Source organism: Chrysemys picta, chromosome 3 (assembly GCF_011386835.1).
Source record: "Chrysemys picta bellii isolate R12L10 chromosome 3, ASM1138683v2, whole genome shotgun sequence".
Taxonomy (NCBI): Eukaryota; Metazoa; Chordata; order Testudines; family Emydidae; genus Chrysemys; species Chrysemys picta.
This window is the reverse complement of record NC_088793.1, coordinates 145,109,668-145,253,846: the sequence shown is the minus strand read 5'-3', so window position 1 is coordinate 145,253,846 and position 144,179 is coordinate 145,109,668. Positions and strand designations below refer to the sequence as shown.

Sequence of the window (144,179 nt, the reverse complement as noted above, 5' to 3'; positions counted from 1 at the left end):
ACCACACCTAGTTCCAGCACCTCTGAACTAGGCTATACATTGCTTAGATAACCGAAATAGCTAGAGAGAGGTGTAACTTTGGCCACCAGTGGGTTTTTGTAATTATGTAATAAAAAAAATCATATTGGAAAGTGTGACTAAAGAAGCAATAGTAAAACTCTAATGGTACAATTAAAATTTGTATGAACAGTTGGAAACAGGGACTAAAGGTCACACCATACACTATTGGAAGGATAAGTATTAATAATAATACTTAGCATATGCATATTCAGAGCACTGGACAGTCTAACTAATTAGTCCTCACAACGCCTCTGTTGAGATAAATACTTTTATTTCTATTTTGCAGGCGGGGAAACTGGAAGAGAAAGATGAATGGATTTTCCAATGACCAGCCTATGAAGTAGCAGCAGAGTCAAGATTAGAACTCAAAATCTCCAGGCCACACTGCCTTCCCACTAACATGCAATCAATTACCTTTTATTTATATAATATAGTAAATGTGCATGAAGTTTACCATGAGTAAATTGTAATAAACAGTAAACTTGGATTTAGTCTATAATTCTTTGTATTTGACCTATCTGACCTTGAAATGTTTGAAGCCTGATTCTCCACTGACTTGCACCTTGTATGATCATTTACACCTGGGCAAGATGAGGTTAAATTGCCACCAAATCAGAATGGAATCATTGCCAAGGAGCCAGGGGCAATGGAGGGGGAGACGTGGGGGAGGGATAGCTCAGTGGTTTGAGCATTAGCCTGCTAAATCCAGGGTTATGAGTTCAATCCTTGGGGATGTGGGGCAAAATCAGTACTTGATCCTGCTAGTGAAGGCAGGGGGCTGGACTCAATGACCTTTCAAGGTCCCTTCCAGTTCTAGGAGATGGGATATCTCCATTAATTTAATTTATTTTAGACTTACACAGCCTTTACTTTGCACAGGTGAAAAATGATGCAGCATTGTGCAAGGCAGTGGAGAATCAGGTCCTTGGATGTGAACTCCTTATACCCTAATCACAACCCACAGTATTATTAAATGCCCCAAAACTTTGTTAACTTAGAGCTTGTCTACACTGGGGTGGGGAGTGGGGGATCAATCTAAGTTACACAACTTCAGCTATGTGAATAACATAGCTGAATTTGATGTACTTAGATCGACTTACCGCGGTGTCTTCACCGCGGTAAGTCAACTGCTGGCGCAAAACTCAGATTCAGGGCAGAGGCTATCTACAGCTGTCCTATACCAAAACACTAAGCCTATTCCACACAACTCACCCCGTCCCAGACTTGCTAAATGTCATCTCCCCTCCACCCTTGTCCTGTGGATTCCTTCTGAGACATTGCCTTCACTTACCAGTCACTAAGTCCTGGAGACTGCTGTCACATAGGCTATCAGACTGCTGAAAAGTCACATGGAAAGAAGAGACCCTTGTGCACCTCTGACTCTACCTAAAAAACTCAGTGCTGAAATAAGGCCTACTTGATCCCTTCAGAGATGTATCTACCTCTCTCATATCACACCACAGCTCTGCCAAGTTGCTCCAACATTCAGTACAGCTACACATAGAACAGTGAATGCAGCTGGGATGCATGCAGATAAATGCTGGAATTCAAATCTGTGGAACACGCCGCAAAAATGGCACATTCTCTTAGTCCTTCTTTGTGTCTATTTATTACAGATTCATAGATATTAAGGCCATAAGGGACCATTAGATCATTTAGTTTGATTTCCTGAATAACACAGGCCAGAGAATTTCATCCAATTACTCCTGCATTGAGCCTAATAACTTGTGTTTGACTAAAGCATATCTTCCAGAAAGGCATCCAGTCTTGATCCGTAGACATAAAAAGTTGGAGACCTCTCTTCTTCCCTTGGTACTTAGTTATCCTCTCCATCCCCCTTACTGAACCATTCCCAGTGGCTTTTGCCAGCCCCCGGGGGACAGAGTTAAGGTTGCATTGCAGGGGTGATACCCTAGCTTTTATTTCCAGCTTGTTAGAGGTTTAATTTGAGCTGTTGGCCACATTCTGGAAAGGCATGAGGCTACACTGGGCAACCATAACTCTGTTTACAGCACTTAATTTCCTTATTTTTTAAAAAATAATTTCTTGGCTCCCCATGTATCACCGCCCACGTCTCCCCCTCCATTGCCCCTGGCTCCTTGGCAATGATTACCCTGGCCACAGAATGCACTGGCTGCACGATAGTCCCTTCATTTCCCTAGTATTATCTTCTCATCTGCCCTCTCCCTGCCTGTCCAGAACAACCTTGTCCTTTCTCCTCAGCCTGCCTCCCTACAGAGGGGCAGGGGTCAGCATGGGACCAGCAGTTTGAGGAGCTGTAGAGGGGATGTAGGCTGAGTGCAGGGATTAGCGTGGAGATATTTTCTAAAGGGGGTGACAGACATGAGAGGGGCATGGATGTAGGGGATTTGGGGGGGACAGAAATGAAGCCCCTTAACACTCCCCACTGCACATCTGACACCCTGCTTTCCTTCTCACTTTTCCCTATACTATTCCAATTCCCCCTCATATTCCTTGCCACTGCTCTGAACCCCCCCCATCCCCTAAAACTCCCTAAAACCTCCACCACTGCTCTGACACTGTCCCAATTTCTTCCTCCATCATGCCTATAGCTCTGACTATCCCCACACTCAGACTAGCTCCATCCTCCTCCTTGTCACTCCATGCCCCTGGGCAAGCTTGGAGGGATGGTGGGGCTGTGAGGAGTGCATGTACCAACTGGAGTCAGGGAGAGGCAGGAGACTGGAGATGCAGAGTCCCCACCCCAATTCTGGATCTAGTGTACAAGGAAGAGGTGTGGCTATTTTCAGCATAGGAGGCTCAAAGAGGTGTGAAGTGGCCCATTCCTTTCAATGTGATGATCTCAGCTGAATGAGACCCACCCCCTGAAGATGGATGCAGCCTGAAATAATAGCTCTGAAATGTGTGAGCTATGTCATTCATCTCAGTGGCTGCTCTCATCCTCCCACTCCCTCTGGCCTTTAGTATCTCAGCTCACATATAGTGGGGAAGGGAGCTTGCTCACATGGGGTGGTCAAGGAGAGGGGCAGAGCGCCCCCGAAATCCTGGTCCACATATGGGAGGTCCTTGCCTTCCCTGGGTCTGGAAGTCACTGGTCCTCTCCCCCTTTGTGTGAAGTGTGTCCCCTTCTGGCTCCCAGCCATTGCCCTGAGAAATGGGGCTATGAATGGAAAGCACCTCCCCTCACCACCCAGGTTGGTGACTACAAGGGGAGCAAGGAAGGGGAGGAGATAGGAGGCTTCAAACAGGGAGAATATGGGGCAAACACCCCCCAACTTCTCCAGTCCCCCATGTTTCCTAGCTCTGCACCAAAAAGTTATGTTATAAACATATGAGGGGGCTGTATATCAGGAACCCCTTAAGTGACCCAGTAACCTGCTTTCCTTTGATCACAGTCAGTTCCATTGTTCAGGAAAAATAATCTCATTCTCATGCCTGTCTTCTTCCTTCTGTTTCATTTATGCTCATTTATTTGACAATATTTCTAAAGTAAAATCAGAGTCTGCATTTGGATTTTCGAACACTTTGAACAATATCACTCTTAAACCACAAATTTTGGTCTCAAGGCAAAACTTCCAAAATGAGCCCCTGCAGAATGCAAGGAGTGTGCACAAGATACATTCTGTGAAACTCTCAAGGGTAATAGGGTTCAAACTCACAGTGCATAGGTGCCACTTAAGTTCAATGACCACAGCCTCTCACCATGAGCCCTCCAGTTACAACAGCCTCTTATTTCAACAGAGCCCAAGTACACATTTCACTCTTTTAGGGGCATCAGTTTGGCAGGCACTGATCTGGAGTTACAAACTTTACCTTTAATATTCTTTTCAATATTGCTTCCCCAAAGGGGCAATAGGTACCATATGCTAGCAGAGATGTACACTGGGTGACTGAGATCAGTTTGGAAAGGATCAGAGCCATCGTTTGCACCCCACACATGGACAAAAAATTAGGAAAATGATTTTGTAAAATGCTGTTTTTAGGGGATGTATCTCAGGAACCCCTAGATAAAATGACCCTAAATTTGGAGTACGTACACTACCCAGCACCTCTATGAGGCACAACAAATTTGAGTCAGCATCTGGATTTTAGAACACTTAGAACCATCCACCTTTAAACAGAAAGTGATGCTCAACCTTAACTAAAGTAAATCTACCACTCTGCTATAATATTGTAAATAAAAACAAGAATTTCCCTCCATTTTAGCCATAAATACCCCCCAATAAATAAGGCACATGTTAAGAAGAATTTGAATGTAATGTTAGAGTGCTGAGACCTGTGTGAAAGCCTAAGGGGCTATATTTTAAAAACTCAGATCCTAAACTGCTCACCGCTCCAAAGGAAAAAAAAAAAGCTGCAAGATAAATTCTGTGTAACACTAGGGTACTCATAAGTATATATACCCATTTGCACATGCATTTACCTGATTTGAGTACACAAATGCATTTGTGTGTGCATATAAGAATACTTTCTACAGGCATAATCTAGAACTTACGTTTTGAAAATTTGGCCCCAAAAGTATAAAATTCCAGAGCACAAATCATTGTCACTTTGCATCTTGTGTAAACCTTTCCAACAGTGTCAAGTCGATATAAAATGCTACTATTCTGACTTGGCAGTATTTTACAATCATTTTGCACTGTGGTATCTGACTACCAAAGGAGCAGTGTAGCAGGGTGGACACCCGCTCCTGCCCTGAGGGGCTTAAAACATCCCTAGGAAAGGGCTGTGGCAGGAGAAAGCAGCCACTGGGCTGACTGGGGGAAGCAGGCAGAGCTGCGGCCCAAACAGAGCCCAGCTGGCCCCTATAAGAGGCTGCGAGCCAGGAGCCCAAACTGACTCTCTCTCTAGCCTTTGAGAGGGAGGGGCCTGGCTTCTGGGAAGCTCAGGGTGCCTAGAGTGAGGCAGGGCTGGGGAAAGGCCAGAGGGGCTGGGGAGCTCCAGGCTGGCAACTCCCCAGGCTGCAAGGCCTTGTCCAAGGCCCCATAGAGGCACTGGGTTGCAGAGAGAGGCAGCAGGTCCAGACCCAACCTTGCCTATGATGAGTAGCTGACACTGCAGTCTGCCCCAGGGCGTGGGGGCGAGTTGGTGACTGGCAGTAGCCTATGCTGAGGCAAGGTGGGGATAGGGGGTGAGGGTTCCCTGGGGAGGGGAGACCCTGAGTGAGAGGGGTGTACAGCCAGGGGGCAGCACCCCAGATAAGGGGGAACTGGAGTCCAGGGAGGGACATGGGGGCCTAGCGGCAGTGGGACACCAGCCTGCAGAGGGCGCTCCAAGGCTGGCAGAGCTAATTCCCAGAAGAGACCAGCAGGAGGTGCCGCAGGGGTGAGTCCGCACGCTTACAAGCAGTGACTTGGATCCTCTATGCTTGGTATTATAAGGGCAATCTCTAGGATGGATCACACCTGATCCTGCACAGCTAGCAACTGGATTTCTTGCTTTTTATAATGTGACTCAGATCACTTTTGTGACTTTCAGTGTCTGAGCTCAGTTTCTGTATATCCCTGTCCTTCACTCTCAAAGACTAGATGAGTTCTCAACAATTAAATAACGTTCTTCAAAGCTAAAATGCCCCATCTTTCAGTACCTGTGCAAGGAATTAAAACAAAGTAAATGAATCTCTCTTCCTTAAAACACCAAATAAACTTTCCAGTGTTTTGCTTGAATTCTGACTTAAATTAAGGAATGAGAACACAATCAGAGTTACTATTTAAAAAAAAAAAAGAAGTAACTTGAGAGAATTGATACACTGAGCTACCTCTCAACACAAATAGTTCCTGACCTACCATAAATTATGATTGTTCATTTTTCTAATGATGACTTTGCCTAAGTGACTGCAGCAACTCAAACCTAATTTGTTTTCATTGTTGTTTATGACAACTACAGTTTAGATAACTTAGTTCATTTAGTTTAAAGTCCCCTCTCATTTAATGAAATACAGTATCTGGCACTTCTACTGCAAAATCCATTAAAAATGTTTCCAGATTAGATTCCAGCTTGTCTGGTGTATTTGCCCAGCGGAGTACAGTGTATCTTTGTGCTGTGTTAATGGGCTGAGCTGCTGGACGAGACCAGGCTTTCTGACGATCGAGAATTTTCATATGAATTACATACTATGAGATGGAGATACACAGAACTTGCAGGAAATCAGGAATATACTACATATTTTTACTGACTAACCCATGTCACTTCCATTACACTATGGAGTGAGATGAAAAAACCCCTCCTCAAAAAAAAAAAAAAAAAAAAAAAAAAAAACCTTAGGAATTGTAGTTGGTTTTTTGGAGGAATTCTTAGAGAACAGACATCGGTGGCCTCTGAAAATAAGAACTAAAATGAGGTCTTTTTGTATGCTCCGCATTAATTATTTGTTAAGCACCCACTGATGAACCTAGGGCTTGTAATGGGGGTCAATGGGCCCTCGAGGGATTCAATAGGGAATCCACTGGGACCAGAAACACCACTCTATTTAATGACATACTCCCAAAGGTAGGGTGGGGGGGGAAAGGAAGAAGCCAGAAGGGATTAACAAGGCACAGATGCTTCCATACCTCTAGTCTGACCATGGAAGAAGAGACGGCAGCTGTGCTTGGCCCAGGACCCAGGCAGGGAGAGCAGGTGGATTGTGCAGTGTGAACTCATGGGAATGCAAGTCCCCAGCAAGAAAGTAATGGAAACCTGGTGCAAAAGGAGCAAAGACATTTTCATGGGAGAAAAGGAGATGTACTGCAAAACATTCCTTTAAACCCCACCTATAGTTTTATGGTCAGAAATGTGGTAAAAGGGAGAATGCAAGATTGAAGTCTGCCCATCCACTGGAGACATGCACAGGAAGTGTAAGGACAAAAGTTACTCTAGAAGCATGTCTGTTGTAGCAAAGGAATGAGGGCAATGTCTGCTTCCTAGGATCTGTGTCTAAAGATGGCATTCTTGAACAGGCTTGAACTGATAATCTCAAGTTTGCAGTATTACTGTTGTTTAATTCCAAAACTGATTAAGGGGTACAGATGACTGTGATTCTGGATAGGGCTCAACAGTCCAGTGTGACTAGGGTTGCCAGGCGTCCGGCATTCCAGTCGAAAAGAGATCCTGGCAGTGGTGCTGACCGGGCCATTAAAAGTCCGGTTGGTGGCGCAGTAGGGTTAAGGCAGGCACCCTGCCTGCCCTGGCTTCACGAGGCTCCCGGAAGCGGCTGGCTTTTCCCTCCGGCTCCTAGACGGAGGTGCAGCCATAGGGGCTCTGTGCACTGCCCCCGCCCTGAGCACCGGCTCCGCAGCTTCCTTTGGCCAGGAAATGTGACCAATGGGAGCTGCGGGCGTGGTGCCTACGGACTGGGCAGTGTGCACCGCAAAGAGCTGCCTGGCCGCACCTCCGCTTAGGAGCCAGAGGGACATGCCGCCCGCTACCAGGAGCCGCCTGAAGTAAGTGCCGCCCGAAGCCCGCACCCCAAACCCCTTCCTGCACCCCAACCCCCTGCCCCAGCCCTGCCCCACTTCCCACACCCAAACTCCCTCCCAGAGCCCATACCCAAACTCCCTCCCACGGCCCGTACCCAGAGCCCGAAAGAAGTGGCTGTGCCATAGCATTCAGCACAGCGACAAGAGTGTCAATCCTGCTGTTTCCCACAATGAAAGAAGAATTGGGTGAGGTGGAGAAGAATGGCATAACAGAACACATTTCTGAATGGATAGTGATGTGCCCTTATGGTCCCTGTATTTGCTTTTTAAAAAGTACATCCAGATCTGCACAGACTTATAGAAATGCAGTGAATGACGGAAAGGTATATTTTCCTCCTTGTGTAAGAGAGAATCTCCAAGTGAACTGGTCCAGTAATGATAACCTTACTAAGGACTATCTACACAACAATTTAATCTTTTTCTAACATGTTAGTTGTGACATGAATGTAAATCGGAGTCTGGATAAGGAGCAAACATCTGTGCTGGTTGCATATAACCCTAGGGTCCAGCCAAGGATTAGAGATTTCTGGTACACTTGTGATATTGAAAGCTGTGCTTTCTTAAAAGATTTTATAAAAGTTGTCAGCTTGGCCCTGGCACCGTGGAGTGGAACTGAGTAGAATCTCTGCTAGGCCTTGCCTACACTGTGGTTTGTAAACTAGGTTAATAATCTTGTGAGCTCACTTACACACTATAGTGTAGATACAGCTGGGGCATTCTGGCAAGCTTTAATCTGCCATAACTCTTCTAGGCTGGCACTTTTTATAATGCTCTTTGGAAGAGATTGCTCTCATTATCACAAGCCCCCTAGAAATCTTCTAAAGTAAATGACTGAGGCTGGGTCTACACTACCTGCCTGAATCGGCGGGTAGAAATCGACCTCTCGGGGATTGATTTGTCGCGTCTCGATCCCCGAATCGACGCTCTTACTCCACCAGCGGAGGTGGGAGTAAGCGCCGTCGACGGGAAGCCGCAGAGGTCCATTTTGCCGCCGTCCTCGCAGCGGGGTAAGTCGGCTGCGATACGTCGAATTCAGCTATGCTATTCACGTAGCTGAATTTGCGTATCTTAAATCGACCCCCCCCCCCCCCGCCCTCCGTAGTGTAGATGTAGCCTGAGATTCTGGAAGGAGTGGCAATTAATACGGATGACATTTTTGTCTCTGGGAAATCAGAAGAACATAATGAGGTTAAAACAAATTCTGATGACAACTAAGGTTGCTGGACCAAAATTAAAGAGAAAAATATAATTGAGGACAAATCCAACTTCTGCTCTTAGGGCATACAACTGATAAAGAAGGGGTGAAGGCAGCTTCAGAAAAAGTCAAAGTCATAGCTGAAATGCCACCACCTAGAAACATATAGAAATCCACACAGTTCCTCAGTAGGATATAAATTTTATTCAAACCTGACTTCAAAAGGCCAAGCTATTTATAAACCTACTAAAAACAGATGGGGATAAATCACAGGGATATGCTTTTGACGATATAAAGCATCTATTGACCTCCTCGTTATGTTTCCAAGTCTACAGCCATTTCAGCAGCTGTGGCCTTATTGAGTTGCTACTTTACTTAAATGAAGATGATCAGAAGCTGGCAACACATTCGAACAAATCTAGAATGCCCAAATAGAAAGACAGAATATTTGGTGAGCATGTGGGTGTGTGAGATGCTTGCAGATTTTGCAAGATCTTGATAACATCCTGCTTGTGACAGACCACAAGCCACTTTTACCATTAATAAACATTAAAACCCCAGACAAGCATGCCCTTAGATGACAGATAATAGAATACTCCCTAAGGAAATTCCTTGTGGCAGTTGTGCATGAGGCGGAATGTAACAGCTGCATAATATGCAGTAATTTAGGGGTGAAAGTGAAGAATATTGAACCTTCATGTATGCAGAATGGCATTAGAGTACTGGAGTTAGAATCTAGCCAGGACAGTTGAGCATTGCCCCAGCTCCATGTTTAAGTACAGAGTCAGAGTGCTAACTGAAATAACACCACTTCCTGCAATGTCTAGGAACCAAATTCTACCCTGGTGTAAAAAGGTGCACTCTTTGGTCTGAACTTAATCACAGGACTCCCATCTTTAACTTGAGATCGGATGGGGCAAGGGTGCAAAATGACCATACCCCTTCTGTTTGACTTTTACTCCTTAAGAAAATTCAAGGTTTTAAATGGGACTTAACTACATACATGTTTCTGAGAATAGCATAATATGTTATGTAATGAAAGTGAAGAGCAGCGGGAAGAGTAACATGTGCCTCCCACATGGACATGTGAGCTACATTAATTTTTTCCATGAATAGCAACAAACATGTCCAAGAAACATAATGAAGGAATGTGTCATCCTGTTAACGACTCCAATAACTTTTGACAAGATTTTTTTATAAAGATGATTTTTTTATAAGTTACTCCAGACAAAGTTATTAAAACTGCTGAAATGACTACAGATGTGGTCAACCAGGAACCCCTCAAAGGGGTATCTCTGCTTTGCTGTCCCGTAGGTTCCTTCAGTGCAATAAAACTAAACTGCACAGTCACATTCATTAGCAGTGGATCAAACATGCTAATAGGCATATCATGCCTTTCAGCCATATTATAAACGGGAAACGGTGTATTGCACTACAGAGTAAACAAGAATAAGCAAACCAGTCACCTATCTGTAAAAGGACGGCAGACGCTAAGGCCCAGAACCTCAAAGCTATTTAAGATGCCTATTTTCCATTGGCCTAAGATCCTGCATAATGATACACAGCTCATCTAAATCCTCTTGCTGTCAGGTGTCTGAACCCTGCAAAAGATGCAGGTTAATTACAGCTGAGTCACAGTATATATATAACAAGAATGTAAGCAGGGTTGGAATGTCTTTCCTTCTCTGAGATAGAGAGAATGAGGGAGTGGCACAGAGGAGGTCCTCCATGGAAAGTCTAAGGAACAGCCAAGCTTGGGAAGAAAGCCTAGATTGAGGTTTGTGTTTTGTTTTATCATTTTGAGTTACCAATAAAGGGGATAAGTCTGGACTCTATACAAAGTATATAGAATTTGTTCCCAACATGGTGTGAACTTCACCAGCTAGCCATTCCTTGTAGCAAAATTGTACTGATCATCTGAGCAGGGCTGGCTCCAGGCACCAGCCCACCAAGCTTGTGCTTGGGGCGGCACCTGGAGGGGGGCGGCGCGGTGCTCCGGCTGCGGCCGCTGGGGAGAGCGGAGCCACGGCGGGTTCTCCGCTCTCCTCCCGGTGCTCTGGCCGCCGGGGAGAGCGGAGCCGCGGCGGGCTCTCCGCCCTCCTCCCGGTGCTCTGGCCGCCGGGGAGAGCGGAGCCGCGGCGGGCTCTCCGCCCTCCTCCCGGCGCTCTGGCCGCCAGGGAGAGCGGAGCCGCGGCGGGCTCTCCGCTCTCCCTCCGGCACTCTGGCCGCCGGGGAAAGCGGAGCCCCGGCCGGGCTCTCCGCCCTCCCCCCGGCACTCTGGCCGGTTGGGGAGAGCAGCCTGCGGCCGGGCTCAGTGCCTTCCCCGGCCGCGCTGGAGGGGGGGGGGCGGGGGCGGGGGGAGGCTTTTTTGCCTGGGGCGGCAAAAAAGCCAGAACCGGCCCTGCATCTGAGAGATGATCAATCAGTTTATAACCGATAACTCAATAAGCCTTTCAATAGAATAATGCAATGTCCTTTAGACTACAATACATTATTGTACAGTACGTTTCTAGGTCCACGCACCCTCTGTGCTGTAAGTTGAAAGAAGACTTCTTTAATGCTATCTAGTGTCCTGAAAGGGAAATGCAAGTGATTTTAAAGTTCTGGCAATATCAACTTTAATCAGCACAGCTGTCTAGTGTCATTTTCTGAAACTCAAGAAAATTCAGTGGCATTTCCTATTTATGTCTCAATGCACGGCTCATTGCACCAACGGAGCAGAGTTCACAATCCCCAAAGAAAAGTGAGTTCCTTTTAGTTGTCACAACTGTACTATCATAAACTTATACGCACCCTACAACTCATGGAACTACCAAATGGGTTATCTAACACAAATTTTGACTAATCCTATGATAGCATCACTTGTTTCACTCTTTGTTTTTTTTTTCTGGGGGAAAAATTCATTGTTATACACCTCTACCTTGATATAACGCCGTCCTGGGGAGCCAAAAACTCTTACCGCCTTATAGGTGAAACCGCGTTATATTGAACTTGCTTTGATCCGCTGGAGTGCGCAGCCCCGCTCCCCCCGGAGCACTGCTTTACCGCGTTATATCCGAATTCGTGCTCTGGGAGGGAGTTTGGGTGTGGGAGGTGGGGCAGGGCTGGGGCAGGGGGTTGGGATGCGGGCTTCGGCTGGCATTTACTTCAGGCGGCTCCTGGTAGCGTGTATATGAAAAGCAGAGTTCATTATAAATATTATATACAGATATATAAAAAAGACCCTTCAATAATGTCAATTATCTTATAGCAAGGGGATTGATGGTATAGGGCACTGGTATGAGTATATAGCAGCTTTTCACTCCAACATTGCCTGTTTTAGTCTATTCCAGATTCATGGTTGCTGAAAATTATTGCTATTTAGTGGCCTATGTCAAATGAGTTTGTGGTCTTAGCTCAGGCTTACTGAACCTATGTTTAAAAGCCACCATATCAGCTGAAACGCTTGCTGGAAGTCTTAGCGAAGAGGACAAGGATTATATCAATACAGAGAATGAATTTTTTTTTTATTTTTAACTCTCCAGGTGCTCCCACCAACTCAGAGTTAAGGCATATTAGTGAGGTAGTTCAGTATAATAGCTGGTTGGGGAAATTTCACAGGATTCAAAATCCATTGAAGTTTTGCAGTTCTAGTTTTTTTTTTTAAAACCACCTGTACAGAGTAGGGAATCTCGCAGTGACGCTGCCTTTGCTGCGCTAGAACTGTGGGTAGAAGTCATCTGCGTCAGGGGATGTCAAACTCATGCACATTGAACCCTAAATCCACGTATAAATATTTTTACTTAAGAAAAGTAGGATATTTACACAGTTTCTCTAAGCCAGCGTATACTGAAGAAATGTTCAGAAGAGTTCTTATGCAGGAAAACGTGCCTGATGTGTGGAGGAGGGGTTTGGTTTTGCATTATCTTATAGCATTACTGAAAATTCCAAATGCTTCCAAAAAGCACACAACCTAACAATAATGCAATAAACTTGTTCTTAATTATATGAGTCTCCTGGGTATTTTCAAGCATCCACTTTTTTTGTTTTTACAGTGCTGGAAGGAATGAGGACAACAGCCAAAGTTCTCCGGCCAGAGTCTAATAGTAATTGTACTTCACTACATTTACCTGTCATTGAAATACTAACTGATTTAGGAAGCAACTGTTACCAGACTAAGTTGCACCTATTACAATTAATGCTGTTTAGTAACTATTGTTGGTATAAATGATGACAAAGGGAGAACTTTTACAAGTATTTGATAGGTTTAAAAACCAAGGAAGGAGAGAAGTTTTTTAGGGCACTTGATTGATTGAATACCATCAGAGACAGATCATATTTGAGTTAATTAATTAAAATAGAAAGGGTGTTTAGAAAATGAGCCTGTGGCATACTCTAATTAAACTAACAATTAGTTAGGAGAAAATGGAGATGCCAACGGGGTTGATAAACTAGTCTGAAAACCTAGTACAAGAACCTTGTATAGAACAAAAAAGGGAAAGTAACTTATTTGCCCAAAATTCAGCAGAGGAGAAGCCATTTTGTTTGGGGAAAGCAGTAGCTGATCCCTACCTACTGCTTAAACGTGTATCCACCCATTGCTATGAGCAAATAACTTTTGGTCTGGTCCATGTCTCTCAAATGCAGACTGGTGGGCTAGAACACAGTTCAAATATACTGCCAAGGTGACAGCCAATTGTAAGGAAAGGAGGCCGAGAAATAAGCTCACTGAGTGGTGGTGTGACTGAGAGTATCATTGTTCATGTACTGTTCGAGAGATTGCTTTCAGGTCTAAAATGGGAATAGGGGGATGGTCACACCTAAACAGTACAAACAAGGAGCACACTATCTGAAAGGGGTGAAGCCAACTTCATGGGCTGAGACAGGTGGTGCTGACAGACGGAAGTAAAGAACCTGCTGCAGCGGTACTATGCCACATGCCCTTTGGCTTACTCTGATTTCCTCCGTTTTTGAAACCTTTATTTTTCAAAAGATACTTTGGACATAGGTTGTTACTGGGGCAACAGCAGCTTTTCCATAGAGATAAAGGCAGTAAACTTCTGATGCCTTTTGAGAAGCAGAAGCAAGTCAATGTCTGGAGCACTTACTTGGTCTGTCAAGGGAGCAGCAGGGTGATCCTTCTGAATAAGTGACACTAGCTGCAGGCAAGCTGGATGCACCGGGAGGGCTGGTGCTCAAGGGGGGTGGCAGAAAGGAAAGCTCTGGATTACAGGGTATTACAAGGACAGCGCGCCTGCCGACAAAGTGCTGTTCACGCCAGCGCTTGTTGCCGACAAAACTTTTGTCTTTCGGGGGGTGTGTTTTGTCATTCAGAGATGTTAAAAAAAAGTTTTGTCTTTCATTTGCCAGTGTAGACAAAGCCTTAGGCAGTTTTGTGCTGCCTTAGTGCCACAAAATAACTTCAAAACTGTCCTATGGGTGAGGATGCAGCTCCCGACAACAAGGAATCATTGGGTGGCATATAGCCAGTGTAGCAAATTCTACACTGCCCACTCCCCTCCACTGGCATTACAGGGCAGAGAGGAATCAAGTGCATGGTATGGGCTGAACTTGGGCTGCAGTAGCTGGGGTAGTTTACAGAGGAGCAGCTGAAAATCTGTCCCAAAACATGGTGCCAGTTCTTGATAGAAAGAATCATGTCCAGTCTTCTTCCACCAGAGGAAAGATTGGTGTCACATGGGCCCAGATCCTCAAAGATATTTGGGAACCTAACTTGCACTGAAATCAATAGGAGTTAGTTATTTAGAAGCCTGAGGATCTGGGCATAGGAACTTGGAGGAATAAAAAGGGAGTAATAAAAACAAAATATAGTAATGACATTTATTACTAACAAACACTCTAAATCAGACTGTACAAATCCAGTTTAACCCAACCAAGGACTGGCAGAACAAGCAGCAGCTTTGTCTTGCAACAGACGTGGTTTAAAGAAAGTGCTCTTTGGTAGTCTTCTCTGCGGGAGACATCACAATTACAGAGAAGACAAGCTGGTGAAGCTCAGCTTTCAAACAACGTAACTACTCCACAGCAGCCACTTGCAGCTACAATTTGCCTCATATTTCTACTGTATCTTTCTGTTTCAAATATCTCCCTTTTTCCCCAAATCAAAAATCAAACTCCCTCCCCCCCAAAAAAACCAAAACACCCATAGCAAACACTTGTATTCAATGAAAAATCCAATGATTAAAAAATACACGAGAGATAAGGGGATAATACAAAACATTTTCTAATTGACAGACTGTTATCAACAGAGTAGTCCTAAGTAGACTTGCATGCAGGTATTGCATTATCTAACTGTAAATTAATATTGGTAAGTAACCAAGACTATGAATAATGTAAATCAGTTTGACATTTTCCTGGTATGGCTGTAGCGTAAGCAGCTATTTGTCTTTCAAACCTGTCTGTTATCAGGCCTAGAGGATGACTTGTGTGTGTGTGTGTGTGTGTGTGTGTACACTCACCCACACCCCTTTCTGATGCATGTATTACATACTATTACAAATTGAGGCTGTTAGTGAGAAATGTCTCATCTACAAAGACAAAGGATGGGTATTTGTTTTTATTGTGGAATTAGAGTTTACAGCCACACTGCCAGTGATGAACAAACTGATGAACAAACCAGAGTGGAAAAAAAAATACACCGTAGCTCCTAGATCTGGCCATGCATAGAAAACAATTGTATTGTATACGTGCAGCAGCCAAAATAATTTTCACAAGAGTCTGAAATCAACTTCATTTTTTTTGAGTTAGACATCGCTGCATTCACACAGTGTTTTTTAATCAGAAACAAAAAGCATCATATAAAGTACTGCTCTAATCCCCTTCTTGAATGTTGTTAGCAAGCTGAATGTTGAGAAATGCTAATTACCCAAAGCGCAGGGAGGGAAGCAGTTTAATGGAGTTAGCTCATTCTGTAAACAGAGTTGTGTATCTTGGATTCCACAGCAACTGCATTGGAAGCATCCTTTGAACTATGGGAGATAATAAGTGATAAACCATCTCAGTGACCAAGAAACAATGCTGCAGTTCAAAAATTGTTTATCAGACTAATATAACTCAACATAAATTGCCACAAGCCAGGATGGTGGGGTTTTTTTAGCTTTGTCAGTATTTATTATTTGGGGTCTCACTGTAGCACTCCGGATCCTGTCCAATTCCCAATTGGATTATTCAGACTCCTGTTCCAGGGCTCAGTGGAGAAAGAGCAATTTCAAGGAGGCCTGTTTGCTCACAGCTAGCATTATTTGCCCAATTACAATCAGTTAGACTGTTTAATCACCAGTTTTAAAAAAGGACAGGCTATAGATAACTCAAAAGAGAGGGAGCCCACAATAAACACGTCAAGGTTTTCTCCTGTCTCACAGAAACCTTCTTCTGTTTCCTGATTTAGATTGGAGCAGGGTCTAGCTGGGTTTTACTATTTTAATTTCCACGTATAGTTTTTCTTTCTCCTCAGTTCCTCAACTGGGAACTCTCTGCCCCTTCTCCAGGACTCTCAAGAAATTTACCAGGAAGCATCAGCTTTATGGACGTGCTATAAGCCAAATTAAGAACATTGTGCTGCATCAGTCGCTTGCTGCTCTAGTTTAAATTCGTTGTTCCCTTCTGACTGCAGGTTAACAGACATTATTCCAGACTTTAACTAATACCAGTTTTTAAAAGCTGGCCTCAAGTTGCCCAACAGGCAGGTTCTGTACATTGTATGCAGTCCTGAATCAGGGGTGATGCAGAGCTGCCATACCTTATGGGAACAGCAATTCCTCCTCTTGTTGCAGGCATGCAAAGGGAATATGTACAAATACACACCCCAGGCTGGTTTCTATTTCACTTGGGATGACACAGTGTGATCTCTCTCTGTTGTCCGTCAGCTCTTCTGCCCTTCCACTTTGGGGTGGATTGTACTATTTTAAGTACTTATATGGCCCTCACTGCTGTAGTATCTTGACACCCAGGGCCGGCTCCAGGCACCAGGCACCCAGGGCGCGGCATTCCGTGGGGGGGGGGGGGCGCTCCGGCGGTGCGGCCCGGCGCTCAGCGGGGGGGGCAGGCTCTGGGGGCCCGGCACTCGGCGGGGGGGCAGCACGGGGCTCGGCGCTCGGAGGGGGTTCCGGCGGCGTGGAGCTCGGCGGGGGGGGGGCAGCACGGGGCTCGGTGCTCGGAGAGGGTTCCGGCGGCGTGGAGCTCGGCGGGTGGGGGGGGGCAGCACGGGGCTCGGTGCTCGGGGGGAGGTTCCGGCGGCGCGGAGCTCAGCGGGGGGGGGGGGGGCGGCGCGGGGCTCGGCGCTGGGGGGGGTGCCGGCGGCGCGGAGCTCGGTGGGGGGGACAGCACGGGGCTCGGCACTCGGGGGGGGGGGTCCAGCGCTCAGTGGGGGGGGCGGTGCGGGAGGGCGGTGCTCTGGGGGGGGGGTTCCGGCGGTGCGGCGCTCGGCCTCAGGGGGCGGCGTTTTTTTTTTGCTGCTTGGGGCAGCAAAAAAGCTAGAGCCGGCCCTGTTGACACCTCACAATCTTTAATGTGTTTATCCCTATTTTCCAGATAGGGAATTAAGGCAAAAAGAGGCTAAGTGACTTGCTCAAGCTAATACAGAAAGTCTGTGGTAGAGGAGGGATTTGAATACACATCTCCCAACACCTAGACTAGTGCCTTAACCACTGGACCATCCTTCCTCTTGTGTGCCCAGCCCCAGGGCTACTAAGAGAGGAGCAGTCCTTGTGTTCCCTTGAGTGCTGAGATTGCTATTCTGCCTGATGCTTGTGGGGTGGATTCAAAGGCAAGAGGTTTCTTGTGTTCTCTCCCTACACCCCCATCCTGCCCCCCACGTACCCATGCAAGGCACAATCTTACTCTCAGTTAACATGGCATTTCAGTGTGATCCAAGCGGTTCTATGCAGTGACGTGAAAGTCTGACTACTTCACCTCAAACAAGGCAAAACCTATAAGGAATCTAAATATTTTGATAACTGGCTCTACCCAGAATGTTGGCAAACTTCCACCTCCCCATAAAGCTCTGGAAACAAAACATTTTTAGAATTCCCCAAAGAACCTTCTTATGCAAGGGCTAAATTTATTAACAATTTGAGTAGGAGAAATGTTGCCAATCACATGGTTCAGTGGTCAGAAAAAAAATATGATGGCAGTGTTGTTTTGGCTCAATCTTTGGCACATTTTGTTGTTGGGATATATATATTCTCACAGTGAAACTTTCCGGCCATAGGGCTGGCAGGCTTCTCCCCAGCACACAAATATATACTCTGTGGAGGCCTTCTCCACTGTCAAGAGTTTCTTTATCCTGCTCTGTAGATGAAAGGATGAGGAAGCTATGGCTCTGCTTTGTATCTTTCTATGCAGGCAAATGTCTCCTTTATCACCAAGAAATACACAAAGATTCAGCTGCGATTTAAGGCTGGGAGTGGTTGTGCTGAAGCTCAAGTCACAGCCCAGCACTGCAGGCAGTCAGCAGCTGGCTGCAAACCTCGTGACCACTGGAGGCAGACAGGCAGTCATTGAGTGCTGAACAATCCTGAGCGGCTGTGATCCTGGCCTGTGAGCCTATATTCAGGTGTTGTCAATTACTTAACAAAAAGAAAAATCTAGCAAGTAGAGTAGCCTTCAGGCCTGATCTGGATTTCAAACCCCACAGTTAAAGGGGCCCGAATTTTCAAAAGCCACTACTGAGTTTGGATGCCCAACTTGAGACACCTGGAAGGAGTGTGACTTTCAGAAGGTGGGTGCTCAGCCCTTCCTGAAAATCAAGCCATTTGAGGTGTCTTAAATTTGGGCACCTAAAGTCACTGGCTACTTTGGAAAACATGGGTCAGCATATTTGGTTTAGTCCATTATAAAGTCAGTGGCATCTGGAACATTTGAATCCAGATACAGGTTTGAATTGCAAACACCCTTACATTTCAGGGAGTTTTAATTCATGTCCATCTTGCATAGATGTCCTAGCTACTGGGGCAAATTCAGCTCTAATTCTTCAGCCTTTAGTTTGGTGAGTAGCCATTTGACTTCAGTGGGATACTTGCATCTGCAAGTTCTATTTAACAAGAGTAAGGCTAATAGAATCAAGCCCATTAATGGCAAAATAGTAATCTATAATGTTTTAATCCTAAGAGTATGAATGTTCAGAAGCTAGTCAGGTATTTGCAGTGCCAACAGTGTGCTTTGTCTTGTGCATTCTAGAGGGAGACAGCCCAAGCCTGCCCCAAAGAGTTTAAATCTAAGATGACTTACAATGAGAAAAATGCTTTGGAAAAAAGCTTTGTAGGTTTCTCCTTCCTCTGCTGTAGGTTTAGCTTTAGTTAGAACTGTTCATTCACATCAGCTTAGCTGAAAAACAGCTTCCCATTTCCACAGCATTAGTTTAAAAAATAATATACAAGAGGGAAAGGACATACCTGGTTTCAGAACAACTAAAATTCTGAAATAGAAATGAACATACAGCTACTGTAGCTGCAGCATTAATAACAACTGTCTTTACCTCAACAAGGGGTTAGTTAAGATTTGAAAGCATTTAAAAGAATGTATTGAAGTGTTGCATTCCCACTTAAGTAAACAAGTATCCTAAAGACTTAAGTGAGATCATTTGATTTTTGGAAAATTTCATGTCAGTCCATCTTCCCAGCAACTGTATATCTCTGCTAGAGTGGCTAAAATTCCCTTACGTAAGGATGTGTGTCCACCCAAACCGGTGCAAAAGGGTGTGTGGACATTTTGGTTTGGGTGTCTTATTTGGTTTAGTTTAAAGCTGTTCCTAAGTGATGTAGGCTAAACTGAAATCAGCCTGGTTTAAACCAAAATCAGTGTCCACACAGCCTTTTGCATGAGTTCAACTCAACAGGTTTAAAATAACACCTGTTGTTAAACTGGTGCAACGCTGGGTGTAGGCATCCTGACCTCTTTTGGCTGAGAGGTTTGTTCTTAAATATGAAATCTGTATTAAAAACAGTGGGTCTAATCCTGCGATTATTGAAGCCAATGGACTTCAATAGCAGCAATACTGGGCCCATTCCATACTGGGACCAAGAAGAAAAGTGTCAGTAGAACTAACTCTTACACGTCTTAAAAATAAACCTTCTGTAAGCTGCAAGGAAGAGAGCCTATTCTCAGAATAAGGTTTCATTAATGACAAAGCATCATTTAGTTCCACATACTCTTCAACACTTTCTCTATTTAATTCTGGTTCTGCGAATAAGCTTCAATGGGCACAGGATAAAACCTTTAATGGTAAAGCTCCCACTGACTTCATTGACGAAGGATCAAGCGCTACCAGAGCTTTATTACTTGAGTAGGAAAGAGAATATCCTGAAAGGTGCCCCAGGAAAAGGGAATGGGAAAGTAAGTGTAAATAAAGGACGAGTCTGGGCAGACCCACAAGAAATATTTAACATTCCTTGCTCTCCACAAAGGGCAGGTCAAGGAAAGGGAATGAGTGGTTGGGATGGAGCACATGCCACAAATATTTTTCAAATACTGTTCAGCACAGTATATCTGGTCACATAAACATCCACAACAAATAGAATGAGTTTGTTCTAGAATGTGGCAAACCTTCTGGGTAATTGTATATATGCAGGATTGGGTGAAACTATGTAGAGAAGCCACAGAAGTTGAATTCACGGCTGTATGTTGAACAGACAGGCACAAACACTGAAAGCTGTATCCTGAGCACCAGATGTTTTCAAAATTGAGCAGTTGCAGTACATCTTGCAAGAGTCCCAGTCAAAACAGTATCTATAGCCATGTAATAGGTGCACCTATAAACCCCAAAGGGGTTTTCAAGAGTCAGAATTGAAAAATGTCAGAAAACCTTTAATGGCAAATGAAAATGACAGATATATTGAGCCAGATGCTGATCTCTGTTACAACTCTGAAATCCAGAGCATCGCCACAGATGTCAAAATTCTGACCCATTGTACAATTTATACTAAATAAAATCAACAGGCCTGATCCTGACATCACTTATGCTGGTGTAAATCAGAACTAATTCCCCTGAAATCAATGTGAGTGCAGCAGTATAAAACTGATGTGAGATCAGAATAAAAATTATAATTCTGTTTATGCTGAAATTCAAGACACACAAACATTTTTTATAGTCGTTTGGCCAAAATGTATTTCCAACAAGCTGAGAAAACCAATTCAGTAGGAGCGAACATACTTTTGCCATTTAAATGCTTCTGTCACTGTTGCTATTCACCAGCAGGCCTCCCCCATGCATTGGGGAGCCTCTCACTGCCTGCACTGCAATACATGCATATTGGAAACAGCTGCACTTTACTAAGGAAACCACTTAAAAAAAAATGTAAACTGCACTGTGCAAACAGTGGCATAGGAAAGAGTAGAACAGCAGCATATAGCTCAGTGGTTGTCAAACTTTTTTACTGGTGACCCCTTTCACACAGCAAGACTCTGAGTGCGACCCCCCTTATAAATTTAAAAACACATTTTTTATATTTAACACTATTATAAATGCTGGAGGCAAAGCGGGGCTTGGGGCTGACAGTTCATGACCCCTCACATAATAAACTTGCGACCCCCTGAGAGTCACAACCCCCAGTTTGAGAACCCCTGATATATCTGAAAAAGCAGAGTACTTAACAAGGACAAAGTTAAATCAGAAAAGCTATGATCAGGATGCCTTGTATAGATGCTATCAGATAGCATATTCAGGTACCAATCACATGATTCAGGGTATTCCAACATAGCAGACTCAAAACTTCATGAATTTACATTAATAAATAACCATGTAGTTTTCTCATCTATTTAAGAGGCAGCCTTTGCTCTCCTGTTCCCATAGAACAAACAGGAAGGTCATGTCAAATAACCACTCAGTCTCTGGAGCTCTGGATAGGATGCCATGGTCACCCATATAGAGGCCTTGGGCCTGTATGCTGCTCTCCAGTCTACTCTGGCACCCTTGGCACCACGGCTTCTGCAGACCTGTGCTTCCAGAGGCATCACCAACTAGCCACTTCCCTGGAATCCCCCTGTAGAGTATAAGGAATAGGCTGGTTTCTCTTTAAATAGTTTGTGAGCCCTCTACTGGTGCTCACTGGGTTCTATATTTTAGAAGCCATCAGAAACCAGAGACAGCGGCAGTATGTAGCTAGGTAGGCAGGCCTTGCACATTCACATAGAGTTAGTAAAACAGTTATTTTGGACCCAACTGCGCCCTGGTGGCTTCTTCATATTATTTTTATTGTGTAAAGATCAAAAAGACACCACACTGCCTATAGAGGAACTCCACATCACAGGAAGTGGGGTGGGGGGAGGGCGGACCTCTAATAGAATTAATTTAGTAACTTCCTCCAAGTGTGCTGGGGAGATGCTGTTGCAAAACCATCAGCAATTAGCACCTTCTTGTGAATGTTCATTTCTTCTGTTAAGGTGCAGTGCTGTGCTAGATCATCTCAGCAGGAGCACCAGCCAGCAATCTCTCTGGAAGGGGCAGAATGCCTCCTGAAAGGCCCCAGCATGCAAAGGGAGCCCAAACTCTGTTACAAGGGTGTAGAATACTCTTCCTTCTGGGCTGGCTCCTGCACTGGAGGGCAGAGCCACGGTTCTATTTCCTTTGGAGCCCCTTGAGCTCCTAGGAAAGTAGGGAAGGGTGCGCTGAGCATTTGGACTAGAATTCTTCCCACCTCTTAAGAGGATCATGCAAGAATGAAGGAGGCATCTTAGCCTCCTTCCTTTCCATAGCCATGTAGCTGAATCTGACCCTAGCATGGCATTAATGGCCTAATCCTGTTTACCACATTCATCAATGTGCTATCTAAGCGCCCTACAGAAAGGTGATAGCTCTAGGATAGTATGGGTTAGCTATAGTACCTGTTTTTCCTTTAGTATTGGTGCATGGTTAGCTCCAGAAGATATTTCCTTTTGTGTGCAGTTTAAAGCAGCTTACTAGTTGGAGTGGTTGGTGATTTAGGGATAGGTGAACTTCCTGGAGTTTCATGTTTTGTGAACCTTGTGAACTATTTTTGTGGAGACTGAAGGGTTCAGAAATCTAGCTGGAGTTCATGAACTTGATCTTCCTGTAACTGAAACTCATGTTTTAGTCAAGGGTGATTCAATATTTAAAATAAATGTTTTCCTTGCTAACGGGAAAGCCTGTTCTATGTATAAGGGATAGAATAACACCCTCCCAAAACCCATGTGTTAAAAGTGGGTGGCCTGTACACTAAATGTGCGCGCACACACACACACACAATCAATTTTCTAATTAGAATATTTTTCTTCACCCCTCTCTTTTTTGTCTCACAGTCTGTCTTCTTTCTCCCTGCCTGATCTCTTATCCTGTTGTACATGACTTTTCAATTTATTTTTTTAGTTTCTGTCACTTTTCTGTTCCCCTCCTCCCTGCAGTTTCTTTTAAGCAGAAGGTGAACCCTGTAATGTTAGAGTTCAGATCAAATTTCAAACCTACAATCTTTGTGGGATCATATGTCCAATCTTGAACTGTTGACATAAACATGATAATAAATTTAGGCTTAAATCCATCCAGCTCGTAACTTGAATTAGCATCAGTACCTGGTGTACTGAGTACCGGGTATCTCCACAGAGAGGTCAGGGTAAGAGATCCTCTCCACCTCAGGCTGCAGAGTGACTGTGGAGGTGCTCGGCCACTGCAGTCTTAAGTAGCCCCAGCAATCCTAATGTCCTAAGGGTTGATAGGGGATCCTTCAGCAGAGTGCAGGGTGTGCTTAAACCCTGAATAGCCCCTGTGCGTCCTGCAGCCCTCTTGCACAATGGCACTTCATTGGTTTCCTTTGCCAAGGGCTCTTTCATCTCCCAAGGATGTTCCACTCTCAAACTATATCTGGAATTCCCATCAACACCAGTGGAAATTCCACTCACAGATCAAGGGCAGTACAATCCTAACATGCACAGTCATCGTCCAAAGACAGTTTTGTACCAATTTTGTTTTATAAAGTCACAGAATTATCCATCATCTAAAGGAGATAAATCATTAAAAACATGCTAGGACGTTAGGCAGGAAAATGTAAATTACCAGGTATGACAGAGTCTGCTCCAGATCAAGTTCTTTCCTTTGATCTTTGGAAAGATTGTTATTAACTAGCAGGGTCAATGCTAAGACTTTTGCTGGAAAATATGCACTTCTCAGCCACCCACATAACAAATAGTCACTAATCCATTTTAGTGCCCAAGGCAACCACATGGACAGAGGTCTTCAGGTGATCTGGGTAACGTAATCAGCATAGGAACAAACTGGCTATAAACAATGACATATATGGTAGGTACAATGGTCATTTTGCAGAACACCATTAGGACCAAATTTTTTCAAACTTGAATAAAATGGGTTAAATTCTGCTAAGTTACCTGGGTGCAAACCCACTGACTTCAACAGGAATTACACCTGGGTAAGGATCCATCCACACTATAGCAACTAGCAGGCTGGAGGAGGAGGTTACAACATGGCAGACTCCCAAGTTAAACCACGTTTTGATCTTGCAGTGTTGGTAGAACTGAACCATGCTCATTGGGCTCACACTACAGCCCTGATAAAGTGCAAGGACTCTCATTGGAGTCAGCGTGAGTTCCACCCATATAATGGAGGGCAGATTAGGGCTCTAAGGCTGTTCTGAAGTTCAGAACAAGTTGGCCCATCTATATGGCATATGACTTATGTCTGAAACAGTGGAGGACTACCATATTACAACTGGGTCCCACAATACACTTGCTGCTTTAATGCAGACCAGACCAAAATGAGGGGAGAATTTGGCTCTGTCTCTTCTACACCCAGCGGCAAGTTAAATCTGTGAATCTTTCCCTCCATTGTGAGTGACATGCATGCCACATAATTCATTGGCAGCATTTTACTTTCAACATGGGACAATAAGTTTGTTTGCACCATTTTGCCCATGAAAGCAAAAACAGCTTATTTAAAGGGAGACCTTCAAAGTATCAGACTATGAGAAGAAGTCACAGTTCTGCCTACTTTCTACTCCCCTCCAGAGGCACTATGGGTATGTCCACACTGCAATTAAAAACTCATGGCTGGCCTATGCCAGCTGACTCAGGCTTGCAGAGCTTGGGCTGCTTCATTGCAGTGTAGACATCCAGCCTCAGGTTGGAGCCGAGGGTCTAGGATCCTGTGAGGGTCCCAGAGCTCAGGCTGCAGCCCAAACTGGAACATCTACACTGAAGTTAAACAGCCTCTTAGCCCAAGCCCAAGTCAGCTGGCACGAGCCAGCCAGGGTGTCTAATTGCAGTGTAGACATACCCTGAGAAGGAACAATCTACCATGCTGGTGGTGAAAGACAGTGATTGTGCCTGGGCTATACATGAGAAGTATGCAAGGGAAGTTTCATTCCTTGCATTTCTCATCTACACACTCCTTCAAGGAGTGGGAAAAATCTGGCCCAAAGTAATCAGGCCTGACATTTAATTTATTCTGTATTATGGACTGGCTGTTCAGAAAATCACAGGCAAGTCATCTTGCCTAACTAAAGTGATTCAGCTGCAAAGCTATCCAGACCAAGAAGAAAAACCCAGTACATTCAAAAAATACATAACTGATAAAATGGGAGTGAGAACTGCCTATCTGTTCATGCAAACATATGTCACAAGTTAGGCTAGTGTTTCCTGGGTGCCTCCTTTTATAGGCATTATCTAGAACTGGAAGCAAATAGCCAGCTGATCTAGATAAAAAATTTGCAATCAATTACACAATGGCTGTCAGTATTATGATAAGAATCAAAGCAACATGCACAGCAGCTGAAAGGCTAGACATCTGTGGCCTGGGATTACTTTGCTGGAACTATAAAGTATGAGGTTACTTACAATCTGCTTTAGGGGGCTCTGCTTTACTACCATAGTATCTCATGCTATTGTTGGAATGTTTGAAAGCAAACATCTTCATGTGTTCTAGTCTTCTGGAGAAGGCTATAATGAAGACAGTAGGTAAAGCTGGCTCAGAAAGACAGACAACCATAAAACTCCAGTCACTGTTTTATTTTTCACATGTAGGTGAGTCTATGTTTAGAATCTATTCTAATAGAGGGGAATTGTGTGATTTTTGGGGCCTGATTCAGCAAACTACTTTAGCATCTGCCTTAACTGTAAGTAGATGAATAGACTTATTGACTTCAGCTGGGCCTACTCACATGCTTAAAGTTAGGCACACACTGAAGTACCTTGCTGAATCAGGGCCTTAATGCTAATGTATCTACAGCTGCTTATAGTCCTAGCTGAAGTTTGCTATCATTGTAAAGTATAGATTCAGAGTCTTCATTCACTCTTATCTACTATTTCTTCCCTTTTAAAACCACACACTCACTCATTTTCCTTCTGGGTATGACTCAACTCTTTACCTCCCTCAATAAGAAGTACCCATAAAGCTCAGGCATACTACATTGCACAATATTTTAATGGAATCTCCATGCTCACAGGGCTGCTTAATGTGCATAGTTTGGTAGGGGGGCTTTTCTCTATATATTTAGGTGTTTAAAATACATAGCTGGAAACAGAAGAATAATAGTTTTTATGCTGATTTTTTTGCAGTACATGTCTACCATAAACTGGGCTTGAATTTTAGATAGCAGTTAAGCACACTGTTCCATATGTATTTTACTTTTGATTCCTGTGGTGAGAGTTCAAAACTTGATGCCGGTTAAGCTGTTGGGGGTAAGAGACCATTGCCTACCAGGCTGGCCAGTATTGTCTCATTGTTGCTTCTTATACTGCTACTTCACTCTGCCTGTATCCATCTGGTGTCTTGTCTTACAATTTAAGCGTAAGCTCCTTGGGGCAGGGGCTGTCTTTTTGGTCTGGGTTTGTACAGTGCCTAACACAATGGAGTCCTGGTCCATGACTAAGGCTCCTAAGTGCTACAGTATTACAAATAAATTAATAAACAAATTAGATCCCTTCTAAAAGTGCTGAGATTTCCCCCTTCGCCACACAGCTGTCACTGTTCATCCTTCCCTTCCCTTCCCTCTCTACATGTCTCCTGTGATAGACACCCCTGATAAATTCTTTAGTAAAGTGTATGCTCATCCTATGCTGGTTCAGTTGTGCTAGCTAGTGCAGAGGGGGTTGTGCCAAGTTTCCTTTACTCATACGTGCACGATTAGAACCCAAGGACTGCATTTATGACTAGTGACTAAGGGATGCAAGGTGGGGAGTGGAAGAGAGAGAGAGTGTCTTTTAGCACCTTCTATTCCCCCTTTTGTTATAAACACATTAGGGTGTCCAGACAGCAAGTGTGAAAAATCGGGACGGGAGGGGGGTAATAGAAGCCTACATAAGAAAAAGACCCAAAAATCGGGACTGTCCCTATAAAATCGGGACATCTGGTCACCCTAACACACATGCAGGGTTAAACACTAGCAGGTCATTCAGTGAGACTCTTAACTGCCCCAGATGGCTCTATTACAGTTTAGAAGAAAGAAGGAAAACAGTATACAAATGTGGGGAGGGACTTGGTGTGGTGATTGCAGTAGCTCTGCTGGTTGTATTTGCACATGCTACTGCCACTAGACCTTAGACCAAGTTGTACCAGGGGATTTATTGTATCTTTTTCTGTCTGAACTCTGACACCTAAAACCAGACACTAATTGTATGTTTTCCAATACAAAGAACAAGTCTATGGAGGTGATTCAGGACATATTCCCTCTTATGCAGAGAAAATTTATATTTAGATATACAGATATATCTGCGATGGACTGCGGCTTGTTGGGTTTGTGTGTGTGCGCGCATGCAAAAAAAAAATGTACAAGCACCACCCTGAACTATTTTAAGTCTTGGCAACCAAACTGATTATTATCTTCTGTCTAAGTTGTAAGCAAATGACTACCCATTCCAGGAGTGGGACAAGCTGAACACAGTGGCAAGTAAAGGAATGGGATAACGAGCAGAATGTTGTACATTTATTTTAAAAGCACAAAACTCACTAACTATTACATATAGTTAAATAAAGCTTAAAAACAGAGCTTGGCAAAGTCTTTTGACAAAAATGTGAAGACTCAGATGTGTGCATTTTTACCCAAGGAAATCAGTGCACAAAAAAATGAAAACACAGCAAGAATTTACTGCCCTACTATTATGTCTTTGATTCTGTTTTCTAACAGTAAAGTCAAGAGATTGGGATCTATGACTCTGGATTCTATTAACGGTTCTGCAACTGAGTCACTGTAAGTACTGACAAGTCATATAGTCCAAAAACATCAGGTCTAAAGTTAGGCACCTATATTTCTGTTTAGACATCTAAATAATTGGCATGTTTTTCAGGGATAGCGAGCACTCCCTCTGCAAATTTATTTTCCAACTCCAACTGAAGTTGTTTATGTAAGTGCCTAACTTTATGCACCCAAGTTTGACTATTTTGGCCATAACCTACCTGTGCCTTAGTTTACCCAGGGGTAAAACTTAATTACCTTCATGTGCTGTGACACTTCATAATTTAATGTCTTTTAAAGTACTTTGAGATCCTTTGAAATGTACTTTAAAGGTTGGGTGTAAAATGTTATTACCTGGTAATTATACAGTGGTGACAATTTATTTACCATGTTAGGGATATAACTTGATGAGGCTAGTGTGAATTAATTGATATTGTTTCCAATGAAGTTACTACATAATGGTATTTAGCAACAAGTAGTTAAGTGACACATTCTCATTCAAGCGTTCTTTTAAAATCCGTATATATTCACAGTATTATAACCCCAAATGTTAAAGCATTTTTGATAGACTGAAATATTGTAGAGAGGAGGATTTTTAGGATGCTATTTTACCCCAAAACCAATTAAGAGTAGGCATAGCCTCTTGTAAATCAGAGACTTGGCCCTGAAATGTTTGAAGTTGTTGAATACCTAGTGAGCAAGTAAAGACACAAGGTGCCGTGTAACTAAGATAACATTTTAATTTATGTGTTTATATGCTGCTTCATAACTCTTTTTTGGTCAATTAAGGTTCAGTTCCCTGGTTTTTTGCATTTTAATAACTGGAGCTCTGAATGGCCTTTGGACAAATGGCATAATCCCTAATGAGGAAACAGTCTTTGGACCTTTAGCAGCCACTTAAGTCTGTTCACCAGACCACACTTGGCAGGGAAACTTTGGCTAAAGACCCCTTAGTTTGATACATCTTCGAGATAGTCTTGATAATGAAAACTGCATGAAAGGCCTGCAGGAGCAGGATAGCAGTGACAAGTCCTTGGTATGGTCTCTCCCAATATTTCCCTTTCTTGTCTTATATGATCTGGGCTATTAACCATGGCACCTTCCGAGCTGCCTTAGCTCTTAGTGCCCTCTCTAACACAGCTGATTATGGAGGCCTGTGGTGGCTGGTGAGAGAGATGGATGCTTTCACAACTTCCTCTCCACAAATATACAAATGATGCCCCAATGGCGCTTGATTCCTTGAAGGGATGCTATCCCTTTAAAATATAAACCCTACAACTAGAGGGTTTGATTTAGTGTAGTGAACCTGCTGGCTCATTACTGACCGCCATATTACTTCCCAGTCCAACGTCCATAATCCTTCCTGTGCAGAAATACAACCCTGAGGTCAAGAGGGAGCTAGAGGCTTAAGGAAGAGAGGCAGCAGCTTGGGAACTGTCTGTGGAAGGAAGGCTGGGCAGAGGCAGCTCAAGAACTGAGAAGGAAAGTAGCCTGTTAGCAGCAGGGGTCCAGGAGTAGTTGCAAACAGGCACATACCTAGAAGTGGCCTGCAAACTGGAGATCAGGGCAGACAGGCTCCAATGAAACAGCAAGGGCCGGACAGACAGGCTGAATTCTGCCTGGGGAATCTGCAGGCCAATGTCTGATTGCCCCTGTGTGGGGTGTGGTCTGGAGGGAGGATCACTGGAACTGGGCCGGAGAAGCCCAACTTGTAGACCCCTCTAATGCACTGCTTTTGGGGCCTGGGTTAGGAACTGTTGTTTTCCTTTTTCCTGTAATCAGTAACGCATGTCGTGCATTGGAGAGCTGCCTGTTGTTTCTGGTAACCCTAGTAAAGGATCCCTGTGCTCCAATGGGTGAGTGTTTTGGGGACCCCATTGAGGGCTACAGCTTGTAGAGCCTTCTGTTTGGAGCACGCTGCAGCACTTGCCTCTGAGCTGGTGGGAGACCCTGCACACTATCAGATGGCAGAGGGGCTCGTGCATGACACTCAGTGTGTTGCCAATTCTCAGGATTTGTGCAATATTTACTATTTTTCTTAAAGCCTCAGATACTGGAATCTGGCTATTACCAGAGAATCTCAGCTTTCATTTAAAAAAAAAAAGAAAACATTTCTAGCCTTCATTTTTTGGGGAGAAAAGCTGGCAGTATGAACCCTAATGCTCCAATACCAAGAGGCAAATAAAGAGAACACAACACTTATTTCAAAAAAAAATCTCATTTTTACACTAATCCCATGATTGTGTGGGCCTGACTCCATTTTATTTTTTTAAACACTTGGGGTTGGCAGTACTGCACTTGCAGGGACATCCTGCAATGGGGTCAGTTATGCTACGCTGGATAGATTTCCCTGCTTCTGTCCCTTTTACTGTAGAGCAGCTTCTGGCTTCACCAGTACTGCTGGAACTGAATGCTTGCCTCCTCTAGGGTTTCATTTGCACTGGCTCCCCCAGGGTTCTTGTGGACTGTCCTTTCCCAGGTACTTAGCATCCACCATGGCCGCTATCACCAGGAGTGGCAAGAGGGTTTGAGGGAGGATTTTTTTTAGGGTAGAGAAGAAAGTAGAGTAGTGTGCATGAAGGAGAGAAAAAAAGAGAAAGAGATTTAGAATAATGGGAAGGGAGAAGCCAAGAGATCAGGAGGGGGAGGTGATGGAACTTTCAAATGCTTTGTGTGGTTGAGACTACACAAACTTTTTACTGAGACAGTCTTCCCTCTAAGTTCTTGATGCATATTTACAACTTTAAACAACATTTTTGTCTGGGAATTATAAACTGATAAACAGGAAATGTATTATAGTAAGCAAAGAACAGGAAAAAGGAAGAGTTAGTAATCAAACAGGAATAGGGTTTGTTAACACAGAGAGAACAAACAATATTTATACATGAGCCCATTATCTTTCAGGATTGGGACTGATGTCTAAGGTTACCATGAGATAATACAGGACAGAAAAAGGCAGTTACAGTGTGAGGAAAAATAATTTTAAGGATCAATATATTTGGGGTCAGCTGATGCCTTTCTTTTGCTCCAGATAAAGAGATTTCCCACCACCACCACCGCTTCAGTCCCTGTTCAAATGCCAGGCACAACTGCAGAGGCCTTACACAGTTTAGTTTCATAAGCTTATATATGGTGCCAGACAATGGACCTACCCCAGCTGAGCAGCTGGTCCTTGGTTTTTCAAGTTGTTTTTTTAATTATTTTTTAAATGGCATGGGTGCACACACAAACAGAACCCTGATACGTTACCGATATAAAATACTGACAAAGCTAAACTGCACTTGCAGTAATGTAGAACAATAATATACCAGCACTCCTCTAACATTTTTGTACAGGAACATCCTATTTTCAAAGAACTTTAGCAGGCTAGGGAGGATCCTTTTACGTATCCTTTGTTCTTTTTTAGTAGACATGCTACACATTTTAGCAACAAAACCCTCTTTAGCAGACAAACTATTTTCTGTACTGTATCCTTAGTTAAAAATAAACCTTAGTCTTATTTTAATTGTTGTTCTGTGAGCTCTATTGTAAAAACAAGACACTTTTTTTTTTTTTTTTTTTTTGGAAAGTCTTAGTCATAAGTGTTGTAGGATTAAGATCCATTTAATAATCAGGGTATTTGTTATACTTACAGGGCAAGTGTGTGCTAATGAAGAACTATTTGACTATGCTTTAAAATTACCATCTTTCTGCAACTATCACTTTCATAATTGAAATGCTAAAAACAAGTTTAGACCAGACTCTGGCTTGCTACAAAACAGCATGTTAAATCTTATGTTGTTGTGTCTGCTGATTTATTTCTAAGCAAAATTATAAATGTACTTGATTTGTATCTTCACTCCCTTGGGACTTAGTCCTGCTACTACTGAAGTCTGATCTAGCCAGGTGCTTTTATGGCCTCATCACCATGGTATCAGAGTGTTTGACAGTCATTAGCAGATTTCATCCTCACAACACTTCTGGGAGGTAGGAAGCCTTAGCTGCATTTTACAGATGGGGAATTGAGGCACGGGGAGACTTGTCTCAGGTCACAGAGGAAGGGTGTGGCTGAGCTGGGAATTGAACCCAGCTGGTCTAGTTCGCCGTCCACTAGACCATCCTACCAATCTGTTCTTTCCATTGATCCAGTTTTCCACATTGACTTCAGAGACTGGATCCTACTCCTACTGATCAGTAATGGCCTGATTCTGCCACCCCTTCTTACAGTGAGTAGTATCTTATGCCTCAAGCAGCCCCATTCATTCTATTAGGGCTACTTATGAATAAAGTACTACTAATTGTAAGGATGACAGAACTGGGGCCTGAGGCAAATCCACCCCATTCTCTATGGTGCACCCGGTACTGTGGAAATGGTTCATGGGAGGAGTCTGGATGTGGGAAACCAGATGGGGATGATATACAACCTCCATGAGCTTCTTACATAGTACCATGGGGGAGGAGGTGGGGCACTGCTGAGCTGCGGCCAGGGGAATCCACAGCATGAAGGTGTTCCCCCAGTTCATTTATGTATCTCTCCAACATCCAGCCTGACTACTTGGGGACTGGGTTTGGGCCTAAGAGTTATATTTTCCTGTTAGCAAGATTTGCATGTACATTCCTCCCAAGTCAACTTCTCAGTGCACCAGTAGGAATTCCCAATACTCCACTGCTTTGCCAGGCAGGACTTGTGGGTATGGCTGACTGGATTTTCTAGACTTGTACCTCCTCTGCAGATGCTCCAAGTTCAACCAAGAGCTGCGCATTATGGATATAGGAGTATGTGTGGATGACAAAAGTTGCCACATTTCAGTTGGCAAACACAGCTTTATGCATTAGTTTCCTTCACCTTAGTAGACACAGGTTGTCATCCTATCTGGCATCGCAGCATAAACAAGTTCAGTGGCATAGCAACATGCGTGATTAAATAACAGGTTCAAACAGGACAGCTTTTGCCATATGATGAATGTCATAAAGCAACACCCCCTGGAGCACCTTCCAGAAGAAGGCTGCCGTGGATCAGGCAGGCCCACCTCAGTTTCCCTTCTTCAGAGTCTCCAGTAATTCCATGTAAGGTTTTTTGACTCATTAATACACTCCTCTGGGCCAACTTATTACCAAAATATAGTGCAAAACAGTCCTAACTAAAGTTCCAGACAGAGTCCCTTTCTCTCACCCAGTGTATATAGCCCTTGAAATCTATATCCTCTAGTCCCTTGACATAGCCCATACCACACTCCAGCATCTCCCCAGGCGGGCTCTTCTCTGATCCCCTCCTGTCCTTGTGCCAGGAAAGCCACCCAACCCCTTTCAGTTAGAGTGCAACAGCCTCTCTCTGCTGAGAATTCATCTTTACCAGCAAAGCATCTATTATTTCCTCTGTTCCATTAACTTCTTGGCAGGTAGGTCCTTCCACTGTTCCCCTGTCTCCAGCTCTCTAGCCTGGAGACATCAGCAAGTAACTCTTCTGCTAGTCTCCTACCTTCAGTTTTCCCCCAGGAACCACTAACTAACACCTTCCTTCAGGGACCTCCTACAATCTCCTAGTCTCTGGAAGCTTTCACCTGTCAATTTCTCACTCCCAGGCAGCCCTCACTTGTCTTTTTCCTGACCACTCTTCTGCCATCTCAGTCTCTCCCCAAGTGCTTTCTTTTAAGCCCAGTTGGGGTCAGCTGACCGCTCTCAAGTGAACTAACCTCTCCTTTTTAAAAGGCCAATGTCACCTCTGACAATGGGCCATTTCATTTAAACAAAAAGCCCAGCCTAATTAGACAATATCATTCATGTAACAATAGTGCTCTAAGTACTATAGATCAGTCTTTCTCAATGAGCGGTCTGTGGAACAAGGCCAGTCCCTGAAATCTCCCTGAGACAGTTTAGGAAGGCAGCAAGCTGGTCTCTGGTATCAAAAAGGTAGGCCTTGGCTACACTCACGGATTCACAGCGCTGCCGCTCTCGCAGCGCTGCAAGTACTCTCCGAGGGGAATAGCTTGCAGCGCTGCGAGCGAGCGTGCAGCGCTGCAGGTGCTGATTACACTGGCGCTTTACAGCGCTGCACTCGCTGCGCTCGGGGGGGGGGGGGGTTTCACACCCCTGAGCGCAGCAAGTGCAGCGCTGTGAATTGCCAGTGTAGCCAAGGCCGTAGAGAAACCTTCTGGATCACAGGCAACACTTTAAGGCCAGTGTTAGAAAAGGGGGCCCACAATTACATTGACATCTCCGTAAAAACACAAGTGGAATCACAACAACAGGACCTAATATCACACCTTTCTTATACACATTAATGCTGTGGTCGTGAGTAGTAATGTCAAGTCTGGCACAAGGAGCACGTCTCTGATTCTAGGCATGTAAAATAATACATGCCAACAGACTACTCAGCAATGTACTGGTAAGTAGAACTGCTTGGGAATTTTATGATTTTTTAAATCAGAAAATGCCATTTTATCAAATCCAAAACTATTTGTGGGAAAGGGTCGGCTTAGACTAATCTAATTTGAAAAAAGTTATATCGTTTTTTAAATTATCACAATGGCCCGTTTTGACAATTTCCAAAAGTTTTATTTTCTAGTTTGGAACAACTTTGTTTTAAGACTTTAGTTTATTTATACTGAAAAAGATTAATTTAAAAAAATCAAAACAAAACATTTGGAAATTATTCAAATTAATGTCTCAATTGACCCAATCCATGAAAAATTTGGACTGTTTGTCCCAAATTGGGACAGGAAAAATATTCAAAAATTTTTGCAGTTTGGAAAAACTGTTTTTTGCCCTTTTCTTCTAGTAAACCACATATTCCCAAATATGGCTGTTCTTTAAGGTATTGGATATTAGCTCAGCTTCTCAAACACGTGGGTCAGTTCTTTTGCAGGTGTAAACTGGCGTTGCTCCATCGAAGCCAAAGTTTGAACATTTTTTTGCCCAAACCTCTATAATTATTACATTTAGTAGAAAGTTCACTCGAGTACATTACGGCTAGAAAAATGGATTTATGTTTTTGGTAACTTAGTATTCCAACTGACCAAGTACATGTAAAACACATTCCTCCCTGAGGCCCATTTCCCTTCATCAGTATAAGTAAAATTATTTAAAAATAATCAATTAGTTTTGTAATTTTCAGCTAAACTATCAGTCTGAGGGATAATTGAAGAAAGAATCCCCTAGCAACTGTACCTTTACTAAAGAAGATGTGCCACTAGATAGACACAGGTGCAGTATACCAACCCATTAAGGCAAATTACACATTCTTTGAAAATGTGAGATCTTTTATTCTTTAGTCCAAACTTCAAAACCAAATGTCAGAAGTACAAGCCAGAGAGTCAAGTAAACCAAAATCTGGAGAAAAGTTGATTTGGCAAAATTTGCAAAGAATACAGAGCAAAATACAATAGAGATGGGGAGTGTATTCTAAGAAATATGAAGGCATTCACAGTAAAGTTTGACTTTTTTAAAACAGGATTTTTACTAAAAATTGCTACATAAACTGAAAACTTCATTTAAAAACATATAATCTGAAAGGGCTTAGTGGACAGGGCTCTTGTTTATTAGGTGGATCTGTGATGTAAGTCCAGGTGGAAGCTATAATGAAAACAGTTACATGATTTCAATTCAGTTTCTTTGAAGGCTAACCAGCATCCCAGCGCAAGTTGGCAAGAAAAAAAAAGCCGTAGAACTGTAGGGAGAGTTATGTAAACTTAACTACAAATCACATGTGGCAGAATGGCTCAGTAAATGTAACTTTAAATCTTTTGATGGTTATTATGGGTAATTTGTAAAATATTACGGCCCAAATTTTCAACAACATGCATGCGTCTGTCTTGTATATGGAAAACACTGACTGCATGTGAATGAGTTCAGGGCTTGCACATACACATACCAAGTGCACACACAACCCTGATTTGTGGGCAAGCCCTGGGTGTTATGTACACTCGAGTCAGGGACAATTCTAGACCATTTAAAAGGTAAAACAAATAAAAATTGCTCTTATGGATCAGTGTCCTAAGGAAAGGATGGAGAGGTTGAAACCTCAAACCCATCAGGAGTGAGAGAGATCCAGTGGTATTTATATTTTGGATGCTGCCATTGTTTCAAAGGCAGACTGAAAGCAAGTCCCAGAAGGGGCAGAAGACCTTTGGGAGTTTTCTGTTTGCTTTAGTGCTGGCAGTAGATGTTATTTGGAAGCTGAAGAACATCACTAGCACTGGAAGATGCAAGACTCCAGAGGAATCTGGCGGGAGGGCCAGGACCTGAACAGGAAACCATCAGAAAAAGCCACAATGGGTTGCTCAGGGATAGTAAGTCTGCTAAACTACACTATATTACCCTCCTGTCACAGGGTAGCTGGCCCCCTGTGGATAGACTAGGCCCAGCTCCCCTGGACCAAAGTAAGTGAATCCAGTGTAGCCAGTTAAAGAGGGCTGGGCTACACCTTGGCCTATAACGGGCTGCTAGTAGGCAGGAACAGTGGGGATTGATGAGACAACTGGGAGAGGGATAAAATGTGACAGTGGAGTGACGATAACTGCTATGGTGAGTCCCCTGGAGCAAAAGTGACCAGGTGTTCCGGGAGATGGTCCTGAGATTGCTGTCCCAAAGCAGGAGCAGATCTGCCCAGAACTGGGAACCTGCCAGAGGCCCCTGAGAGGGGTGGAGCTGACAGCTGCAAATAAGGCCTGAGTTAAGACTGTTTTTCTATTTACTTGCTTTTATTAAGAAAATAAACCTCCTTGAAAGAGAATTGGTGTGGCAGCGCATACTATGGAGCTGGGGAAGCCCAGCCCGGTGACATTCCCCCACTGAATTTCCAATCTAATGCCATTTCAGGTGGCAAAGCTGACATACCAAGCAGTACATTTCTGTTTTTGGAGCTGATGTTTGGACACTGGTGAATGTTTGTGGTTTTTTATCAAACATTTAAAACTTTTGACAACTTTTGTTTAAAAAACAACAATCAAAATATTTCAACCAGTTCTCTAGTTTTGTCATGATCAGGGTGGCTCGGTAATGGAGTGCACCAAAGCAGTGTACCAGCTGCTGGTAGTGTGCTAAGTCTACCGGGAATCCGAGGCAAAGGCTGGAGGTGCTTCAGCAGCTAATAATTGTGGGTGCTGCTAACCCTTGTGGTCCCAGTAACCATGTAGTGTGCATCTACACTGGAGCTGGAAGTGTGCTTCCTTGCGTGGTAGACAGACATGGGGTAATTCTGCTTGAACTAGTGTGCAAAAACCAGTAGTGCAGCTGGTGCAGCACAGGCAGCGGCTCAGGCTAGCTAGGGGGTCTGGGTGGGTTTGTATTCAGGCCAAAAGCCTGTGCAGAGCTAGTGCGTGCCTGTCTACCTGAACTGGGAAGCATGCTCCCAGCAGCACTGTAGACCCTCAGACACATGGCTAAGGGAACGGGTTTTTTTCCAGGGATGGCAGGAAAGGGAAAGGTTGCAAGTACCTTAGGAACAGAGGTTTAAACAGTTATAGCTCATCTTGAGCAATGGTGGTGTTTAGGCTCCTGGTGGCAGTCCAGTCAAGAGCTAGGGCTGCTCATCAGGCCTAGTGCCTGGGGTTCCCTCTTCAGCCCAATCTCTGTTTAAGCAAACAAGAGTTTGTGAGTTTTCCAGGCCAGGCTCAGATAGTGTCTCTTAGTAGGACCCCTCTGCCCTGGCTCCCTGTCTACCTGCGGTTGCACCCCTATCGGTCCACACAGACCTGTACCCAGCTGTGATGTGTGGCAGTCACGGCCTGTTCCACACGAGGCTCTGCATGAAGTTAGTGGGAATTTTGATCTCTACCCAGCTTCTCTGCAGCTCCTGGCTAGCCATGCAGCCACCGCTTCCAAATGGAGCCAGGCCACTTCCTGGAATAGGACCTTTCTCCTGCCCTGGCCAGGAGGGGATGTGCGGTGGGGAGGGGGCTGATGGGAGTTGTAGTCCCCTGCTTAGCAGATCCATCAATTGTTCAGAAATCAGAAAATATAATGGAAGTGTCATTGACATTTCTTTATTTACTGAAATTTAGAATTCTTACAAACTTTTTTGGGGGAGGGGAGGGGAACCCTCCACAATTTGGATCAGAGGGGTAGCCGTGTTAGCCTGTATCCACGAAAATAACAAGGAGTCCGGTGGCACCTTAAAGACTAACAGATTTATTTGGGCATAAGCTTTCGTGGGTAAGAAACCCACTTCTTCAGATGCAACACTGGAAAATGTTGTCCAGCTTTAATTGTATATAAGAATAATGCCCAAAGCCAGTGGACTCTAGCCCTTGCCATGTGACAGGGTTAAAACTTGTTGTAATCCTGTCTCTGGTCATGTGACTGGGTCAAGAAATAAAGAGGTTTTATTTTACCGGCACTTCTGTGCCACCTTCATTACATTGTGGACCTACTTGAGCCGATGTGATTTTGGACTTTGTTCCTTTTTGACTTTACAGAAACTGACCAGAAATACACTTCTTGCCACAGCTTACTGTTTAATAAAAAAAACCCATCAACAACAACAACAAAAACCCTGTAACTATAAGAACATACTTCCCTTTATTCAGTCTACTGAAATATAATTTGATAGCCGTTAAACAAGCTTCTTATTTCATAACTGTCCATGTTAGGTAGATGCAGTGTTGCTGTAGCCATGTTGGCCCCAGGGTATGAGAGAGACAAGGTGGGTGACTTAATATCTTTTATTGGACCAACTTCTGTTTTATTGTGTAAGCTCAAAAGCTTGTCTCTCTCACCAACAGAAATTGGTCCAATAAAAGATATTACCTCACCCACCTGGTCTCTCATGTTAGATATAATTGGTTCTGGAATAAATGTGATACATTGTCTTGTAAAAATGTATAATCCTTTCTGTTTTCCCTTGACCTCAGTCTATTTTTAAGGCTATTCGTGTTGAAATGGAAACGTCAGGTTTAGTCCCTGAATGTATACAAGCTACTATTATAAAGCTTCACTTCTCTTCTCATAGGGCCCTACTTTGGCTCACTACAGACAAACCTATTAAAAATGTCCATTTAGTCACCTATATTAAAATGAAATTGCTTGACTGCCAGAACGTTTCTAGAGAGTTTATTGTGCACTTTTCACTCTGTATTAAAAATGTTCCAAATCAGACCATGACATCATCTTGTTCTGAATGTTGTCTTACTGTTTCAACTACCCCACTTGTCCATGCTTACACTAGTTTGAACTCTTCTAGCAGTTTGTTGGTTCAGAGGCGTAATTTTTGACTCACTGTTTCCTCCCAAGTCTAAAAGGCAAACATCAGTGAGGTAGTGTGAGGGAAGGGGTTTATTTGCAAGAGTCTGATACCCCAGAGAACAATTTATTGGCCTGTTTGAAAAGCTGAGGATGTTTTTGTAGCATATAAGCCAAGCTGACCTTGATAAAAACCTTTTGGGGGTGCAACACACAGGTTGTTTTCTGCCTTTGGTTAAACCCTTATATTTGGGAATAACTTAAAATGTTGATTGTTTTACTGAAGATTTGCAATTCTCTCTTCTCAAGAGGCTTGTGAACACTAGTTTCTTCCTAGGCATAGCCTGTGAGTAACCCACAGGGAATTCACCACACTTACACTATATATTTCACCGTATGATCCAGTATATTTCTAGCATGAACCCAAACAAAGGAGACACTGCTACAGTAACACTGTCAGAAAACAAAGCTCTCTAAAAACCAGATGCAGATCCCAGAACCAATGAAATCAATGGCAGAGAGGGAGGAATACATGTGTTTACAACGTGTCTCAAGGAAAATATTAACCCCTTGCCACCAACAGCTGTGGCAGCACCCAGCAGCATGAGTGCAGAGAGACATAATCACCCAGTCACAAGGGGCTAAGGCCCAGTACCTCAAAACAAGCTAGATGTCTAACTCCCATCCCCAAGATGTTTCAGGACCTAACTCACATTAATTTCAATGGCAGTTAGGTGCCTAAATACCGTTGAGTATCTGGGCCTAAAAAGTATGAATGTAATGGACAACTTTTTAAATGATTCAAACTATATAAATGTGAACATCTTTGCACTGTCTGTGAAAACAGCAAACATTTGCTATTTCATTTAACATCATCATAAGAAACAACCCGCTTTGAGTAAAATTGCTTTTTTTTCTCTCCAGTAAACAGCACTAGCACTTTGTGCCTGTAGGAAAAATTATGTGAGACACCTAGGGCTGAAGGAGGGAAAAGACCATCCCTGAGATCTATTGCTAACCTAGTGTTCTTTGCTGTGTTTGTTCTGAAGACCCCATATTCCATAGTGGAGTGTCCAGTGTTATAACTACAGCCAGGGTCTGTCTCAGGTGACGCTAAGTACTGGCAGTGCAGTGTCATTAATTACTGCTGCCACCAGGCACCCGTATTATAGCCTCCCTAAGCTTTGTTTAAAACTAACAAATGGGGAAATCACTCAGATCAAGTCCCAAGCAATGTATTAAATAATAATTTCCAAGTGATTACAAACGAGCACTGAGAACCAGAATCATGGTGCCCCATGTATGTAGTTAGGCCTTTGCCATGATATTAGAGCTGAAGCTTGTATTGAGGCATCCCAGCACACCTGTCACTCTGTAACCAGCACTCACCCTAGCTACTCTTGACCTTCTGTGTCTGGCTCTTTTCATTCAGTGGACAAACATGCTTTGTATCACCAGTGCTCAAGAAAGCCTCACCATCAGCCCCATTACTCTTTCTAAATAATGTTCTTCTATTCACCTGTAACTCAATAGGCTATTTATAATCACTGCGTTGGGTCCTCTCCTAATGCTGTCCTGGATTTCCTCAATCTACTTTCCACCCGCTCCACAAAAACTACACCCACAAAGGTCAGGAATCACTTCATTGTGGTTAAGCCTATTGGCCGATACTCCTTTGTCGTCCTCCTTAGATCATTCCCTCCCCATTGCCATTTTCTCCTTCCTTGGCTTTCATGGCCCTGTCCTCTTTCAGCATCCGCTTTGGCAGTTCCTCCTCTTTTCTGCACCCCTCACTCCCAATCTCTGCAGGAATCCTTCAAATCCTTCAACACTTTCTTTTCTTCCTCTTACCCTACACCTTATTTCCATGTCTTCAGTCTCTTTGCTGATGACTTCCAAATCTGCCTCTTTTCATCTATCATCTTCTCTCTCTCTCTCTCTCATTGTGGTCAGGGTGTGCTGTGCTCTGGCTATCCCCAGATGGTGAACAGTCCTTTTGGACTTTGGCAGAAATCTTAGGGTGAGGTTCTATGGCCCCTGTTATATAGAAGATCAGACTAAATAATTATAATGGTCCCTTCTGGCCTTAAAATCGATGTATCTGGTATACGTTGGAGCAGCCCACAGAGTGTTCTAACCTGTACCAGGACTTAGCAGATAACCAAGAAGGTGTCACAGGCTCCCTGATTGTCTCCCACCCTTTCCTGCCTGCTGTACTGAAAGAGGCCTGGCACAGCTGAGAATTTTGGCCATTATTTCTAAACCAACACATTTCTTATGCCTTCTACACTAATCTCTGAGGCAACAGCTGTCTTTAACTGTCGGCATGAAGATCATCAGTGCTTACAAGTAATAAAAAGTAAATGTTAGCTCAACTCTGATTCTGCATATCCATGATTACAGATACAACTTTGTTAGTTTATAAGGTCAGGTTACTCCTTAGATTTCAGTTTTTTTCTTCCAGTCTCCAATCATGAATATCATGGAGAGATTAAAATCATACATCAAACATAATCAAACTCTGCCGTTTCTCTTCCTAATATGTGGAAGACGATAGCACATGGATAGATCAATTATATATAAATATGACAGTTAATCTGAGAAAGCAGAGGCACCGTAGCTCCTTAAAAGAGAATTTATATATAAGGAATAATGTCCCTATTCATTCCAAAACACTGCTTGGATGACACTAAAAAGACCCAGCAACTTTGAACTTATATACAGACTCTGTAATTCAAATAGATCTCATTTGCATCTCAGTCAGTTAAGTTGATAAACATGAGTTTAAACAACTAAAATATATAATGAAACAAATATATACCTCTTACTGGATATATATCAAGAGAATTCACTTTCCTCTGCAGATAAAAAAGACAAATTTAAGTCTAGACAAGTCTAATGAAAAAGAAGGGTTTTTATAAATGAAGTATAATGTTACTAACAGGCACCCTTTGTTTGTTTGTTGTCAAGCTGCCTGTAGTATTTCAACAGCTACATCGCATTCATCGATTCATAGATTCTAGGACTGGAAGGGACCTCGAAAGGTCATCGAGTCCAGTCCCCTGCCCGCATGGCAGAACCAAATACTGTCTAGACCATCCGTGATAGACATTTATCTAACCTACTCTTAAATATCTCCAGAGATGGAGATTCCACAACCTCCCTAGGCAATTTATTCCAGTGTTTAACCACCCTGACAGTTAGGAACTTTTTCCTAATGTCCAACCTAGACCTCCCTTGCTGCAGTTTAAGCCCATTGCTTCTTGTTCTATCTTTAGAGGCTAAGGTGAACAAGTTTTCTCCCTCCTCCTAATGACACCCTTTTAGATACCTGAGTGAGCGTATCTAATTTTGGATGGGCAACCTTACATTGTTAAAAGTATATTCGGGGCTGAATTAAGGCAAGCCAGGATGTGAGGCATACTATACAGCAAGGCCCCTTATTGCTTTCTCATCAGCCCCCATGATCCTGCCTTACACTATGGCTCCTCCTTTCCCATGTTAGAGATGGTGATGATGAAGGCTTGAGCTCGTTGGAAGTTTTCCAGTGGAATGTTTTTCCATCAGAAAATGCAGATTCATCCAGAACAGCGGGAATGTGTTGATTTCAACAAAACTTTGGATAGAAACCTGCCTGGTTTCCTGGCACTTCAGCAGCCCACATCAGCAGCCTCCCGGGCTCCCAAGCTCCTCAGAAGTTCACCAGGCAGTGTGCCAGAAAGCATGGGAGCCCAAGATGATGGGACCAGAATTTTTTGAAATTTCCATTTCAGTTCTCCTGAAATGGAATTTTTGGAAAATAGCGCTCCTGTGAAAGGTGTTTGCATAGCTGACCTTTTGTTCCAATTTGGAATGGATGTATTTTTAAATGTGAAAGTTTCTGCAGGAGAAAAATTCCAGTTCCTGCACAGCTCTAATTGAGATCCTCTCCTAGAGAAGCATGGGCAAGGGCAGCAGCAAGGGGCACCCTTCTTCATTCCAGGAGCTGCAGGAGGTGTACCCTGCTCTTGGGTCCTCTCTCACCCTTGGAGACAGGCAGAAGTGGGGAGCGCACCACTTACTCCAGCAGCGAGGGGTGTTTGCTGAGTTGGGGGATCAGGGCTGCTGTATTTTTAACCTTCTGGCACACACAGTTCTCTGCTGGGCTGGTGTTGATGGACCTCTTCTGTCCCCACCCCCTGAACAGTGTCTTGGAGTTAACAGTCCATTGAGATACATGGGGCAGTTCACCACACTCAGAGCTGTTATTTCAGGCGAACTGCGGACTGGGCACACATTGCTGCCTCGGTTATGCTCAGATCTTGTTTCAAACTTTTCTTCACAGTCATGAGTGCTAGATGCTTGCATTTTTAAAATGAAAGCTGAGATTCTGAATTAATCACGACACAAGGAGTTTAGGCCCTATTCCTATATAGTAACTATGCCTCAATCCAGCTTTGAATGTGTTAATTTTCTTTACAATAAAAACACTGGAATAAATTAGCAGGACAAAGCAGGACAAATGGCAGTTATCTTACAGTAAAGTTTAGTTTTGCCCAAACCCCATCATCATATAAAATCAGATTCTGCCAAACCCTGAAGTCCTTATTCAGGCCCTGATTCAGCAACCCCCTTAAGCACATGTTTAACCCCCATTGATGTGTAAGTGCTTTGCTGAATTGGGGCATCACTTCATACTCAGGCGAAGCTTTCATTCAAGTCAATGGACGTTTTTCCCGGGTAAAAACTGGGCTTCAACTTTTCACCCATTGTTTGAAGTTTCAGGAACATTGCACCTGCAAATAAAAATCATCAGAGTCTCATTTTACACTGTTCCATCTCTTTTTGTCCCATTTAGATTTTTTCTTCAATCTTCCCCTAATTTATTTTACCACTTATGGGTATTTGTACAAGCACAAACTGAGCAGTACAGCCTTGTAAGGCATCTGGTCAAGAGGCAGAATTAAACTTGTCATGACTAATAGATTTGCCATAAAAACAAGTGAAGAGCTCATTCCTCTTTCATTGATTCCATTTTAGGTTGTAAGCCGAGAAGTGAATATTTTGTTAAAAAACCTGTATTGTACACAATACCAAAAGGTTAAACATGATTTTTTTTTAGTAAGTGCAAGCTTTTGGCTACAACCCAGCAGACGCTTTTTTTTTGTCCATTAAATTGATCTCCTACACACTGTTCCAGGGGAGGATGAAATTCCTTGGGTCATGTTGTTATAAACATTCATCGCTGCAAACACACTCCTAATAGAAAGAACAGGAGACAAAATGTAAGACTGTGCCATGTTGAATGTGCTCTACATATGGAGAATCTAAAGTCAGGACTGAACCAATAAAGCCAAAGACCAAATAAGCCACTGTGAGGCAATTAGAAAAGACAATTTGCAGATAATCAGGCTCAGTAAAAGTTAGGAGGAGAGAAATTTAACTCTGTCACTGTAAACATAAGACACTGTAATATTGAGATGTCAAAGGGAAGAGTTAGGTGTGTTGACTTTTATTTTAAATATCTAAACAAACAGGAAAAGTACTGAGATCTCCCTTGGGGATATTTTGCTAAACAGATCTTACCTGGAAGCACTTCAAAACCAAAGAATTAGCTTTAATTTCCTCCTCTTGGGCTGGAGGCTCCCCGCATCTTCATAAGAACTGTGCGGAATCTCCATGTTATCCCATCTCTTCCTAGTCCCTCAGCTCCCGTTACTTGGTTCTGCCACTGAACAAGCTAAGTCTGAAACACCTTTTTCACCCTGGTTTACACTGAAAAATTAGATCGACCTAGCTATGTTGCTCAGGGATATGAAAAATTTACACCCTGCGCACCATAGTTAGGTCTACCTATCGCTTGGTGTAGATGTAGCTACGTTGATGGAACAATTCTTATGTCAACCTAGCTACCACTTCTTACACTACGACTTTAGGTCGACTTTAGCAGCGTTAAATCGAATTAAGCCTGGACACGTTCACACGATGAAGCCCTTTCTTTCGACTTAAAGGGCCCTTTAAACCGGTTTCTTTACACCACCTCCGACGAGGGGATTAGCGATAAAATCGGCCTTAGCGGGTCGGAATTGGGGTAGTGTGGACGGAATTCGACGTTATTGGCCTCCGGGAGCTATCCCACAGTGCTTCATTGTGACCGCTCTGGACAGCACTCTCAACTCAGATGCACTGACCAGGTAGACAGGAAAAGCCCCGCGAATGTTTGAATTTCATTTCCTGTTTGCCCAGCGTGGAGAGCACAGGTGACCACGCAGAGCTCATCAGCACAGGTAACCGTGATGGAGTCCCAGGATCGCAAAAGAGCTCCAGCATGGACCGAACGGGAGGTACGGGATCTGCTCGCCATATGGGGAGATGAATCAGTGCTAGCTGAACTCCGTAGCAGTAAAAGAAATGGCAAAATATTAGAAAAGGTCTCCAAGGCCATGAAGGACAGAGGCCATAACAGGGATGCACAGCAGTGCCGTGTGAAAATTAAGGAGCTACGGCAAGCCTACCACAAAGCCAGAGAAGCAAATGGAAGGTCCGGGGCAGAGCCGCAAACTTGCCACTTCTATGCGGAGCTGCATGCCATTCTAGGGGGTTCAGCCACCACTACCCCAACCGTGTGCTATGACTCCCTCACTGGAGAAACACACAGGGAAGAGGGTTCGGGGTACGAGGAAGATGAGGATGGAGGTAATGTAGATAGCTCATAGCAGCAAGGAAGCGGAGAAACCGGTTTCCCCAACAGCCAGGATATGTTTGTCACCCTGGACCTGGAACCAGTAACCCCCGAACTCATCCAAGACTCTGAGGGCACACAGGGGACCTCTGGTGAGTGTACCTTTGTAAATATTACACATGGTTTAAAAGCAAGCGTGTTTAATGATTAATGATTAATTTGCCCTGGCAATCGCGGCCAGTACAGCTACTGGAAAAGTCTGTTAACGTGTATGGGGATGGAGCGGAACTCCTCCAGGGACATCTCCAGAAAGCTCTCCTTCATGTACTCCCAAAGCCTTTGCAAAAGGTTTCTGGGGAGGGCTGCCTTATCCCGTCCGCCATGGTAGGACACTTTACCACGCCAGGCCAGTAGCACGTAGTCTGGAATCATTGCATAACAAAGCATTGTAGCATATGGTCCCGGTGTTTGCTGGCATGCAGACAACATCCATTCCTTATCGCTCTTTGTTATCCTCAGGAGAGTGATATCATTCACGGTCACCTGGTTGAAATGGGGCGATTTTATTAAGGGGACATTCAGAGGTCCCCGTTCCTGCTCTTCTGAACAGAAATGTTCCCCGCTGTTAGCCACGCGGCGGGGGGAGGGATGAAGTGATCATCCCAGAGAATTGGGTGTCGTGGGGGAGGGGGGTTAGTTGGGTTTGTGCTGCATGTTAACCCGGAAACCGCAGCCCCTCCTTTTACATTGCAAACCCATTTTAAATGGCCAACCCAATTCATGCTTGATATGGGAAATGAGGGCGCTGCTGTTTGAAACCATTCCCACATGTTAAGAAGGTTAAAAAAGCCAAAAGACTGTGGCTTACCATGGCTGCCTGCAAGCCGAAATCTGTTGCCTGGCACTGCGTGAGTGATCTCTCACATGAAACCGGCAGGCCCTCACTATAAGAGGAAAAATGCGACCTTGTAACGAAAGCACATGTGCTGTGTAATGTGAACAGCAAAATTTAACGTGAAAGAGTGTACCCATTGTTCTCTAAAATATGTCTTTTTTAACCACCTCTCCCTTCTCCTCCACCAGCTGCAAATATTCCTCTTTCACAGAGGTTAGTGAAGATTAGAAAGAGAAAACGGAGGACGTGGGACGATATGTTCACGGAGCTCCAGATGTCCTCCCACGCTGAAAGAGCACAGCAGAATGCGTGGAGGCAGTCAATGTCAGACTTCAGAAAAGCACAATATGAACGAGAGGAGAGGTGGCGGGCTGAATCGCGGGATGAACAGAGAAAGTTGCGGGCTGAAGATGATAAGTGGCGTCAGCTTGCAGACAGAAGGCAAGAGTCGATGCTCCGGCTGCTGGAGCATCAAACTGATATGCTCCAGTGTATGGTTGAGCTGCAGGAAAGGCAGCAGGAGCAGAGACCGCCGCTACAGCCCCTGTGTAACTAACAGCCCTCCTCCCCAAGTTCCATAGCCTCCTCACCCAGACGCCCAAGAACACGGTGGGGGGGCCTCCGGCCACCCAGTCACTCCACCCCAGATGATTGCCCGAGCATCAGAAGGCTGGCCTTCAATAAGAGTTAAAGTTTTAAACTGCAGTGTGTCCTTTTCCTTCCCTCCTCCCCCACCCATACCGGGCTACCTTGGCAATTATCCCCCTAGTTGTGTGATGAATTAATAAAGAATGCATTAATATGAAGTAACAATGACTTTATTGCCTCTGCAAGCGGTGCTCGAAGTGGGTGGGGAGGGGAGGGTGGGGTGGTTGGTTTACAGGGAAGTAGAGTGAACTGGGTGGGGGGGCGGAGGGTTCATCAAGGAGAAACAAAGAGAAGTTTCACACTGTAGCCTGGCCAGTCACAAAACTCGTTTTCAAAGCTTCTCTGATGCGCACAGCGCCCTGCTGTGCTCCTCTAACCGCCCTGGTGTCTGGCTGCGCATAATCAGCGGCCAGGCGATTTGCCTCAACCTCCCACCCCGCCATAAATGTCTCCCCCTTACTCTCACAGATATTGTGGAGCGCACAGCAAGCAGCAAAAACAATGGGGATATTCTTTTCGCTGAGGTCTGAGCGAGTCAGTAAGCAGCGCCAGCGCGCTTTTAAACGTCCAAATGCACATTCCACCACCATTCGGCACTTGCTCAGCCTGTAGTTGAACAGGTCCTGACTCCTGTCCAGGCTGCCTGTGTACGGCTTCATGAGCCATGGCATTGAGGGGTAGGCTGGGTCCCCAAGGATCACGATAGGCATTTCAACATCCCCAACGGTTACTTTCTGGTCCGGGAAGAAGTCCCTTCCTCCAGCTTTCGAAACAGAGCAGAGTGCCTGAAGACGCGAGCATCATGTACCTTTCCCGGCCATCCCACGTTGATGTTGGTGAAACGTCCCTTGTGATCCACCAGGGCTTGCAGCAGCATTGAAAAGTACCCCTTGCGGTTTATGTACTCAGTGGCTTGGTGCTCCGGTGCCAAGATAGGGATATGGGTTCCGTCTATGGCCCCACCACAGTTTGGGAATCCCATTGCAGCAAAGCCATCCACTATGGCCTGCACGTTTCCCAGAGTCACTACCCTTGATATCACCAGGTCTTTCATTGCCCTGGCAACTTGGATCACAGCAGCCCCCACAGTAGATTTGCCCACTCCAAATTGATTCCCGACTGACCGGTAGCTGTCTGGCGTTGCAAGCTTCCACAGGGCTATCGCCACTCGCTTCTCAACTGTGAGGGCTGCTCTCATCCTGGTATTCTGGCGCTTCAGGGCAGGGGAAAGCAAGTCACAAAGTTCCATGAAAGTGCCCTTACGCATGCAAAAGTTTTGCAGCCACTGGGAATCGTCCCACACCTGCAGCACGATGCGGTCCCACCAGTCTGTGCTTGTTTCCCGTGCCCAGAATCGGCGTTCCACGGCATGAACCTGCCCCAGTAATACCATGATTTCCACATTGCTGGGGCCTGTGCCTTGTGAGAGGTCTATGTCCATATCAATTTCCTCATCACTCTCGTCGCCGCGCTGCAATCGCCTCCTCGGCTGGTCCGGGTTTCGCTTTGGCATGTCCTGGCTCTGCATATACTCCAGGACAATGCGCGTGGTGTTCATAGTGCTCATAATTGCCGCGGTGATCTGAGCGGGCTCCATGATCCCAGTGCTAGCTATGGCGCCTGGTCTGAAAAAGGGCGCAAAACTAGTATCTGACGGACCAGAGGAAGGAGGGAGAGAGGGAGGGAGGGAGGGAGGGAGGGCCGAGTGACGACATGGCGTACGGGTACAGGGAATTAAAATCAAGAAAAGTGGCTGTGCATCAGGGAGAAACACAAACAACTGTCACACAGAATGGCACCCCCCAAAGATTAAACTCAAAACCCTGGGTTTAGCAGGCCGTTGATTTCACGGAGGGAGGGGAAGCAAATGAATACAGAACAAATCTAATTTTTTAAGCTGGCAGCCGACGGTGCAGCATGACTGATAGCCACTGCAGTACGATGACGATGGATATCAATCGTAATATGCCATCTTCTACCAAAAGGCAAGGGGCTGCTGCTGTGTAGCAATGCAGCCCCACGTCTGCCAGCACCCAGATCGCCCTCGGCCTCTTCTGGGTGCTTAGCAGAAAATACTGGGCAATTGGCAGAAAATAGCATACTACGACTGATAGCCATCATCATCGAGACAGTTGCATGTCTGCCCAGGTGCCCATGATTGACAGCCACTGCAGTACGACAGCGATGGATACCAGTCGTAATATACCATCTTCTACCAAAAGGCAAGGGGCTGGTGCAATGCAGTCCTACGGCTGCCAGCCCCACGGCTACCAGTCATGCTGCACCATCTACCACCAAAAGGCAGTTAGCTGCTGCTGCTGTGTAGCAATGCAGTACCACGTCTGCCGGCACCCAGATGACATATGGTGACGGTGAGCTGATCTGAGCGGGCTCCATGCTTGCCGTGGTATGTTGTCTGCACAGGTAACCCAGGTAAAAAGGCGCAAATCTATTGTCTGCCGGTGCTCTGACAGAGGGGGAGGGGCCTGACGACATGTACCCAGAACCCCCCGCGACACTTTTTTGTATCATTCAGGCATTGGGATCTCAACCCAGAATTCCAATGGGCGGCGGAGACTGCGGGAACTGTGGGATAGCTACCCATAGTGCAATGCTCTGGAAGTCGACGCTAGCCTCGGTACTGTGGATGCGGTCCGCCGACTAGAGCACTTAGAGCATTTTATGTGGGGACACACACAATCGGCTGTATACAACCGATTTCTATAAAACCGGCTTCTATAAATTCGACCTAATTTCGTAGTGTAGACATACCCTTGGAGGGGTGGATTAACTATAGTGATGGAAAAAAACCTTTCCATCACCATAGGAAGCGTCTACACCATGATGCTACAGCAACACAATTACAGCACCATAGCTGTGCAGCTGTAGTGCAGATAAGTCCTCTGTCCTCTTCCTGTGTCTTTGCTTATTTCCCCACCTCACCCTCCCCAACAGTTTTCCTAACTAGCTCAGGTAATTTGGCCTCTGTCCTAATATACAGGGCTTAGCCTTAGGTGAATTGCTACTGTAAACAGATATTTTTTGGCATTCAACCATTGGCGTGTTCTGAGTCAAACTGGAGGAAAGAAATACGTGTACCCTGCCACCACCAATGGTCTATAATTCGTGCATCCGACCTCTCCCACATTCCACAGGAACAGATTAAAGGGTTGGCTGATGCTACCGCCACAGACATTGCACCATCAGTTCCCAGCCAATCCTAAATGGGTGGTGTCAGGCGAAGAGCAGGTTGTTGGGCAAATGTCCTTAAAAGGAGTTTTCTGCTGCTTTGTCTGCACCTATGTGAGTCCCCACTAAGTGCCCAGCCAGCCAGAGTGCCATACATCCTGCAGTATGGCATCCTGGCTGGTTGGCTTTTAGTCCTATGCCTGGGGCCACAACTACTGATTAATTTGCCATTTTCCCCTTATGGGAGAGTCCTATGGAATTGAATAGAGATGAAACCAATAAGGTTCTATAGAAATGTAATAGGGTTCTGTTAAACTATTCTGAAAACTTGTAGAATATAATAGAGAATGAAGGCTTTTTATACAGGGTTTTATTTGTAAAACCAATCTACATAAATCTATGGAAGGGGTGTAAATTTCTATTAAATTCAGTAGGATGGTGCAGAAAACCTATAGAAAAGTTATTATGTTATATTAAATCCTATAGGACTTTTCCATAAGGGCCAAAAGTGTGACCTAGCTTTTCTACAAGCAGCACTTCCTGGATGTGACTGGCAAGCAGCTCCTTCTCTGCAAGAATGGATTTTCTCCATCTTCCTTTGTTTTTTCTCTGTTTCTTCCTTTACTTTCTGCTTTTTTAACTACTCAGTTTTGTCTCTTCTCCTGCTTCTCTGTTCTGTTTTCTGTTTCCATCCTTCCCTCATAATATTTTTCTTCAATACTTCTCCTGCAGTTCCTGTATTGTAGTAACTCAGAGAACATGGGTTTGTTCTGAAACTTTTTGTTTCCGGACAAACTCATGTTTGGCATTTGTGTTTTGTTTAGGAGTCTGCTAATAAACAAATCCCATGATAAGTGAGCTAGTTCAGCTCCAAACTCAAAAATAAGAAGAACAAAAAGAAAGGGAACTATACTGCTCTCTGAAACTAGCAAACCCATCATAGTAACTGCTGCCTTGCTGGTGGAGAGATTTGGATACACGCAGAAGTACTAATGCACAATGTCATTCCTTCCTCCACTAGTATCCTGCATCTCTCCTTCCTTCACAGCGTCCCTCAGCTTAACTATCTGCTTTCAGGATATATCTACAGTGAGCTGCGGCGAGTCTCAGAATCTGGGTTGACAGACTGTGATGGGGTGGCCTAGACCCAGAGGCCTCCTCCTGGAGGCCTCAGGGTCCTACCACACCCCGTCCCTGAAAGGAGCAGAAGAAAAGTCCTCCAAACCTCCTAGACTGGTTGTGGGGAAGCTGCCAAATGAGAACGGCTGCAGGAAGCAGCAGACTCACATAAAAAGAGCTGCAGGGGCAGAGTCAATCAGTCTGCCCCAGCCCCGCCCCCACTCCACCCCTTCCCCTGAGGACTGCAGCAGGGGTTGGGTGCCCTGCACTCACTGGGTGGCGGTAAGTGGAGTGACCCAGCCCCAGCCCGCTCTGCGCTGCCAGCTCCCAGCTGCGCCTCCAGTGAGTGCTGGTGGGCGGTTCTCCCCTGCCCCCCAGTCTCAAGGCCAGGAGCCAGGGGAGCAGAGCGGAGTGGGCTGGGGCCGGGTCACTCCACTTCCTGCCGCCGTGTGAGTGTGGGGTCGGGCCTGCCCTGCACTCACTGGGCGGCAGGAAGTGGAGCGACCCGGCCCCAACCCACTTCGCTCTGCCAGCTCATGCTGGGGTGTGATTTCCCTCCTGCCCCCCCCTCCGTTGAGCCCTGCCCCCCCACCCCGTGGAGGCCTGGGGCCACACCCCCACGGGGGGGCTGCGTAGGGCACCAAAACGTTTAGGGACGGCCCTGCTTACAATGAACACATCTGGTGTGTATCTTGCACAGTAAGAAGCACTGTGACCAGTCCATATCTGGTACAGAAGCATGACCCACCCAGTTCTTCCCTTCTCCATCATTCTGTCTCCATTCTCCTCTGTTCCAAACCTCTCTCTTTTCAGCCTTCTCTTCTCTTTCAATACCTCTTCCTAGAAAAACTAGTAATAGCCAAATCAAAAAAATAAAAATACTGTCAGTTGTTCAGTTCAGCAACCAAAACCTTATGCAAAATGTCTAAGCCTGTTGGGACCAAGATTTTAAAAACTGAGTGTCTAAAGTTAGACACCTACGTTAATATTAAAGCACCTAAATAAATAAGTGGACTGATTTTCAAAAGTGCTCAGCACCTCACAGTTTCCAGTGAAGTCAATCAGACATTTCTATCAGTGCCTAACTACGGATTCTGAAGTCACGTTTTAGGCCTCCCATTAAAAAAAAAAAAAAAAAAAAAAAATCTTAGCCCAGCTCTATAGGCTTTCACTGAGAATCCCACACAGAGGCTCTTACGTGAGACTTACTGTTTATTGCCACAAGAACATGTAGCAAGACCTTGTAGCATTTCAACATTTCCATGTGCAGTCCAGAGTGGTATCAGAAAGTACAAAGCAACTGGTGAAAAATTGGGGGTGGAGGAGGGACTGCATATTTTTTAACTTTATAAAAGTTCCTTTCAAGGGATGGAGGAAAGGTTCAGACAATTCTTATTTTTTATGTAAAATGTGCCTGTCCCTAGTTAAAATAATAAACTAGAAGAAAGAAATCCTGGAATGTAATATGCACTGACAAGTGTTTGTGTTGGTACGAATCATTGGTGCCGACTTCCCCGCTAGCAGGGGGTGCTTGACCTCCCCACTCTGCCCCAGGCCCTGCCCCCACTCCACCCATTCCCCCACACTCCTACCCCGCCTCTTCCCACCCCTGCTCTGCCCCCGCCCTACCTCTTCCCCTCCTCTTACCGCCCACTCCCCTGCGTTTGCCCGTTCCCCACTCCTCCCCCTCCCTCCCGGAGCCTGAGGCACACTGTTCGGGACGAGTGGGCGGTGCTGGGAGGGAGGGGGAGGAGTAGATCTGTGGGGCTGCGGGTGGGCGAGAGGTGCTGGGGGGTGAGGAGGAGCTTGGCTGCCGGTGGGTGCTGAGCACCTGCTAATTTTTCTCTGTGGGTGCTCCAGCCCCAGAGCACCCATGGAGTGGGCGCCTATGATACGAATAGTGTGCAAGAGAACAGGGCTGAGATGTGCTAGGATAAATGAGGACCTTACACATGCCTCTGTGATCCAGAAGGTGCTGTGCAACTCTGGAAAGGTGCCAAAAAAATTGAAGTCAGTGGGAATAAAAGGGACTCAGGCCCTCATAGGATCAGGCCAAATGTTGGGGACTGCTTTGTTTCAGCACTGATATTCATGAGGAAGAGGAGGGATACTTGCAGCTTCATACATACAGTTACATCCCTTAAATAGTTCTGCTTCAGCAATTGCTTTACTGAGATCTGCCTGGCAGCAAGTTACATTCTAGCCCCCCCTAGTGGATGATCACAAATATGAGCCTGAGATGACATGAAGGTGATGTAAGGAGACCTAATGAATAACCTAGATTTTTTTCTAAAGTTAAAACAAACCCTGTTAATATTAGGAGGGCCCCCGGGCCACAGGAACTGAGGGTGACCCTTCCTTCTCCTAGAGTCAGCCCAAGAGCAGCCAAATATCAGACATTTTCATATGTGTGGCTGAAGGTGGAAGAAGTCATAGCTAGCATTTCCAAATGCTCACCTTTTAACCTGTAGGGTAGTAACATATGGTGCAGCTGCTTTTACAGAGTAATGAAGGCCACCTGCTTGCATTGCAATATCACGCTGGGGATTTTTTAAAAAGGCTTGCTGCTTTATGATGTAATTTTTGTGCCATAATTGTTTCAGTGTTGAATTAGGTACTTCCAATGTCACCCGTGCTTGTCCAGTACTGTTGGATGTGCCTATGATCAACACCTTTTGGACCAAAACCCAACTACAGAGGCTCCATTCCCTTTCCATGTCCCCATTGCCTCACCCAAGAATGTAAAAAAATACCCAGCAGCTTGAACATAAAGTAATGTGAACCACTGAGGTCTGCTGAAGGATGGGTCCAGGAAGGCCATTCACAGGCCAGGGCCAGCTCCAAAAGCAGACTCTTAGTGAGATGACATTCAGCACCTGGTTTCCTGTATCAGAGGAAGCAGGAACCATGGAGAGACCACCCAGAGCTCTTCCCCCTATCAGAAGCAGCTAGGTCAGGTAGAGGAGGCGTTACCGGAAGATTTGAAAGCAATTGTATTAAGCCAATGATGTTGCCTACAAATGCTGCTCTTAATATAAAACCTTTATTTTTAATTTATCTATTCTGGTAATTAAAGTTGTGGCCTGCCCTAAAGGAGGTTCCAGAGAAAGCCGTGGTTGGCTAACTTTCCCTTGAAAGGACACGGATACAGCTCTCTGATCAAGAATAGACAGTCAAGCAGTAAATCTTTGCAAACAAAAGTAATATTAATTTAGAAGTGAGTGGTTACAGTAAAAGAATAGAAATAGATAAAATAAGGTTACAATTAAAAAGGGAATGAAATGACATGACAAATAAAAACACTACAGTACAATAACAATTTCAATTTAACTCTGGCATAGAGCTACTCCTTGCTTAACGTCGTTACGTTCTTGAAAAATGTGACTAAGCAAAATATTGTTAAGCGAATCCAATTTTCCCATAAGAATTAATGTAAATGGGGGGGTTAGGTTCCAGGGAAATTTTTTTTGCCAGACAAAAGACGTATACATATACAGTATAACTTTTAAATAATTTTAAACAAACAATTTAATACTGTATTCACCAATGATGATTGTGAAGCTTGCTTGAGGTGGTGAAGTCAGAGGGTGGAAGAGGATGGATCGTCTGGCTACTCCTCTTGTTGAACTTTCCGAACTTGAAAAAACACATCTAGAGATTGTTTTGCTTTCCTTTTTTTTTTTCTTGGTAAATTTCTTTATAGCAATTCATTACATCACCAAATCTTCTAATCACTCTGGAGCTGCATTACCTGTTAGGATAGTCATCACTAAGGATTTGCAAGCCAGCTTCAATCACTTGGAAAGCTTCAGAAAGACGTTTGGTAGTCAAAATTTGATGGGTTGGTTCTTCTTCTACTTCTTGGCCCTCTTCTTCCATCACCTCTGGTTGCATCAGTTCTTCATTGGTTAGCTCTTCTCCGTGTGATTGCAGAAGTTGTGTAACATCCACTTCTTCCACTTCATCAAAACCCACTTTCTTGGCCAAGCCAAGGATATCTTTCTTCATAGCAGGGACATCTTTAAATCCTTTTAAGTCATTGACACATTCAGGCCACAACTTCCCCCACACACCATTGACGCATGCCTGAGTAACTTCAGCCCAGGACTCACCAATGTTATCGATACACTTGAGGATGTTGTAGTCATGCCAAAATTGCCGAATCGTAGGTTTGCCTTCCCTATTGGTGCCTCTGATGACTGAGCTGGTCGAAAGTACGGCATAAGTAATATACCTTAAATGCAGCGATGGCTCCTTGGTCCATGGGTTGGATGAGTGATGTCGTGTTAGGTGGCAGAAAGACAACTTTGACATTTTCGCACAAGTCATCCAGGTTGATTGAATGAGCCGGTGCATTATCAATAAATAATTAAATCTTGAAATCAAGACTTTCCTTGGCACAATATTCCTTCCATGCAGGGATTCACAGTCAGCCATTCTGAAAAAAAAAGCTCCAGTTATCCATGCCTTCTTATTGGATTTCTAAATGACTGGAAGGTGTTCCTTTGAAAATTCCTTGAGAACTCATGGTGTTTCGGAGTGGTACACCGTCAGAGGTTTCATCTTCATGTCTCCGGCAGCATTACAACCTAGAAGCAAGGTTAGGTGGTCTTTAGCTGCTTTAAATCCGGGAGCGGTCTTCTCCTCTCGTGAAATGCAAGTCCGTTCAGACATCCTCTTCCACTAGAGTCCCGTTTCATTGACACTGAAGATTTGCTTAGGTGAATAGCCGCCTTCCACGATTATGTTCTTGAGATAGGGAATTTTTTAGCTGCTGCAGTATCACTACTAGCTGCCTCACCAGACATCTTGATGTTATGCAGGTGGAAGCGCCTCTTGAATTGATCAAACCATCCCTGACTTGCGTGAACGTCTCTATCTATGATCTTTCACCTTGGTCTCTCTTCGAATTGTCATACAAACTTTTTGCCTTAGCTTGTATCACTAGCAAACTTAGAGGTATGTTCCGTTGATTTTGGTCCTCTATCCATGCTGAGAGAAGACATTCCATGTTTCCCATTAAACTGCTTCTTAATCGACTTATTTTAGTAGCACTAAGCGGTGTTACACACTGAGCACTAGCCCTGATCTTGTTGGCATTACTCTGAATTGTTCTCACAGTGGTTGGAGTAAGACCGACAGCAATGCCAATGTCTACCACATGGTCACCTGCATCAAAATGCCTTAAAGCATCTAATTTAATACCCAAACTAATGGTTTTCCTGGTTTTCTTACTGCTACTGTGAGGCACTCCACTATCACTTGCTGGGCATTTTTGACTCATGATGCTGGGTGATACAATCACAACAGGTTAGAAATGTTCAGGGAATACTTGTACTGACACAACATAAACAATGGCTGCCACACTGAAGCAGGAGTGTCGCTTGGCTTATGTCACAAAGTAGTTACCTACTAGCAGGCGGCGGCCAAATAACGTTATAACCAAACACTGCGTGACTTTAAACGAGTATGTTCTCTAATAGATCAGCGATATAATAACAAAATAACGTTAACCAGGACGATGTTAAGTGAGGAGTTACTGTATAACAATATAATCATTCACTTAATACTCTATACCTTATAACAATATAATAATTAAACACGTAACAATATATTAAACATTCAATATTAAATACTTAAAACTAAGCATCTAGTAAGTGCTGGCCTAGCGATTACTAAATGGGTAGGAGAAGAACTTAGACCACAGGCATTCAGCTTTATTTACAGTCGAAACCCATATGCTCTAGGACAGTGGTGGGCAACCTACGCCCCGGGGGCTGCACGTGGCTCATCAAGGTAATCTGACTGTGGGCCATGAGACATTTTGCTGACGTTGACCATCTCTGCAGCCCGCTGCTTCCCACAGCTCCCATTGGCTGGGAACGGCGAACTGCAGCTACTGGGAGCTGCGGGGGGCCTTGCCTGTGGATGGTCAATGTCAGCAAAATGTCTTGCAGGTCGCAATCAGATTACCGTGATGGGCCGCATGCAGCCCGCGAGCTGCAGGTTGCCCACCACCGCTCTAGGATATTAAAATAGAAGAAAATTCAACTTACAGAAGCCTTCTTAAAAATCCCTCTGAACCGTCTTACAAGGTCCTTCTGCTCTGTCTCAATTAGGGATCGTTTGTAAAGTTAGGGAGCACAAGTTCTCTGGTGAGTTCACCGCAAGCTGCTGCTGAGGTAAGTGCTGCTCTGTGGTGGCAGAGACTGAAGCCCGGTGGTAGCTGCTGTGGGGCTGCTGCCGTGGCCTCCTGCTGGCTGGGTAGGAGAAGTGGCTGTTGCCAGGGACAACCTTGGAACCCTGGGTGGACTGCTGTTACTGCAGCTGCAAGAGTGGCTTGGGAACGATGCTAGCGAGCGTGGGTTGCAGTGCTACTGTGCGGCGTGGCTAGGATGGAAAGGCCATTAGCTACTTACAGAAGCCATTGCTATGGCTTGTGATGCTGCTGCAGTAGTAGCTGCTTTGTGAGCGATGGCCGCTAGTGAGCATTGCCTGAAGCTAGTGAGCATTGTCGATGCTTCTGATTGTGGGTAGCTAGCTACTTTGCTGCTTGTTGTAAGGCAATAGTTAGCTTTCTTACCCAGCGGGGTTCTGTTGGTGTGGTTGCCACAGCTCTGTGAGAGTCTTCTTTCTTCCAGGTGTCCTGCTCGTTCTGCTTTCCTTCAGGTCCTTGTCCCCTACAAGGTTTTAGCCTACTGGCTGTCACCCTTATAGACGATTTGAAGCTCATTAGCTATAATTTAGGATCATAATTCAGCCAATCAGCTTTCAGGGATTTGCGTATGCTAATTTATGTCAGTGTACCAACATGACATTCAAGCTCAACCAATCAACTTCCAGAGATGATTATATGTTAATTATATGCTACTTAGTCACATGTACTTGTAGGTCCTCCTCTCACTCAATCCTATTCAGTTTTTCAGTTGAACCTTTGGATGAACCCTAGCTACTTTCTGTTTGAAAGTCCCATTTATTCCTATGGGCTACAATATATCTCTATGCGATTTTGCTGAGTCATTCCCCACAGGAAGTGGAATTCACCATTGCATCGCAGAAAGTGAAGTTATTACATCATATGCAATGGACCCCTATGTGCCCTAGAAATGGGATCTCCCACTATATTACATCACCCTATACGCCATTACTAGATTTTCTAATTTAAACTATTCTTAATTTTTATTTAATTAAAGATTTATTCCTAAAATGAATTACTCTCCTAAGCATTCTAAAGGGTCCTGATACTATTACCACTCAGTTTATGTCCAAGTAAGCAGTTTATAATTTTACCAAATTTAAACACTTTCGAGGTTTTTCTGCAAATTTCCAATTTAAAGATTGTTTACCCACACTACTCCTTTTGGAAGGCTATTCCAGAACTCCATTCCTCTGATGGTTAGAAACCCTTGTCTAATTTCAAGCCTAAACTTGTTGAGGGCCAGTTTATATGCATTTGTTCTTGTGACAACGTTGCACCTTAACTTAAATAACTCCTCTTCCTCCCTGCTGTTTATTCCTCTGATGTATTTATAGAGAACAATCGTATCTTCCCTCAGCCTTTGTTCTGTTAGGCTAAACAAGCCAAGCTCCTTAAGTCTCCTTGCGTAAGGCAGGTTCTCCATTTCTCTGATCATCCTAGTAGCCCCTCTCTGCACCTGTTCCAGTTTGAATTCATCTTTCTTAAACATAGGATGCCAGAATTGCACACAATATTCCATATGAGGTCTCACCAATGTCTTATACGATGTTAATAACACTTCCCTATCTCTACTGGAAATACCTTGCCTGATGCATCCTAGGATTGCATTCAGGGCCAGTGCAAGGAAGATTCGCGCCCTCGGCTAAACTTCCACCTTGCGCCTCCCCCCAAGCCCTGTGGCAGCCCCCGCCTCCCCCCCCGCCCTGAAGCATTCCCCCCCTGCAGCAGCTCCCCCCCCTCTGCCCTGAGGCGCCCCCCCCCCCCCGTGGCAGCTCCCCCCACCCAGGGGAGCTCTGCGGCAGCTCCCCACCCCAGCTCACCTCTGCTCCGCCTCCTCCCCGAGCATGCCGCCCCCGCTCTAATTCTCCTCCCCTCCAGGCTTGCGGTGCCAAACAGCTGATTGGCGCCACAAGCCTGGGAGGTGGGAGAAGTGGAGCAGTGACGACGTGCTTGGGGAGGGGGCGCAGCAGAGATGATCTGGGGTGGGGAGCCCTGCGGCAGCTCCCCCCCCGCCCTGAGGCACCCCGGCGGCAGCTCCCCACCCCCCCAGCCTGGGGAGCCATGCAGCAGTTCCCCACTCCAGCTCACCTCTGCTCCACCTCCTCCCCGAGCACACTGCCCCCGCTCTAATTCTCCTCCCCTCCCAGGATTGCGGCGCCAAACAGCTGATTGGCGCTGCAAGCCTGGGAGGCAGGAGAAGTGGAGTGGTGACCGCGCGCTCGGGGAGGGGGCATAGGAACGCTGTAAAAAAAATTGGGGGCACCGCTTTTTGGTGCCCCCAAATCTTGGCACCCTCGGCAACCGCCTAGTTTGCCTAAATGATAGCACCGGCCCTGATTGCATTAGCCCTTTTCATGGTCGCATCACATTGATGGCTCATAATCATTCTGTGATTCATCAAATACATCCAGGTCTTTCTTATCCTTTGTCACTTCCAACTGATATATCCCCAGCTTACAGCAAGCATTTTTGTTGTTAGTCCCTAAACGCATGACTTTGCACTATTAAATTTCATCCCATTTCTATTACTCCAGTTTCCAAGGATATCCAAATCTTCTTGTATGATATTCCTGTCCTCCTCTTTATTGGCCATACTTCCAAACTTTACCTCATTTGTGAATTTTATTAGCACACTCCCACTTTTTGTGCCAATGTCCTTAATGAAAATGTTAAATAATATTGGTCCCAAGACCAATCCTTGAGGGACTCCACTAGTGACCTCCCTCCTGCTTGATAGCTTACCTTTCAGCATGACCTATTGTAGTCTCACTTTTAACCAGTTCCTTACTTACCTTTCAATTCTAGTATTAATCCCCATCTTCTCTAACTTAACTTCTGTTGAAAAAAGAGACAAGTTTCTGAACTCCAAAACACTCTTCAGGTTACCTGAAAGCTTGTCTCTCTCACCAACAGAAGTTGGTCCAATAAAAGATATTACCTCACTCACCTTGTGTCTCAATTATATTTCAGATCACTTTGTATTATCCATGACTACACTGACCTTCACACCTCCTGAGGCACTCTTCATGGACTTCTCATGGAACGGGTCCTGCTTTCATTTCAGTTTGGAAGTTGTCTCTCTCTCTGTGGGTACTATCACAAATGAAATGTGTAATAAAGTTTAGGTAGCAGGAATGCAAACTTCTCCATGCCCTAGGTCTTGTTTTCCCCTCTATTTCCGTCTCCTGTTTCTGCCTCCCCAGAGTTCGGATCCTCTCTCCAAAGTGCAGATCAATTACTGACTTGGCTGACAGTTATGAGAACTATTTCAAACTCTCTTAAACAAAATAATATTTGGTAGTATTTCCTTGGCAATTTACTTGAAGTAGAGTTAAATCGTAAAATGAAAAATAGGTGTAAAAATATCCTAGCCTGGTCAAACTCAATGGAAAATGTTACGTACAAAGTATTGAAACATCTTCTTGGACCTAAATTTCTGTGTCATCTTGACCTTTTCTCCCACCCTTGTCAGGAAACACTGTGCCAGCCTCCAAAAGGAAAATTTCTCTCAGAGCCAAATGTAGCCTGGGAGTTAGTAGGTGCAATTCATGCTGAAGTCCATGAGAGTTGTGCCTTCTTACTGAAGCAAAGAAAGCCTCCCGTATGCTTCACCAGATATGTGTTTGTCTGCCTCCATTGTGACTGAAGAACCAGAGTCTAGATGCTCCATAACCTCAGAATCTGCTCCAATGAGGTGGTAATTACCCTCAGCTCCCTGTGATGTCAATGGAAGTTGATGTATACAGTGTTGTTGTAGACATGTTGGTCCCAGGATATTAGAGAGACCAACAGAAGATGGTCCAATAAACGATAGTACCTCCCCCACCTTGTCTTTCTAGTGAAAGTTGACATTCACCACCTCTCAAGAGGAGCTCATCACTTTGCAGAATTGGGCCCCAAATGTTAGCATTTGGCACTGCTACACCTCCGGTCAATGAATTACCATCACTATACTTTTGTTTTACAAACTTGTTTCCTTTTCATTTAGCAGCAAACTCAGTTATAATACTTCTTCTCACGTTAATGTCTGTAATGCTTAGAGCTAATTGAAATTTTTAAAATGAAAAAAGTCCATTGAAAAATGGCCTTGTTCCAAAAAAGAAAAATTGTTGCAAAAACCTGTTGACAGGAGTTCCCCTGCATCATGACCCCAAAGTACAAGAATCCACCCCTTAGTTAAGGAGCCAGTAGTCAAACTCAGGAAACAACCAGTGCTTTGTGGGCATGGAGTTGAGCTCCATTTGGTCTTAAGTCTGTGGTAACTAAATTTTTCCTGTCATGCACCCCCCATTAGTAATGAAATCTGTCCACCGCCCCTCTCCCCCATTACTGCATAGTTGGCTCAGCTCAGCAGAGGAGCTTGGGCTGAAGGTGGAGCTGGAGGAAGCATTGGGGATGGAGGAGGAGCTGGGGCTAGAGGCAGAGCTGGGCTGGGGGCAGAGCAGGGGACGAAGTGGAGCTGTGGCTGGTGCCAGAGCCAGGCTGGGGGTGGAGCAGGTGGTGGAGGGACGCTGTGGCTGGGGGGCAGAGCAGGGCTTTGTGGCACTTCCTCCCTGCCTCCTGTGGGGCCAGGGAGGGGCCCTCCTGCTTGCACCCCCAAACATTCCTCCACGCCCTCCTAGGGGGACGCGCCCCACAACTTGGGAACCACTGCCCTAAGTGTCTCAATCAGACTAGTGCACATTGTAGCAAGCAGCCACTTGGAGCTAAATATCCTGTACAGGAAAACTACATGAAAAGAATGTTAAGGTTGCAAAGTGAAGTATTCAGGTGTCAGGAAAAGAAAAGGCATAAGGCTGGTCAGGCAACCTTAATCCTGCCCTCTTCTCCATATGTGTTTTGATGCAGTCTTTCATTACACAGAATCTAATTATTCACTATACCCTAGAGGGGCAGCTGTAGGGAGCTAGTTATGGCTCCATGATTCAGAGCTGGCATGCTCTGGTGCCAGTTATGGCTGCACAGGGGCAGCTGTAAATTATTCCATCAGAGGCTTAAGCATTGCAGAGCTCTCCCATACCAACTCTTCCCTGTCCCACCCATGTCCTGAATCCAGAATGCTCGCAATAGGCCTAGGGTTGCCAATTTGGGTTGGATGTATTCCTAGAGGTTTCATCACATTACACAGTCTTTAATTAAAGATTAATCTTTGATTCCTGGAGACTCCAGAACAATCCTGGAGGGTTGGCAATACTAAACAGGCCTCTTTTTCACCTTACTTCCAGAGTGAGAGGGTAGGTAGATTTAGGATAGTTTGCCAGATTATTGCCAACAAAGAATTCCCCTGCACCGGGGCCATTGTCAGCTTCTTTAAAGTCACTTTGTGCTGCATATGATATATTGAATAGATTCTCCCACCACATCTAGCCACCCCCACTCATGCAGTTACACCTAAATATGTCAGACAGCCGGGCGACTGGTCGTGGCTTTAGCAGGAACAGGAGAAGGCACAGTCTGTCGAGAACGACCAGGCGGCTGGGAGTATCCCCAACCAGGTAGCAATGTTGAGCAAGCTGCGGTGGCTGCTTTCATTAGGAGCTTATATGTCTGCCTCAGAGTGACCTGGTTAGACGCTTGCTTATGGATTGGCTGGACCGTTAGGACTCGCAGGGAATTACTTCAGATGACTCATCGGACTCAGAGCACATCCGGTTCACACTCATCACACAGACTATTGTATAATTTAGTAGGAGAAGTGCAAATTATAAACATAAAATAGTGTCAGATCCCATTTAAATATAGCAGTAGTTCCTTCTGCCTCACTGTGAACTACTTGTTTTACTGTTTTTTGTTGTTTCCCTCATGTTGCTTGACTTTCCAATTCCACAGGTCAAAATGCTGATTTTAAGCTTTGGCAGTACATTGAGCCACAAACAGGAGATGCTCTGGCTCTAATTTAGAATCCACTCAGCAGAACCTACAGCACCAAAGAGGACTTAGTTTATTAAAAAAAACAAACACTAAAAATGTATGGGAAAAAATACCTTCATAGTAAACCCTTCTAGCTGTCCTTACACAACACTTAGAGTTATGGAATGTGGTTGTCTAGACCTGAGTATGTTTCAATTCAGATAGAAAAAGCAGTAACACTCTCCTAATGGCCAGAGGTGACAGAAGCTTTGGGAAGAGATTGATATACATTTATTATATTGCTTTTACAGGCTTTAAAATTTCTTCAGGGCATTTCCTGCTCTCAAGGGTGAATTCAATTGAATAATACTGAATTCCTGTTTTAAAAAAACCCCAGACACTCCTTTCCTATAGAATAATTGGAAATTAAAAGGCCCAGGATTATACAAAAAGGGCACTGGCGGTTATGAATGTAAAGCTTTTGGAGATGAGATGGGTTCTTCTGTACTAAATTAAAGGAGAACTTGCAGCTTGTTGAAAGCCAGGTGGCAGCATTAAGTAAAGGGTAGAGGGGACAGAAATCGTCACTCCCCCACCTTCATCCTCTGTTCAAAGTACAAACTGATTGAAAGGGGTCCTGTAGTAGTGGTGGGGGAATGGAATCCTTATCCACGGGCTTTGTTAAAGAGATTTACTCTAAGTGTATCAGGGAAAATAAATTACTGGACATTTATCAATATACAGTGTTTGCCACAGAATGCATATAAATTACATTAATTTAAAAGTTATAGGGTGGCTTTAGATTCACAATGGCAACTTTAAAATATGCAATAATTTTATAATTTTTTGTCCTGTGTCAAATATGTTGTATATATATTCTGTTTTCTTTTCCCTTTTGTAATCAGGCAAATTTCAGAAACTGTAAATTTCCCCACTCACTCAGAATATGTCAGAGGCAAGAAATGTCTATATATGTGCTAGCTGGTTAACATCCAGTATTGAGCCACTAGTCATTAACTCTTAGGATTTGTGTAACTTTCTGGTAATGATGGTATTCTAGGATGGCATTTGTGTAAACTGCTGGATACCATGTATACAAGATTTAAAATGTAAACATACATTGTGTATATTTTCCCCCTTTTTCAGTGGCAGGGAATTAGCTATCCTTTGAAAAACTGGCTTGTGACTCCTATTTCTCAATCCTAGAAATAAAATATACTTAAGTTCATCCACTTCATAGAGTGGTAATTGAAAGAACTTTTGGCATCTTAAAACAAGATTTAAATGTCTAGATAAATCAGGTGACATGTGAGAACATTGTGCTTCAAAAGATTACCATACTGTCAAGCCAAAGTGTGTAAGATGTTCCTGGCTTGCTACATGGTACACAAAGTAGCTATTAAACATGGATTATCTTTGAAAAGGCAGAAAGTATTGAGTCAAATGAAAATGATGGATGAAGTGATCTTGATGGGGTACAATTGTAAAAAGTTATGTAACATTAATACTGTGTAGAACCCAGGAATATCCAAGCTCCAATAAAAGAGCAGAGTTTCTAAGGTACGTACTTTATATTTGATTCACCCAGTATTGGAGGGCTATATTGGTTGTGTTAAACTACTTAGAGGTTGGAATAGATACTTATTTGTAAATACACTGAAATAAACAACTCAAATGACATGTATTTGTGATCCAGCTATGTAAACGTTTCTTTTTTACTTTTGTTACACACGGTGATGTTACCTTGTTGGGAACTCTATTTCTGCAATTTCTCCACCTCAACAAAGCATCTACTAAAATGCTGCTACAAGCCTCTACTGCAGACATATTACATTGGTAATTTATTGCATTACTGTATTGTATTACTAGTGCAAGCCCCATTTTAAACTAGTACGGTGTGCCTATATTAGGGTTTTGCACTGGTGTAAGTACACTGAGGTATTTACACAACTGCAAATTTCACTAATCTAGATGAGCCCTGCTGAGCCTAATCTTTGTCTTCCAATGTTTTCAAATTCCTGCCTGAATTCAACTGTGCCTCTATTGTGCATGGCAGAGAAGTGCTAGTCGATTGCATCATTTTCACAGCTGATACTGAATGCTGTGTGATTATACAATTTATATTAAGCATTACTTGTTACAGAGGGAAACAAATTGCAAATTTAGGCCCCGATTCAGGCCTCAAATTAAAATTAAGCACATGCTGAAGCACCCTTCCTGTATAGGGACATTTTCCTGAATCAGGGCCTAAGACAGTGGAACTGTTGACATAGCTGTGTCATTTGCTGCACAAAACACTGCAGGCATGTCAAAACAGTTCTTTTGACTTGGTGTGAGATATGTTCAGGGACCCAGTTGTGAATTCTGTGCACCCCTCAAAGTCCTGTTGATTTCAGTAGGAATTTTGGATGGATAAGGGATAGAGAATGGGAACCCCTGGATTGCTTTAAAACTTAAAAATTCTTCTAAATATTAAAAATACTACTTTTTGCAGCCACAGGAGCTACTGCATTTAAATGTTTTAATAAAATGTTTTGCATCCTTGAAACAATTGTAAAAAACAAAATAAAATAAAAATTAAAAGTGAGATTTTATTATAGATAGAAAACAGTTTATATTATTTTATTAATCCTGAAGCAACTCTAAAACAGAATTCAAAGCCTTCTTTAAAATCTTGAAACAACATTTAAAACAGCAGTGGATAAGCAGTTGCTCTAAAATTCACTACATAGTGTGGGAACAGACATTGTCCCACTAAAATTAATATAATTTTGTCAAATTGCATTGAACAAATTACGAATTTTGCAGTCTGCGGGTCTAATCCTGCCATCCCTATCCATGTAGATCTCCAAGTGAAGTCAGTGACAGTTTTGTCTGTGTAATCTGCAGAAATAATCTCTATGATCCTAATTCAGCAATCAATCCCTATTCAGCAAAACACTAAGCATGTTTGCTGAATAGAGATGGATTTAAGCATGTGCTTAAATGCTTTCCCTAATTGGGGAGTATGAATACTTTATAATATGTAATCACTATTTAATGTGCCTATTAAAGTGCAAAATAATATATTTGGGTATTTGAAAATTTGACAATATAAATTTGTTACTGATATTCCATTTATTATTGTTAGTAAATTTTCTTTTTGAGTTTGGCATCACTAGTCAACCTTCAGATGTGACAAAACTGTTGCGTCATTGAGCTGCTGTATAAGGGCACAAGCTAATGAAAACAAAGAAAACATATGGAGAAAAGCTATATAGCTTGTGTTCCTCCCACTTAATTCTAATACTGACCTCTGCACAAGAAAAGTGACAGCTAATATCACAATTACTCTAACATTTGTTCCCACAGGGTGGCACTGATAGCACTATTGGGTAAGAAGTTTACTAAGGCCTGGTCTACACTATGAGTTTAGGTCGAATTTAGCAGCGTTAAATCGAATTAACCCTGCTCCCGTTCACACGACAAAGCCATTTACTTCGACATAAAGGGCTCTTAAGATCGATTTCTGTACTCCTCTCCGACGAGGGGAGTAGCGCCGAAATCGACATTGCTGGTTCGAATTAGGGTTAGTGTAGACAAAATTCGATGGTATTGGCCTCTGGGAGCTATCCCACAGTGCACCATTACCGCTCTGGACAGCAATCTGAACTTGGATGCACTGGCCAGGTAGACAGGACTCCTGCCCCATCCAACCCCCCATGTTCCTTGACGCCCCCCTGGAACCCCTGCCCCATCCACCCCCCTTCCCTATCCCCTGACTGCCCCCTGCCGCCCCATCCAATCCCGCCTTTCATTCCTGATGGCCCCCCGGGAACCCTGCCCCATCCAACCACCCCTTCTCTCTGTCCCCTGACTGCCCCCCACCGCCCCATCCAACCCCTGCTCCTTCCTGACTGCCACCCCAGGACCCTTGCCCCCATTCAATCCCCCTGTTCCCTGCCCTCTGACCGCCCCGACCCCTATCCCCCACCCACCCCCGAACTCCCCTGCCCTCTTCCAACACCCCCTCACCACGCTGAAGGCCGGGCCGGGGGCGCTAGGCCGGGCTGAAGCCGCTTGGCCGGAGCCAGGGCGCTCGGCCGGGGCCGGGGCCAGCCTGAAGCCGCTCAGCCGGAGCGCTCGGCCGGGGCTGAAGCCGCTCGGCCGGGGACGGGTCAGGGCCAGAGCCGCTTGGCTGGAGCCGGGGCCGGGCCAAAGTCTCTCCTCCAGGGCCGGGGCGCTGGGCCAGGGCCAGGGCCGGAGCCGGGCCGGAGCAAGACTGGGCTGGGCCGCGCCTCCCTGGAGCCCTCCTCGTGCCCCCCCCCCAGCTTACTTGTCGTGGTATGGCATCTATACAGTGCACCCAGGAAAAAAGGCGCGAAACGGTTGTCTGCCATTGCTTTCCTGGAGGGAGGGGGAGGATGTACCCAGAACCACCCGCGACAATGTTTTTGCCCTATCAGGCATTGGGATCTCAACCCAGAATTCCAATGGGTGGGGGAGACTGTGGGAACTATGGGATAGCTACCCACAGTGCAACGCTCCGGAAGTCGACGCTAGCCTCGGTACATGGACACACACTGCCGAATTAATGTGCTTAGTGTGGCCGCATACACTAGACTTTATACAATCGGTTGCCAAAAATCGAATTCTGTAAATTCGGAGTAATCCCATTGTGATGGATTGGATCACAGAAACCCCCCTGGGAGCTGCCACCCGATGTGCAAAGACTACCCCTGCTTCCGTTTTCCCTGCGAGCTCAGGACTCCAGCACCCTGTTTTGCTGAGCCAGACACTCCTGTCTTGCTCCAACACAGACCCAGGGTCTGAATCACTTGCCCCAACGCTGCAAGTTTACCTGAAAACAGTTCACATAAGTTTGCTTGTCTTTAGCACTCAGATGCCCAACTCCCAATGGGGTCTAAACCCAAATAAATCTGTTTTACCCTGTATAAATCTTATGCAGAGTAAACTCATAAATTGTTCGCCCTCTATAACACTGATAGAGAGATATGCACAGTTGTTTGCTCCCCCAGGTATTAATATATACTCTGAGTAAATTACTAAATAAAAAGTGATTTTATTAAATACAGAAAATAGGATTTAAGTGGTTCCAAGTAGTAACAGACAGAACAAAGTAAGTCACCAAGCAAAATAAAATAAAATGCGCAAATCTATGCCTAATCAAACTGAATACAGATAATCTCACCCTCAGAGATGCTTCAGTAAGTTTTTTCTCAGACTGGACACCTTCCAGGCCTGGGCACAATTCTTTCCCCTGGTACAGCTCTTGTTGCAGCTCACATGATAGCTAGGGGATTCTTCATGATGGCTCCTCTCTCCTCTTTGTTCTGTTCCACCCCTTTATATATCTTTTGCATAAGGCGGGAACCCTTTGTCCCTTGGGTTTTCACCCCCCCCTCACTCAAAAAGCACCAGGTTAAAGATGGATTCCAGTTCAGGTGACATGATCACATGTCACTACAAGACTTCATTACTCACTTGCCAGCACACACATATACAGGAAGACTCACAGGTAAATACAGCCATCTGCAGACAATGGGAGTCATCAAGATTCCAACCCATCCTTAATGGCCCACACTTTACATAATTACAATAGGCCCTCAGAGTTATGTTTTATATTTCTAGTTTTAGATACATGAGTGGTACATTTCTACAAATAGGATGATCACACTCAGTAGATTATGAGCTTTGTAATGATACCTTACAAGAGACCTTTTGCATGAAGCATATCCCAGTTACGTTATGTTCACTTTTTACCATATTTTTCTAAAACTATCCCAGTTACGTTATATTCACTTATTATCATGTTTGTATAAAACCATATAGACTGCACAACGTCACACCCATAGTGTAGACATACCCTAAGACTGAGCATCCCATTGCAGTTCAAAAAACTCTCTCTACTTTTTTCATTTTCTGGTAAAGAGTGGATCAGTTTAATTTGTAGCTGATAGTCACCCATGAAAAATGACACAAGAAGATAAAACTGGGTGCAAACTACAGAGGAAAAATAACCTGAATTTACACAGTGTGACCCTAAGCACCACTGTGTTCACTTACTATTGCAATGATGTTTGTACAAAAGATGCCTTGTAAGGTAACTTTGAAAACTAACAGCACACGGGTAATTAATATCATTGCAAAATGCATGTGCTAGCTAACCTTATATGTGAAGTTATGAATTCCCTCTTTATAATGTGTGACAGACCCAGACCAGTGGGGTATAGGAGTCTGGTAGAAGGCAAATATACTGGTCACTGGATGAGTAGTTTTCTGTTCCCTGAGTGACCAGAGCAGGGGCTGTACTACAGTAATCAGGAACCTGCTAGAACCAGTTAAGGCAGGCAGGCTAATTAGGACACCGGGAGCCAATTAAGAAGAAGCTGCTAGAATCAATTAAGGCAGGCCAATCAGGGCACCTGGGTTTTAAAAAGGAGCTCACTTCAGTTTGTGGTGTGAGTGTGAGGAGCTGGGAGCAAGAGGCCCAAAGAGCTAAGAGTGCGTGCTGCTGGAGTACTGAGGCGCACAAGCGTTATCAGGCACCAGGAGAAAGGTCCTGTGGTGAGAATAAGGAAGGTGTTTGGAGGAGGCCATGGGGAAGTATCCCAGGGAGTTGTAGCTGTTACAGGAGGCACTATAGACAGCTGCAGTCCACAGAGCCCTGGGCTGGAACCTGGAGTAGAGGGTGGGCCTGGGTTCCCCCCAAACCTCCCAACTGACCTGGACTGTGGGCTCTCCTAGAGAGGAAGGTCTCTGGGCTGTTTCCCAACCCACATGGTGAATCTCTGAGGCAAGAAAATCCACCAATAAGCGCAGGACCCACCAAGATAGAGGAGGAACTTTGTCACAAATGTTACTAGGCCAATTTTAAGAAGACAGCCTAGCTTAGGTAAAGGTAATAAACAGGTCTGTCCTACTTCAGTTTACATATGAGCCATAAACAAAACTATTAAGCAAACCAGTGGGAGCGGGGTTGTCTTGAGCATGAACTCCAGAGACAGAGATTTAACATGGCACCTGCACCCCAGTAAGACACAAGAGACTGAATCCCCAGGACATCTTCCTATCTCTATGGACAAAGACAGTTCTTTGGGAATATAAGGGACAGAAGGAGATTCCAACTCTTTCTATCATACCTAAGATAACAAGAGAAACCAACATCTCCTTCTTCTGTGGAAGGTCCTGATGGAGAGAGAGTCAGCCATGCTGGACCAACAGTAATTGGTGAGTAAAACGATCTTAAACAGAAACTGTGCCTTGCTGGATTAAGATTAAGTTTTAAACTTATAGGTGTGTGTGTTCACTTGTATTTGTTTGTAACCATCTCTAGCTTTATTTCTTCTACCTGGCATCACTTAACCTCTGTCCTGCTGTTAATAAATCTAAGCCATCCCAGTGCTATGTTTGAATTGAAGAAATTGTTAACTCTACTTAATATGGCTAACTGATGGGTATTGTCTCTTTAAAAGAGCAAACTAACCATATTATTTCTCTAGTGGCCCAGGAGAGGGGTTGGACGCTTCAAGGAAGATGGTTTTGGGGAAACTTGGGACTGGAAGTATTTTGGGGCCATCTTGCCAGGTGTAAATAAAGCTGGTGGAAACCCGGGGTGTCTGTTGTGTTGTAGCAGACTGCTGGGTTCAGAAGCACTGAACCAGGGCTGCACATCACATAGACACTTAGGATACTGCATGCTTGTCTGTTGGCATTCAGGTTGTGAGCTGCAGCAGCAGAGCATTTAAGGCACCAGGGTGACAGGGCAGGTGATGAGACAGCCCCTTACTGGTCTGGATTGCACCCCAAAATGTGACACACTGTACATTAGCACACCAGTCAACTGCTGAAAAATAAAACCTGGGGGACTTGCAACATCCAAAAGTGTCAGGTGTCTCCACCTACAGAGCAGAGATGTCTTACAGAATTCTTTTTGCTAGAAGCAACCTAAACAGATTTAAAAAAAGTTTGTATATAGCAAATATCCCATAACATATTGTGAATGACTTCCTTCCCCTCAATTCTTCTCACTTCACCACTTTTCCTTCTGTATATTGATAACTTTTTAATGTATCATTTGCCAACAGTGATCTTTTTCTGTGTCTGGTTATTTTCCCCTCACATCAAAAGCCTCCTGGAGGGGAAGGAGGGCTCTGAAGCTCCCTCCCCCCAAGTTTCAGAGCTCCACTCTGAACCACAACTCCAAAGCACTGTCTATACAACGCTTTTTAGAGCACTAGTGCAAGTCCTGCTAGCCCAACTCTGTCAACCTGGGCTTGGAGGCTCGATCCTGTGGGCTCCAAAATGCTGTGTAGACATAGCCCTAGTCTCCAAGTACTGGACTGTAGCAGCCTTAGAGCAGGGCTACAAGAGGGAAGGGAAGAAATCATTAGCTCAGTCCCTCTTCTGCACCAGCATAGGTGACAACCAGAATTCTGGTGCTTGCACTCCCTGAGTGTTACACCACTGGGTAAGTGGAGGCAGCAGTATTTCACACCCTAAATTGGGGGTGGGAGCTGGAAGGTAGTATGGCCTGCCCCCACTGCTAGTGCTTAGAGGCTATTGCTGGGAGGACTGCATGCTGCTGATGAGACAGTTCTTGAGCACACACCCCAGGACCAGCAGAGGCATTCTGCTTGCCTCAGCACTCCTCACCCAACGGGTTTGGCAACTGCCACTTGAGTGGTAGAGCTCAACACCAGCCCTACTAGCTGAGTGAGAATTTAATTCCCTGGATACAGCATTAACTATAGCCCAGGTACATATTAGTCAGTCACTGGAAATTTCAGGAAGAAATTTTGCAAGCACAGTGGTAAAACATTCCTAACACATACACCCACCCACATATCTATATACTGGGCATAGAATGTTAGATTACCTCCCCATAGAACAACAATGTAGGGTATTCAGAGGAAGAACTATAGCTTGTATTGTTTCTAATGGTTGGAAACATTACACTTGGCTCCTGGCTGGTCCTATTTCAGCTGGGAGCGGACAAGATGGAGTTGTTGTTCAGGACAGGACTACCTAGTGCCCCTTACAAAGTTTGTTGGTGACGTCCCTGTGCTTGGGACAATGAAAATATGTGAGCATACGATGGTACTCCATCTGAAGAACCTAGAGTCCTTGACTGCCAGTCTCCTCATTTCATCAATAGACAATGCTGGACAACTTGAAATATCTAGATGTATGTATTAGAATTATTAATGGAATAGTTAATAGTATTGTCATTGTTAGACTTAATTTTGATGACTGGGGCAATTCATCCCTCTCAGCAAGTTATTGATTTAGTTTGCCCAGAGAATTGATAAGACTGCTTTGGTTTATATTCAGTTCAAAGTCTGAAGATCCTCACTGCAACTGGCTAGAAACTTTTGTATTTAAATAAAAGCATACATCTTTCAGGGACTGAGAACTACTGCCACTGTCTAGTTGGAGACAGGCTGAGAACTTGGCCCTTAGTGCTTTAGGTGTCTTGCCAAAATTTTCATAATTTATTACCTGTCGGTCCCAACATTCATTCCTCTAACTTGTTATTAACAACAGATCCAAGCCCTGCCAGCCCTCTAACAGATATTTGCATCAAGAAGCCCAGCCAGAGATCTAGTTGCATAAGAACTAAATGACACTACAACAGTCCAAGTCACGCCTCCTAAGGGGTAGAAGCCAGCCCAGCCCAGATGGAAGGACAGGAGGAAAGGAGTTAGACCTGATCAGACTCCACTAAGAGAGAGTGGGGTTAATTAGATCAGATGGGTAAGAATGAGTTTGTGGGAGGAGGCAGGCAGGAAGGTGAGACTGGCTCAGCAGGAAACTGTAGTTTGGAATGGCTACCCAATACCAACATGAGCAACTGTCCTGTAGAGTCCAGGAAGGCTCACTCACTTGTGGCTCCTGCAGAGGGAAATTGTCACAGCCCTTTTAAATATTCTAAAGTTGCACATCAGGGATAAAGGACAGATGGATATCCCTTGTCTAAGGGCTTGTCTATACTTGAAACACTATGGTGCTGCTGCTGTAGCGCTTCAATGTAAACACTACGGGAGGAGTTCTGTTAATCCACCTCCGGAGAGGTGGTAGCTGGGTCGATGGAGGAATTCTTCTGTCGACCTAGCACCATTGACACAAGGAGTTAGGTGGACAACTACGTCGCTCGGGGTGTGTGTGTGTGAATTTTTTACACCTGGGAGCAACATAGCTAGGTTGACCTAACTTTTTAGTGTAGACCAGGCCTAATAGAAAAAGGCTTAGATAATGTGAAACCTTAATGTTGTTTCAAAGTTTGAAGTCTTGGAAGATTTCCTGTAACAGATATGTTCATATATAGCATATAGAGCTTTCTTGGACTTCTGAAAGGCTATATAATTCTTATATTTGTATGCCATTTCTTAAATTTGTCTTCTGAATAAATCTGCTAATTCAGTCATTTGGAATGCATCCAAGTATTTGCAGCATGGTTTCTGGGTAAGGGTTGTTTCTCTATGTAGGAGGAAATTAGGCTAGCAGTATAGAATTACACCTTACATTTTCTGTGCCCTGGCCAGCCTGTTAACTTTTTCTTCTCATTTTGAATACACACTGTAGATAAGAGCTGTCTGTCCAGAAGATAGAAGATTATCTCCTAGGTCAATGAAAGTGAACCATGCACCTTGGCCTAAAATAGTGAACATGCACTGAGAATACATTTTGACAAAGATGTCCTTGAGTATCCTGACAAGATGAAGAAATGTATGCAGACAGAAGAACATATTATTTCAAAATAAATATTGCCAGGGCATCAATGACTCTTTACAGATAGCTTCCAGTACTGCAATTTGAACTGTCAGTGCAAAATAAAAAAGTGTTAATCTGAAGGTCAATGGGCAATCACCTAACCCCTTGTAACTTGGAGGGCTTTTTAAATTAAGAAGTGTGCTTGGGAATATTCCTCACTTGCCTTCAAGGTATAAAATAAAGATTTGGTAATTTGTTAAAGAGGCTTACCTATATCCTTAAAAGACAGTTGCCAAAACATCAAATAGTTGATCAGTTGGCAAGAGAAAGCAGGACAAATGCCCACTTCTATCAAAAAATGGGGTCCAGAGGAACATGTGCGAGGGAGGGGAGAGCGGCGATGCCATCCCTGTGTGGGGTGGGGGGAGAAGGGAGGCAGGGCTTGAGCAAGCAGCGATGCCAGCCCCAGCCTTGTGCCGGGGGCAGGGCTCGGGCTAGCCCCATGCGGAATCCTGTTTTCCCTTTGGGAAATATGGTCACCCTAGTAAACCATCTTCTGTTTGTCACAGTGTTAAATTGTCTTGGTGCACAGAAAGAGGAGATGTTTTGGTCAAGAAAATTAGATAAGATGCTTCAGTCTGTGCTAAGTAGTTGCTGCTCTTAACATTTACAAATAATAAAATAGAATATTTCAGATACATTATGTCACAATCGGATATGAGTCAACATGATGGGACACCTCATCTTATGCACTGCTACTAGTGAGGATCAATTTGAGAGTGTCACAGCTCCTACCACAGTGAGGTAGAAAGGAGAGGCTTGTTATCCTTACTTGACAGAAGGAGAAACTAAGGCTGAGAAAGGTGAAGTGACTTGTCTTAGGTCAGCACTGCTCAGGGACAATTATTGGAGAGAAGCAGCAAGATTAATCAGACACATGATTGGTTTTGACTTATTTGCTTGGCCTTAAGTTAAGAGAACAAAAGGACCTGAGTCTCCTCCCTGTTACCAGCCCCCCTGCTTGGCCAATCAGCACTCAGACTTTGGGAGCTGGGAGGCTGAGGGGTCTCACCAGATGTCCCAAAGGATGGCCCAAGTCACTCTCAGAGCACTATTCCATCCCCATCTCTCTGTGAGGGTAACCTCCTCACCCCACAAAACACAAACATCCTTGAGGGAGGGAGGGAAGAAGGGATAAAAGAAGCAAGAGGAGAAGAAAAGGACAAACCCCAATGTCCCCAGTGATTCTACAGGACAGTTTCCTAGCTAGGAAATCAAATTCTACCACTTTAACCTAGTGTTTTCTGTGCCTAGAATTCAGCCGGCACCAGGTGGATCAGACTGAACAGGTTCCAAACCTCTTGGAGGCTCTTACCTTCTAGACAGGGATGTTCATTTTCTAGCAAAATGAGTTGTAGGAAAGGAGAAAGCTCTAAAAAGGTTCCTCCTCCTGCTCAAGTACATGAATTCTAATTCTCTCTCAGTCCTCGAGGAGAAACCCTGAGAAGGAGACTTGCTGCAGCAAGGCCACGGGGATCTCTGAGGTTGCCCCTGCCCTGTACCTCTATCCTGCCTGGCTGATGTCAGGGTCTCTCTGTGAGGTCACTGCCTCCCCACCACCTCTGCCCAATAGGCTGAGGTCCTGCAACAGGCCTTTGTGATGTCACTGCCACACCCACCCCTTCCCTGAAAGGCTGATGTCCTGCCCCTGGCCAGCCTCTCTGGCTGTTTGAGGTGCTCCCTGTGGATCACCCCACTCAACAGTTGAGTCTGGGGATCAAGCCGGCTACACAGTAAAGCTTCAGAGGCTGCTCCCTATGCCACACTCAGTTTTTCATAAATTAGTGATTTTAAGGCCAGAAGGGACCATTGGAGCATCTAATCTGAGCCTCTGCATATCCCAGCCCTCCTGTATAACCCAAAGCTAGGTTTTGATTAAAGCACGTACCAGAAAGGCATCTAGTAGTCACTAGAAGACATCAAGAGATGGAGAATCCACCACTTCCCTTTATAGTTTGTTGTTCTAATGTTGAATCATGCTCACTGTTAAATATTTGTGCCTTATTTCTAATATGAATTTGTCTGTTTTCACTTTCCAGCCACTCGGTCTTGTTATGCCTATCTCTGTGAGATTAAAGAGCCCTTTAATATTTGATATTTGGTCTCCATGAAGGCACTTAGACACTTCAATGAAGTCACCTCTTGACCTTTTTTATAAGCTAAACAGATCAAGCTCTTTCAATAGCTCACAAGAAGACATTTTTCTCCAGCCCTCAAAACATTTTCTGTTTGCTGCATGATCTCTTCAATTTTTCAACATCTTTTAAAAATATGGACACCAAAACTGGCTGCAATATTCCAATCTGTCTCACTGATACTGTGTCACCTCCCTATCTTACTCACATGTGTAAGGATGGCTTTAGCCCTGTTCACCACAGCATTGTACTGGGAGCTCATGTTGAGTAGCTTGCACAGTACGACTCCTAAAACCTTGTCAGAGTCACTACTTTCCTGGATACCACTATTCCGTAGGTGTGGCCTGCATGCTTTGTTGCTAGGTATATTACCTTGCATTTAGCTCTGTTAAAACTTGTTTTGTTTGAATGGGTCCAGCTTACCAAGTGATCCAGATCGCTCTGTATGATTGCCTTGTCCTCAACATTATTTACAACTCTGCCAGTATTTTGTCACCCACACATTTTATCAGCAGTGATTTTATATTTTCTTCCAGTTCATTGATAAAAATTATTCAAAAAAATAAGTTTTTGAGAGCCTCTTCAGACCCCTAGTTCCAAGTGCCTGCTCCTTACACCACAGCAGAAAAAGGCCATCCAGCCCTGGTGTTACATAGGGGCTAAGCACAGAACAAACACATGCTTAGGAGGCACTGAGCAACATGTGGGGGTCAGCAACTTACAAATGCACTATAGTTGTATAGTGTAGACAGGCCCCAGCTGTGTATCAGTCTCCCACCCTGTAAAATGGGGTTAATAAATGAAACCTTGATTATCTCTATTTTATAGTTGTGGAAACGGATGCAGTGTAAGATTTCACAAGATAAGCAGGGTTGGTTGGTGCTTGGATAAGTGACCTCTAAAGAAAACAATGTGCTGTTGGGAGTACTGTGGATGTTTTAGTAGGAGGCACATCTGTTTGAGGCAGTTTGGAATCAATGTCCCAGCAAGGTGCTGCTGGACATGCAGCTTTTTGGAAGAGATGGAAAACGATGCTACTGACCACGACTCTTGTGCTCAAAAATCCTAGGCTAGGTCTGCACTACGGGGAGGAGGGGGGAGAGGGAGGGGTTTGACCTAAGATATGCAACTTCAGCTATGCGAATAGCGTAGCTGAAGTTGCGTATTTTAGGTCGACTTACCTGGCTGTGAAGACGACTTACCAGGCTGCCACTCCCGTCGACTCCACTTCCGCCTCTCACTGAGGTGGAATTCTGGAGTTGACGGCAGAGCGATCAGGGATCGATTTTATCGTGTCTACACTAGACGCGATAAATCGATCCCCCATAGATCCGGTGGGTAGTGAAGACGTGCCCTTAGTCTCAGTCTCCTGGCCACACGCCAATGTAAGAAGCTACAATCTGCCTACCCAAACCCCCTTTGAATATAGTACGCTTTCTTAAATACCTGACCTCAACGGTTTTCCCACAGCTTGCACAACTATATCACCTTCCACCCCAGAGGTAGCTGCATTTCAATATAAGAGAAAATAGTTCCTCTTTCATGAATCTGATTCAAAACCCAGTGAAGTCAATGAAGTTGACAGAAAGACTCGTAATGAGTGTTGGTGCAGGTCCTATCAGCATTAAGGATAGCCCTTTAGATCATAATCTGATCAGACCTTTCCAAGAATTACTTTGTATAAGAAGAACCTACTACAAAGGTTAATGGTAAGGCATTCATCAGCCTTCTGAAGATCCCTTGATTATGTCTGGAATGGATTTCAGGGCAGCCAGAGAAGCAAAGAATTTTGGAGTTTAGACACATCTATGATGGGCTTCATTATAAAACAGGAAAGTGAATGTAAATTTTTTTTTTTTGTTTTTTACTATAAATTAACTTAAATTTCAAAATGAAGTTGTATCACCTCCAAAAAATTAGAAATTCTTTGTTTAGAAAATGATGAAAGTGGTGGGGAGGTCTTTCGATAATTTTGAAAATATTTTTTCAATGTTTTGTTTAAGTGGGAAATTTGTTGCAACCATTTTTTCCCCCATGAACCAGAGTGGATAAAAATCAATGATTTAAAAAAAAATCAGATTTTTTTTTTATTTAAATTGGATTTTTTTGATAAAATGCTTTTTGAGGAAAAAACCTATCTAAAGGTAGTTTTAATTAAGACACATTATAGCTCAAAGATATCTCATCATGGAATAGGGATTATAAATTCTACTTCTATAGTATGAGACAATATATTCATGTAATCTTTAAGAAAAGTTGTGTAAGTGTGTTCCAATAGTTCATGGATTAGGACCCAATTTTATGGGGTTCCAGGGGCTTCTGTATAGATTTAGGTTAATCTTTCTATCTACCCAATGGGACTCAGTGCTCAGTCTAGAAGATACCATCAGAGATGCTTAGTTTTGCAGTTCTCAAACTGTGGATTTGTGTCTCCAGAGGTAACATGCTTGTTAACAGCAAAAATGTTTTTAAATAAATAATATATAGAGGTGAGAAATAACAGACCTCAACTCTATTGTCCCTCTGCAAATTTGTGTACACAGAGTCAATCCCTTACCTCTCTCTAAAAGTGCAAAGATTCTAAAAGTTCAATGAATAGAAGATTGTTGGGGGCAGAATAGATCTGGACAAGGAGAAGAAATCTGGAGATAAATGTGAGAAGCGAGGTACATATGCTTGTTTTCTTAAAATATGTTTGCTGTTGAAGAAAAAAATCCAGAATACTTAATGTTGTTGTTTTAGTTAAATAAAACAATTTAAATGTCTGGCTGGTGATGGTCTCCTCCTAATACAGCATGTCAAGAAAATCCTCCAAATATTAATGTTTAACCTATTGAATTGGAGATAGTTGACCTCCCAATGACTTCATAAATATCTGCTTCAATTACCTTTGGTAAATGAAATAACCAAACAATCATTTATTTTTTGATATAGCTGTAAAACTAATCTGAAAAAATTTCAAAATAAATCTCTTTAAAAATGTATAGTATGTATCTTCTAAAAATGAAACCTACATCTATCTCTGAGTTGTGAAGAATATGTATTAAGGTTATAACAACCAACAAGAATGCATGAGTCTTCCAGACTAATGATTTAAATAATGATTTAAATCAAATCCACCCTGCCACGAACAGTTTCGGTTTCAACAAATCAGCATTTTCCAATGAAAGGGCCTTTCATCAAGAAATTCCCACCCTGCTCTAGATCCGAGGGTTAGCCCCATTGCTGCTGTGAAGCTCCACATAGCCACGACACGAAAACTATGAGCTAAACTATGAGCTCCAAGGTGACCACTGGCCACTTGCTTAATACAATCCAATTAAAAGGCTAGAATGCTGGATTCAGACACTGCCCAATCTCTCCTGTTGGAGCTGTTCCACTTGGTATAAATATTCATTGAGCTAGAAACAAAGACTGACTCTATAACCTGGTGAGTAGGAGCCTGAGGACCAAGTCCCTGCACTGGCTGATTCAGTTCAGGGACTTGAGCTGGGGACTCCCCCAACCAAGAAAACTGTCCCAACTACTGGTTATTCTGGGGTGTCTGTCTCCCTTGGGGTTTTTTTGACAACAGATTTCAAGAGGCCTCATTTTCCTTCTTCATTGGAATGAAAACAAAACTTCAAAACCTTACAATTTTTTGTTGTTTTCCAGTCAGCTCCAGGTACTGCCCCAATGCACTTTGTGGGTCATGGAGAAAAATAAATACATATTCTATGGCAGCCACTTCTAATGTCTGACTGCCTCGCAGTATGTAGCTCATCATGACAGAATGGGTAGAGGGTTGGACAGGGGCACCACGCAGCCTCACAGTTCAATTCTTTAGGTGAAAAATCATAAAATACCTTTTCTTCTTCAACAGAAAGAACAGCTCCCACTGAAGTTAACAGAAGCACTGGACAATCACCCCCATTACAATTCTTGGAAGTATTTTTGAAAATCAGGCCACTTATCTAGATGCCTCATTTTAGGCACCTACTTTTGAAAATCTCAGCCCACTGAAACAAAAAATTAACTGGTTGCTGCATCTGTAATCTTTTATTTCAACTTTGTGTTGCATCTGTCATGTGCTAGTAAATTCACCTTTAGTAATCCTTTCTAGCTTTATTTGGCTTGCATGAATATATTTGGCACAGTACTTAAAAATGAAAATATAAATAAAGGTTTGCAAGCAAGGCTTTTGCTACACTTGTTCCTGAATATCAACACCTGAAAGACAATTAGCTAGAAGACTGGCGCCATTCTGTCTAAAAATAGCAGCTGTATTATCTAACTTAAAACTATAACTCTCACTATACTAAAATCCTTTGGAAATAATATACCTAATATTTTCATGAAGTTTCCAAGTTACGTAAGATTTTCTAAACTGATTATCTAAACTGCTGAGCACCCACAACTCCTACTACTGTTGGTGCAAGTTGCGGGTGCTCAGACCTCTGAGACTATATTAAGACTTGACTGAGTACGGACAGCTCCCATCAACTGGAATTGTCAGTGTTCAGAAATTTTGAAAATCAGATACTTAACTCTGTTGAGATTATCTCAGTTCTCACTTGTAAAATGGAAATAATAATTCTTTGTATCAGAGGTGTAGTGAGGATAAATTGATAAATGTATTAGAAGTGCTCAGATAAGAGTGTGATGGGAGCCATAAAAGTACCCTGATAAAGCCATTCCTTGTAATAAGTGTGTCAAATGTATCAATCGCAGACTAAACTGCAAAGGACTAGGCCTCAGTCTTACAACATGCTCCATTTGGGTCTGCACCCATGTGGAACCTCAGTGGGCCTCTGTGTGGGCACAGAGATTAAGGCATGTTAAGTACCTTGCAGGATTGGAGTCTAAGACCCTGATCCTGCAAACACTTTCTCACATGCTTAACTTTACCTCTGTGAATAGTCATGCTGAAATCAAAGTGTGTATGTTTTACATGATTCGGGCCTTATAGAGCTCTTATATGAGGGTGCAACATAAAAGCCTGTGTGAGAAATGGCACCCCTTTCTCTATCGCACCAAACATAAGCTCCTCGTCTTCACTTTCAAGGCCCTTTGTGACCTATCCTCATCCCACCTATCATCTCTCATTTGCTACCACTGCCTTCATTGCCCACATGTTAAACTTTCAAGCACCTTGTGCTTTCTCTCATGCCACTTCTCATGCTTGGGAGGTGCTGCCTGTAAACACCTGCAAAACTATCTCATTATCCTTCTTCAAAACCCTCCTTTACTGTGATGCTTAAAAAAACTTTACAGTGACTAAGCTGATAGCATAAAGAGACCATGGCCTGTCATTCTGACAAATACTGTTTCATTGTTTCCTTGTCCTCCCCAGTTATCTGTCCAAATCTATCACTCAGATTGTAAACTCTCTGGGGCAGGGACGGGTTTTATGTTCTGTTCGCACAGCGCCTAGCACAATGTGATCCTGGTCCACACGTGAGGCTCCCCTAGGCGCTATGGGAACAGGAATAATCAAAAATATATCCCAGGTGATAGGGGGGGTCTTGCTGCAGAAATCCTGCGCCGCTTTCACTTCCTTTCTCTGAAGCGGCCTGTAAAGCAGCTGCCCCACAGGGCGTTACCGGCTGGTACTGCTGTCACTGTAAAGTTAGCGTCCCCGCCCCAGCGAGCAGCTGCCCCTGCCTAGCCAGGCTGTCCCAGGAGCCCTGCGCAGGGCCCAGCGGGGACGGGCGCACCCGGGGGAAGCCTATTGAAGTCACTGGGCGGTTTGCAGGAGGCTTCAGCGGGGCCGGGATTTCACCCCGGGCCCTTGTCCCCGCCGCAGGGGACGCTGGCTCCCCGCCGCCAAGCAAGAGCCGCCCCGGGGCGGACGGGCTCCGGGCTGGCCGCAGTCCTCGGGGTCTCCAGCCCCGGAGCGGCCCCGCTCGCCCGGCCCATCTGTATCCGGGTCTCGGCAGCTCTTGGGCGGCCCCCTGCGCCGCGCCCGCCCCCTCCGTCCTCCCAGGCGGAGCCGCGTCTCCTCTCCGAGCCGGAGCCCCGCCACCCCCGCGCTGCCCGGTATGTAACCGGGGCTGAATCGACCCCCGGGGTCCCACTACCGACCTCCGGCTGCAGCCCGCCCGCCAGCCAGCACCCCGCCTCTCCCAGGGCAGGAGGCAGCGCCTCTGGCTCCGCACGCAGCCAGCCCGGGCAATGGGCTGCGGAGCTGCCCTCCTCGCCGCGCCCCGTGCTCAGAAACCCGGCGGGGCGAGCCGCCCTGCGCCGCCTGCTGAGAAGGCGCCAGCTCGGCAAATGCACCTGACCCCCCAGGCAGGGTCCGGGTCCCTGCCCTGCCCCCCGGGGAGAAGGGGCCTGAGGAGTCCGTCACGCGCCGCGGGTCACTGAAGCCGCGGGGACGGCCCTGGACTGTGCCCTCTACTCGCCTCTGAGTTCTCTCTGCTCCCTAGTTACCATGTCCCGGCCGGCTGGTGTGCGAGAGGGAGACGCAGTGAACGCTCCACTGCTGGGGCCGTGTATCTTCCCCTGCTCCTGGAACCCGTCCCTCTTTTCACTCATTTGTGCTTTTCTAAAATATCCTCCCTTTGTACTGAACGTGCCCTGCTTGGGGTCAGGTGAAGACTTTTCCGCAGTCTGAAGACCATCCAACCCTTTCGGCTGTTTTTTGACCAAGGGAGTCAGGGGAAGATAGTGCTTCCACCTCTGAAAAAAAAATTTATGACTACTTTTGTGTAGGGAAATCTCTAAGCCAACCTTCAAACACCAAATTGCCCATGTGGTTAGACCTTAACAGAAGGGGAATCCTTGCATGTCTTTGAAAAGAATTTAAAAATTATGAAGATACAAGCCATTTTTAAAGGCTCTATGTATGCACAATAGACGTTTTATTAAACTATGTCAGTGCCTGCTGTAAAACAGGCTGTGCCACTTCATAGTGCCATAGCTAGGTATTTTGTGTATGTGCAAACTAAGGCAGCCTCCTTTGACTGTCACAGTTTCTTTGGGGGCACTGCAGGAGGGCGAATCCACATGCAGAATCTGACCCTGAGCCCCTGATCTTGCAAATCCTTATGCATGTACATAACTTTTAAGGCAGGACCATATCTGAAGTTACACACAAGTTTTTGTAAAATCAGGGCTTAAATTTGTAAAGTGCTGTGAAAATATAAATTCTTAAGTAAATGTTAAGTATTAGTAGAAACTATTGCAGTTTAAAAACCATAGAATTTTATAAAACCAAACTACAGAGGTTTCTCCTCTTAAAACAGATACGCCAAAGGACATTAACTGCAATATTAAGGTTACAAATGAAGGCCCCAGTCCTGCACACACGTAAGTGTGTTTGCCGAATGGGGGCCTTGAACACAAAAAAACTGAGAGGTACATAAGTTAAGGTCTTTATTGCAACATTGTTGCCCTCATTGCACGTATATAGTATTTTATTTTATTACTACTGAGGCTAATAAATGTATATGATACCTAAGTATATACCATATCTGCTGGCTGGTATAGACTTAGATTTATGGTTTAAAAGGTAAGAGAGTATTTCTGACGGAGTGAAAAAGCAGATTTCATTCTCTCCCTCCCTGCTTCATTTTCAGATAAACAGAGAGATGTCTCACTCTGAAAACAAAGGGCTGATATTGGGCATAATGGCAGGGGCTGCTGGAATAAGCTTGGTACTGGTTTGGTATCACAAGAGTCGAAAATCTGGGGCAACTGTAAATTTGCCTGCATTTCTAGATTTACGCAGCAGATTTCATTATGTAGATTTGCAAAATGAAACTCATAATGAGCAAGGAACAGTAATGGCTTTACAAGGAAGACAGCTTCAGATACTGGAAAAATTGAATGGCTTACTATTGAGTGTGGAAGAACTGAAGAGAGAAGTGAAGTTTCTTAAAGAAGCTGTTCCAAAGCTGGAAGAGGTTGTTCGAGATGAGCTGCAAGGGAAGGCTGGTGTTCGTCAGATTAGCCCTTTACACAAAGCCACCAGAAAAAGAAGAGCTGAGACAGCTTATGGTGCAACAGAAACTACCAGCTCTGAGGAGGCAGATAGTGAAGGAGGGTGAGTCTTTAAAATATTTCATGCACAATACACTTTAAAATTGGCACGCAAACAACATTTTAGTACCATATATGTGGAATTATGTTCTGTAAACAGCAGTCTAGTTTATTTATGTTTCATGTGTACTAATTATTCTATATCTAAGCATCTGAAAAAGCTTTCCAAATCAGTAGGGCCATCCTCTACCCTGCTGTGGCAGATTTGCACAGGTCTTCTAGGAATGTCAATTTTGTACAGAAAAAAACAAATCAAAATGAAGCATTTTGGAACACATGGGATGGAATGGTTCAATATTTTGTTTCAATGTGACTTTTAATATTTAAATTTATATTTTCTAATATAAAATTTTAGTTTTATATTTTCTATTATAATATAAAATTTTAGAGTAATAAAACACAGTTTTTTTCCAAAATATTTATTTTGCCTGAAATTTTAAATTTTTTGGGGTTTGTTCCTATTCAGAATGAAAACAGATTTTGAAATCATGAAATTTCCTGCATAACATAACTTCTGGCTCCTGCACAGCGCTGCTCCTAACCTTCTCATGGAGGCATCCCCTATCGGCACAACTTCAGATGGAATGTTTAAAAAGAAGTTCCTTCTGAAATGTGTCAAAAATGTTACTCTTGGATCATTTTTTAAGGGTCCCAGTTGTGTCTAAGAGTTATTTAGTGTTTTCCCTTCAAAGTGCGTTATACTCCTCACTAATTGTGTTCAATGCTCCCCATTGCCTGAGAAGTGAGTATACCATTTGCTTAGTGAGGTCATCATTTGCTGGCCTGGAAACACAGAATCTAAGCTCAGTTTCTGATCTCACTTTCTGTAAGTTTAAACAGGCACAGCATGGGCAATGACATACCATTCAGTCCTTGGCCTTTTTTCTAGGACTGCAAATAAATGCCAGTTGTCATGAAGGATTATGTAGAATTTTATTAATGGGTTACTGAAGTCCTTTATAAATATTTTTCTCTTTTAAGAAAAGGAAAGAAATAGGAGTTTGCCCCAAATGTGTGTTCTCAACTCTTCAGTGCATATGCTGACAAATCTGCTACACCACTTAGAGACTGTGCTCTGAAGAGAGCTCTCTTAATGTCCATGCAAATGTGTTCATGGAATGACTGCAATATCTTTTAAATCAAATTAGATTAATGTAATAAATTCTAAACATGCTGTAGAATTGTAAAGGCTTGCATTTAGTAACAGTCTAAGACAATATAGAGAGCCAGCTTCTATGATCTGTCTTTAATGTGATGAGGGAAAAGTTCTGGGATCATGCTTTTGGTTTAATTGTGTTTTAGTAGGGAAATTCCACAGAGAGAGAGCATCTCTCTTGTTTGAGATACTAAAGGTGCGATACCGTCAAAGAAATACAGAACGGCTTTTCTGTATTTATGCCTTTTCTGTTGTTTCTGACTTCTAGTGGCTTTAAAGGTAGTTATCGAATGGTTCTGTAAACAGGTGTTGCATATTATGGTAACCTGTTGTGTCTGAATATTATATGTGTAGGGTAGACTGCATCTAACATGAATACTGAAAATTAGTAAATCTAACTAATCAAATATATTATACAAAATCATTATTGTTGGTCAAAGTTGTTGGTAGACTTCAATACTAATATTCCCCAGATGTATTTGAAGTTATATGTAGGCTGTCTTTTAAATCAAATCAGATTAATGTAATAATAAACTATGATATTCTTGGATTATTAGTTTGACTGTCATAGGAAAATGTTTTAATAACATACAGATTTACCTGAGGCTGAAATAATCAATAGCCTTTTTTTTTTTTTTTTTTTTTTTTTTTACACTAAGTTAACCTCTAAAGGTGAAAATGTAGAACACCACTTTTCTACTGAAATATTTTTTATTTTGAGCCTGAGTAGATACTCTATACCTTACCGTCATGGTTCTTTGCAATAGTCTTTCCTTTACAAATGCTTAATAACTTTACTTACATTGAAAAGCATATACACAATATAACAAAACACCCAAGTGCAAAGCTGACCCTCTTGTCATTGAAATAGTTACTTAAGATTCACTTTCTCTGTTACCTATAAGAATCACAATTATAATAATAATAAAAAAACCTAAACACTACCTTTTACTTGAACTATGAAGCTGTGCACATGTCTAACCTCAGTCTGAAACATATTGCTCTGAAGTCTAAGCTTGCTCATAATAGTGCTCTCCACCTTTTGTTACTCTCAGTCACTGGATTATTTCGAAGTTTAGGTTCTGATCCTGCAAAAACTTATGTATGAGTCTAACTTTATGTACATGAGAAGTCCCATTGACTTCAGTTAGATTACATGCATGGGTCAGTGTCTGCAAGGTTGGCCTTAGATTGCAAGTTCTTTATGGCTCTACTTCATACTTAAGCACATGCCTAAATTTAAGCACATAAGTAATCCCATTGACTTCAGTGGAAGTACTGATATGATTAAAATTAGTACTGATTAAAATGTGCTGGGTGCTTTTCAATCTTTACTCAAACTTTTAGAACCAGGGTGATATAAAAGGCTTCTAGCTTGTTCTGGTGAAGCCAGTCATTGGGCTCCTTTTAGCATTTTTCACATCAGTAATTTTTTAATATTTTCTTACTTTGTCATTTAGCAATTGGAAGAATTCTCTATTTTGAGGTAAATCAGCCTCTGATTCAAACTGATAAACTGCATATATCCTTGCTTTAATGAGAAGATGTCTTTAAATCTGTGTTCCCTTCTTAGTACAGTAACTCCTCACTTAACGTCCTCCCACTTAACATCATTAAGAAGTTATGTCGCTGCTCCATTAGGGAACATGCTCATTTAAAGTTGTGCAATGCTCCCTTATAACGTCGTTTGGCTGACTTTACAAGGGATCATTGCACAAGTTCCTCTTCTCCACCTCCTCCCCCTCTCTTCCTCCCAGCACGGGGACGCAGCATACTCCGGGGAGGAGGTGGAGTGGGGGTGGGAAGAGGAAGGCCTGGAGCATCCCCCGGCAAAGTCAGCACCTGTTCTTCTCGGGAGAAGCTGCTGCTGTGCAAGGTGCTTCCTGGCGTCCTTGCCTGCCTCATTGTCTGCAGCGGGCTGTGCCTGTGTGGGATAAGATGGGCACCTCCTCACCACAGTACAGTACTGTACAGTATAATGCCTTTTGTCTGCCCCCTCTCCCCCCAAATTTCCTTGGAACCTAACCCCCCGCATTTACATTAAATCTTATGGGAAAATTGGATTCATTTAACATAGTTTCACTTAAAGTTGCATTTTTCAGGAACGTTAAGTGAGGAGTTATTGTATGTAATGCTTTCATACTGAAAATGTTTAAAATATCTTATAAAGGTGTAGGGGAGAGAACAGTCAGTGAGTAAATTCATAGGTAGATGAGACTCAATGTATTTGTTCCCTGATCCTGCAAACAGTTAAGCAGATGCTTAAATTATGTCGAGTATACTCATTGCTCTTTGAAAATAGGGCTACTAACATGTGAAGTCATGCATGTGTAACTATTTGCAGGATCAGAGCCATAGATGGTACTGTACTCTCTTTGGACCTTTTGCTGTAGGGACAAGTAGTTTTTAAACTTGCTATCTGAAAAACTGTGAAAAGGTCAAACTAGGAGAAGATTAAAAACATTGCTGTACTACATCTGGGCTATCAGCATCCATCACTGCTAGGTTTTTTTGGTGGCCAGTTCTGATGGACTAATTGAGTGTCTTGTGACTCTTTTCAGCAAGAATGGAGTTGTAGTAGAATACACTACAGCTCCCAGAAACCAGTGGTTTTGCCTTAATGTAACATTGTTCCAGCATGTTTCATTTAATAATAACCTAGTATTTTTCCTTTGTCAGAGATTTATTTAAGAGATACTGTTTTTTCTTTTTTTAAGTATCAAAACGAACAATTCAACAACATCATTTATCTTTATCAAGGGAACGGATTGTCTCCTCCACATATTTCTGAGCGCGGGGGGGGGGGGGGAGTGCTACATATGAATATTAATACAGACTAGGAGAGTTTTTTTTTTTTTTAAATGCACTTCCATGGGATCAGAGGGGGGATGATGTGCAACCACCTGCCCATTCTATTCCAACTCACCCTGTCTCCTCCCTCTTCCCCAGCACAGGCTGTGGGCTAGAAAAGGAGTTCTTCCCTTTGGTCTGGGAGGTAAGGAAAGGCACATTATGTGGACTGATGGGGATATGATCTGGCCATAGAGAACATTATTACTTCCCTGATATTTTTGTTTTGTTATTGATGAAGCTTATTCACTTGTTATGATTTCCACAACAAAATATTGCTCAGCTGTGAGATGCTTATAGATTTTCTAAGTGAAGTTGTAGAAAAATTGTATTATGATCTGGCCGTCTGGAGCTGATGCTTGGTATTGTCAGGTTGACCCAAGACCCTTTGGAGTTCTCTGATGGGCTTGCTTTTGAATGCTTCTCAGCACAAACTTGACCTTGGCAATTTTGCTTATATGGGAACATCTTGCAGTAATCATGTTAGTCTGTTTTTCAGCCTTGGACAGAATGTTTTTGCAGGGGAAAAAAAACAAATGGGGAGATGTTATTTCTGCTAATTATCATTCATGATAATTGATAACACTGAGACCTTGATTCCCATGAGTAAAATCAAACACTTTTAAACTTTAAAGGGTGTTTGATGTGGTTCAAAAAAGCTTTTAACTCTACAATACTGTAACTGTAAAAGTGTACAGGAACGTGTAGTTCCATTTACAATTGCTATTTAATCATTGCTACTTTACACTATAACTCCAAGCATTTTCAGTTGCTAGTTAAACAAAAGAACCCTTTTTACCTGAATGTCAGGATTCCAACTGATTTGCAAGAAGGTGTTCAGCACTGAAGCATGCATTACAGCTAAAGAAGCCTCTAAAAATATACTGCTTTTTTGGTGATTTATATAGTCCATTATATACACCGCTTACATATGCAGTAGCTTTACAACCAGTTCAAAATAATAATGAAATAGCAACACATTGCACTTTTAAATATGTTTTAGCAGACTACAGTAAATATTTAACAATTTTCAAATCCTGACTCTGCTGAAGTCAATGGAACTTTTGCCATTGGATTTCAGTGGTATGAGGATTCAGCTCTAAACTAATAGATAAATATATAAAAATCTGTTCTGAATATTTCACTTTTGTCCATCATACTTTGCTTTTCAATTTGTCACTAAAAAGCTTTTATTCCTCTTCTTTCCCATACCAGAGGGGAAATTTAAGTTTAGAAACTACCGTGGCAAATCTGGCAATTCTGTTATTCAATAAGCAGCTGCATACTTATTACTTTAACTTATCCAAGCAAGCTGTAAATGCACAATGTCATTTTAATTCTGGTAGTTTTCGGAGAGTGATTTATTGGAGAGAGGATTTAAATAAAAGTATCAAAAATCATTTAGCTCTATATTTCCAACACACTATAATGATCCTATTTCTAGAAAATTATTTGTATGTTTTGGTTGTTCTGAGCAAATTTGACTGAATTATTTATTGCTTAGGGTGTGCAATAAATATTAAAAATATGCAATTTGTATTTTATTCTGGTCATGGTAACTTTGAGCGCTCTGTGCTTGATAGCAAATAGTTTCCAAAGATTACTGCAAATAGATTGTTCCATAAGAACATGATTTTCAAAAAATGGATGCCAACAGTTACTCTTATTTATTTATGGTATGTGCACCTAAATAGATGGCTAGAACTTCAAATGTCTTTTGGAGTCAATGGAGATTGTTGAGTGGTCAGCTCTTTGGAAAATAAGGCTACTTATTTATCTCTGTGTGGCAATTTATAAAATATGATTCTTTCCTTAGTTGTATTTTCCCATAACTCAGTCAGTGAAGTTAGTGAACTACTTTAGTTTTTCCAGTGTGGGATATTAATCTTCTGAATGTACAAAATATATTGATGTAATTAATCATGCTTAACATGTAAATAGCATTTGACATCATTAAAGCATTTTGCAAAATTCAGATACACAGCACTTGTAACATTTGTGCGATTGGTTAGTATTTACACCTGCATTTCACAGATGGGGTAAATGAGTCTCAGGATTCAAGTGAGTTTTTCAAGGCTACTGTAATGGAATGCTAAAATATATTGTACTGTTCAGGCTCTAGATGTCTCTGTGCATAAAATACCATATTTAAGCTAACCTCAGCCATACCTGGCAGTGCCTTAAAGGATCTTCTGATGAACACATCTGATAGGTATCTTGCTCAGAAGCAAGCTCTGTAGCCAGTCCATATCTGGAAACAGAACCATGACAGCTACAGAGACAATGTCAAAAACAGAATAAGAACTCACAGTATTTCTGTGCTCTAACCACTAGGCAATGTCCCTGACAATCATGTTGTGCAGACTTAAACTTGATGCATTCTTCCTAACTATTGCCTAATATGCTAATTATAATGAATCTATTCTCCAGTTCAGAATAAATGTAAAATGAATGTGAAACTATCAGGAACTGAGCTAACTTCTTTAAAGTTGGGGAACTGGCACAAATTGTTATAGAATGTTTTGTCAATATTTAGACTATATAATTATTGTTTCTATAATTTTAGCTATATTACAGCTCACAGTGATACTGAAGGAGAATCCGAAGAAGAAAGGGGATGGATTAGTTTACCTGCAGCATCTGCAAGAACAGAAGAGGAAACAGAATTATTTAATCTTCTGCAGCAGGTGGACAGTTTGCATTGTGGTTCAGATGATGATAAAAAGGAGAGCTTCAGACTGTTACTTGAGAAAGAGGAAAAGGTACTAAGGGATAAATGTACAATTATTTTCATAGTCCTGGCTCTAGGTTCACTACTGTATATGTCATCCTTTTTAACTCTGAAATATTAGAACTAAAGTACAGAAGACTAGAAGGTGTTGTACAACAATTTACATTAAAAACAAATAATTATTTCAAAGTATCATCACATCAGTATTTTTATTAGGGTAGCTGTAAAGGTTTAATTGTTTTGTATATCAAGTTCCAGTTTGTTACAGCTTCTTAAGGAACAGACATGTAATGGACTTTTTTTTAGGCAGTAGGAGTAGTTTTTCCAGCTCTCAAAATTGTCTATATGGAAAAGTCCTATGGAATTAAATAGGGAAGAAACCAACAGGGATCTAAAGAAATTTAAAGAGTGTTTATAGAAATGACACTAAAAACCAATAGGGAGAGATCCACTGAAGTCAATGGAACTATGATATTTGCATCACCTGGGGATCTGCCCCATAAAAATCAAATAGAGTGATCATTAGTGTGTAGTTTTTTTTAAAGCATCCTATAGGAGGGTATCACTGCTCACTCACCTCTTGAGTGCCTTCTAGTGGCTGGGTGTGGTAATGCAGGCCTTTCTTGCACCTGGCTGTAGGTTGTCAACCTCGCTTGGTGGGTCTTCAGTGGCTCAGCTCTCCAGCCAAGTCTCACAGTCCATATGAATGAATGAACCCCTTCTGGGTTAACAAGGTTCCAACAAGGACTAGCAGAGTGTCCTTATTAGTGACTTCACCAATGTCTCTGGACCCTTTGAGTCTAGCCTCTTTATCGGGCTTTTAATAAAGAACCCCACCAGGACTGTTTGTCTACCCTCACCAGGGCCCTGTTTCTTGGCCCTTTAAATCTAGTTCCTTTTCTTGGGCTTTTAAACAAGCTGTGTCCCTTTCCAGGGCTTAGGCCACTCCAGCACTTGCTGGTGGGGGACCCGGGTCCATCTACTACTCCAGGTCCCAACACACAGCAGCCACTTACTGCTCCCTCTAGTTTGCTGCTGCTATTCCTTGGGCCTTTTCCCATGCAGCTCCCTTCTCTTTGCCCATACCTCAGAGCTTAAGTTCTCAGAGCCTCTTCCTCCTCTCTGAATGCAACTACCACCAGAACCCTTCTGCTTCTCTGGAGCTTCTGTGACCAGTGAGGAGCACCCTTCTCTGCTCCTCTGGTCACAGCCAGCAACTGACCTGCTCAGGCCTTGTAGCTCCTTTTATCTGAGCCTGCTGGACTCTGATTGGCTCCTTCCATGTAGCCTGTCTAAGCAGGCCTATAGGACCCACCTTTGCTGCTCTTTTCCTAGGGCAGGGTGTAGTAGGACCGCAGGGCCTCCAACAGGGGGCCGCAAAGGCCTAGTACACCCTGCTACAGAGGGATATAATTCTCTATTAAATTCTAAAGGATGATTTAAAAAACCCATAAAAAGTTACAATTTTCTGGTACATTCTCTAGGACAGGGATAGTCAATTATTGTTTGCCAAAGTCTAAATATCTTGGTATAGTCAAGGTCCAGACTCCAGAGAAAATAATAATAATAAAAAAAACCCAATAATGATGATAAGTAAATAAGAAGATGTTGGGGTCCGTTCAAAAATGTCTGGCAATCCGAATTTGGCCTGCGATCTGACTATTTACTATCCCTGCTCCAGGACTTTTCCTTTAAGGTGAGCTTGACGTTTCAGCACTTGTGCTGTCATTGAAATCACTGGGAGTTTTAGGTGCAGTAATTAATACAGTGCTCACTCTTCATACATTTCTTCTGGTTAGGCAGATATTATTGCTTTTGGTAGTGTTCCTCATTTAAGTAAGTGTAGAAAATAGCCGTCAGACTGGTAGATATGATACTTACTGTGAGTGTATGATGAGATTTTTATTTCATGCACAAAGAAAACATCCTAATTGCTTACTGCATGCTATTTTTATAATGGATTACCCTTTTATTTGTAATAATGAATAGTTATAGAAAGTCCTTTTGTAAAGAAAACAAAGAAAAACCCTGAACAAACCTAATACATGTGTTCCAGCTAAGTGTCCCAATATTTATCTTCTCTTCTTAGGGGAAAAATTCATCTGTCTTACACTCCAAACATAATAAACATAGTGTGGCAGGAATAAAAATAGCCAAAAATTCACCATCTTTCAATGAGGGGAATGAGGGGGAGAATAAATATGCTGTTAAATTATTTTAACTTTTATTCAAGGAAACTATATAAAATTACATTTACATTTTAGTCAATTTAATGGTCTAATATATCTGCTTCTTCCATCTCCTTTCAGTATGGAAACCATGAGGGGTTTCTTTGGAGACTTGCACGAGCTTATGGAGATATGTTTGAGATGACTACAGATGTTGAAGAAAAGAAGAAATATGTTGCTAATGGTAGGGGGAGCAAAAAACTGGCTAGATAAAATGACACCTGATTATTGTAGAAAGGCTCATTCTGTGAACTTTTAGTGGCACTTTTCCCTGAAATGTCATAGTCCAAGTAATTTGTAATCTGGTTTTATACAGATAGCATTTAGACCTTGATGAAAATGTTTTGCATGATAAAACTGCCACGTATTTTGGCATCAAGCACTTAGTTTCACTCTACTCAGAAGATGTCCAGGACTGGATTAGAAGGGGTTTTGCCAGTCAGGATTGGCTCCAGTCAGTGCTTTTAATACTTAAATATGAGCCAGACTGACACAGAACTAAAATAAGAAAAAATCTTCAGCCTGATGATGTCTAAATAAATGCCAAGGCTAAGGCAATTTTTTTTCCTAGGGCAAAGGTTGGGGTCCTCTGAGGCCCCACAGTTTAGTAACCCCGTCTTAGGTGAGGAGGGCTGAATATGGCTCTTTCGGGAGCCTGTGAATACTGAGGACTAGAAGCAGTGCTAAAGAATGAAAAGCAGAATATGCTGCATCCACTGCACCGAGCCTGTGTATCCAACATCTCCTGGATGTCCTGTTGTCAGCTTAATCTCAAACTGGTCAAAACTGAATTCCTGATTTTTCCCTCTCACTACCTCCTTTTTTCCTCTGCAACTTTCCAAAGCACCACCATCTTGGCCATCGCTCGGGTTCATAACTGGGAGGTCATCGTTTGCTTTCTCTCCCTGGTCCTGCACATTTAAGCTGTATCTAAATCCTGACACCTCTTCAGTACCTCTAGCATCTTCCTTTCTCAATGAGAAATTCTCACCCAGGCCGTCTTGATCTCGATTACTGCACAATTCTTCTCTCTTGTCTCTCTGACATCCCCATGGCCCTCTCCTGTCCATACAACACACTGCCACTAAAATAATCCTCTTTGCCCATTTCTTTGATTACATCACTCCCTCTGTACCTCATCCACTGGCTCCCCCTCCTCTCCTGCATCAAATTTAACTTGTCCTGACTGCCTTCAGAGCCCTACATAGTCCTGCTTCTCCTTACTTATCTCTTTGGGTACATCTACACTACAGGGGGGAGTCGATTTAAGATACGCAAATTCAGCTACGTGAATAGCGTAGCTGAATTCGACGTATCGCAGCCGATTTACCCCGCTGTGAGGACGGCGGAAAATCAACTTCTGCGGCTTCCCGTCGACGGCGCTTACTCCCACCTCCGCTGGTGAAGTAAGAGCGTCGATTCGGGGATCGATTGTCGCGTCCCGATGGGACGCGACAAATTTATCCCCGAGAGGTCGATTTCTACCCGCCGATTCAGGCGGGTAGTGTAGACCTAGCCTTTGTCTTGTTCTGAGTTTTCATTAACCCACTCTGTTCCTCCAGGGATGCCAGCCTGGACCACTCATTTGATAGCTTCTCTCACACACACCTCTCCCTGCCATCTTTCATGCTACCCTTACACATGCTGTGTCCTTCCTGAGCTGCTCTGCAGGGTACCTACTCTGTCTGCCATCACATCTCTTGTGAAGACTCATCTCTGTCTTGATTCCTATAAGAAACTTGCTAACTAACATTGTCTTGCTTCACGACTAACTTGGATATAATTTACATGCACGGTATGTGTTTAATATTAACACAAGTATATCTTTGTTACTCCCTTCCCCTTACTCACTGTCTATTTGTTTACATGTCTGTCTGTACAGTGAGCTCCTTCGGGCAGGGATGTTCCCTTCTTTGTTTGGAAAGTGCCCAGCACACACACAGCACACAAAATAAATAATAAAATAATAATAAAACTATACTTTGATCTCACATCATTTGCTGCTGCTTTTGATTAATTTTAGCACTTGTTGATGAGAGATAATGACAGGGCAGAGAGAGATGAGAAGCAATGGTGATATGTGAAGTGGGTCAGAGGTATTCATGTGATCAGCAGTGTTGCGTCACAGCCTGTTCAGATATTTATCCTGCAATGGCTGGGTGTTCTGAGTTCTGAAGTCTCTTGCAGCATTTTTTTTTTTTTTTTAATTTTTAGTTTGGGAAGAGGCTCAGAGAGAACTGTTTCTAAAGTGGACTTGGCACAGTAACTTATTTTTAATTCCAACTGGACAGAGGATTGTTTGCTTTACCTCTTGTTTTTATAGTTATTTTTAATAATAATAATAAAATGTCGCTTAATTGGTTACAGCTAAGGCTTTAGACACAGCAATCTCATCATCTGGACTCCTACTCAAAATGTGAATTTGGCCAAGTCGCTTAATTTCTTCATTCCTGAGTCAAAAGCAGAACATCACTGAAAACCAGTTGGTTGCATCTGAATTGAACTGTCCTAAGTAAACAAAAATATAAAAAATACATTTGTGTATGTATTATGAATCCATAATGTTACAATATCCCTCTCAGTGTTTACATGGAAAATCAGATTGGTTTCTTTTATATCTAAAGTATATTATCTCACAGTGTAGTTCCTGGCTTAATCTAAGATGGAGAGATGCTTTAGTATAACTTTTTCTTTTACAGGAAAGATTGTAGCTGAAAAAGCTATTCAGCTGGATACCATGAGCGCTGATAGCCACCAATGGTAAGTTTGAATAATGGAGAAATATTGTTTGTATTATGGTTTTCTGCGAAGTCAGAAAGCTGAAATAGTCTATAAAAAATGTCCACAACAAGTCCTATAAGAGTTACAGGCTCCATATTTTATCATTGTAGGTTATTGGTTGGATATCAGTTTCGTAAGGTAGCTGTTTATAACTTTATATGGTTTTATTTACCCAGCATAATGCAGTTACATCTAATAATTACATTAAAATCTTTTGAGAAAAGCTTGCTATAGTACATGAAACCTCAGTTTTTGATGAAACAAGGCACTAAACAATTTTCCAGTAAGTATGATGAAATGTAGGAATGAGTATTTGATTACACCAGTATCTCATAATGTCCATACAAACTACAATTTTCCATTTTCTTTCTTTTCCTAAACTATTCAAAACAGTTGTTTGACATGATTTTATTTTTGATGTTATTTCTCTGATCTAATTCAAATGCACCCATCCAAAGCACTAGTTGAACTTACAGTCTGTAGCAATGAAAGTTAAACAATAAGGGCCACATTCTGATACATATTGAGTAGTATCTTTCTATGCAAGTATTCCCACTGGAATCCAGAGTTTTAGACAGGTGCATTGTAATAATAAATTAAATGAACCATATATTCATAGAAATACTTTAGGAATAGCTAATTATGAAAAAAGACAAAACAAAAAGTAAACAATGTAATGGAAGAGAGAGACAAATGGAAAATTATGGCTTATGTGAACATTTGGAGATATGGGTGTAGCCGGATACTAATTTCTGCATTTTATCGTATTGCTTACTGAAATGCTGTTAGTTTGGGACCTCAAGATACTGGCCCAATGTCTGTCCAAAATTGAAAATCCTCCCACATCCCCAGAATTAAGACTTTTCGATCACTCTTCCAAAATTAATTCCTCCTCCGCGCAACAAGAAAGAAACTGAGTGTAGTTAATGACTTCCAGCATTAATTGGAGGCCAACAAATTTGGTTCTGGTGGACCAATAGGGAAAGAAAGCTCCAAAATCATGTCTTCAGACTCCTGTTATTTAACCAAGGGAGTTATTTGCTGCAGCACTTCAGCTGATCTCCTTATATATTGTGAGGAGTAGGTGATTTATGAGGTATTTAGGCCTTTACTGGTTAACTCCAATAACATAAATTACACCTGGAAATGAGTTGGCGGCCAGTGCAGAACATAAAGATCAAATGTGATGTGCTCCCTGTGCCGAACATTACATAGCAAATGGATCACTGCTTTCTACACTAGCAGGACTATTCTTACAGTCTTACATTTGAAAATTAATATATTGTTTTCCTGTAGCTTGATGTAAAAATTAGGATCATGAACAAAATGGCATATGAAAAGTTGGTACTAGAGTTGGGCAAAATTTAGAATTTCTTTTGCATGAAATTCCAACATTTCAAAATTGTCTTTAGTCCCAAATTGGCATAAAAAAGTCAAAATTTCCTGAAAAAAGAAGTTTCTAAAAATTTAGTTTTGTTGCTATCAAAATGACCACATTAAGGCACTTTGTTTCAGTAAGGTCAAAGCCCTTTGTGTTAACTTTTATATTCTACAATAATTTTAAAGTAATATAATATAGTTGAAACAAATTGTTTGTACCTTTATTAAAATAAAGCACTTATGAAAGTCTATATGTTCCCATGAAATGTTTCAAGTTTGGCAGGTCAGCATTTCTGACAGAAACATATTCCATCAAAAAAATTTCTGCTAGCTTTAACTGGTGTCTCCTCAGTGCTGCTATTTTATTTATTAATTGTTTACTTCTTTTCTCCTTGCTGATGAAAGTTTTGTTGCTGTTTCTTTCATTCCAGGGTTAGTTTATTAATTATTTGCTAATTATTGCATCAGTTTAGTCTGTCTGCTACTACGCTGAGATCCGCACTTTATTGTGTTGTCCCTGCACAGGGGTTCCTGAGAGAGTTGCTATGCTTTTAAAATGGTGTATTTCCCCCTTCTTTGATGTTACTCTCACCTCTCCTTGATCCAGCTCTGCTTTCTGGCTATGGGCCATTAAAGAGGTATAGTATGGAAGGGGAGTTTAGACTGTGCTAGAGGACATTACCCCTTGAGGCTTTTAATTTATCCTCTCCTCCTTGCTGACTTTGTCATAGTTTAGAAGTAAAATACTGTAATGACAGGCCCCGCTAGCAGGGGAAAATAAGTACAAAAGTAAGGAAAGAAAAGGTGTCCCAAAATTAGAGTGATCAAAAAAATTGTTCTAGAGGTTGAAGTGTGGAAGGAAATCCCATGTTTCTTAAGCTGTGGTGTCTTGTTGCAGAAAAAAATTATATACGTTCTACAGTTTCATCCTTGTATTTCTGTCCTTGGTAAGTTTGAACTTTTCTTTTACTATGCAGCCAGAGGTACGGAGGCTTTTCAAAAGTATAATGGCATTGTAAGTTTCATTAGTTTGGAATGATCAAGTGCTCAGCATTGGTGGTGATTTTAAGGATTAATGTGGTATAGACTGTAAAGTAGTTTATAATCCCACTTTGTTTATGAAGAATATTGTAATATTTGATATTATTCTCCTGATTAGTACTGGATAAGGGTTATCTCTAATTCACTTTGCAAATGTAATATAGATGGGCTGCAGTAATAAAAGCAATAATATTATAGTATTCCTAGCAGGCAGCGAAGTCTACTTATCTGCTTTGATTAAGGCCATGTTTACACTTGCACTTATGTCGGCAAAGTTTTTGTTGCTCCAGGGTGTGAAAAAAACACTCTCCTGAGCGACGTAAATTTTGCCATCATAAGCGCTCATGTGCACAGCGCTATGTTGGCGGAAGATGCTCTCCCACTGACATTGCTACCGCTGCTCGTTGAGCTGTTTTATTGTGTTGACTGGAGAAGTCTCTCGAGGCTACACAAGTGCTGCTGTAAGTGGAGACGTGGCCTTAGTTTGTACAGTTCTTTCTCTTCCTCTTTCACCCTTGATTACACAGACGCTTGTAATTTAATAATAGGGGGGGGGAAATGAAATTTAATTAAACAACTCTGAATTGTACATCAAATTTTTATTCCTTCCTTTTGTGGAAGAAAATTTGTTTTATAAGTTGGCACTAATGTTTCCCTGGATTTTATTCTGTTTGTCTATTGGGAACATAAAATATATCGGTCTCAGAGGATTAGGATAATAGGCTTCTTTGAAAGCTTTTCTCAGAAGCTTATCTCTAATAATTAGGAGCTCTAATTAGAACATACATAAATTTCTATATGTACAAGCCAAGGAAGTTCAGCAACTGTGAAGTATAATTGATTGAGGGGAAATTGCTAATTCTGGCCTTCTTTTCCCACCCATACAGATTTTTTAGATTTATTTGACCTGGTAAACCATATTCTATATATTACATGTCAACTTGGTGTCTTCATTTAGTCTGTTAGAAAAGTTCTATGATATGAGAACAAGTGATGGGCTTTCTGAGCAAGGCCTCCCTTCAACAGAGAGATACCTTCGTGTCTACCTATCTCTATACTTAAAAGTTTTTTAGTGTAGCCTGTTGGTTAGGAGTATGAAAAAAATCACACACTCTCCTACTAACATAGCTGTGCTGGCAAAAGGCCTATTGTATACACAGTTATATCAGCAAAAAGGTCCTATTGCCAGTATATCTTTTTTAGTTTGCGGAACTGGTATAAGTTATTTATTTGGGCAGAAGCACTCTTTTGCTGGCATAAGCAATGTCTCCATTAGGAGGGTTTGCTGGTATAGCTAAGGTCGTTTTTTACCTACTTTCCACATCTGCCTCCAGAAAAATGCCTGGAATAGGGCCAACTGCCTGTCTGTGTTTAGTTGTGTGATCTGTCAGTGCAGAAGATAATCTTTTAGGCAAAAAGATATCAGTACCAGAGCTTTCAGTGTTTTTACCAGCAGCTTGCCAGGTACTCAATATTCATCTTCAAATTAAATTTATCAGTGGGATAAATATAGAAAGTACTGACCAAAACATCTTTTATCAATCAGTCAGCCTTGGCAATCAATCTTTTTGCAGCTGCTGCTAATCTCAGAATTAATAGATGCATCCAGATTTCAGCTGCTGAGTGGTCATACTTTATTTTATGGTTCCCGGATAGATCATGCAGCCTTTAGATTGTTTGACTAGAGATATTTTAAACTGTTGACAATGAAAATCATAGCTGTAATTTTCGTCTATCTAATCAGTCCAGTCCCCTGTGAAGAGGGATTAGAACTATAGTAAGATTTTAATAAAAGATGTAAATGTTGACAATGCCCTCATATGTTTGAACACCTTGCAGCATTTTAATTTGTGGAACTTGTTGCAACTTCCATGGGAGCGGAATGCAAAAATTGGCATTTGTCAGTTAACCAGCTTTTTTAAAAAAAAAAAACTCAAACAGAATCTTGTTTGTGATTGTTTTATGACGAGGGGCCCTACCAAATTCATGGTCCATTTTGGTCAATTTCATGGCCAGGGGGTATAAAATTAGTCAACTTCACGTTTTCAGATGTTTAGATCTGAAATTTCACTGTGTTGTAACCGTGGGGGTCCTGACCCAAAAGGCAGTCAGGGTTAGGCTGTCACAAGGCTGTTGTAACAGGATCATGGGATTGCCACCCTTACTTCTGCCTTGCTGCTGGCCGGGGTGCTGCCTTCAGGGCTGGGCAGCTAGAGAGGAAGGGTGCTGGCCGGACGCACAGCTTTAAAGCCAGCTCCACTGCCAGCAGCAGTTCAGAAATGATGGTCGGAGGTATGTGGGGTTGGTTACCATATGGTTTTCCTGGCAGTCTCCTGCCCAAGTGGGGGGCTGACAGCTGGAGTAGCAGCATCCCCATGTGTGTGTGACAGCTGGAGCTGCAGCTTCCCTGCGCAGGTGGGTGGGGGTGACAGCTCGAGCTGCAGAGTTTCCTGCAGCCGGGGAAGGTTCCCAGAGGTGGGTCTGACCCATTCTGGGAGTGGCCCCTGCAGGGGAAGAGCAAGTCCTGTCCCTCCCCATACCCAGGACTAGAAACTGGAGCCCTGCGCAGGGTAGGGGCTCCCAGCTGGGCACCAGATTTCACAGGGAAGAACAGATTTCATGGTCCGTGATGAGTTTTTCACGACCGTGAATTTGGTAGGGCCCTATTTATGTCAGAGGCTTTCAACCTTTTTTCATTTGCGGACTCCTAAAAAATTTCGAATGGAGGTGTGGACTCCTTTGGAAATCTTAGACATAGTTTGCGGACCCTAGTTTGAAAACCACTGTTCTATGACCTTAATAAATATAAGGAGCTGTTAGACTATAACAGGTACATTTTTTATTTCAGCTACAGCATTATTTACAAAAACATCCCATTCTGCTGTTTTTTTAGCCACTTTTCTAGAACAATTGTTAAAACTAAATAAATGTTTTTCTGTGAGTAGCAAAGTCTTCTGCACTTTTTCCTCTTTACACTTTTCATATGCCACTGCTCAATCCCCTGTACCCACTTTTCGGATGAGGAAGGTTGGTTACAAGCTCTGCAAAGAGCAGAAAGATTTCATAATACAATCTGTTTTGACTGACATTTGTTAACACAGAAAGTTTTCTATACTTAACATGGCCGATGTATATGTTAGCCACACAACTAACTTAATGTCACAGTTAATTATTTATATTTAGTTTATAGGATGTCGCTGATTACAGAAAGTCTGAGAGCACATACACACAATTTAATACAAATGACTTTTCCAAGTGAAATCCCCACACAGTACAACCGCACCCAACAGTCCTCTTCCCCGTGCACATGTGTGTTAAGCAAAAGCTCAGTGCCAAACTCAAGGTCTGTCAGATCAGCAGGGGAAGTGAATTCTATAATTGACTATGCTGAGCCAGCTGGGTTGGGATATTCTGGTGTGGGGCTTTCTCAGTCTCTCCTGTTGAAGCCGTTCCACTTTGTATAAATACTTAGTCATTGGTGCTCGGGGACTGGACTCTGGGTCTCCCATCTCGCTGGTGACTGACCTAAAACCACCAGGCTATAGAATCATTGTCACCTTCTCTCTCCAATGACTCTTTAGTGATTTATCTCAAGTGGAATAGCTTCAACAGGAGAGATTGAGGGAGCACCACATCAAAATATCCCATAGCCCAGTGGTTGGAGCACTTTCCTGAGAGCTGTGGGAGAGCCTTGTTTAAATAATTTCTCCCTGTCAGGCTGGGGGGTGAGGGAGAGCTGAACCTGGGTCTCCCACATCCCAGGTGAATACTCTCACCAGTGGGCTAAAAGTTATAAGATGAGCACCACTGCCGCCGCCTCCTCCTCTGGCCGTTAATAAGTGCGCCCAACTTATTCTCACAAGAAGTGACTTAGGTATCTAAACAACCTGACTTCAAGAGAGGGGTTCCCAGCTGCGGATCTCCAGCACAGATAGGCCCTGCAGCCTGGATTTAGGCACCTGACTCTGTAAGAGGGATGATGATGACTATTGACTGTTGTTGGCAGCTCCCTGCCTAGTGTGCTGGCTTTTTTGGATTGCATTCTCAGGTATCTCTCTCTCCCCATGTATTGTATAGGGAGCTTAGGCTTCTAAGTCAGGCTTTGTGGGTCCCATTTCTGTGCCAGTGATTTTGTAGGCACTTAAAAGTCAGGTGTTGCAACACGCAGTTACACCTAGGTTCTTTGGTGGGTCTGGGCCTCTGAGGCTAACACTACCAATTAGATTTCAGAGTAGCAGCTGTGTTAGTCTGTATCTGCAAAAAGAACAGGAGTACTTGTGGCACCTTAGAGACTAACAAATTTATTAGAGCATAAGCTTTCGTGGGCTACAGCCCACTTCTTCGGATGCATATAGAATGGAACATATATTGAGGAGATATATATACACACATACAGAGAGCATGAACAGGTGGGAGTTGTCTTACCAACTCTGAGAGGCCAATTAAGAAAGAGAAAAAAAAAACTTTTGAAGTGATAATCAAGATAGCCCAGTACAGACAGTTTTAACAGTACAAAACTGTCTGTACTGGGCTATCTTGATTATCACTTCAAAAGTTTTTTTTTTCTCTTTCTTAATTGGCCTCTCAGAGTTGGTAAGACAACTCCCACCTGTTCATGCTCTCTGTATGTGTGTATATATATCTCCTCAATATATGTTCCATTCTATATGCATCCGAAGAAGTGGGCTGTAGCCCACGAAAGCTTATGCTCTAATAAATTTGTTAGTCTCTAAGGTGCCACAAGTACTCCTGTTCTTACTATCAATTAGGAAGTCATCTGTATGCTCCACTAGTTTAAACTTCAGTGTGACATTAAGGGTAGTTGTTCTGTGTTATGTTTGTTTTGTAAAGAGCAAAAGTCCAATGCAGAGCACATTGTAACTTCCAGACTGGCTTATTGCAGTGTCATGGAGAGGTCTGGATATGACAGAGATAGTGTGTAAATGCCCAGCCAGAAGGTGCTTTTGGCTTCCTATCACCCCCGAGAATCCAAAAATAGTCAGGGATCTCAATGCACTCTCAAACTGTGAATTTCCTGAACTAAAGGGGAACAGCTTCCTCAGTAATAGGGACATGCATTATAACCATCCCCATTATAATTTGGGAATCTCACTCTCATCATTTTGACTTTACCATATTAAGCTTCACCCAACTCACAATTGGTGTTATGCTCCCAGTCCTAGGAGAAGTTACTACTGCATGTGCATGAAACCAAGTTTGTCAATGCTTTAACTTGGTTATTATACATCTATGCACATGTGTGACTAACAAAAGAGTCTAGTCCTCAGGTCTAGCCAACTTGGACATTTCAAATTTTAAAGTATTTGAGTTGTGTGAGGACAGGAGAGGGCTAGGAAAGGGGAAGGGAGTTATTTATATGGGAAAAAAATATCTTTATATTAACCCATATCTAATATAGGGCTGAAGGGATTTTACACAAAGTTCCCAGCAAAATAGAGAATACTGTCAGGCATCCACAATAGCAGAAATGTTCTAGATAATGTCAGGGTTTGAAGGGGTAATCGCTAAAAAATATTTCCCTAGGGAAACAAAGTTCATCAAAACTGTGAAATATGTGTGAGGATAATACTTTACAGCTAAGATAACTTTCTAACTTGGAAGTAATATTTTTATACACTTTTATAGCTAAGGCTCATAACACTTTTCTCCTTTAATTACACATTTATTTTTATATTATAGCTGAGCCAGATAGCACCACTGTGCCTAAGGTGAGCAGCTGTTTCCATTATAAACTCTTCATTTTTTAAAAGGTTGAAACTTTGGCCAAAAAACTTTCCCTCAGCTGAAACTTGGCATAACGAGATCTCAGGTTGGGAAAGATTTTTCCCATGTTTGATTTATGAGACGACACAAGAATACATATAATGTGTGTGTATGGATCTGTGTTTTTTAATTATGCTTAGTGTCGACCCATTGTATACACTTATTATTTTGACAGAAATAATGTAAAACTTCAAATATATAGGCCCAGATGCAGGAGAGATGTTTCAGGGGCTGCAAATTGCCTGTTGGTAAGTGGGCCTAAGGGAGAACTTACATAATTTACTGTTTATTTCTAGCCTCTAAGCAGGTAAATTTATGCACATTTAGACAACTGATAGAGGGCTACAGCAGTAAGATTACATAGTTGCTGAAGCTAGTGATTAGAGTTGATAGTAATTTTTTTTCCTGCAGAAAATTTTGAGGTTATTTATTTATTTGCAGAAAACAAACATTCGGAAATGCTATTGTAGAGTCTCCTGGGAGTTGTAATTCAGGTGGCTCATGCTCCCAGACTCTTTTATAATATGGGCTCCCTGGTCAGACTACATCTTCCATAACTAAGGCTGTGAGTCTGTCACAGAGGTCACCGAAGTCACGGAATCCGTGACTTCTGCAGCAGCTGGTGCTGGCTCAGGGGCTGCCCAAGCCAGGCAGCCCCTGGGTCAGCAGCAGCAGTTTGGGTGTGTGGGAGGGGGCTCAGGGCTAGGGGCAGAAGGGTGTGGGGGGGCACTTAACTGGGGGTAGGGAGCTCCCCGGCTCTCACTGGCATGGCCCTGCAGCTCCTAGGCAGCGGCGGGGGTCTGCGCCGCATGCTGTCCGCCTCCGCAAGCCCCGCCCCCACAGCTCCCATTGGCTGCGGTTTCTGGCCAATTGGAGCTGCGGCAGCCGGCACTTGTGGTAGGAGCAGCGGAAGCCCCTGCCAGCCCCGCCAAACCCCTCCCCCCCGGACCAGTGGGGTCCCAGGCCACCTCCCCCAGCACCCGTGGTGCCCTCGGACTGTCCCCCCGCACCCAGAACACCCCCAGCCTGAGTTTTAGTCAGGGGGTATTTTTAGTAAAAGTCATGGACAGGTCACAGGCCCATGAATTTCTGTTTACGGCCCATGACCTGTCCATGACTTTTACTAAAAATACCTGTGACTAAAACTTAGCCTTGATAAACCGTGGTCTCCTTCTTGGTGAAGGGAAATGGTGAATCATGAGAAATAGAGCCCAGCTCATAGAGGAAAATTAGGGTATGAGGCACCTTCTGCAGCAAGGTCCTTTGATTAGTGGCACTCTGTTGGAAATTCTGCAGCAATTCAGATAGATGAATAGGACATAGTTTGGGATTGCGGCATAAACACACCAGTTGGATGTTTCTGCTAAAATGATCAGTAAGGAAATCATGACAGTTAAATTATCATAGTTAGGTTTCATAGTTAACATTCAGTTGAGATTAACCGAGCTATTCACGCCTCTGAGAACTATTGTTTCACACTGTGCAGATTCATAAAGATATGACTGTTGATTTATGCTCTCTTAATATTTTAATTTATATCTGCAGCCATACGAGATAAAAACAAATATTTTAAAAATTAAAGTTTAGTTTCTAGGGGACAGTTCTGCTACATATTCCATGGCCACAGAAATGCAGAAGGCCCATAATATTCTGTTAATGTTGTTTTGGGTACAACAAATTAATCTGCAATGTATACTAGTCTAAAATGGTGTGCCTTTGGATTCCTCTTTGTATATTGCTGTGTCCTTTACAATGTTGTACTATATGAAAATTCTCCAATTTAATTTGCATTCAGGTGGGTATTTTTTAAAACTGTTGGGTTTTTTCCAGTGTGTTTGCTTGTGTTAGCTGCAGTGTGTCTGCTGGACCTGACATTTCCATGGAGCTCAGCTTTATTACTTTTATGAGATCTTACAACAAAAACTAATGTTCCTGCCAGCCTGGATTAACCAATGTGTTCTTTCTGTGCTTGCATGGGACCCCTATCTCAGTGGGGCCATCCGATGACCGGGGGTGGGATGGGGGAACCCTGAGCAGCACTGCATTGCAATGCCACTTGCTCAAATTTGGCCTGGCTGCCCCCCATTGATGCAGAATTGGGCAACCAGGACCTGGAGAAGCTACCCTAGCCCAGGATGGCACTGATGAATGGCCAGCAAGGTTGCGGGGATAATGGGTGAGTTGGTGGTGGGCTATGGGTTTAGTGAAGAGAGCAATTGGGGATGTTGGCAGTGGCAGGGTTGGAGGCTGGAATGAGGTGCTGAGGGCTGTGTGAACAGTATGTATGTCTGGGCTGCTGGAATGTGTGTGAGGACTGTCAGGTTAAGTGTGGGCTGGTGGAGGCTTGTTATGTGGAGTAGGAGGGGCACTTGGAGGTCTGTGGGGAGAGTGGGGCATTGGGTAGTATGTGTGTGAAGTGGGGCATGTAGGAGGTGGGGGTGCTTTGCTGTCTATTTTATGAAAGGTTCGGAGCAGGCAATTTCCACAGTGCACAAGGCCCCAAAATTCTTTCTTCCAGGCCGGGTTCCTGCCAGGGTCTACAGTATAGACTCTGTTGCATTCCAAGTAAGGAAAAACCGCAGGACTTTGCTTTGCATCTTGGCAGGCTTGCAGATTCCTAACCCGAACCCCACATTTTCACCAACATAAGTAAATGAGCATCCCACTGATGCTTACATGTGCTCTGAGACTAATCAGATGCATTTTTATAACTAAACACTCTATAAATAGTGGTAAGAAAGGCTGTAACTTTAGGCACAAACCCATGATCTCTGTAATGTAAAGTAACAGTAATCATACAGCGGGGCACAGACTATCCAACAAATTCTTGGACTGCATTGGAGACAACTTTTTATTTCAGAAGGTTGAAAAAGCTACTAGGGGGGAAGCTGTTCTAGACTTGATTTTAACAAATAGGGAGGAACTCGTTGAGAATGTGAAAGTAGAAGGCAGCCTGGGTGAAAGTGATCATGAAATCATAGAGTTTGCAATTCTAACGAAGGGTAGAAGGGAGAACAGCAAAATAGAGACAATGGATTTCAGGAAGGCAGATTTTGGGAAGCTCAGAGAGCTGATAGGTAAGGTCCCATGGGAATCAAGACTGAGGGGAAAAACAACTGAGGAGAGTTGGCAGTTTTTCAAAGGGACACTATTAAGGGCCCAAAAGCAAGCTATTCCGCTGGTTAGGAAAGATAGAAAATGTGGCAAAAGACCACCTTGGCTTAACCATGAGATCTTGCATGATCTAAAAAATAAAAAGGAGTCATATAAAAAATGGAAACTAGGACAGATTACAAAGGAGGAATATAGGCAAACAACACAGGAATGCAGGGGCAAGATTAGAAAGGCAAAGGCCCAAAATGAGCTCAAACTAGCTACGGGAATAAAAGGAAACAAGAAGACTTTTTATCAATACATTAGAAGCAAGAGGAAGACCAAAGACAGGGTAGGCCCACTGCTTAGTGAAGAGGGAGAAACAGTAACAGGAAACTTGGAAATGGCAGAGATGCTTAATGACTTCTTTGTTTCGGTCTTCACCGAGAAGTCTGAAGCAATGCCTAACATAGTGAATGCTAATGGGAAGGGGGTAGGTTTAGCGGATAAAATAAAAAAAGAACAAGTTAAAAATCACTTAGAAAAGTTAGATGCCTGCAAGTCACCCGGGCCTGATGAAATGCATCCTAGAATACTCAAGGAGCTAATAGAGGAGGTATCTGAGCCTCTAGCTATTATCTTTGGAAAGTCATGGGAGACGGGAGAGATTCCAGAAGACTGGAAAAGGGCAAATATAGTGCCCATCTATAAAAAGGGAAATAAAAACAACCCAGGTAACTACAGACCAGTTAGTTTAACTTCTGTGCCAGGGAAGATAATGGAGCAAGTAATTAAGGAAATCATCTGCAAACACTTGGAAGGTGGTAAGGTGATAGGGAACAGCCAGCATGGATATGTGAAGAACAAATCATGTCAAACCAATCTGATAGCTTTCTTTGATAGAATAACGAGCCTTGTGGATAAGGGTGAAGCGGTGGATGTGGTATACCTAGACTTTAGTAAGGCATTTGATACGGTCTCGCATGATATTCTTATCGATAAACTAGGCAAATACAAATTAGATGGGGCTACTATAAGGTGGGTGCATAACTGGCTGGATAACCGTACTCAGAGTTGTTATTAATGGTTCCCAATCCTGCTGGAAAGGCGTAACGAGTGGGGTTCCGCAGGGGTCTGTCTTGGGACCGGCTCTGTTCAATATCTTCATCAATGACTTAGATATTGGCATAGAAAGTACGCTTATTAAGTTTGCGGATGATACCAAACTGGGAGGGATTGCAACTACTTTGGAGGACAGGGTCATAATTCAAAATGATCTGGACAAATTGGAGAAATGGTCTGAGTTAAACAGGATGAAGTTTAACAAAGACAAATGCAAAGTGCTCCACTTAGGAAGGAAAAATCAATTTCACACATACAGAATGGGAAAAGACTGTCTAGGAAGGAGTACGGCAGAAAGGGATCTAGGGGTTATAGTGGACCACAAGCTAAATATGAGTCAACAGTGTGATGCTGTTGCAAAAAAAGCAAACATGATTCTGGGATGCATTAACAGGTGTGTTGTGAGCAAGACACGAGAAGTCATTCTTCCGCTCTACTCTGCTCTGGTTAGGCCTCAGCTGGAGTATTGTGTCCAGTTCTGGGCGCCGCATTTTAAAAAAGATGTGGAGAAATTGGAAAGGGTCCAAAGAAGAGCAACAAGAATGATTAAAGGTCTTGAGAACATGACCTATGAAGGAAGGCTGAAAAAACTGGGTTTGTTTAGTTTGGAGAAGAGAAGACTGAGAGGGGACATGATAGCAGTTTACAGGTATCTAAAAGGGTGTCATGAGGAGGAGGGAGAGAACTTGTTCACCTTAGCCTCTAAGGATAGAACCAGAAACAATGGGTTTAAACTGCAGCAAGGGAGGTCTAGGTTGGACATTAGGAAAAAGTTCCTAACTGTCAGGGTGGTTAAACACTGGAATAAATTGCCTAGGGAGGTTGTGGAATCTCCGTCTCTGGAGATATTTAAGAGTAGGTTAGATAAATGTCTATCAGGGATGGTCTAGACAGTATTTGGTCCTGCCATGCGGGCAGGGGACTGGACTCGATGACCTCTCGAGGTCCCTTCCAGTCCTATAATCTATGATTCTATGATTCTATGATAAACGGCACTGTAGATCACAGAGCTGAGAGCAACTCTATAAGGCATTAACATCTCATTCAAAGCCTGACTAGAAAGGAAGCCTAGGAGGCTAGTTGCACTGCCACATAAGCAATCAGTGTGTCTGAGGCTGTGAATACTGTGTACATACATACATACATACAGCACATACGGGAGTGGGGAGAGTGTGCTGCTCTTCTGGCTGACACAGGAAACTCTGCGGACAGAGTTGGAAAATGTGTCCACTGGCGGGATGATCATTGTGAGACAGGGTGTCTGAGAGAGGAGCAGTGACAGGGAAAAGGGAGGCGATGAATGAGGATCCCAGGGGGGAAATCAGGAACAGCATTTGGAAATCAGGACCAGCATTTATAACTGATTTCTGATTTGGATAGCCTCCTAAGTGACTTAGATGCTTTGGCAAATATTTTAAACTACATCTTGTTTTATTGCTGCAGGAGAATAACTTAGGCTCCTAGCATATGTGCTGAGAATCGTGTTTCTTCTGTCAAGACTTAGGGGATAGACTATGTAGAACAAAGGCTCATTCATCTGTAAATTTCCTTGTTTTAAAGACAGATATAATTATAGAATCATCTGTATTTTGTCTGTTAACATTTGGGCTGAACATTCTGAACATGCAAGGTAAAATGGGCTGAATTAACCTGCTGTACTTCCGACTGTACCAGGTATGCCCTAATATGTCTTAGTTTTGACTGAATGCCATTAGACCACCTAGAGCACCATCACGGGAAAGGTTAATGCATTGTATGCTGATCTTCAAGGAGCTCCATGTAGGCAGACCCATCCACCTGCATAAAGCTTCATTTCAACAGGTCTCCATGTGGGCACTGGGCTCCATCCAGCCAAAGCTCATTCCAAGATCAGATCCTTGGTGATTGCTGAAAGCTAGCTGATTTTTATTGTTTGTGTGTGCAAAAAAAAAAAAAAAAAAAAAGAGAGAGAGAGTTAACTGCAGGAGAATAATTCTTGTTTTTGATAAGTTTTTTCTTCTAGAAATCTAGACATTTTACCTTCATTTCCATTTTTCTTGGTTTGTCTATTTATGTTTATGCATTTTTTCAGTGTCTCTTATACAGTGATTGTACTAAAGCATATTTCCAAGTTCATAATTTGATTTAACTTTAAAAGAAACAATGTTTGCTCATACAAAAGTAATTATAATTGTATCCATTATGTTTATTTAATGAGCATGTTTGAATGTGCGGGTATTTGTGATATTAGTTAAGTACCAACATTAACTCAGTTGTGGCGTCATTGTTGTAGGTCCCTAGTCTTTAAAGATTTCCTCTTTGTTTTTCCAGATGTAGGTATTATAAAGTTTTATTCTTTTTATACAGTATTTGAACATCTTGTTTTTCACACATTTCATAATACTGTAGTGCAATTACATTGTCATACCAACAATAACTAAATACTCCCCGCTTTAAAGGTGTCTGCTGGTTCCTAATTGAACCACTAGATGGGGCAAGTGACTGTGGGGTGATGTACTCTTAAGGGAGATGTTCCCTAGCAGTGCACAACTCTGAACCCTGAACATGCAGGTAAATGATGAATTTGGATAAAAGGAGGTTGTTAATATTTCAATATGTGTAGTAAAAGCAATATTCCAGTTTTATTCCTTTTGCGAGCTTTGCTAATAAATATGCCAGAAGTCCACACAGGGATCTTTATGCACCAAAGACTCTTTCATCTCGCTGTTTATTGTTTAATTCCCCTTGATTTCTTTTATCTAGTGAAACATTTTACCAGGTGTGAAATTATTATTATTTGTCTTAAAGTAACATCCAAAATGTTGGGCAGGACAATGATTGGCACATGTCTCATTAGTCCCATGGTTTGGTTTAGTGTTTTAAGGTACTCCTGTAACTAGTCACAGGTGTCTGGATTGGTTAATCCATTTAGTAGATTATCAATTTACAAATAAGGATAACATTTCACTCTCCCCACCCTCTTTTATTTGCACTCAAATGCATCCACACCTGGAAATCTGGAAAGTTATGAATTCCGTCTTTAACCAACCACTATCCACAAATGATTGTCCAATGTGCTTTACAATTTTAAATCTACACAATTAAGTAATTTGTATACACAAGTTGCCAGCATTACTGTTTATTCAGATACAAAAGTGTAAAGTAGAACAATGCAGCAAGTATATGAGAGAGTTCCTCATTTTTAAAAAAGGGAATGTATTTAAAATTGATATTTTAGCTTGTTTGTTTTTCATTTTGTGTGTATTTTGTTGGGATCTCTTCATATTAAAGATAATCGCTATAAATAAAAGTACTGCTCTGAACTGGTTTAAGCTAGGGCCCTTTTTTCCTTGTCACGCACAGACAGGAAAATACTGCAAGATGCTGGATTAGCTTGTTCGCTTTTCATTGTTTTCTTTACCAGCAGCAATCCGTTTAGCTGTGGTATGCTGAGTTTATCTGATTAGCACCTAATGAGTAAAGGGGGTAGGAGACATGTTGCCTAGATTTGAGCAATTTATGCTAAATAACGTTTTTAGTACCTTTCCCCTCTCTAAATACCTGAACTTTCTTGACCTTCCTAGCTTCATTCCTCCTCACCAGCTCTTTCCCATATGAAAACATGCTGTTTTAGTTGACAGGAGTACCAGCGTGATTAGCCAGTTTCTGCTCAGTGTACATCCTGCTCAACAATGTTTGACAATCTGTCTGAGAGTCACATGAATTCAACAACTGTTGTTATTCCCACTTTAATGCCCTACCAGGAAACATTGGCAGTATTAGAAATCAACAGTTCATAACATGATTGCTTTTACTATAAAAATCAATGATAAAAGTATTGGATTTTTTTTATAAGCAGTAAAATGATATTTTAGTACTTGTATCAACAATTGAAGTATGTACATTCAACAAGGATTCACTCGTAATTTGAACTGTTAAATGTAGTAAAGAATCCAATAAAGCTGAGATTTAATCATGCTTAAAATAAATGAATACTAACATAGACGTCTTCTTTTACTGTCATTTACTTGCTACGTTTTTTGCATAATTCTCACTAACACTTTACTTCAAATTATTTTTTCTCTTTTAGATTACTCCTTATTTTTTAATGGATTGTGAAATCTTAAATGTCTTAGCTGAACACTACAAGATCTAAGAAACCATATTTATGGGTTTATGCTGCTTTATTATTTCTCTACAGTGGTGTAAAGTGGCCTTAGGGCAAATTAAAATCAGGCCCAGGGGGTCTGTTTTCCTCTCGATATGCATGCATGATTCAGAGTGCATAAGCTTCTGGAGTTTCAAGAAGATGAGACTATTGTTCAGATAATACAAACCTAGAGAGGGAGTCCATTTAAAATATTTCTAAAACAGCATATTTTCCCCCATTATAACTTTATATATTTTTTTTGAGTGGACCTAAATTTTCTTTTGAAATGCTAATGTCACCATATCTAGTAATTATATCATAATTTGAAAAGTCTTGTAATTATAGGCAGTTTGGAATGAAGGTCTTGATCCTCCAAGCACTTAATGTACATGCTTAACTTTATGCACGTGAGTCATCCCATAGAAATCAATGTACATAAAAGAAAAACATTCCAGAATTGGGGCCTAAACTAATAGCCCAACTGGGACCTCACAGCTGCCCTGTTAAAATGCTGCTTGCCTCCAACAATTGATCATGGGCTCATATTGAAAAAGGCAGGAGAAAAAAAACCCAAGATATGATAGGGTGGTTTTTTTTAAAATAGAGGTGAATTTTCTTCATGAAATTTTTTTATAAATAGTTAAGGCAAAAGGTCCTAAGATGCACAGAGAGGGGAGGAATGTGATAGAAGTTAGTAGGTGACTTGTCTGGGAACCATAGAAAGAGCAGCATTGTCTGGTTTTCTGTAACAGAACACAAATTTTAGGAAATTTAAAAATTAACTAGACAATACTAGAAACACCAGAACAACTAACGAACATGAAGGAATGGGTAAAAGGGAGAGGGGACACTCTGAAAAGTGACTAAGATATTTGAAAAACTTCTAGAAAGTTAGGCAGCAGCAAAGAGTGAAAACATTGCTTAATTCAGTTACAGCAGAAAAAGCCATAAATAAAATACATAAGATTTGAAGTGTCTATTTATAGTCTGATTGTTCACTCATGAATGTAAGCATATCACAAAGAGCCCCACCTTTAGCTGAGAATACTCTGGTTATACCCAGTGCTACATCATCGAGTACAGTGCAATCTACTTATATACATTTCCATAACGGAAAATCTACCTCACAGGAAAGTTGAAGTAGCATTCACAAGTCAAGAAATGGCAAAGTTAAGATTGTGCACGCAACCTTAGCTCTCTTCTCCCTTGTACATAAGAACAGCCATATTGGGTCAGACCAGTGGTCCATCTAGCCCAGTATCCTGTCTTCCGAGAGTGGCCAATGCCAGGTGCTTCGGAGGGAATGAACAGAACAGACAATCATTGAGTGATCCATCCCTTGTCGTCCACTCCCAGCTTCTGGCACACAGGCTAGGGACACTCAGAGCATGGGGTTGCATCCCTGACTGTCCTGGATAATAGCCATTGATGGACCTGTCTTTCATGAATATGCCGTCTGGTACAGTCTTTAATTACATGATCACATATAGTTTCTCAAATACAATATCGTGGACTAGTCTTTGTGTAGCTGCATCTTCTACTTCTGTATGCTTTCCTGCTTATGCCAGACAAACAGAATCCATGAAAGTAATTTATACAGAAGATGTATGTACAAGATCTTCTGTGAGCTTTGCACCCCATGAACTATCAGTTCTATTTTTTGCTTTCGCTCATGTTTCTAACATCCCTATCAAACCTCTTTGGCACCATGTAACTGATCTGACAATCGCTGCATTCTTGTAGTAATTAAGAAACTATTTCTGTGAACCTTGCTAGCCTGTGAATACATGAATGATGCAACCATATGATTTGAGAGCCAATCTTGTATTCTTTCAGTCAGAGCTGCCAATTGCTGCAGTTACATTCCTATCAAATGTGCGTGGTCCTTCTGGACTTATTAGCCTCTCAGGTATATTATCAGTAGCAGCTTGATGTGAGGATATGTGTTTACAGATGAGGATGGTGTTAATATCTCATGGTCAATTCATGCAGTTAAAATAATTGCAACTCATGCTAGCTGCCCATCTTGCCCTAAGCCCATGCCCCTGAGCACGCCTTGGTATGATCACAAGCTCAGTATTTCCATACTATCTATGGGTTGAGTATTTGTCTTTGCTTGTGTACTTGTGGCACCTTAGAGACTAACAAATTTATTAGAGCATAAGCTTTCGTGGACTACAGCCCACTTCTTCGGATGCATATATGTAGTCCACGAAAGCTTATGCTCTAATAAATTTGTTAGTCTCTAAGGTGCCACAAGTACTCCTGTTCTTCTTTTTGCGGATACAGACTAACACGGCTGTTACTCTGAAACCTGTCTTTGCTTGTGGACATCATGTGTTTCCTTCCAAGGTGCTGTCCGTGGCCTGTCTTGTCACCCCCACTGGCATTCTTGACATATCACTGACACAACATAGTGTTCAGCTAATCTGCTTGATGCTGCTTAGTTGTGGTACTGTGTGTGCTGCTTGCTCCACCATTGAGGTGAAATGATTTGTTCCGGCAGATTCACTGCTGGCTCCAGGTTCTGAAAGACAGGATATGATAATGCTGTTTTCTATGTATAGCAAGCTGTGCTTCTTTTTCAAGCTCGACAACGTCATCTGTGGCAACTTTCACCCTTCTCTGTATGCCAGGATATATGAGTGCTGCTTGTGTAACCCATATTACGAGAGTGTGGATCTTTCTCCTCCTCTCATGGCTGGTCCACATAAGGTTAATTAGTTCATTACAGCTGACAGCTAGAACCCAAAGGGTAAAAATGTTCAGAAGTGCCTAATTCCAATTGGGAGGGAGGGGGGGAAGTGACTAGGCACTCAGGAGCCTAAGTCCATTGACTTTCTCCTAAAGGCCTAGGTCACTTTTGTAAATGGCACTTTGGTGCCTGAGTCACTCGGCACTTTTAAAAATGTTATCCTTGGTCCTTTGGCTTAAGTAGTGGCAGCTCATACTTTCAGCTCTGAAGGGAGGTCCCTGATTCAAACTCCATTGAAGGCCTAAATCAGTTATACTTTCTAAGTGTCTGGCAACTTTTTTGCTGCCATTTTATCATGTTTTTCTATTTTCCAAATATGCACAACTCATGTTAAATTTTGGGCCAGCCAGTAAATCTTCAGGAATATTCTAGCAATGTATGAGGTAATTATAGAAATATTTTATAATTTGATTCAAAGGGATTTGACTAAAATGATCAAAAATGTATGAACTTTATTTTTCTGCTTTTCTTCTCCCCCCCCTCCCTCCCCCCAGGTTTGCAATTATGTGCGGCTATATGTCTGAGTTTGACAGTATACAAAACAAAATCAAGAATGGCTGTCTCTTTAAGGTATGTTTTTTGGTAGTTTCATTAGCAACTATTCTTAATTTACTTTCCCCGATAGTATAAAAGGGAGGTTTTTGCAGCAAACTAACTTAGCCTCAGGGTATGTTTCAATGCCAGTGTTATGATTAAGAAATTATTTGTATGTGCTCCTACCGCATATTGTCCATTAGTTTTCAAACGACAAGGATTTAAATTTGACTTCATATATCAATGGCAAGATTTTTGCTTTATTCTTTGACCTAAGCAAAGTGGGGAAAAGTGATTCTGCTGTTGTAATTAAAAAAGAAAATTGAAACAAGTTTAACACTAAATGCAGCCATTTCCTACAGTGATTGATGTTGCTTCATGTCACCCTGGGGAAGTGATAATTTTGTTTAATGTTTTCCATTTGCAGATACATGTATATTTCACATTCAGAAATGTGGGCTATGTCTCTTAGCATTGTAACATGGGGGAAGGTCTTGCCAGGGGCTGTGTCCTTATCCTCCTTTTCTAGCCTTACATCTTTCCCAGGGATTCTCATATACACATATGGCTTCAATTACCATTTTCATGGGTGACTCATAAATCTGCCTTTTTGCTCCTGACTCATCTCTGGCCCCCCAACCCTGTATTTCAGCCTCTTTCCAGCATCTCCTCAACAGCAGCAGAGTACATTCCCACAGGGACCCTCAGCGTGCTTCTTGGAGTCCTGGCCCCTAGGATATTGGCAAGAGAATGCCATTGCTAGCATCCCTGCTTCTATTAGCTACACCAACCAGTGCCCAGTGTCTTGTGTTATTTCCTTTGTAGCTCCAGTTTTTAAGGTTTCTTTTTATGTTTAATTTTTATCTATTACATGGCACCTTCTTTATAAAACAAAAAGAAAGAACTAAGTCTCTGCCACAGAAACTTAAAATCTTAGTTGTAATTTGAAGGTGTCTAAGGAGAAGTTTTGCCATGTGCTATTATATTTTAAATGTTATTCATTGAGGCCCACACACACCTATATGATCCATGTTGAATACCACCTTACTGCACAAGTAGTCCCAATGAATGAATGAGACCCAGAAATAGAAGGCTGATAAACTTGTGCTGCTATTCAACAAGAGCAAGAATTGTCCCTTATATAGCATTATTCAGCGGTATCAAGGCATTTTACATTACACAGTAAATAACCAAAACAAAAAAACAAAAAAAAAGCACATCTAATAAACACAGGTGCCAAATAAGGCAGTTTATATCAATGAAAATGCTCCCATAATTAAGTAAGACTGTTAGCAATTGTCTAAATTGAAAGGTGTTATTTAAGTTGGGATGTGAAAGAGCATATTGTATAGTATCTATGTAGTACAAATCTCATCTCAGAGAGCATTCCACCCTAACGGTACCAAGTGAGTAAAGCCTAGAATATCTGGACACACAGCAAAGGTCAAGAATGGAAGAAAATGGATCGATCATGAGACAGATATAATTACAAGGGAGGTCATATAAGTAGGAAGTAATTTTTGCGGTTATAAAAGGAGTGAGTTTAAGAAGAGTCTCAAATGTTAACAGTACAATTTTCAGTAAGAGTCTCCTCTTCAGAGGTAACTTCTGAAATCACATGAATAATATAGAAACATGGGAATTACAGGGAAAAATAGATTGAAAGAGTAGTATATATGTGAATAGTTTGCCAAAAAAAATGAAATAGGAAGCTCTCAGATCTGCAAGAATATGATAATTTGAGTAGTTCAGATGAGAAGTTCTAATACTTTGTACCACTATTTTAGTGATTGGCTTAGTTGAAAAAAATAGAGATGTAGGAAAAGTGAAACCTACAGTATCTGACAATTGAGTTATGATGCGAAGCAAATGATAAATCAGGGTTGAAAAAAACTCCTTCAAGAAATTCCTTATTCTTTAAATACTGATTATGCAGAAATAATTTGCCTCAAAAAATGAGACCTGAAAATGGAGGGAGGAGGGGAAAGGTGGGTTTGGAAGAAAACATCTAATTTAATTTTTATTATCCTTTGTACTGTTTAATTCAGACCCATTTTATCTCCAGAACTGTGGGGCATGGGCATAGGAGCTGTACTTCAAGTCACATTTCAATTGAAAAGTTAGGTCTGTGGTTCAATTCCTGTCTTAGACATCGATGTCCAATTAATTCTAGGTTTGTGACTATCTGCCATGGATGTATTTTCATATTATCCACCTCACAGAAAACCAGGTCCTGCTTCTGAATATAAAATGTTGAGTGGTGCCATGTTCCACACCAGAGAAGGTTACACTTCAGTGGTTGATCATTAGTTCAGGCATACAGTATCTAGGAAACAAAATAGGAGTGTTCACATGGGGTTGATGCTCTATACTTTTCTAATACCAGATAGGGATAAAACCAAAGTTTACTAGGTTTGGAGTACATCAGTCTTGTTTGTTTGTTTTAAAGCTCTTTCAACTGTTTGTTTGAAATTTAGAGGAGTTAGGTCATATTCTAAATGCAATGTGTCCTGGTACGTTATGTGCAGAGTTGTTAAATAATTGTGTTTGTGGTTTTCTTCTGTAAGGAAGGGTATTGCCAGTTAAAATATTTACAGATCATTAGAAGAACTGTAGCAAAAGCAGTCACAAAAGATAACTTGAATAAATTTGCACTGATTTTGCAATGCAGTTTTAAAGTTTGAAGACAACTCCCAATCAGAAATGAATATCCTATTTTCTTTCTTTTGAACTTATTTCTAACAGGAGCATGTAGACAAAGCAATTGAACTTAAGCCTCAAGATCCTTTTTTATATTACCTAAATGGAAGATGGTGCTATTCAGTAAGTTGTTTTCTATGCCTAACAGTTGATTTGAATGTGCTGAAAAATGATCATGTATTTACAATGGAATACTGTAACTGAAATCTGAGAGAAATGACACATTTATTGACGTGGAAATGGTGAAACTGTAAACAAAGCATTGCTATGTACTTGTCATGAAATAATTTCTACATGCCTGGTTATTAATACAGACTGCCCTTGCTACCCGTTGTAATCACACTTGTTAACTATATTGCATACTCGTATTCAAAGCCTCTTGTTTTGAATTTTATTTTATTATTTACACATATCAATGAAATGGAAACTAAGATTTGGAGAGGAAGTATGGGTGGTTAGGGGTGAGGTACAAGTGCCTTTCTGCAAGCCCCTCTATTGTTTCTTTCCCCTTTAATTTGGGACTTCTTCCATAGCTCAGCTTTCCTAGCCTTTCCCCTGTTTCAAGGCTTGACTCCCTTTTCAAAGTCCTCACCCAGTCCTGCCCTTCTCGCTGGTCTACAGTCCAGGGGTGTTCCCTTCTCCTGCTCCCAACTTTTCTTCCCAGCCTTCTCCTAGTCTGGCTAGGATCCTAGAGCTTCCTCCTCCCCACCTCTCTATTTTCAGAGACTGATTGTAGACTCTCCCTGCAGTCCCCTTTCTGCTTTTAACTTCCTGGCTTTTAGTAACCACACAGTTCCTTCCCAGCTGGCACTCATGTTTCATTAAATCCGGCTTTTCCTCCCGATTTATCCAGGAACATAACTGGCCTTTCCAGCCCAAATTAGCTCTTTCAGGCCCCAGGTGGGGTATACGTCCCATCTTAGTATTGTAGCTTTGTTAGATTTTCTTGAAAGTTTATACAAACAAATACATGGCTTTTTTATAATAAAGTTTTTCATTGCTGCATTAATGCAAAGGAGCTGTAAACCTGACCTAGGCATCTGGTTGAGATGGATTTACGGCTGCTTTGTATCACAGGAGTGGTACAGAACAGCCAAAACATACCAGTGAAACTGCACCAAGGCCTCTAATAAAGGCCATGTAAGTGTTTAAAAGTTGACTCTCCTGAGTTTTCTTTTTGCAAATTACTCACAATTGCCAGACAGCCTTGGTTTAACTCAAGTGATTTCCGTGATGTTACACCAGGGATCAATTTGACCCAATTACTTATACCATATTCTTTGGAATTCTCTTACTCTCGTTCATTGGTAAGTGAAAAGCCTACAGAGTTTGTGCTGGATAAATGGGTAGATACATATGCAGACTGTTATGGCATTTCTCAACTCTTATACTGGCAAACATGAAAGTATTTGTGTTGGAAGCTGATAGTTTACAACAAGCAGGCTGTCCAGTTACTTCATTTCTGCAAGCAGTCCTGAGACATTATACAATTACTTAATTCAATTCCATCTTAATATACTGTAATAAAACAAGAAGAACCTCTCATGATATTTAAGTAAGTGACAGTAATATTTTTGCTAAAATTGGGTGGATTGGAAGGTTTTATTGAGGACAATTGTATTGTGTGTTTTAGTTAGCTATTACCAAGGAAGCATTGAAGGAGGAAATTCTTTAGGGATGCAAGTCTTTTCCAGGCTGAATTTTCAGATTGAATGAGTTTGTTTCCTTGGTAGCAGATTCCTGGTATTTGAAAAAGACTTTGAATGGACACAGTTTGCATTTTGTTAATTAGCCAGCCAACAGCACTAAGTTCTGGTAGTGCTGGACCCTGGGAGAAAGGGAGGCTGCTAAGAACTTCTCATGTAGCCTTAAAATCTCCATTAGAGAATTGCAGTTTGCTCCCCGTCCTCCAATAGTAGGATTTTGTATGAGATTTTTGGCAGCCACTGCCTCTAGCAGCAGCCTATGGGTAGCTTTCTTTCCTCCCTGGTAGTAACGGAGAGAGGCAGCTGCCAGTCCCCTTCCCCCTCTATTGATACCATGGTTTCTAGAGATGTCTTCTTGATTGTTCCCCTCTTTGTCAGTAGATGGGATATCTTGGTGACCTCTCCCCCTCCAACTTTAGTAGGGTTAATCGGGGAGTTGATGACTCCTTGGGCTCTCTCCTCTGAGCACCTTTTTCAAGCAGAGAAAACAAAAAGAAGCATGGGAAAGGGAAACGACCGAACCCTCGTCATCCTCAGATGGTAGAGAACTGTCTTCTTCTTCAGACTCCCAGATATATGACAGACTCCAGTGGGGAAAGCAGGCTTTTTTAAGACAGATGCCCTCCAAAAGCTAATTGTTCATCCTTCAAAATTGATTCTAATGGTGGTATGGATTCTATTCCTCCAAGGGACATCAGGAAACGATAAAATTCTGGGATGATGCCTTGTTTTCAATATCTGATTTCCAGAAAGTATAATGGACTCTGAATGGAAAGACCCCACAAAAAAAGGGACATCACCAGATTATGCCAGAAGGTGTATAAAGTTCAAAGAGGGAGAGCATCAAAATTCTCCTCAGATCTCAAAGGGGATTCCTCCATTTGTAAGATGCTAATAAAACCACTGTCCCAGTAGAAGGGACAGGCACCCTCAAGGATCCCGGTGCCTGGAAGCTAATGTTTCTCCTGAAATGAGACCATAATGCTTCCTCCTTTGTTCTTTGCAATGTCAGGGTAGCTTCAAGCTATTAAGTTAGAGCCATGGGCTATCTTCAAAAATCCTAACCTAAGGAAGGTTCAAAAGTCAATCAGATGCCTGCAGACGACTTGTTCTTCTTGTACTGTGTTTCTGTGATATCAGCCATGTCCTGCTCTGCTCTCCATTCCCAGGAGGAACCTGTGGTTCTGAACCCAGGAAGCAGACAGTGCGTGAAATCCTGGCCCAATTGAAGTCAAGGGAATTTTGCCACGGACATCGAGAGGATCTGCATTTCACCTCGTCTTTCCGAAACCCATCTTGTACAGGCCTCCCCAGCAATCTCTCACTCTTTGGGATAACCCTGAACATTGTAATTAAAGGGTTTTTTAAAACTGGAATAAGTTTGAGTTCAACAGCTCCAATACAATTCTTTCCTTGGCATCATTATAGCCCTGAAACGCCTTTTTAAACAGAATACACATTCTGAGCCAACTTTGTCCCTTTTATTTTTGCACCGCTTCCATGACACAAAGAGGATGGAGAGCAGCTCCAATAGGACGGGTGGGGATTCTCTTTGCATAGAGGAAGCGGTTAGAGTATCAATGTGAATGCTTAAAGCTCTGTAGAAGGCAGTAGGATGCTTATGTATTATCCATAATAATAGTACCAAACCCTGTGCACATTAAATATTATTAAAAATGAAATATTGTGCCTGCATACTTTTAAAATATAGATAACTGTGTTGCTTTAAATTGGTGTTTCTTTTTAATATAAAAAAGGCAGAGCAAAGCTATTTATTTTAGTTTGCGCAGTGCAAAAGCCCACCCAAGCCAGCCAAAATACCAAACCAGACCCCAGTAAAGTAATTCTGATTAAATCTGGTAAGAAAACAAGACAACTGCCAGACAGAACTTTAAATTTCAGCCTGCAGAATTAAAGCAACTAATTATAAATTCCACAGTGCAAAAACTTGGAAGTCCCTTCACTATTGCATCATAGTAGGGGTGTGTGTGTGATGATTGTATCTATGTAGAGTGTGTGTGTGTGTGTGTGTGTAACTCTAGAATTTTGGGTGGTCCAGAGAGGTTCAATATGAGCAGTTTCTCTCCCTTCCTTTTTCTCTCCTACCTTACTAATGGGTTCACTGCATCTGGATCAGATGGACCTAAAGATACCAGTAATACCTTCCTCCCACTCCAAGAGAGCAAAGAGCATTGCAGCAATGGACTGGCTTGAAGAAAGCAATATATTCTTTTGAACTCTGCTGCAACCTCTCTGTCCCACTCAATGGGTTTTAGAAAATAAAGAGCAGGTGAAAAGTGCAGCGTGAGGAGGAGGAGGAATCATTTTATCTACACACTAGCTTACATTTGTATGTTTTTTAACTCACATGCTGCACTTAGTAGCACAATATTGGCACTATGCATTGCAGGGGAGAAACACTATGTTGTTTTAATGAACAGGAACCTGTGAGCTTGTCAAAGAGTATTTCTCTCGAAACCAGGTCTTTGAAAGAGACATTGGGAGGGAGAAAGATAATGAAAATAGATAGTTACTTCTTAAGATTGTTTATCTGCAGAATATTATTTTTAGTTGTTTCAAGTGAAAGACTGACGACATCATTTCTCAGGAACTGGCTTTTGCCAGAAGACCAGCGAGACTTGGCCAGGTTGCTTTGTCTCCATGCAATGCTACTCAAACTTGGCAAAAACGATTGAGGTCAGACAAGAAAATAGTCTGTATACACTTTACTGTTGTATGCTGGCTACATTAATACTTTGCAATGGCATATTTTATAGAATAGTTTATAATAAGAAATATTAAAAAATTCACATCCCGTGAAAATTTAAAAATTGTAGTGGATGGCAGTGGCGAGGTATATGTTACAATCATTAGTTTTGGATAGATTCTTTTCTTTAATGGAAAGCTATCAGCTTTCAAAATCAGGTGGATAATAGCTGGCTGCAGCAGCAAAGAGCAGAGGAGCAACTAAGTAAGGGTTTGAGGGGTCTGAAGCTCTCCATCCCCCCTTCTCATTCACCACCAGTCATCAGTACTGTGGCACAACAGACATGAATTTTAATGGCCCAAGTCTTTGGTTATAATGTGAAGCTCTGTCTAAGCTGAGACTGGGTCGACTCACCACATTTTTCAGCTCCTGGTTCTCACATGAATTCTTCTCATCTCTTCATTCTTTGGTTGCATCCCCTCCTCTCCGGCCCCTCTATGTAGGTCATGCTAGCAGTTACCAAGGAATCATAGTGCTTAACTCCTTGGGCATACGCCTTGTCTGTCCTAGTCAATTTCAGTAAGCATCAGGTGTACTGTTAAAGTACAGATGTGCAGGAGAATCATCCTGCTTTTTCTCTCCAGAAGCACTAGTTTTCCCCCCAAACGTTAGTCGGGGGAAAACAGGTAGTTCCTCCACTCAGTGAAGTGGCATCCCATTTGAGAAAACCAATTTCTCCATCCCTATATTGTCATCTCTTTGCTGTTCCTGCTTTGATTAGGGATTTGGCGTCTCTGTTCATTGGGTTAGGTGGTGGAACTAAAAATATTATGGCAGTGACCGGCCCACTCACTCTCAAGAATCCTTTCTTGTAACTGCTGGAGTATGCCTAGATATATATGGGAAGGAAATGGCGTACAGTATATACTGTAGTGTGACAATGGCAACACAGAATGAAGAAAACTCCAGAAGGTCCCTTTACACCAGCCTGTAATCCTGGGAAGTGAGAGGCTCCTTGGCATGTGCTATTGATCAGAATTCAAGCGGACAGCTGGGCACCTACTTAGTGATATCTGTGTCAAATCACTGCACAAAAAATGAACTTGTCTTAGAAGAGCATTAGCTTCCCACATAATGACAATATCAACAACTGCCTCTGATGTTCAGAAACATTTAGTAGATGGGCTATCAAGCTATACTCTCTATTTCAACCTGACATTTTAAAAACTGCTATGGGTAGTGATAATCTCATGTCGGTTTAATCAGTATTTTGCACTGAATTTCTCATGATGTGTATATTGTATTTTTACAATAAAAAGGGATTTATTAAAAAACCTTTTAAATTATGTCAAATATTCAATGTGTGTATAAGAGATGACTCTGGGATAGTGAAGCAAAAATATTTTATTAAAGACTCCTTTTAATGTTCCTTTGCACACCAAATTGTATAAGTATACAGTAATACAAGGCAATATTTTGCTTCATAACTGGAAAGTAAGCCTTAAGTATATTTTCCTTCTCTGATTTTATTATAGGTAGCACAGTTGTCTTGGATTGAGAAGAAAGTAGCTGCTACTCTTTTTGGGACTCCACCAACTTCAACAGTACAGGAAGCTTTGCAGAATTTCCTTAAGGTAGATCCTATCCAACAGTTTTCCTGAGTAGCTATTTACCAAAGATCAGCTGAACAATTTATGTTCAGCAGCTATAATTTCAAGGTTCTATCACATTTCTATAACAATTTTTTTAAAGTTAGTATGGAGTAGAGTGAGTAGCACCACTTATTTATTTATGTACACCTCTACCTCGATTTATTTATGTACACCTCTACCTCGATATAACACGAATTCGGATAGAACGCGGAATCTATCTAGAGCTCTTACAACAAAGTTAGCATTAGGGGAGCAGAGGGAGCGGAGTCAGATGCTCTCAAATATATTTTAAAGACATCTTGAACTTTCCAGGAGATAGAGGAGGGTGGACACAGAAATAAAAGAGGCAAGGAGAAGAGGGGAAGGGTGAAAAAAATCGATAAAGCAACTGTCCATAGTTCTTGCCCACTTGCCTAGAGTGCACAATGGTTGCTTGGTTATTTGACAGCGGAGTAAAATATCACTCTTTTTTTATTATTATCTTCCAGCTGGTATGAATGGGTGAACGCTGTTGATTTTGTACCTGAGATGATGCATTTTCTTGGTCCTTTTACAAGCATTTGAGAGAGAGAAGCCCCAGGACTTCAGCAAAGTCTCAAAAAATTACTTTTCCAGCTTTTGTGTGTTAACCATAAGAATTTTACATGTATATTTTTTTAAACAGTGCTAAAGGGATTATGGAGCATTGGTATGAGATGATTCAGACAGAAGGGACCCAGCCTAAATCTTTGAGGAAGCTTTGTGCTTTACTGGAAATTGTATCTCAACCACATTAGTCTCATCACGCTATATTTGAGTCTCTGTTGTTTCCTGTATTTTATTATCCAGGCTGAAGAAATGCATCCTGGATATTCCAAATACAATTATGTGTATTTGGCAAAGGTAACTAAAACAGTTTACTTTAAAAAAAAAAATTCATAGAATCTGGTATTATAGAGGGCCTGGTTAGTTTTAACACATTTTTTTTTCTTTCAGTGCTACAAAGATCTTGGCCACAGAAGCAATGCACTGAAATACTGTGATTTTGCATCATCACTGTTACCAGTTACCAATGAGGTGAGTACCGAAAGTGGCAATGAATTTCTGTTGTGATTGTTGTCCTCTCTTTGGCACTCATCCCTGCTGTGTCCAAATGCACCATGGTAATAAAACTACACCACTTTACCTCTTGAAGGTGAAACCCTCCTCCTTTCTTTTTAAGCCAGTTTATTACAATAGTTGATTCCATTTGTGTGAAATATCTGACAAAATGGTTGTTTGGGAAGCTTCCTAAAGCTTGCTGTAAAGAGTCTGGTTTATGCCAAAGAATTGACCCATTTGTAATTCATCTATTTGTATTAAACTAGCTTAAGCTCAAATTGTGTCCTTACTAGCCATGCTTGTTACCCGCACACTCTGGGGCACCCCAACTTTACCCTTCCGTGGGCTCAAAGTGTAACCCAGTTAATTTAGGCACCTCCACCCTTTCCCAATTCCTAGGCACCTGTCCTTACCCAGTTCCTAGAGCTCAGGGCCACCATAGGGCTTAGGGCATAACCTGGTTAATGTAAGTACCCACCTTTGCCCAGTTTCTAAGGCTCAGAGTGGGTTTGCAGGGCCTTATACCGGTGAAAGAGCCTTACACAGTAATATCCTTAACCTCTATTTATTAACAGTTACCAAAACAGAATGCACACACTAAGCATACAATGGTCATCACTCCCAATAAGGCAGACAAACTTTTCCTACTGGCCAGCCAGGATCAGGTCATCCGGGGCTCCTCCAGCTTCTGCACGATATAGCTGGCAGGCTGTTGAGATCTGGCAGCTCTGATCTTGGGCTGTGTCCTGGAGTTAATTTCCAAAGAACTTCCTTTTGGACCCCAGTTTATATAGGTAAACTTGAGTCCTGCTTAGCTGTACCATAACCAAAGTGCTCCAAAACAGTATTTTTCACCAATCCTAGCCCATTACGAAACAGTTCTTTAACCAATCAGACCCCACCACCTTAACTGATATAAATCTTGCAAAATTAGTTATGTAACAGACAGAAACAATCAAAGAACCAGACAGAAACCAGACAGATAAACAATAGAGAAGTGGGGACCATAAAGGCAAAACAATAAAAAAGTATAGATTTCACAATCAAAGCTGTTAAGTGATTCCTTGCCAGACCAAATGCTATCAAACAAAGTTTTCTTTAACCATCTTAAGATCTGTTTCTTTATCTGGTGATGGTGGGCGCTATTAGGACAGGAGCACCGTCTTAACAGCCCAATATTACATTGTTTTGATGCGATTTAGATGGAATGTGAAGATGTGACTTTTTGCTTCTTAGCTCATGGCTGCTGCTGTCCTAATGTGGCTGCAGAAAAAGGCCTCAGATCTTACATGCGGAAAAGTTTTGCCCCATGTCCACATAATTTCGGTCTCAATGACTCTGGATTCTGGATTTCTGGTTCTGCTTCTAAAAGCAGTGTACTCTGGAGCCTGGTGATTCTGCAAGACCACCAGTGCATTGTGGGTCAGTGGCAGGAGGAGGACAAGTTTCAACTTGTCTTCAGCCACACTACTGTTAAACTAGTACAGCCTGAACCAGATAAACTTTACCCAGTTACATCTGCTGAAGAAAGTCTGTTCTAACTGACTATTAGATCCTTTGTTGACCATTTGGAGTGCTTTTCTGTGTGGACACAAAGCGTTCTATAATTACTCTAGAGACTTTAACTGGTTTAATTTCTCCAGTGTAGACCAGGTCATGGCAATAAGATCCATACATATTCTCTGGTCTCCTGTAGAAGCAAGTTTCACAATTACAGACCTTCCACTGGAAATGCCTTAATATCCTAGAGTGTCACAAGTTCAAACCTAAGCTTTATCAGCCTAAGGACCCACTGTGAGCATTGCAGATGTGGTGGGACAGGAGAGAGAGAGAGGTGGTTCCTGAGAGGAAATGGCTCTATCCCATTCAGTTCTTGAAGTTAAGGAAATAAGACCTTTAAGTGGCCCCATAGTTTGATTGACAGCTCTGCCAAATGTTCCTGCTCAGAAGACAGACCACTGCCTGCTGCACCAAGAGCAGCTTCTGGGTGGGCCTTAGTTTCAGCCAAAGTTAGGGTATATTGTAATAGCATAATATATTAAATATAATTAAGCATGACATTTTCTGGTAATATTTATTGATAAAAATATTAATAATCTCCTTAGCAGTGTTTCATTCTTTACTTAATGCTAAGATATGCCTTGAGTTTATCCTCTTTTTACTAAAGTTAAGAGGATCTGTCATCAGTTAGCAGTACACAGTACTTGTAGAAAAATCAAGACCAGTGGCTTCGGGGAAGAGTTTGTAACTGAACTGGTTTAAGCAGAGACAGTTTAGTATGTACACATTAGTCATAGAGTCATAAGACTGGAAGGGACCTCTAGTCCAGTCCCCTGCACTCATGGCAGGACTAAGAATGCTGAAGTTTTGCCCCCGTGTTAACCCTAGTGCTATCCACATGTTGCAATGAGCTCTGGCTGAAAATGTACAGGAAATCATTTCAGATATTACACAATAAAAATGCATCAAAATAGAACAGACAGATCCCAGAAGGTTATGGTGGGCACACGATCCCTCCAATACAGCAAGCCAAAAGGATCAATTCTCTTCAAGATATATGTGAAAACTGGTTGAAGAGAGCTTGAGGCAAACAGCACTATGTTAAAATGCACTAGAGAACATTTGAACACCAGCAGCATCTACATGGACCAACTAATGCTCAGCACATTAGTGTGCTTTAGAAATCATACCCTGTAGAGCGTAGCACCCCACTGTGTAGACAAGCCTAACAGTGGGGACCAATTGAGCCCCTTAGCAACAAAATACTTGTTCAACTAAAACACTTAAATGATTCACCCTTTTTTGTTTTGCATGATTTTAAAGATATCACAACATTCTGGCCCTGGATTGTTGTTTGCCTGACTTGACTTTGTTTACATGTGAAATGTTTTGGATTAGATTTAGAAGAAAGTCCAGGAAAAAGAGACATTGGGGTCACAATGAGTAATGCAGTAAAACCAATGTGTGTGATCAAACAACAAGCAAAGTCTGTGAAAAGAGTAAATATAATGTAGAGATTTGAAAGAAGAATTGTGCCAAATGTCAGTCCTAATTACATCTGATTTAGAATATTGTGGATTGTTCTGTTTATTGAATAAGGGAAAGACTATTATTGAAATTGGAAAAATGTGAGGGAAAAGCTCCTGAAATGATTCAGGGTTTGGAGATTAAAGTGGGAAGAATATCTAGTCAGATTAGTTTGGAGTGGGAAGAGATTGTACTAACAGTGCAGAGGCTCATGGAAAGAAAATAGTAAATGGATATCAATAAAGTATCTAAAGTGGAAACAGATCTGAAAATAAGGAGGTTATAGATTGAAGATGGAGAGGAAGAGAAGCAATTCAGGCAGAATGTATTCAATGTGAAGGTTACTTCAGTATAACTGTGCAGTCTCGAGGTTCATCTTCTGCCATATGGCTTAAGATGCTGTCACAGTCATGCTAGAAATCTGTCATTTCCAACTGTAATCACAGCCATCTTCTCACGTGGATAATTCAGCAGGGGAATTTTTTGATTATCCTTTCTTTTTTAAAGACTGGCTCTTATTGAGAAATATGTACATTTACATAAAAAGCAGAAGCATAATGTAATAATACTGTGGACAACACGATCATTCAATCTGTCACTCAGGCCCATAACCTGGGTGTCATCTTTGATTTGAACCTCTTTCTAGGTCCTCATTTCCAGGCTGTGTCTAAATCTTGAAGATTCTTTCTGTGTAACATCTCTAAAATATGGCCTTTCAATCCATCCAGCTAAAACCTTTGTCCAGGCTCTCATCCCGTGTCTCGATTACTGTGACATCCTTTTCTCTGGCTGTCACAAATACAATCTTGTCCCACTAATGTCCATTCAGAATGCTACAACAAAGATCATTTCCCTAGCCCATCACTTTGACCATGGCACCCCTTTCCTTGCATCCCTTCAGTGATTCTCTCTTCTCTGTCATATCAAACATAAGCTACTAGTCATTACTTTCCAGGCCACTCATGACCTATCTCCACCCGATCTATTATCTCTCATTTACTAATGGAAAGTTGAATCCCTCCTCTGAGCGACCCATGATGCCAGCCTCCATTGTCCACTTGTTAAATTTTCAAGCAAGCACCTTTGTGCTTTCTCCCATCCTGCCCCTCATACTTGTGAGAAGCTCTCCATGAATATCCACAAAACTAACTCATTATCGTCTTTCAAACCCCTCAAAATTCTACTTTGCTCTAGGGCCTACAAAAAGCTTGACTGCAGTTAGGCAGCTGGTGTGCTGAGACCGCTGCCTATCATGCTGATAAATATTGTCTCATTTCCTTGTGCTTCCCCCCATCTGTCTATATCCACCTGTTGTCTCTTGTCTTGTAATTAGACTGTGAGCTCTTTGGGGCAGGGACTGTCTTTTTGTTCTGTGTTTGTGCAGTGCCTAGCAGAATGGAGTCTCAGCATTGAAATGTCTAACATTTAAGTCTCCTGCCACCTAATGGAATTCAGTCTCAAGTTAGGCAGCTAGGATCCCTATACAAAGCATGGGAAGAGTTAGAAGCCTAAGAATGGGAGTCACAAAGGCCAGTATGTGGACAAGGAGCTGCCTAAACTAGCCAGTAGGAAATATTGAGGAGAGAGATGTGGCCTAAGCCTCAGCTGTCAAAGGGACTTAAGTGCTTAACACTGGGCCAGAAGGAGGTGCCTCGTGTACTCGGGATTCACAGCCATGAACCCTCTCCTGGAGCTAGGTGCCTAAGCCAAGTCATTCTCTTTCTCACAAAAAAATGGAGGAGGTGGTAATAGTGGCCCCTTTATATTCAATAGCCCAGTGGCTAGAACGCTCACCCAGGGTGTGGGAGACCCCGATTCAAATCCCCACTCTGTCTAATTTGCATCAGGGATTTGAACCGTGGTCTCCCACCTCAGAAACCAGTAGTTAGGGAACTCACCTGAGAGGGAGGAATCTATCCTGTTGGAACTGTTCCACTTTGTATGAAATAGTTAGATATTCACTGGAGCAGGGACTGGAACCATCAGGTGAATGCCCTAACCATTGGGCGAGAGAGCTGTCTCTCTCTATTTAAGTATTTCCTACAAATTGGAACAGCTTCAAAAGTGAGACAGAGTGATCCACCCCAGAACATCCTAAAGCCCAGTGGTTAGGCACACCTGGGAAGGGAAAGAGATCTTGCTCCACATCAGGCAGAGTAGGGAATTGAACCCTGGTCTCCTAGATCTTGGGTGAGTGTTCTGAGTATGAGGGGGTTGCTGTTGCCATCGCCATCACCACCCCTTTTTCTCAGGCTGCGTTTTTGGTGGATGGGTGCAGGCAGTTGGATAGGCGGCTTCTGAAAATGCCTACCGGATTGGGCCCTGCAGGTGAGATAGGCAGGGGAACACCTAGTTTGTGGATCCTGGTGGAGTATAGTCACCAAGCTGTTTGACGTCGTCAGGAGACTTTACCAGAGGAAACTTAGGTGTCTACCGGGTTAAGCAGCAATTGAGTGGGTCTTTTGAGTATCTAAATTTTGGGCTTAGGTTCCTAAAGTGGCAGTTAGGTGTCTAGATCCCTTTGTGGATCCAGCCTATATGACAAAGTCCCTGGAGTGGTGCAGCAATGGGTTTTAAGGAACAAGCACTTAGAGCACTTTATGGTGCAATTTACGCTGCTGCATAAACACTAGAAATAATAGTCAATGATGGCCTGATTTCTCAGAGCTGCTGAGCACTCACAACTTGCACTGAGTTCGGTGGGGGCTACAGGTACTTAGCATCTCTGAAAATCAGGCCATTATCATATTCATGTTTGTCCCTAATGAATTTTGATCTTAGAAAACATAGGTCCAGATCTTCAGCTGATTTAAATGAACATAGATCTGGGACAGTAGTCACATCCAAATATCCTCTTTTTCTCTGCTCTCCCCGCTACAGAATATGCACTTATTCCCAGGGGGCCACTTCCAGCTTGGAGCATCTCTAAATAGACAATATCCCTCATGAAGGAAAAAAAAATTCAGTGGGCCAGTTTCAAACTGGGAGTAATTCTTCAAAGGGGGCACAAAAGAAGTCTTCAAGTAAAATGACAAACTATTTCTCAAAGAGAATGTATTATCCTTCAGGGTCATTGTTCCTATAAGTCCCTATATCTTGAGGTTTTGGAAATGGGCAACTTGGCATCTCTGAACAAGGGGCCACAATCATGTACACAGTCTTTTTTAAAGCAAAGGAATACAGGAGTCATGTCACGAACTAGATTTGGGGGTTAAATTGGTGGTACAGCTCTATATTAGATTTCTTTTCCTTTATCCCTTGTACTAAACAGAAGGCTTTGATGAATCATATGGTCTTCCACTGGTCATAAATCTTGTATTGTAAAGGGGTGTTGAACAGTTAGAAGTGCATGAGACATTACGTTGTCCTGTTTGTCTCTGGTTTCTCTCCAGGTGGATAACCTCAGGGTCCTGGGAAACATTTGCCCTCTCAATAAAACAGGTCCTAATGTTCAAGGCTGTGTGTAAACTATGGTTGAATGCATAATGGCTAATCTGTTTGGCCAGTGGTCATTACGCTACCATTAGTTTGAAATGTGCTTTGAGAAACTGTGAGTGTGAAAGGCATTATATAAATTCTGTCCAAAGCAGATGTGGACTACCAAAATGAAAACAGTACTTTTTGAAATCTTGGGAGAAAAAATGCTATAATTTATTTTGAAAATATGAACAGTCATTTGAAATTTAAAAAGGAGGTGTGAGTGTGTGTGTATGCATATAGTATTAAAATACAGTTCTCATCAGGCAAAGGAGGCCTAGTGTTGCAGAACTGAGAACACTGATTCCTTGTTTTTAAACAAAGAATCTTGTATATTGTCAGTGGTGAAACTTGGAGCAGCAAGAACCTAAAAGTATCATTTTAATATGTCCAAGTATAAAAAGCAAAACAGGAAAAATAATTAGCTTTTATATCCTACATGTGGGCCACAGTGAAGGTACCATGCTTGCCTATTGGGAAAATGAATTCATCGCTAAGCAGTATAATAAAAGATTTAGTGACATGTTCCCGGAAAAAATTTGAAGGTTCCAATCATTCATGGCCTCATATAAAAATAAACATGAGGAACTATGGTTATAAACGCCTGCCTCCCCTATCCCCCCCCTCCCCAAAAAAGTGGTAGTTTCAGAAGAGCTGAAAACAGCAAAGCAGGAAGAGCTATCCAGTTACACTGGGAGATTTATCAAATCCAGACAAAAATTATATTAAACTGGAGTTAAGATTGAGACTATCTATAAATATATTAATAGTGGTACAATGTATCAGAATACTGTAGTTATCAAACTACTAATAAAAACACAGGAAATTCAAAGTTAAGGCTAAACCTCAAAGAAACAAGATGTGTGAGGTAATATCTTTTATTGGACCAACTTCTGTTGGGGAGAAAGACAAGCTTTTGAGCTACACCTGAAGAAGAGCTCTTGTGTAGCTTGGAAGCTTGTCTTTCTCCCCAACAGAAGCTGGTCCAATAAAAAATATTACCTCATCCATAATCTCTCTCTAATTCCTGAGACCAACATGGCTACAATAACCCTGCAGACATAAAAGAAACACACATTTGAGTGTTATAGAAATGCACAATGAAGACCTTGTCAGGAGACAGGGCCATAGGCAGTCATGCCTAGTGATCAGAGTCCAAATGCCAGAGCCCTGGGTCAAGACAAGGCCAGAACCGGGGTCGAAGGTCAGAACTGGAGTCAGAGGCCAAATGACAGAGCCAACAGTAAAGACCGAGTCAGAATCAGGAATCAGAGCTGAGGATCAAAACTGGATTACCAGGAGTCAGGGATGGCAGGAGCAGGTCTGGTTCTGAGGTAGGAGCAGGGCTGGGACAGGATGGGAACAAGGCTAGATGCAGGGCAGGATTTGGGCTGGAGCTGTGGAGGAGCAGGGCTTGGTGAGAGGCAAGAACAGGGAAGCAGAGAGGGCGTGGGTGTATTTAAGAACTGGCCTGCTAGCTTCCTGAGCTAATCAGGCAGGGCAGTCCATCAGGCAGCCTAGCTGGCTCGTTAGCGTGTCAGGAATACTGCAGCTGCAGGGCCTTACAGGAACTGACAGGCATCCTCTGCCTGATGACCTTAGTAGGAGAGTAGGAGCCAAGGACTTACTAAGGGTTACAGCAGCTCTTGCAAATATAAAAACGTCCATGAGGAGGAGGCAGATGTGACTGGAAACAAGGATTAAGATCTGGAACTTGTAGGATCAAGAGTAGAGGGCAGATGAGTCAAGGTACTTAGCTGGGAAATGTGAAAATCTAAAGAATCCCTTGATATTGGACAAGAATGCAGCAACAGGGGAAGAACTCAGCCTGTGAGGTTTTTTTGTTTATATAAATCACCATGACGGACCTCCCTAGTGATAGATTCACATTTTCGACTGTCTGCATAGGAAAGGGCTAAAGACACTCACATATATATTTTTGCACTATATGTGTGTGTGTATATATAAATTAAAATAAATGAGTGTGTGTATGAGAGAGAGCTGCAACCTCCATCAGTCATTTGACCCCTTTGAAAGTTTGCTGTACCAGAACAGGCCATTTTGATGTTCATAATACTCCTGTATCATCTTAAATGTGCTTTTCCCAATCTCAAAAACTGTTCGCCCTTACTAGGTCTTGCCAAGATATTTCAAATAAACCTAATTTGAAATTTCTGTGACAAGTTTGTAGATATGGCATGGGAGTACAAAAGTACCAAATGTTAAGTGGAAATTACCTTTTTATTGAGCATTTGGAATTAGGGAGGAATCAGGTTTATCGTCAAAAATAAGTCTCAAGGTCAACCATAGAGAAGCTGCCTCTTTTCCATAATCCTGCCATGGGAAGAGAGCTAGAAATCTTGGTAAACCACCATGGTTGTATGATTGGAGCAGAAAAGGAGGGCATGGGTTATATTCTGTTTGTGGAGAAATTGATAACAAAGACATTAGATATTGATTTGGTCGGGGATTCCATTTGCACTGAATATGACTGTTTGACTTTCAATGAAGGGCCCAGCCAGAATAGGCAATCCTGGGGGTGCCATAATTTACTCTTACAGGCTAACAACTGAAACATGCCGCTTAAAAACAGGCCATATGTTATAAGGTTCTAAATTTATAAAACAGAAGGTTAACACCTTCTATATTCTCCTCCTCTTTATAATCTACACAGTTTTTAAGTTATTGCAAAAAGGCTTGACTTTTTCTATTGCTTACATTCTTCACAGTCCAAAAAAGTATATGGAGAGATGACCTGGATATTTGCATTTTTTTGATTGGGGGCACACTTGTGTGGTGATTTTTGTACATATGAATAACCTATCCTACATTTATGTATTGAGTGTAACATGTTATGATGAAACTGATGATTAGTTTATTACTAAGCAGTCATGGCAACATCCTTTCAAATGTAAGTAGGGTGACCAGACATTCCGAAATTATCGGGACCATCCTAATATTAGGGGCTTTCTCTTATATATGCCTCCTGCCCTGAAAAGAAAAAAAAAAAAAGTGGTCCTGATTTTTCATACTTGCTATCTGGTCACCCTAAATGTTTGAACATAGTTGTCAGTGCAATAAAAATATGATGGATTGCAGCAATCTTCAAAGCGTGGGCCATTTTGGTGCACCAAGGACTAGTTATGGGCATGTAAGAGAAATATAAATTGAGATGGCAGCACAGGCCAGGATTGAACAGAGGTGCAATTAGTTTCATTTTCCTGAAGGGAGGCTCGGTTTTCAAAAAATTGGAATATGCTGCTGCTAACTACTAAAATGAAACCAAATTAATTGGTGAAACTTGGTTTTTGAGGTTCGACAAAGAGCCAGTCAGGATATAAAACTTTACATAACTAATGGTCAATCTAAACTGAACCTCAAGTCATTTGTAGAAGACATACCTCTGCAACACAAATCCTAGCAATAGCTGAAATATGAGTTTTCAGTCATTTTGATATTAATTTTTTAAATAAAGTGTAATTAGAACATGCAGCATTACGAACAGTCAACTGCATGTTTTTCATTTTGGTGGCATTGATAATTAGAAGCCTTGAGAAATCATTTCCAGAGGAAGACATTAGAAATATGTGAGACCGTAAAACACCCCGTCTTGTGACATACAGCAACAATGTAGAAAATTGCCAGTGGGTGACTGCAGTGATTTACTGAAATATCTAAGGAGGAAAGCAATATTATGAAATTATATTTAAACTGACGACTACTGCAGTTTTGCTTATTATATATGAAGTGCCTGTGGTAGTTATTAAATAGGGAACAGGAAGCATTTAGTTTATATAACTAAATATATTATCCACAAGAGATTTTACTCTAATTGGCCACCATTGTGTATGATTGGGTCTCTCGTACTGTACTTGAAGGTGTCTCACGGAACTATACAGAAATTGTATGGCTATAACCAGAAGTCATGAGTGGTTCTCAAAACATGGTAACGTCAATGCTGTCCATTTAATTAATATTAGAGTATAGTTTTGGACCCTGATGGCTAAACGCTGAACTGATTAAACAAGCCTTGTAGCCCCATTGACTTCAGTGAAGTCATACATGATGGATAGCAGTATAGAATTTGGCCCTAATAGCACAAAGTTATGTTCTGGTTAACTGGTGCACCCATTTTGCAATGTTGCCGTGGTGTGTCGACTCTCAGTGATGCACAGTTGGGGCTTTATCACTAAACACACACAAGTATCCGTTGTGCTGAGTGTTTCATACATGAGGAAATAGTTAGCTGAGAGATGGGAGGTAAAAATAAAGATTTTTATCTTTCTCCCATATATTTATTTGCAGTTAAAGAAAAACATTCAGAAATTAGCTGCAAAACACCCGCAGACTAGGGCCAGCAAACCTTTCTCCCCAACAATCTCTTCTCCCTTTCTCAACAATCTCCCTTTCCTCTTTGTCCCCTTTCTCAGCTGCCTCTCTTTACTTTTTCTATCTCTAATCCCTCAGATTTTTCTCTCCTTTGCTAAATTCCCTGAAGTTGATGGACGAGAGACATTTAAACAGGAAGAGAAGAGCAGGGGGGGGGGGGAGCAGTAGATGAACCCATGACCTTAAATATCCCTTAGGGAGCAGTTTATGGCCCACAGAACATATGGAACTCACATTTGATTGTAAAAAATATATTAGAAGCATTTAACCAATGTGTGTTTTTCAGTAGAAAGTCAAAGTTGAAAATGGCAGTTGGCTCTAACTGAGTAGGTAGGACCAATCTTCAGCCTAGGAGTGAACAATTGAGTCTCTTGCCATCAAACTGCTTTCCTGGTCTGACTAAATCCTACAAAAGGAGATCAAGGCCTTTCCATCCTCCCAGCTACAAATGAATCAATTTGATTGTTCATCCCTGGAAGATCAGAGATCCAGTGAATTTCTAAAATGCCTTATGGGAGAAAGCTGTGCAGATGCAGGACCAGTGATCCTCTCCTACCACAACAATCAGTGATCTGCTCCTTTACCTCCACATTGTGCCTATGCGTGCCAGATTGACTGCCCTGGAATCTGAGCTCTTCCTCCATAAAGCAGGGTCACAGTCAACAGCAGCGTAAACTTCTCTTCCCTGCCAATGTGCCACAACCCTCACCTGGAGGGACCGCATATAAGGGTGACATAATAGCTCTGTTTCTATTCAGTGTTTGGTTTCTTGGGATTTTTGCTGGTAATAACAACAAATAGTTGTGCTTTATGAAGTGTGGTCTCTTATCACTGGATGGAACAACTCAGTTCACATAGGCCATCAAATAGTCTTCATGCTGTTACCAATCTCTTCTTTCAAGTAGTTTTTAGAGCAGTCACATTTTGGTTTCTTTCTCTAATTTCTTTTCTTAGCAGCAGAGGCAGATGCAGGAAAGATTGCCCAACCTTTAGCTTTGGGTGCGTTGCAACTATCTGAAAAGATTGCCCAATGTATTAGTCTTGCTTTTCTTCTAAGGAAAGAGAGAAATATGCAAGACTATTTTGGAGATTATTTTTAAAAGGGATCATTTGTGGTGTGAATAAAGAACTCAATCCGTCTTTGAAATACTGAACAAAATTCACTAGAATATGACAGAACCTGAGTCTGTATTTATAGCTTTGGGCTGAGAGAATTGTGAAAAGACTAGGATTAAATAGAACTATTTTTTTCCTAACTGTAGAAAGAAAATGTCTGCGCAGTTACTTCTGATTGTAGCCCTGAAAATCATTTCTGAATTCCATTGAATAAACAGTCATAAATTTGTCAACCTATTATACTTCTTCTGAACCAAGACTGTGGCAGTCTCTTGATGCGAGGATTGTGTGTTTTCCAACTCTGTATTAAGAGCCTTAGAACAGACACTCTGAGGGGGTGCAGTGGCATGGAATTTAAGAGGTGTGGGATATAATGTGATATTTCTTCCTGTTACTAAGAGTATTTTGGCAAGAGTATACAGACTGTACTATACGTGCCTTTCAAGACTCTGATAAATGATTAGGTGGATAGTTTAGCCTATTGTTGCCAGTGAGAGCACATATTCAAGGGACTTGTACAGCTAACATATTAATGCCTTAATCTGGCCTGATAGTATAATATAGTTTGACATTTCTTGCATATGTTTTCTATCAGTTTCAAATATTCTCTTTATTCCACCATGTCATTATAGACAACTAACCAAAATAAAGAGGAGCAGGAGTTTATTCACCCATAAACTATATTTTAAAATGTTCTGTATTTTGTTCCAGTTCTTTGATTGAATAACGCAGTGATCCTGAAATTAAGTGATTACTTCACTGGTTTGGTCTGCAGAATTTTCTTTTAGAAAATTTCCTTTGCAGAAAGAACAGGAGTACTTGTGGCACTTTAGAGACTAACAAATTTATTTGAGCATAAGCTTTCGTGGGCTACAGCCCACTTTATCGGATGCATAGAATGGAACACACAGAAAGAAGATATTTATACATACAGAGAACATGAAAAGGTGGAAGTAGCCATGCCAACTGTAAGAGGCCAATCAATTGAGATGAGCTATCATCAGCAGGAGAAAAAAACCTTTTGAAGTGATAATCGAGATGACCCATAGAAGGTGTGAGGATAACTTAACATGGGGAAATAGATTCAATTAGTGTAATGACCCAACCATTCCCAGTCTCTGTTTAAACCTAAGTTAATTGTATCTAATGTGCATATTAATTCAAGTTCAGCAGTCTCTCTTTGGAGTCTGTTTTTGAAGTTTTTTTGTTGCAAAATTGCCACCTTCAAATCTGTCACTGAGTGGTTAGAGAGGTTGAAGTGTTCTCCCACTGGTTTTTGAATGTTATGATTCCTGATGTCAGATTTGTGTCCATTTATTCTTTTGTGTAGAGGTTGTCCGGTTTGGCCAATGTATATAGCAGAGGGGCATTGCTGGCACATGATGGCATATATCATGTTGGTAGATGTGCAGGTGAATGAGCCCCTGATGGCGTGGCTGATGTGATTAGGTCCTATGATGGTGTCACTTGAATAGATATGTGGACAGAGTTGGCATTGGGCTTTGTTGCAAGGATACGTTCCTGGGTTAGTGTTTATATTGTATGGTGTGCGGTTGCTGGTGAGTATTTGCTTCAGGTTGGGATGCTGTCTGTAAGCGAGGACTGGCCTGTCTCCCAAGATCTGTGAGAGTGAGGGATCATCTTTCAGGATAGGTTGGAGATCTTTGATGATGGGCTGGAGAGGTTTTAAGTGATGGCTAGTGGCGTTCTGTTATTTTCTTTGTTGGGCCTGTCCTGTACTAGGTGACTTCTGGGTACTCTTCTGGCTCTGTCAATCTGTTTTTTCACTTCAGCAGGTGGGTATTGTAGTTTTAAGAATGCTTGATAGAGATCTTGTAGGTGTTTATCTCTGTCTGAGGGATAGGAGCAAATGCGGTTGTATCTTAGAGCTTGGCTGTAGACAATGGATTGTGTGTTGTGTTCTGGATGGAAGCTGGAGGCTTGTAGGTAAGTATAGCGGTCAGTAGGTTTCCGGTATAGGGTGATGTTTATGTGACCATCGCTTATTAGCACAGTAGTGTCTAGGAAATGGACCGCTTGTGTAAATTGGTCTAGGCTGAGGTTGATGGTGGGATGGAAATTGTTAAAATCATGGTGGAATTCCTCGAGAGCTTCTTTTCCATGGGTCCAGATGATGAAGATGTCATCAATGTAGCGCAAGTAGAGTAGGGATGTTAGGGGACGAGAGCTAAGGAAGTGTTGTTCTAAGTCAGCCATAAAAATGTTGGCATACTGTGGGGCTATGCGGGTACCCATAGCAGTGCCGCTGACTTGAAGGTATATATTGTCCCCAAATGTGAAATAGTTGTGGGTGAGGACAAAGTCACAAAGTTCAGCCACCAGGTTTGCTATGATATTATCAGGGATACTATTCCTGATGGCTTGTAGTCCATCTTTATGTGGAATGTTGGTGTAGAGGGCTTCTACATCCATAGTGGCCAGGATGGTGTTTTCTGGAAGATCACCGATGGATTGTAGTTTCCTCAGGAAGTCAGTGGTGTCTCGAAGATAGCTGGGAGTGCTGGTAGCATAGGGCCTGAGGAGAGAGTCCACATAGCCAGACAATCCTGCTGTTAGGGTGCCAATGCTTGAGATGATGGGGCACCCAGGATTTCCAGGTTTATGGATCTTGGGTAGCAAAAGAATACATCTGGTCGGGGTTCTAGGCATGTATCTGTACAGATCTGTTCCTGTGCATTTTCAGGGAGTTTCTTGAGCAGATGGTGTAGTTTCTTTTGGTAATCATCAGTGGGATCAGAGGATAATGGCCTGTAGAATGTGGAGTTAGAGAGCTGCCTAGCAGCCTCTTGTTCATATTCCAACTTATTCATGATGACGACAGCACCTCCTTTGTCAGCCTTTGCAGAGTTATCTTGGCTGTTGAAGAAACCATGGCTTCTAATTTTGGAAATACTGGTACAAAACATCTGATGTGTGCATGCCTATGCTTGGTGCATGTGAACCCCGAACTTGTGTGTGTGAATCAGGTGTTTTCACCCCTACTTCTTTGTGTGCATCATGTACAGACTTTTAAAAATATAGCTTTATCTGAATTGATACTGGCTTTGTGAGTTGAAGATGTGTGCATGGGCAGGGAGAAGTAACACACAGGTGGCAGTTTTCAGGAGAAATGTTTCAATAACTAGAATATCATATTTTAGTGCTGATATTTTGTATAAATACACCCCACGTGTAATGGATTATATTTAATGGCCAAAACTTAGTCATTTTTGACCTTCAAAAGAATTCTGTTGGCCAGGTTTTGCCTGTAGGCACAGCCTTGTATAAGCTGTTCACCTGTATACTGCCCTAGGAGGAGCGCAAAGTTCTTTCCCTGCTCCCCACTTATTGCCAAGTGAGAGTAATCTGCTGTACTATAGCAGTAGCAGATTACTACCTTTTGCTCCCAGGCTGCCTCAACTTACTGGCTGTAGTGTTGGGGGGGGGGGGGGGAGATAGCTCAGTAGTTTGAGCATTGGCCTGTTAAACTCAGCATCGTGAGTTCAGTCCTTGAGGGGGCCATTTAGGGATCTGGGTCAAAAATCTGTCTGGGGATTGGTCCTGCTTTGAGCAGGGGTTGGACTAGATGACCTCCTAAGGTCCCTTCCAACCCTGATATTCTGTGAAAACTGTATCACTCCTCACTTACATGTACAGGGGAGGGGGAACAACCAGGCATGCAGCCCCTTCTCTTTCACTCCATGCCTGGCACAGGGAGGGCAGGGTATATCAACACATGGGTTATGGCAGGATCTGGCCCTAAATCATTAGGTATGTTTCTCACATTTTCTTGATAATTGGATAATAGAGTTCCAAAGAAGAGTCAGAGAAGCATCCTCTTAGACACTGTATATTCACAGCATACAAACTTCCACACAAAATACAAAGCCAAACGTCTTTTGACCCACACTGTACCCATAAAAGTGTGGGCCTTGCACCACTGCTTTCACACTAAGGATATTACTGGTAAGGTGGAAGTGCTTTGTCAGAACTGTATGAAGAAGGCTGCCATGGGCTCTATTTCCCCTCCCCTTCCCCCCATGTTTTACTTTTGTGATCACTGAAAAAGTCTCTCCTCCCCTCCCACCGTTTTACTTTTGTGATCACTGAAAAAGAAAAATTAACTAGTTCTACAATTTGTAGTTTTGGACATTCCATGGCTATTAAATGTATGTAATATCTTTTGTTAATAGAGAAATGTACATGAGAACATATTAGCATGATAAAACAAACTGTAACACACGGGGCATTCCACATCTAATTGCATGTTTGTTTGTTTTCCTGTCTTAGGATAAAGAGGCGCAGAAAGATTTAGAAGCTTTACTTCTAACGCTGCAGCTGTGACGAAAAGCACTTTTAGCTCTTCGTGCTGTGATGATATTGTAGAAGAACCATAGAAACTAGTCACTGGGAGTCTGATCCAAAGCTCATTGAAGCTAGTAGAAAGACTACCATTGACTTCAGTCATTTTCGGATCAGGCCCTGTAAGTGAATGGCAATTTGGGTATGAAAATGATGCATTCTATCTTTTTGATTCATAGCTTTATTTTTAATTTTTGGATCTACAGTTTGTTTTAAATTATTTTTTGCTGGAAGTATAATCTTTCATTATGAAGTCCACTGCTGGCAATGGACAGCACATAGGCGAGAACGCCAAATGCATTAACTGTGTTCTTGGAATGATTAATCAACTAAACTGCAATGCTAGCACAGGATTATATGGAGCAATTTATTTGTTTCTACATTAAATTATGTTTCTACCAATTGATCTATATAAATGTATATGAAGGTACATAATAAACATATGTATGTGTGTTCCTCTGCTTTTATTCACAAGAAATGTATAAGAATGATGGAAGTTAAGGAAAAAGGGATAGTCTTAAAAAACCTATTTTTACTTTAGCCTATTTTTGATGGAAATGTGAAAACTTTATAAATCATGTTTTAAAGTCATATTTTATGTTACTTGAAAGGAAAATATTAAAAATTGGACCAATGAAATGAAATATTGTGGTTAAATCTGTTAGAATTGGGATACATGAGCCCCACCAGGTAGATGAATCCTGGTCATTTGTCTTTGAATAATAGCCTGTTGCGGTATTGTCAGTCTGGCTTTGAGAGCCCCTCCCCGCCATGTGTAACATTTGTTGATCTTTCATGTCATTTGTGTAATGTGGCTTATGTATACATATGTAATAACTGTGACATACTTCTTCTGCTTAAGCAAACCAAGAGTTTATGGAATAGCAGGAGTATAAATAATACAAGAAAGACAGAGAGATCATTTTGTTTGCTCGGGGTCTGATCCAAAACTCACTGAAGTCATTGAAAAAACTCCATCATGATCTTAATTTGGATTGAAGTATGTGGCCAGAACAAGAAAATGTTCCCATAAATGAAACATAAATACAGGTGAATATATAACCAAGAGTAGATGACTATATGAGCAAGAGCAAGCATCATTTCAAACAAAGGGCCATATATTCATCCTTTATGTTTAAAACATCCAGGAAAAGAGCACTGACTTCCCTAGTTTCATGCAATGTTGTTGCAGCCATGTTGGTCCCAAGATATCGGAGAGACAAGGTGGTTGAGGTAACATCTTTTATTGGACCAACTTCTGTTGGTGAAAGATCTGAAGGAGAGCTCTGTGTATTTCAAAAGCTTGTCTCTTTCGCCAACAGAAGTTGGTCCAGTAAAAGATATTACCTTACCCACCTTGGTTCCCTAGTTTCCATCACCTTTAGGGAGCTATTGATTGACTTCATTAACCTCTTGAAACCTTTAGGCAGCGCGGAAGAGACAGAGCCACTACCAATATATAGCTGTGACCTCTGCTTATCATGCTGACTAGTATCATTGTTTTCTTGTGCTCTCCCAATCTGTGTGGATCTCTGTCTCTTTTCTTATGCTTAGATTGTAAGCTGTTTGGGGTAGTGATTTTTTTGTTCTGTGTTGTACAGGGCCGAGTTCAGGGCTTTACTGCAATAAAAGTAATAGTCTCAGATATTGCTTGCTGATCTCCATCCTAGTCATGGATCAGGGTTACCTTGCAGTGGGCACTGTACATTCAAATAGTAAGAGACATTCCTTGCCTCGAAGAGCTTACAGTCTCAATAATGTTTTGTAATATTAATTTAGTAGTTCATATATCGTATCAACAGTAAGTATGTCATAATGAAAATTTTACATTTAAAGAGCTACCATCTTTCTGCAGAATCCCAAAGTTCTTTACAGAGGTTCACTAAATTCACTAAACCACCACCTCT

General features: G+C 42.4%; 1 protein-coding gene and 1 long non-coding RNA gene across 4 annotated transcripts; both read left to right on the top strand.

The window, feature by feature from the left end:
- The first annotated feature begins 70,009 nt into the window (after positions 1 to 70,009).
- On the top strand, positions 70,010 to 74,260 carry LOC135982452 (uncharacterized). The gene is made up of 3 exons (XR_010599807.1): positions 70,010 to 70,109; positions 70,728 to 70,772; positions 74,127 to 74,260. It is a non-coding gene; the product is annotated as an uncharacterized LOC135982452 (long non-coding RNA).
- An 8,075-nt stretch (positions 74,261 to 82,335) lies between these two features.
- On the top strand, positions 82,336 to 142,911 carry RMDN2 (regulator of microtubule dynamics 2). 3 transcript variants are annotated; one of them, XR_010599803.1, is made up of 11 exons: positions 82,336 to 82,468; positions 84,010 to 84,476; positions 91,045 to 91,240; positions 93,519 to 93,621; positions 96,137 to 96,197; positions 116,017 to 116,092; positions 118,802 to 118,879; positions 124,705 to 124,803; positions 125,486 to 125,703; positions 125,797 to 125,877; positions 142,201 to 142,911. XR_010599803.1 is itself a non-coding variant. In XM_042848427.2 (11 exons), exons 2-11 carry the CDS (start codon positions 84,022 to 84,024, stop codon positions 142,252 to 142,254), a joined length of 1,257 nt encoding a protein of 418 aa, XP_042704361.2. In that variant the 5' UTR covers positions 82,336 to 82,468; positions 84,010 to 84,021; the 3' UTR covers positions 142,255 to 142,911. The 3 variants fall into 3 exon arrangements, 1 of the variants encoding a protein (XP_042704361.2); XR_010599802.1 differs by having other exon boundaries at positions 125,310 to 125,703; XM_042848427.2 differs by having other exon boundaries at positions 125,650 to 125,703.
- Positions 142,912 to 144,179: the final 1,268 nt, after the last annotated feature.

Coding starts and splice junctions, on each gene's coding strand:
- RMDN2 (XM_042848427.2), top strand. CDS start 84,022: ATGTCTCACTCTGAAAACAAAGGGCTGATATTGGGCATAATGGCAGGG. Junction 91,241..93,518: donor TACTTGAGAAAGAGGAAAAG/GTACTAAGGGAT, acceptor ATCTCCTTTCAG/TATGGAAACCATGAGGGGTT. Junction 116,093..118,801: donor AGAATGGCTGTCTCTTTAAG/GTATGTTTTTTG, acceptor TATTTCTAACAG/GAGCATGTAGACAAAGCAAT.